Raw genomic sequence first — 127,363 nt, 5'->3', positions numbered from 1 at the left:
CCACAGAAAGACCAGGTCAAGTGAGCAGTGTTCACTGTTGTGACCCAGGAAGTCTATGTGGATCCATGCCCAGATTTCAGTGGGCCAAAGTGGCAGTGAGAATTTGGAAATCAAACAGAACGCAGAACACCAGGAAACTGTCAGAAGTTTGAAGAGGGGAGGGAAAAGGAGGTGATTTGGAACTAGAGTAAAAATTGGCTATTTAGTAGGATAGGAGACACTTGAGCTTCTTTATGTACTGAGTAAGCAATGGATGGGTATCTGGCCCCAAGGGGGTAAGAGGGATCTAGGGTCTAGGTAAAGGGAGCTTCCTGTCTCCTCTCCTCCTTTCTGCCTCTGTTTAAGGCCTATTCTGATCCCCTCCCCTAAACTATTTTTTAATCATAGCTTGTTGTCAACTGACCCTCCATAGGAAATTTAAGGAATAGCCCTTCCCAAGGAAGTGTTCACTTAGAAAACAGGAGATGGCCTAGGATCCCATCTGTTTCTCTTTCTCCTCTTTTGCCAGGAAGCTAAACTCGCCCTATTTTGCACCCCATGCTTCTTTGCCTCCTCCATAGAAACCTAGTTCATGCTTTCCTCACAGGTAGGAAGAGCTGTCACCCACCTTGAAAACCTCTTCAGCATTGGTTAACTCATGAGCTCCTGTGAAGCTGGGCCAGTGGGAAGAACAGCAGGAAGGCCGGGGAGTTGGGACCTGGACTTCATCCTCCATCACTGGGGCCAAGTCACAGCTGGGCCTATGCAAGACCTCAGTTTCTTCCTTTGTTATATGAGGGAGTTGACTGAGATCACTGTGGTCCCTTCTTGTAGTGTGACTGCTTGGTGTTATACACATGCAGAGGTGAGGCTCAACTTCAGGGCCTCCCTCACATGGGCAAGTCCAGGCCCTGTGGAACGGTAATCAATTTGACCTGAGTTCAAAGAGCTCAAGTGGGGAAAGGGGTGAAATAATGATCAGCCTCCTGCTGACCCCTTAGGGTTTTTCCCCCCTCCTCCAGCCATTCACTGTCGTACACTCTGCCTCCTGTAAATCATGAGTAGCTAGCTAGAAGGTTTGTTAGAAAGAGCTCTGAACCAAAAGTGAGAAGGCAGCCTTAGAATCCTGCCATTTTCTAGCCATGATATTGATATACTCTGAGTCTGTTTTCTCATTTGTAAAATGGGATTAGTAATACCTACCACATAGTGATATGAGGTATTCTATAAGACTGTATATGTAAAGTGCCTTGCACAGAGCCTGATATGTAAAAGGTCCCTATTTAAATATTTCTTGGGCCTGAGTGCTTATGATCAGAGGCCATAATACCTGCAATTTCTATGGTTCTGTGGAACTAATATTGGAGCATATCAACCTGAAAAAAAGAACTTTTTATTAATCTTCCAGGAACTAGAACAGAATTTTTCCTTTAGTACATTCCTGGTTTCTTTGTCCAGTACTCTCTCCCCCCATCTGAATCAGGAACTACATTTTTACATTCCTTTCAAATGTTACAATTGCAATGCAACAATTCCCAAGGTAAAAGAATAACTGTCTGTCTTGCTGGCTCTATTTTTTCTTTTCTTCTTCTTCTTTTTTTTTTTTTTTTCTTGACAACAGAGAGCTTCTTTTTTCCCCCCAGAAAAGAGGCAACATCACCCTGTCAATGTTAAATTCTGGCAGAAATGAAACCACTAAAATGGAAAGAGAAAAAATATTTTGGCAACAGCCAGGAATGAGAAATTGCATAGCATTTACTGGGTTATATATATTCTGTGGATACAGGATACTCTCTATTATTGGCAATGATTGTCTCTGTGGTCAATGCTTATTTCTAAAATAATTCTCTTTTCAGTGCACGTGGCAGATTGATTGCACTGATGGCCTCAGTTTGTGTTAATCTCTCCCTTTGCTCTATCACTTTGCAGTTCCCCTCCATAAAGAGGCAGAGTATATATTAACCCATCTCTTGCCTTTGGACTTTCATGTGGCTTGCTTTGGCCCATGGGATGGTAGTGGTCGTGATGTAAGTAGAAGCTTTAAAAAATGCTGTTGTGTTTCCACTAGTTCTTTTGGACCCCTGACATTACCATGAAAATGTGCCAGTCCAGCCTACCAGAGAGACGTGAGAGACATATGGAAGAGAACTGAGTCATCCAAGCCAAGGCCATCCTAGACCATCCAGCTCCTGTCAGCAGGACACAGCCCCATTAACAGAGCCACCCAGCTGACCCATAGGCTTGTCAACAGAAATAAATGTTTGCTGTTGCAAGCCACCAAAGTTTTCTGATTGTTACACAGCAGTAACTACTCCATTCACCACATTTGCTTAAAGTGTTGGTGCCTGGAGGTGACCCCCAACTTCTGCAACTAAAATGGTGAATAAATTCCTGTAACTTGAGCCTCACTGATTTTATAGTTAGCAGCCTGGAGAGTTTGTTCGAAATCTCCATCCTAGGCAGACTGCCCTTTAATTGTTCCCTAAATACAATCTGCACATCCCTGCCTCTGCCTCTGCCTCTGTGCATTGTATTTGTCCACACTGAAATGTCCTTCCTTCTCCTTCCTGCCCATTTGCATCATACCAGATGTCCAAGGACCAACTTTAAAACCAGGCTTTTCTGAATGACCTACTGCGACTGTTCCCTGCCTTTTCAGCCTATTAATTCAGGTTATTTCTTGCCTGAGCTATAGATTGGATACCGGACCCATGTTTGCCATATATGGCTGCTGTTTTTTTTTTTTTTTTTTTTGTCTCAGCTGTTTATTAAACTAGATCCCAAGTTCCTGGAGGGCAGGGCCCTCTTACACCTCTTTTATCCCCCAAGCCTTGCATAGTATCTTGAAAAGGGACGTACAGGGCCTTTCACTTAAGACTTTAATATTTGTAGTTTGACCATCACTGGGGGGCTAATTGTTAAGTATCATTGCTAATGAAAAAAACCAGAAGAATGGATGAGTGAATGGAGGGATGGATGGATGTATAGATAGATAGATAGATAGATAGATAGATAGATAGATAGATAAAATTAGACGCTTCCAGATCTGAATTTGTAGAATGTACCCCATTCTACTATAATTCTCACTAGGAAAATAAATTTTACTTTAAAATGCCACCTTTCCCCTGAAGATTTTACTGACCTCCCATTCATTCTCTCCAGATTAGACATGCCCTCTTCCTTCCCTGATATCCCTATGTGACAGTCAAGTTCTTACCTGCTCACCTCCACCATGCCACATGGCACAAGCAGCAGCTCTTTCAGATCAAAGGCTGTAGCTTAATTATGTCCTTAATGGATGTCCAGCACATGGTAGGGTGCTTACTGCACAGGGAGTACTCAGTAACTATTTGATTATTTTATCCTGCCTCTGTCTTTATTTATTTATTTATTTATTTATTTATTTATTTATTTATTTATTTATTTTGAGATGGAGTCTCGCCCTGTTGCCCAGGCTGGAGTGCAGTGGCGCGATCTTGGCTCACTGCAAGCTCCGCCTCCTGGGTTCATGCCATTCTCCTGCCTCAGCCTCCCGAGTAGCTGGGACTACAGGCGCCCGCCACCACACCTGGCTAACTTTTTGTATTTTTAGTAGAGACAGGGCTTCACCATGTTAGCCAGGATGGTCTCGATCTCCTGACCTCGTGATCCGCCCGCTTCGACCACCCAAGGTGCTGAGATTACAGGCATGAGCCACCGCGCCTGGCCTCTGTCTTTATTTTAAACGCCCTACTTCAGGCCTTTATTATTGCTCATAGAGACAACTACAAAAACCTTGTAACTGACCTTCTTGCTTCTAGCCTTGTCTCCCTTCTTCACCTTTCAACCTGTTAGCAATGCACACATACGGAATTCAACTTAAAAGGAAAAAAGGAAAACCCAACCAGGCTATACTACCACTAAAAATCTTCATAGCTTCCCTCTTCTTTGAGGTATTAATAAAAGCCAAGCTCTTAGGCTTGGCACACGAAGCCCACTAAGATCTGCCCATCCTACCTGTATAGATCCTTCTTTCACAACAGCCTCAAACTTTATTCCAACAAGATAGTACAGCCTGTGTGTTACTATTCATGCCACACAGTTTCTCCCCAACTGTACCTCGGCCCCCTGCCTCTCTAGATGACTCATTGACTCACCTGGCCCAGCCCAATCCATCTTGACCTTCCCTCCTGCCTACCAATTTTCCCCACCCCCTATAGGTACCCCACTGATCATTGACACATTGCATTGTGATTATCTGATTTAAGTGGAAGCTTCCTGAGAACTCTAGCACTAGCGTAGTATTAGTCTAGGTTCAGGGCCAACTGTTGCATTTAGACACTCCTCTGCCATCCTTGGTACCTGGGTTCACATTGGTGTAACTGCCCATTAGCGTAACTGCCCGACAGGTTTCTCCTTGCCTGCTGCCCAGATAGAATAGATTCATCAAGACAGGAGAATTGCAATAGAGAAAGAGTTTAATTCACACAGAACCAGCTAAATGGGAAACCAGAGTTTTATTACTCAAATCAGTCTCCCCGAAAATTCAGAGACTGGAGTTATTAAGGATAATTTGGCAGGCCAGGGAGTGGGGAGTGCTGATTGGTCAGGTAGGAGATGAAATCACAGGGGATCGAAGGGGGTTCTTGCAGTCTTCTGTTGCTGAGTGGGATCAAAGAACTGGTGGAGCCAGATCACCAGCCTGGATGGTGTCAGCTGGTGCATCAGAATGCAGGGTCTGAAAAATACCTTGAGCACCAATTTAGGTTTTACAATAGTGTTGTTATCCCTAGGAACAATTGGGGAGGTTGGAATTGTGTGGCCTCTGGCTGCATGACTCCTAAACCATAATTTCTAATCTTGTGGCTAATTTGTTAGTCTTACTAAGGAAGTCTGCTCCCCAGGCAAGAAGGGGGTTTGTTTGCAGAAAAGGCTGTTATCCTCTTTGTTTGAAAATTAAACTGTAAGCTAAATTCCTCCCAAAGTTAGTTTGGCCTACAACCAGGAATTAACAAAGACAGCTTGGAAGTTAGAAGCAAGATGGAGACGGTTAGGTCAGATCCCTTTCAGTGTCATAACTTTCTCACTGTTACAATTTTTGCAAAGGCAGCTTCATAGGGCAGATGAAGATTTACTTAAATGTCTCATGATGGTGATGATGGTAGCTAATATTCACTGAGCACTTACTATGTACCAGATATTGTTCTAAGTGCTTTAAAGAAATTGGCTCGAAACTATCATTCTCAGCAAACTATCTCAAGAACAAAAAATCAAACACCGCATGTTCTCACTCATAGGTGGTAATTGAACAATGAGAACACTTGGACACAGGAAGGGGAACATCACACACCGGGGACTGTCGTAGGGTGGGGGGACGTGGGAGGGAAAGCACTGGGAGATACACCTAATGTAAATGACGAGTTAATGGGTGCAGCACATCCACATGGCACATGTATACATACGTAACAAGCCTGCACGTTGTGCACATGTACCCTAGAACTTAAAGTATAATAATAATAAAAAAATGTAAAATACAAAAAAAAAGAAATAAAAAAATAAAAAAAAAATTAGCTCATTTGGCATTCACAGTAATCTTATAGGGTACCTACTATTAGTATCCTCGTTTTAGCAATGAGGGTTAGGAAATGTTAATTAAGTTTTCTAAGATTGCACAGTTACTAAAACTAGAATCTGCATGCAAACCCAGGCAGCCTGACTCTAGAGCCTGTAACCTTCAGCACCACCTCATGTCGCCCCATGTTCATGTTTTCCAGGGACCTTCTCCCATTTCTCAGTCATTTCCTCTCCCAAGAGAGGAGGAGAAGGAAGGGCCAAGAAGACAACATTGCTGGTGGCTTTTTTATTTATTCAGTTTACCTAAATTCTCTCATCATTACCAAATGACGCATACTGTGAGCCAGGTTGAGGCCCATCTTTTCTTAGTTTTATCTATTATCTGTTTACTTAACCACAAAGATAACCTTTTTACTCCCAAATTTGAGTGATTAGTAAAGAGCTACATAATGTAACCAGTTTTGCTTTTCACAAGACATCTCTGTTTCTCAGTGGGCTGAAAACCACACTTTTGCTTCCTCTTTGCAGTGAGAGCACAGCATTTGTCACTCAACCTCTGACTGTTAGTGACACTATTGGGACGGGAAAGGACTGTGCTGGCCCAAATGGCAGGCATCTCATATGTGGCATCCTTTCTCTTTCTGAGTAAGTTTCATAATCCTTTATGTTTCTCTTGTCACAGGAGGTAGTCAACTCAGGGTGCTGGGTGATGGAACAGGACAATTTGGTCTCTACAGGAACAACTATGCCATATATTTCTGATGTTAGCAATAATTTTTGACTTCCTAATGACAGTTCTTGGCTTACCTAGACATCCTTGAGTTCTAGGGAGGCGTAATGCTTGGTTGAGTCCCATGCACATGATTCTATTGTTTTTTACATTTGTGTGTGTTGCCAGATCTGTCAGTTTTGCTTGGCCCTGGCTTTACTCATCTTCCTGGGCCAATCATCCCAAGAGACAGTAAAAAAGCTTTGTGTCCCAAACTGAGAGGAGACCTTAAGGTTTGCCTGATATTAAGGCTTGATGGGATAAATATGCCTTGCAGATATGACTGGATGGAAAGAAAGGTTATGAAAGTATTTAGTAGTTTTAGACTATGCTAAAAGAAGGTTCTAGATTTAACCTGTGAGTGGAAGTGGAAATTGACTACTGAGAGACTGAGAAATGAAGATTCACTTGGCTCTGCTGAGGGCCATGCAGAGGGGCTTGCCTGATCTAGGGGCATTTATCTATGTTTGAATAGGATGGAAGAAGAGGAAAATTTGGAGGTAGAAGGAAGAATCAAATGAGTTGAGCAGGTAATGGAATAGTTTCAAACCAGATAGCAGGTACTTTTTATGCTACAGTTTTCATTAACGTCTGGTAAAGAGAATAGACCCCATCTCAGAATAATGTTTAAAATGCATAGAATTATAGAGGAAATCAGTCATATTGAAATACAGGTATCAAAATATTTTGAATAAATTATAATGCAGTAATTTATTTGCTTCTTATTTATGCATTACATAACGAAATCTACAGGTAAGTCTGTTAACCACCAAAATTCAAAGTAATGATGAGTATAAATAACATTTCAATATATCTTAAGTAGTTGTAATGTGATATGAAGATATCTGTGGTTGTCTACATACTTAACTGAAGAAAATACGAAATTTCCATTAGAGGCAAAAATGAAAATAAAGATGTAAGATTATTTTTCACCCTAGTTTATGGACCCTTTAATCCTACATGTGGACCCAGTTAAGAACTCTTGCTTTATAGCTGGGCATGGTGGCGCATACCTGTGGCTCTAGCTACTTGGGAGGCTGAGGTGGGAGAATCACTTGAACCTGGGAGGTGGAGGTTGCAGTGAGCCGAGATTGATCCACTGCACTCCAGCCTGGGTGACAGAGTAAGATTCCATCTAAAACAAACAAACAAACAAACAAACAAACAAAACTCTTGCTTTAGAGATACTGGATGGAGCTAGTGCAGGGACCCGAATGGCTGGGATGATTGGGGAACTAAACCAAGCTGTATTTGGTGTGACCAGGACTATGGCTGAAGAATTAAAAGAAAAGAATACAGCATTCAGCACAAAGAGGTTGCTTAATAAACACTGATTGAGTTGAATTGTGCTCATGTCTCTAGGTACATATGATAGTGCGAGGTAAGAGTCAGACCTAGGGCCTGCAGGAGAAGTTACTAGAACCACTTGCTGGGTGATGGATGCCTGCCAGACTGGCTTGGTGGGTGTTGATGGTTGGGTGCACTGGTGGGATCCTTTGGGGGCTGGTGTGTTTCTGTTGCTTGGTTAAGCTGTCTAAGTGTGATTCTCAAGTGTATGTGCTTTGTGTATTTGAACTCTATGTTTGCTACGTATATAGGAGGAAACTGGGTTTACATTGTGCAATAATTCATAGAATTGCAAATTCTCTTTTTTTGGTAAGCACGCTAGAAGGCCTGGGGGAAGGAAAGTAGTAATCAAGGCTCAAAAAGGGGAAGCTGGAAGCTTTTCCTTAACCCATTTAAACAATTACCTAAACTTGGTTATGCATTTACTTCTTCTAAATTCTGACTCATCTGAAGCACTAATTTTGTGTAGAAGCACAGTTTTTATGTGAAGAATACATAAATCAGGAAGTTACTGGAAAAAGCTTTAGAAGTCTGCTGTTTGTCATTGCAAATATAGAGGGGAAATGAAATAAATTTTTTAAATAATGATCAATTGATCAATTACATTGGTTAGCAAATGTATACTTTGTCCCAATTTTTTTTCAATAAATATAAGGACTGAACAATCCTGATAGAAAACGGTGCCATATGAGATTAATGTCATGGGTAAATGAGTTCTCAGACTTAGCAGTTAGCTTTGTCTTCTTGATCTATTTCCCCCACCCAAACTGGCTGCCCTACAAATAATGGCCATTAATATGGCAAGGTTTGGGGGAAGGGCTATTGTCTGTCTTACTGAGATTGCATTCATGAAAAATAAAAAAGATTCCACTTAGTATGGATGGAAGCTATCTCAGCCTCCAAGCATATAGAGTTTTTGAATGTGAAAAGAGAAAGAAGCTGCTTGTTATGTTGGCTATTCCCGAGGTAGGTTTTGTATAAGGTAGCATTATTTGAAACTGCTGTTTTTTTGGTATAAAAAAATGGTCAAGTATGGACCATTTTATACGGTTCAACCTAATCGTTTTCATTCATATAATACTGCAATGGTAAATTTGACAATTCCAGTGATATTTTTAAAGAAAGTCAATACCATCGAGGAATTTTTAGTGTTTTGAAAGCATGATTCCAATGTTAGTATGTCAGTGCCAAGCTTTGTACTCATCAGCCAACAAGAATATGAGCTACTATTCAAAAGTAGCTAACCCTCTGCCCATTAAAAGAGAAAGCAAGCGGGCAGTCCTCGCAGGTGTTTTTTGAAGGGTGGATGATATGTACTTGAAAAAACCCAGAGAGAATATATTTATAGTAAGATGCTTAAGATTATGGCCCCAGTGCATGGCCATTTGAGTTGATCTCTGCCAGTCATGGCTTCCACCTGAAAAATACCTTTGAAATCTCCACACTATTTCTTTCACTTTACTGAGAAAGTAGTATGTCTTAGACTGTTTGGGGTGTTATAGCAAAAGTACCATAAACTGGGGGGCTTATAAACAACAGAAATTTAGTTCTGGAGGCTGGGAAGTCTAAGATCAAGGCACTGGCAGTTTGGTGTCAGTAAGGGCCTGTTCCTCATAGCGCCTTCTAACTGTGTCCTCACGTGGCAGAAGGGGCTAGCGAGCTTCCTGGACTCTTTTATAAGGGCACTAATCCCATTCATGAGAGCAGAGCCCTCATGACCTAATCGCTTCCTAAATGCCCCATCTCCTAATACCATCACCTTGGGAATTAGGTTTCTGCATATGAGTTTTAGGAAGACACAGACATTGAGACTATAACACAGCACCCTCCCAGTCATCCCTTTACTAGGACATTACTTCATTCATCCTCCTTGCTGGCTTCACTCCATCCCACCCCTTCCTACCGCTCCTCACCTAGCTACTCTTTCTAGCTGCCATCCTAATCTTCATTTTTCCTTCTCCATGAAACTCCTGGAAGTAGGTTACACTTCCTGCAGTCACTTCTTACCCTGAAAACTGCTGCTTCCACTCTATTGAAATCCCTTTTACAAAGATCTTTATGGACATCCTCCTCATTGAGCTAACAGGAGTCTCCTCTGCCTTCAGAGTCCCCAGCCTCTTGGCAGCTTTTGGCAGTGCTGACAAGCCCTTTCCTCTTAGAATGTTCTTCTTCTCTTGGTTTCCAAGCCGCTGTGTCCTAGTTGCCCTCCATCTAACTCTTCCCTTTGTAAGTTTTGTTCCTCATCCCATCCCCTGAAGAGAGAGATTCCCTAGTAATCTCTCCTTAGCCCTCTTCCTTCTGTTCCCCAACACTTCCCAAAACTTGTATGTAACTGACCTAATCTACATCTAACAGCTCAGAACTCTCCCTAGTTACAAACAGACATTTACAGGAGCCAACAAGAAACAATAGAGACAGCCATGGATTTGGCATTTGCAGATCTATTAATATGTTCAAGTCTGGCTCAAATCCTAGGAGTTTTTACATAACTAAATATGGGAATATCACAGGGTTTTTGAAAGGATTCGATTATAAATATTTTCAAAGGGTTAAATAGACCTTAACTCTTTGAAAATATTTATATGTAAATATAAATATATATATTTAAATATTATTTCAAAATGTTTGCTGGATATCCCTTCTGTCTATTCCACGGTCTTCAAATTTAGTATTTCTAAAATTAAATGCATTATATTTTCACTCACCCTTATACACACACAACAGTAACTCTTCCTGATACCTGTATTTCTAGTCAGAATATCAATATTCTCCCAGGCAGCCTTATCAAACCTATGATCTTTGATTTCTTCCTACCTCTCATCTCGCCATTTAACCCTGCTACTCCCAAGCATCCAAAACACTGCAAACTCTGCAGATTTTGTCTCCACAGTAGCTCAGTTATAGTACCTTTATTTTTATCCCTATTGCTTTTGTCACCTCTGTCCTGAGCTCCTACAATTACCTGATGTCTATTTCTAACTTCCATCATCCTACACACAAACTGGGAGGTTCATTTTCCTAAGACCTGTTAAACACTTTCAGTGGATTCCCCATTGCCTAATAAATCAAGTCCAAACTTTTAAATGTGATAGTCAAGTCCTTCCTGCTCTGGACCCAAAATTTGCTATCCAGTTTTACATCTTTCTATTAATCTTCATGCAGCCATCCCCCATCCAGTTGATTACTCCTTATTTTTGAGTAAGTCTTTTGATTCCTACTCACAGTCTTGCCATGAAATCTCCTTCACCTAAAATGCTCTGTCTCCCCACTTACCTTCTCATAATCTTCCCAATTCTCCAAAATCCATTTCTAATGCCATCTCTTATGCCATCTCCATAAATCTATTTCCCTCCCCTCAAAATGTAGTCCCTCTTCAAAATTTTTAAAGCACTTTTATTATATGTTTTCCGTAGAGAGATGACTACTATCCACTTGATTGGATTATGAAATCCAGAAGTCAGAATCTAGCCTAAATTCATCTTCATATCTTAGTCCCTCAAGCATGAGAAATACTATAAGTGGTTGAATAAATATGTATTGAATTGGCAAATAAAGCGGTAGAAAAAGAAGTGTGTGTTTTCACAATAAAAATTTTCAAATGTGGTACCCATCTTGCTGAAAAGTGATGGGAAATGTTGGAGAAGTGTTGCCTAGCCACCAAAAATAACATCGTTTGTAGAAACATGCCTTGATATATGTAGGTTAGTGGTATCTCAAAAGCCACATTAAGAAAATATTTTTATTGTGAAATACACCATAAGAAAATCTTAATAAAACATCAATTTTCAGTTTAACAAATAAGTACACAGTAAAAATCTATATAATAGCTACCCAGGTCAAGAAATAGAATATCGCCAAGACCCTAGAAGCACCCACCCAGCCCACAGTGTGCCCCATCAGATCACAAACACCATGCAATCACTTTCCTGACTTTCATGATAACCACTTCCTAGTTTGCTTTTTTTTTTTTTTTGAGATGGAGTTGCTTGGGCTGGAGTACAGTGACACAATCTCGGCTCACTGCAACCTCTGCCTCCCGAGTTCAAGCGATTCTCTTGCCTCAGCCTCTGGAATAGCTAGGATTACAGGCAGCCACCACCATGCCTGGCTAATTTTGTATTTTTAGTAGAGACAGGGTTTCACCATGTTGGCCAGGCTGGTCTTAAACTTCTGGCCTGAAGTGATCTGCCCACCTTGGCCTCCCAAAGTGCTGGAATTACAGGCATGAGCCACCTTGCCTGGTCATTTCCTAGCTTTTTGCTAATGATTTTAGCCCTTATGTATGCGTCACTAAATAATACGGTGTGGTTTTACCTGTTTTTAAACTTTATAAACAGTAGGATCATCCTGTATATAGTCACAAGGATTCAGAAGTGTTTTTGTATCTTTCTTTGAACATAGTCATTCATGTTATTGCAAATAGTTGTAATTGTTGATTTTTGTTTCTATATAACATTCCACTTTATGACTGTACTACAGTTTATCCAGTCTACTGTTGATGGACATATGGGTTGTCTCTTGTTTGAAGCTTTAATGAGCAGTGTAGCTGTGCATATTCTTTCACACATAACTTGTTGCACACATTTCTCTAAGATGGCATTGCTGAAAAGTGTTTTAAACTGCCACTGTAGTATAACTTGTTGGTAAGTAATAATTTACATTTTTCTAAGGTGGTCTAACTTCTATTCCTAGATTCTTATCACAAAAAGAGCATGATATAAATATGTCACATTAATTTGGACTTATGAATAAATTAGTGTATTCTAAATTATTATAGAGGCTGGGCGCAGTGGCTCACACCTGTAATCCCAGCACTTTGGGAGGCTGAGGCAAGCAGATCACTTGAGGTCAGGAGTTCGAGACCAGCCTGGCCAACATGGTGAAACCCCGTCTCTACTAAAAATACAAAACTTATCCGGGCATGGTGGCCCATGCCTGTAATCCTAGCTACCCAGGAGGCTGAGGCAGGAGAATCACTTGAACCTGGGAGGCAGAGGTTGCTGTGAGCCAAGATTGCACCACAACACTCCAGCCTGGGTGACAGAGCAAGACCGTGTCAAAAAAAAAAAAAAAAATTATTACTGGAAATGTGTGTGATTGGCTGACTAGTTGGTTGGGCGTTCGTTGGTTTCCCAGTTTTAGATTGAGCGTACATATGTGAAATATATGCACCTGACTGCATCAGGTGACCACTTACCTTTTCTGAGCTTTTGCCCTTTTTTGTAGTTCCCTCCTGTCTCTTAGAATTATTTTCATTTCATCCCGGATTCCTATACTCAGCCTTATCGTGTTCTCTGTAATGTCCTTTTTCCTTTCCCTCACTTTTTTTTTCCCACTCTGGTCTCCTTACTCTTTGTCCCTGTGGAGTCACAAAATGCAGCAGAGGCTCTGCTTCTTACTCATCTTCATATGAACTCTGTTTGGTTGACTCCATAAGGCCAGCAATCTCTCCCTGTCTGGCCCTTCTGATGTCTTCCAACCCTGTCTTTTACCGTACCCTGGGCCCCTAGTGAAAGAACTGGCTACTCTTGTGGCATGTCTTTGTTCTTTCTGCAACACAAAACGAACTAGCCTTTAATATCAATCATAGTAAGTAAAGATACGCTTTTTGATTTCTGAAAAATGCTTGATTTAAAAAATGTGTCAAATGAAATATTACCATTTAATCATGTTTTTTCCTTTAGACCTAATACTTGAGATTTGCTCTAATAGAAAACATTCCCTAGTGGTCCCAATGGAAAACTTTTGGTAAGAAAAAGCTAAAATAAATTCTAATCCCAGAACCTGCTGGATTTTCTAGCCATCTATTAGGAGGCTTTTCAGTAAAGCTATAGTGGCTCTTTAAGAAATGACAAAACAAAACCAAAAAAACCTCCACAGAATAGAAAGGAAGTGCTGCTGCCTCTTCAGATTCTAATTTTGGCTAGTCTTGCAACAGACCTGGCTAGGAGCTACAAATAGTTCCAACCAACCAGCTAGAAAAATCGTGGCACTAAGGGCAGAGTCCTAGACTTTGCGTCTCCAGCAACTACTTCTCTGGTAACTGCCCGATGGCAGGCACCCTGGAATTTGAGGTTTGAGGAAGTATATGCCAAATTTCCTCATAAAATAATGTAAAATTACCATACATTTATTTGCTTTAAAATAAGTACACTTCGATAAGCAGATGTTTTATAGAAGTGGTCATGTTACATTGATGAAGCTAAATTTTTTTTAAGAGACTGAAGATTACTATGGAAGTTAAAGTTATAAAAGAACAATTAACTCATCAAGCGATTCCACTGCTGCTCAGCCTGAAGAAGATGTTGAACATTTGAGTTGATTATAGCTAATAACCTGCGATCTCATTTACCAGAATTGTAATACAGGGAAATACATAATGTGGTACACTGGGAACTGGAACACTAATCTCTTTTTATTCCCCTTTCTTTCTCCTACTTACAAGCTAAGCTCAGCATTGGCCAGAGAGAAGTAACAGTTCAGAAAGGACCACTGTTTAGAGCTGAAGGTTACCCAGTCAGCATTGGCTGCAATGTAACTGGCCACCAGGGACCTTCTGAGCAGCATTTTCAGTGGTCTGTTTACCTGCTGACAAACCCGACCCAGGAAGTCCAGATCATTAGCACCAAGGATGCTGCCTTCTCTTACGCAGTATATACGCAGCGGGTGCGAAGCGGAGACATCTATGTGGAGAGGGTCCAGGGCAACTCAGTCTTGTTGCACATCTCAAAGCTCCAGATGAAGGATGCTGGCGAGTACGAGTGTCACACACCGAACACTGATGAGAAATACTTTGGGAGTTACAGTGCAAAGACTAATCTAGTTGGTAAGTCGCTTGTCCACTTCTGCTAGCCAGCCCCCGAGAAGCCCGAGTCTCCACCATGACAATATCTTGCAATGTGACATGGCTTTATATTGTTCCATTTTCTTTGGGAAAAGAGCCCATGTACCCCTGTGGATATTTTGGAGATATGTCACAAGTGGGTATCTCATATTCTCTAAAATTATCTGTTTCTTTTTCTCAATTATCTTTGCCATAAAGATATAGATGGTGTGTGGTTTTCCCAAGGCCTTGTCCACAGCTATCCATAGGTTGCTAATAGCAACAGCATTCAACAAAGCTGAGAGTTCTCCCTATTTTGTCTCTACTTGGAGGCAGAACAGTAATTTGACAAGAAAGCTGGTACCATAGGTGATAAGTCATTAACTTAGAAATGATTATTCTCAAACTACCATTCTCTAGCATATTTACATATTGGGAAAGGGTCATAGTCCTTGCAATTGTCACTTTGTCCCTTTGTCTGGAATATCTATCACCCCCTTGTCAGCTTAACAAACTCCTACATATACTTCAGGACCCAGTTTAGATATTACCTCTTCTGTGGAACTCATCTTGACTGCTTGGGCAGAATTCCCACTTTTGTTTCCTTTAGATTTTCTGTTCATACCACTACTATCAGCATGCATCCAGTTATATGGTAATTGGCTGTTTGTATGCCTCTTTCCCACCTCATCCTCAGCTTCTGCTCAGTGGCTAGCACTGAGTAGATGCTTGGTCACATTCATTGATTAAATCTAATTGTTGCTTTCATATAAGCTTAGGCTGTGTGATTTCATTTTAGGAAAACAAGAATGGTAGGATAGTAAGATAGTTACCAAAACTTTAGTAAAGATTGCATTTGGGCTCTAAATGATACATTTTAACTGACATTATTACATTATTAGATTATTACACAGCCTTATAGAGGAGGAGGTTAAGGCCCAGGGAGGTGAAATGACATGCCCAAGTCCATGTAGCAGGGATGGATTTAGGATCAGAATCTAAGGTTTCTCTGTCTCAGTGCTTTCTCCCTTTAAATACATGCTTTGTGTCTGAGTAGCTAAATTGGTTACAGCCTATGCTAATAAAGGAAAGTGAGGGTCAACACATTGATGAGACATTTACTTTGCCCAGTTCCGTAGACTGTACATAGATGCCAATGTTCCCATTGGCAATAGAGAAAGCATATGGATAGAAAAGCATATGGCAAGTGGAAAACCAACTCAAAGTCTGTGTGCTTTACATAGGGTAGCTCGGGGCGCCACCTAAGGAGGCCCACTGGACAAGCACTGGGCCAGTCACATTATTATCATTCCTTTTTTTCCAGTTATTCCAGATACCCTCTCTGCCACCATGAGTTCTCAGACTCTCGGTAAGGAGGAAGGTGAGCCATTAGCCCTCACTTGTGAGGCATCCAAAGCCACAGCCCAACATACTCACCTCTCTGTCACCTGGTACCTAACACAGGATGGAGGAGGAAGCCAAGCCACCGAAATTATTTCTCTCTCCAAAGATTTTATATTGGTCCCTGGACCCTTCTATACAGAGCGGTTTGCAGCCAGTGACGTACAGCTCAACAAACTGGGGCCCACTGCGTTCAGGCTGTCCATAGAGAGGCTCCAGTCCTCAGATCAGGGTCAGCTATTCTGTGAGGCAACGGAATGGATTCAGGATCCAGATGAAAACTGGATGTTCATTACCAAAAAGCAGACTGATCAAACCACTCTGAGGATCCAGCCAGCAGGTAATTATCTTCCTACGAAATTCATTAATACACTAGTATTATGTAGTGGGTATTTATGAGGTGTGTTTTAATTTTTGTTCTAATCTTTTGTTGGCTCTAAAAAAATTGGCTAGAAAGTTTGATTTAATTTTGTATTTTTGTCATCTGAGAAGCATAACTAAGAGGGAGGACATTCAGTTTTGGCTCTGCCCACAGATTCTTTATGAGATAAGGTCTACTGAGTGGCTAGATCGATTCCACAAGCCAGTCATGGAAGTAGTTTTGTTACCATTTTTGCCAGTCTCTGTGTTCACACATTATCTACATTATCTAATTTAGTCGTAACAACCACCCTATGAGGCAAGTAGTTGAGTCTCCATTTTAAAAATGAGGACTCTGAACTTCAGACATGCTAGATGCGCTGCCTAAGCCCACCCAGCTGGTGAGAGTGGGGTTGGCATTCAAAGGGAGGCCTGTCTCTCTCCAAAGCCCACTCAGCACAGACAGCTGGGCCTCAAAGTAGCTCCAGTTTCCAACATGAAGCCTTGTCTTTGTCAGTGCTGGGATTTCCTTCCACCTGCCCCCTTTCCCAACTTGGAATGCAGTCACTTTGCTTTTTTATTTTTTTTTTTAATTTTTAGATTTTTTTGAGGACAGGGTCTTGCTGTGTTCCCCAGGCTGGCCTGGAACTCCTGGGCTCAAGCAATCCTCCTGCCTTGGCCTCCCAAAGGGCTGGGATTTCACGCATGAGCCACCGCACCCGGCCTGCTGTTACTTTTCATAATCTTTTGGCATTTTTGTCAAAGCAAGTAGGCCTTATCTGTGATTCCTGGTCTCTCTCTATAGGCTTTTGTCCAACAGGAAGGGGTTGCTAAACCATATACTGTATGCCCATTGCTAAAAGCAGTGATCCAATAGTGGATCATTAAAGTTTTTTCTTTATTAAAAAGAGTGTTATTGTGTTCCACTAAAAATTGTCCTGTTGGCCTCAAGTATCCAAGTTACACTCATGAGTCCTATGGAGCAATATCACATGTGCTTTTTAACTTCAGAAAATTCTGCTGGATATTCTTAGCCAAAAAAGAGAGTAAGAAATCACAATTTACAGCAATTCAGTGTAGAATATTTAATATATATATTTAATTCAGTGTACAATATTTTATTTTTTAATTTAAAAAGCATACATTACTATATGTGTCATACATTTGTGCATACATCTTGCTTACTAAGAGTGCATTCAGAAAACCATGCATACTGTCCTTTCTGGGTGATTTAAGGAAGAGTCTTGAGCGTTTTTTACTCTAAGGATTTTTTTTGGGGGGGTTTACCTACCACTATAGAATTGAACTCCCACATAAAATGTGATCCCTGTGGCATCCTTACAGAGGGTGTCATCTCTTTCTGGTACTGAAAGGACAGAGGCTGTGGGCTCTCTAAATATCTGCCTTGCTTTTGTTTCCCAGTGAAAGATTTTCAAGTCAACATTACAGCTGACAGCTTGTTTGCTGAAGGGAAACCCTTAGAACTGGTTTGCCTGGTTGTAGGCAGTGGCCGTGACCCACAGCTTCAAGGCATTTGGTTCTTCAATGGGACTGAAATTGCTCACATTGATGCTGGTGGAGTCCTGGGCCTGAAGAATGACTACAAAGAGAGAGCAAGTCAAGGAGAGCTCCAGGTTTCAAAGTTAGGCCCCAAGGCTTTCTCTCTCAAGATCTTCTCTCTGGGCCCAGAGGATGAAGGCGCCTACAGATGTGTGGTAGCAGAGGTCATGAAAACACGCACAGGTTCCTGGCAGGTGCTTCAGAGAAAGCAGTCACCAGACAGCCACGTGCACCTGAGGAAGCCAGCAGGTATGTAAAGTCAAGACCAGGCATGCATTGGGCTGCTTTCACATGCCCCCTTGTCAGTAGAAGACCCCTTCGTGGATACAATGGGGATCTTCATGAAGAGCAGGTTTCAATCAGATCACATTGGAGGTGGAGTGGAGTAAAGGAAGGCACCCAAACTAGCTGAAGACCCAAGTCCTATTCCTGAGTCATTAAGTAGGCTGTGACCCTGAACACACCACTTTACGTCTCTAAGTCTCAGCTCCCTCATCTGTAAAATGATGGCACACAACTAGATGGTCTTTAAGTTCCTTCTTGCTGTCTTAGAGTCTATTTATTTTTTGATCTAATTTTTATATATTAGATATTTCTTAAAGCAGAGAACATCGTATTAATGAAGCCCTCTGCCTTTGTGTGTGTGTGTGTGTGTGTGTGTGTGTGTGTGTGTGTGTGATATGAATAGGTTAAGATTAAAAAGCTACACTTTGTCCTCCTTCCTGGGGAATGAACACCCATGTCATCCTACCTCGAGACTCTGCTGGCATTTTTCAATTGCCTTCTGTTAGTCTCCTACTATGTTGACCTGGTGTGGGAACTAGTATTTAGTCATAATCCTGACTCACAGTAAGAAATGAAGAGGTAATTGATAGTGGGCAGACTCCATCCTCTGCATTTTGCTGTGATGTGGTGAGACGCCGGTCCAAATGGTTCTGAATGTCTGCATGCACGGAACTGAGGAAGCCACTCAGCTCACCTTTACTTTATGAAGGTTGGGTGACCTTAAACATGTTTGAATAATCAATGCCTTTTGTGTGGAGAAAAACAGACAAATCTACAACTAACATAATGATTCACTAGGCTGGGTTTAAATTCAAAGTCCAGAAAGATTAATTGCCCAAAAAAATTTTCTTTTAATGTTTTAAATTTTTAAAAACTGAGCTAAAAATAAAGATGTCCTTGTTGCATTGGCTTATTGGAGACGTCTCCAAAGGTAGATAAATTTTCCTTTCAGGTTCTCCAATATGCCATTTAGTAGGAATGAAGATGCCTTGAGTGGCAGGCCAGGAAGTGTGTTGGTGTTTGTTTTCACACTAAACATTTGGTCTGACTTTCTAGAATTAAGGAAAAAACAATATAGGTAGGTTTACATATTTATGCAGAGATAAGTTTCTGCTTTATGCATCTCAGCCTTCTCTGGAACATATCTGCAGGCTTTTGTAAACCTGGTATGTGGGAATTTCACCCGAAGGGGAACTTCAGGGTACACAGCTGATAATCCTATCAATAGGGTCATCTTCTAAAATTAAAAATAGTTCTTTGTATAGGCTGGAGTCTACACTGGGCTTACTATGTAGACACAGAAAAAGTTATTAGCAAATTTATTAAGGATCCTGTTCAGCATTCTGTTTTGAAAGTCAAACATTACTTGAAGTATTAGCAACATTTTATCATTTATGAATATTTTAATCACCCATTACTATTGTGAATGTGTAACTTACACACATTTCATAAGTTTATTACTTCTTACCAAAAGGCAGTAATGGCTACAATGAACTAAGGAAACATCATTTAAAAAAAAAAAAAAATCATGTTAGTTTAAACTAATCTTCGTGGTTATGTTAAAGTGGTGACATTATGAGTAATAATTTCCCCTCCAATTTCTAAACTTCAGTTATTAGTCTGTTTTTAACTTGAAAAAAATTAAATTTGAAAGCAGATTTGCTCTTTTTTAAAACATATTTATGGACATTAACCTTCATTCTCTCTGTATTACTTATGTATATGTATGCATAAAACAGGTAAGACTGAACTCCTTCCTCCGCAGGAAAGAACAATTTGCAAATTCATTTAGATCCTATTTAGATTTCTAATGCCAGTTCTATTTTATTTTCCTCTTTTGCTTTGAATTACCTCTGCTTTTGCCAGAGCCTATCATTAAACACTAATGCTAGCAGCTAACCTTTACTAAGTACTTTCCCTAGCCATCCAGGCTAAGCTCTTTGCATGTGCCATTTATTCAGTCTTCTCAACAATGCAGCAAGGTGAGCACTATTATTATCTTCATTTTTACAGAAAAGAAAACTGAGGTCAAATATGTTGCCCAGGGCAATTCTGACTCCAGGAGCCATGGCCTTAAATTAGTGTTGGGCTGCCTAGAATGTACAATCTCCTGCTGTATCTCTACATTGCTCACAAAGCAACCAGGAAAGACCTTGCAGAATTCATGTTTGTTGAATAAATGTGTTTGTTGAATGATGACTTGAATTTCCCATCTGGGAGCCAGATTTACATTTATGGTTTTACACTGTAGTTTGGATATAAGAAGCCTCTCTGTTTACAACAATGTGTGTTGTTGTACACCTTGTTGTACACATTGTTGTACAACGTGTGTTGTAAACAGACACACGTTTATATATATATATATATAAAATGTATATGTATATATACACGTATTTTCCCCCCAAGTAATTGTTTTTTATGGTAATATTGTGAACAGAGATATAATTAACAATGTTTCTTCCTCATTCAAAACACTTACTAAACCAATTAGATTGATTAGGGAAAGATAAGAAAGAGGAAGATCGTCTTGAACTCTGAAGGTCCGAATTCTAAAAAACTAAAAATTTAAATAAACACAGCTTTATTAGTTTCAGGCTCTTATATCTACCCTAATTAATATACTAAAACATTACCAGATGTTTGGCCAACTAGATATTCTTAAGGAAGAGTTGATTTAACAAACTAATAAAAAACATGTGCAAGTGATAAATTGTTTAAGTAAGCTGGGTGCAGTGGCTCATGCCTGTAATCCCAGCCCTTTGGGAGGCTGAGACAGGAGGATCGCTTGAGGCCAGAAGTTCAACACCAGCCTAGGTAACAAAGAGAGACCCTATCTCTACAAAAAATTTAAAAATTAGCCAGCATGTTGGCACGTGCCTGTAGTCCCAGCTACTGAGGCACAAGGCAGGAGGATCGCTTGAGCCGAGGAGTTTGAGGTTGCAGTGAGTTAAGATCACAGTGCTGTGTTCCAGCCTGCACAACAGAGCAAGACCCAGTCTTTAGAAATAAATAAATTGTTTAAGGGTAAATACATCCTCCGATATTCTTTCTGCTATCTTGTTTCCACTATTTAAGTGTTTGGCAAATCTTTTGCCTGAGGGTGGTGCAAGAGGAAATTTGACTTGTCACAATTTGACTTGTCACAAACTAGTCAAGTCCTAATTAATGAAATTTCACTGTATTTTAGAACATTTATTTACCTAAAACAGTTTTGTTCTTCTATAATCTGTAACTCACAGCAAGAAGTGTGGTCGTGTGTACCAAGAACAAGCAGCAAGTTGTGTGGGAAGGAGAGACACTCACCCTTCTCTGTAAGGCTGGTGGAGCTGAAAGTCCCCTGTCTGTGAGCTGGTGGCACATCCCACGGGACCAGACACAGCCCGAGTTTGTGGCTGGCATGGGGCAGGACGGCATTGTGCAGCTGGGTGCCTCGTATGGGGGACCCAGTTACCATGGCAACACACGGCTGGAGAAAGTGGACTGGGCCACCTTCCAGCTGGAGATCACCTTCACTGCCATCACAGACAGTGGCACATATGAGTGCAGAGTATCTGAGAAGTCTCGGAACCAGGCCAGAGATCTGAGCTGGACTCAGAAGATTTCAGTTACTGTAAAGTCTCTGGGTAAGTGTCAAAGGAAGTCCTTTTCTGCACCTGTATATCACTCAATTCATTCTGCAGTGGAATTGGATTGTGTGTTATCCTGAATCCCCCAGTGATGGTATGTGTACCCTAGGATACAGAGCATAGTCTCTGGCTACCCTCTCTGTCAATTAATCTTTAAAGTTTCTTCATCTTCGTAAAGATCATGTTTAGATTGCAACTTGTAAATTGTTGTTCTAGGTTAAAAACAAAAGCCTATGAATCAGCTTATAGACGAGTATAGCTGAGCCTCATACCTTCTGGCTTTTGACAGCTGCGGCCCTGGGATTGCAGAGCCCGTTGGAGCATGTGCAAAAGGGTTCTGATACTGAACCCACGCATGGGGGTAAGGGAAGGAGGCCAGACAACTAGAGTGGGGAGTGCTTCACCCACTCAGCAGCAGCTGTCTAAGTAGCAGATTGGAGAAACACTGCCTATTTGTTGTGGCTGCTGGGAACAGTCTTAGAAGAGGATCAACTTTGCAAAATTGAGGTCAGAGTTCAGGACAGACTGTGCTGGGAATCAACTTCTACTCTATAAAAAATGAAACTCCAAATGTACAAATGCATGGTCCTACTCAAAGAGGTAGCAACTAGAAAAACTTGAAAGTGCTATATTTTAATCTAGTAAATATGTTAGAAATTCTGTTTCATTTTTCTGTCTAGAGTCAAGTTTACAAGTTAGTCTGATGAGCCGTCAGCCGCAAGTGATGTTAACCAGCACCTTTGACCTGTCGTGTGTCGTGAGGGCCGGTTACTCTGACCTCAAGGTGCCACTCACTGTGACATGGCAGTTCCAGCCAGCTGGCTCTCACATCTTCCACCAGCTTATTCGAATCACCCACAATGGCACTATTGAATGGGGGAATTTCCTATCCCAGTTCCAAAAGAAGACGAAAGTGTCACAGTCTTTATTTCGTTCACAACTCCTAGTCCATGATGCCACTGAGGAAGAGACAGGAGTGTATCAGTGTGAAGCAGAAGTTTATGACAGAAATTCCCTATACAACAACCACCCCCCGAGGGCTTCTGCCATCTCTCACCCATTGAGGATAGCCGTCACTTTACCAGGTAAGTGTGACTTGAAATTAATCCCTGCTTTAAAAACAAACAAATAAATAGCAATCCTCCCATTTTGGGTAAGTTATAACAATAAAACATAAAATACTTTCTCCGTATTTGTTCTATCTAAGTAAGCACCACATGATGAATGATACCCAGGTTAACATTGAATTAGTATGCACGGGTTGGCCATACTGGTTGTTAAAACATTGAAATATCTTCCATGCCGGCTAATTGCTGCTCTCTACCCACTCCCCATGTTCCTCTAAGTTCCCACCACCCAGCAACTAAAGGGTACCACGTGGCACAGCAGGGGGCCTCTAGGACCTGGCTCCAGGGGAGAAGAAATGTTTTGGATTAGTCACTGTCCAGGCCTTACCAGTTAGTAAACATTTGCAATGTCTCTGCTAGTGGTAGGGATAAGGTAAATTCCACTGGAATACATCCACCTACTTATTTGTAAGGTGTTAATGTATAAGAGTCAGAGAATTTATTGTTACAATCAAATATAATCCATCTCATCAACTGATAACAGAGCACAGGAGTTAAAAGTGAGATACCACCTAGGCAAAGTTCTGCTGCGTCATGTATCTTCTCTCTCATAATTTGCATTCTCTTAAGACAGAGTGATGGAGAGACATTGAAGTCATGTAGATCTGACAATCACTGGATAGCAGAACAGCTTTGGATGAGCCACTTAATCTGCTCAAGCCTTAGTTACCTGATCTGTAAATTGTTAGTGTGCAATTTAAATATGGTGACATATATAACATACTGAGTACCTGACACACCAAGATGATGCTCAAACGTGGTCGCTGTCATTATTCTCTCTGCTGCTGTGCAACATTTTTGGTAATAGTAATGATCCCCTTGTTCATGAATTCATGCTTAATTAATTTGTCCTCTCTGTGGTATTTGCAATTGCTGCCCCAATCTGTCTTCTCGAAACTTCTTTTTTCCTTGGCACCATGACACAAGATTTTCTCCTCCACTGATTTATTCTTTAAAGAAAACAGTTTCTCTGGATTTTAGTCTTAGCTTTGTTCTCTTTTCATTCTATACGCTCTCCTGCAGTGGGCTCGTCCCTACCCGTGGATACAAGCTGTATGTTCACAACTCCCAAATTCATTATCTTGACCAATTTCTCTTCTGATCCCCAGACTCATATATCCAGCTGTCTCCAAGACATGCCTGCACTCATTATGTCAAAACATAAACCCACCATTATCATCCAAAGCTCTTTCTTCTACATTGCCCCTTATGTCCCCGCTCCCCACCAGTGATCCAAGTTGAAAACCTGAGTCATCACAACTCTTATGTTCACCTTGTATCTAAACTCCCATAGTGTGACATGCAAGGTCCTTTATCATCTGGTACATTTGTGTCTTTCCAGCATCATCTCCTTCAACTTTCCACCGTGAATTTGAGCTTCAGCCACACTGAATTACTGGCAGCTCCTCAATAGTCCATGTTCCCTTTCACTTTCAAAGTCTTTGGTCAAGTTGCATCTTTTGTGTGGAATTCCTTAACCTCTTCTCCATCAGAATAATTCCTATAAACCCTTAAGACTCAGCTCAGAATTATCTCCTCCAGGAAGTCTCCCCTCACTCCCGTATTTGGGCTAGGAGACCCTGCTGTGCTCAGATAGGCACTTCTACATACCTCTGTCTTACGTGAGGGACATGAGGAACAAAAATTTTACACTGAGGCCAGGCGTGGTGGCTCACGCCTGTAATCCCACACTTTGAGAGGCCAAGGCGGGCAGATCACCTGAGGTCAGGAGTTTGAGACCAGCCTGGCCAACGTAGTGAAACCCCATCTCTACTGAAAATGCACAAATTAGCCAGGCGTGGTGGTGTGCACCTGTAGTCCCAGCTACTCAGGAGGCTGAGGTACGAAATTCACTTGAGCACAGGAAGTGATGAGCAAGATCATGCCACTGCACTCCAACCTGGGCAACAGAGCAAGACTCCATCTCAAACAAAACAACCAAAAATTTCACACTTGAGAAAGGTTTCTCAAGAGTTATTTCAGCTGCACATTCTAAATGTGGAAGACAGTGATCAGGGCAAATATCACTGTGCTGTGGTAGAATGGCTCTTTGTCTACAAATGGCACTTGGCACCATCTCTAAGCCTCTGTCCCTGCACTCGTCTCCCTCTAGAGTGTGAGCCACTGAGGGAAGATATCCACAGGGCCTGGAATAGTCTGGCACATAATATAGTGTGTGCTTCATAAATGTTTGTTGAAGGAAGAGTAAAGGGACCTGCGGGCAGCATCAATAAGCAGTTACAAAAGTAGAGTGGGTGATGTGAGCAAGACATTAGAAGAAGATTTGGGAACAAGGATTGTCACTCACCTTTCTGACAAAGCCAAAAAGCTGCTGGGGTCAAAGATTAGTTGGCTCCATATCTATACAATGTTCCCACAGTTAAGTGGCTGCAAAGACACACACAGTTTTAATCACTCATGTACAACTTCCTTTTGTTTACTAGCGTTTGAAGGCAGATACAACTAGAGTCTGGAAATTGTGAATCCAGAAGTACTCTGCATAGTAAACACACAAACACAGCATTAATAGGGCCACTTTCTTCCAATCTGATACATGTAATATGACAGAAGAGATGCTTGTGCTTAAATACTGAAGCAGTGTCATGTGGAAGAGAGATACTGGGCTTGTCTGTGTGATGCTCCCTCTGCCACACCACCCCTACCAAGCACAGGTAGCACTAGGACTAGTGGATGGAAGTTATGAAGAGATGAAGTTCAACTTGATATCAGAAAGCATTCTGGAGGGGCAGAGCTGTCCAAAGATGAAATGGGCTGCCTTGTCAGCTAGTGATGTTGTTCAAAAGCTGGATGTGCAGTGAGTGGGGCTACTGTAGAAGGAGTTCACCCATATGATGGCGGGAGGATGCGTGTCATACTTGACCTCTAATGTCTCTACTACCTTAACTTTCTATTTCGTAGCAAAGTAACTGTTTCCATTTTTTAAATTTAGAGAGCAAGCTAAAAGTGAATTCAAGGAGTCAAGTCCAAGAGCTCTCCATCAACTCCAACACTGATATAGAATGTAGCATCTTGTCCCGGTCCAATGGAAACCTTCAGTTAGCCATTATTTGGTATTTTTCTCCTATTTCCACTAATGCCTCCTGGTTAAAGATCCTGGAGATGGACCAAACCAATGTTATAAAAACTGGGGATGAGTTTCACACCCCACAGAGAAAACAAAAATTTCATACTGAGAAGGTTTCCCAAGACTTATTTCAGCTGCACATTCTGAATGTGGAAGACAGCGATCGGGGCAAATATCGCTGTGCTGTGGAGGAATGGCTCCTGTCTACAAATGGCACTTGGTACAAGCTTGGAGAAAAGAAGTCAGGACTAACAGAATTGAAACTCAAGCCCACAGGTAAACCTTGCGAGTGTATCCTCACAATGTCTGTCTGTCTGACGGCTGTTTTCTCTTGGGCAGCTGTTCTATGGAGTGATTATGTGGAAGTAAAAATATGACCTAAAGTCATAGGAACAGCATCTACCTACACATGACTGCAGGACCGGGTAGTCCACCAAAGGAGGGGAGGTCACTTAAGGCGATTCAGTCTGAAGTTTTGGGGAGCTGAGGTAGGAGCAAGATCCCTTTGATTGGTTTGCTTCTCAGCCTGGCAGCCTGGTCTGTGCAGCTACCCAGGGTATCGTATCTCCAGATCTCTATAATAACAAGCTGTGTCATTCCAGTGGGGCTCTACTGTAATTTGGCAGAGAAAGAGTAATACGAAGCATATTTCTCCCACTGTGAACAGAAACTGTACAACTCTATGGGGATGTGTGGAGAAATTGCTTCTCAACATTTAGCTGCCTAAACATAAGGCAAATAAGAGTAGTTAACTGTTGGAATGGCTTACTGAGGGAGTCTCCTCTTCCTCAGGAGATCTTTAAAAATGTAATGGAAGTTCCGCAATGGTCTAAGAGTGCCGCTGTCTAAATGTGGGCAGGGTTGATTAGGTCTCTCAGCATAGGTTAGGTCACCTCCAGTGTTGATTAAAATTAAATGAATGTCACAGCCAAGTTTCGGGAACTGGCCAAGATCCAACAGCACAATGCAGAGAAGTTTATCTAATTTGGTGCTTAAAATACTATTTTCAAGGCAACATTAAAAAAAATTAGATGATAATTGAGCATTACTATGTATTAGGCAATGGAATACAAAGATAAAGAAGGCACAGCCCTGGCCCTTAAGGAGCTCCCAGTCTGGTGGGACAACAAGGGCAAAACAGCAGCTTGGTTTGGGGTCTCTTCCTGCCCTCTGGCTTCCCTTCTGTATGTTCTTCAAGCCCCTTCTTCTCCTGTTAAATGTGTGTGTTCCTCAGGGATAGATCCTGGGCCTGTTTTGCTTCTTATTCTCTGCTTTCCTCAGAATTTCTTAAACACTGCCCTGGTTTCGACTACCACCTTCTAGATGATGAGTCTGAGATTTTGTGCTTAGCCCTGATCTCCTGAGCTCCAAGCTTCATACCCAACTGCCTGTTATACATTTCTACTTGGATGCCCCCATACTCAGCATGCCCTAAATTGCACTTAGCATCTCTGCCATCTCACCATGCTCATTTGTACTTCTGCATTTCCCATCTGTGTGATTGGCATTCTGTCTCCCAGTCATCCATGCCAAACTCTTGACCGCATGTACATGGCCCTCTTCAGGAGGCAGCCACTGCTTAGCTCAAGTGCTTCCCATGTAGAAATGTGGGCTCCGTGTTGTGTTGTCAGATCTTTTTGCATATCTAGAGATGCCTAAAATCTTTTTTGGTGACATCTCCCAGTTTGAGAATGTCCACAACTAATTCACTTCTTTTTTTTTTTTTTTTTAGACAGAGTCTTGCTCTGTCACTCAGGCTAGAGTCAGTGGTATGATCTTGGCTCACTGCAACCTCCACCTCCCAGGTTCAAGCAATTCTCCTGCCTCAGCCTCCATAGTAGCTGGGACTACAGGCGTGCGCCACCATGCCTGGCTAATTTTTGTAATTTTAGTAGAGACGGGGTTTCACCATGTTGGCCAGGCTGGTCTCAAACTCCTGACCTCAGGTGATCCACCTGCCTTGGCCTCCCAAAGTGCTGGGATTACAGGCATGAGCCACTGCGCCCAGCCCAGTTCTTTTGAAATACTGCAAGTGTCAAGCAGAACATACCTGTGGGCTTGGCGTGGCTGTGGACTTCCGGTTGTGCACGTCAGTTAGGGAACAAGTTAACCAAGAGGCCCCAGAAAGATGCTGAAAATGACTGGTCAGAGTTGTAAGCGGGATATTTTCTCTGAGGTTGGAAGAAAAGAAGTCAATTTCAAGGAGAGAATGGAGTCCAGTAACAAAAACCACATAGAGGACAGAAAAGGACTAGAGGGTCCCTTGAACTGAGAAATTGGGCCCTGGCCAAGTAGAGTGATGTGATTGGAAGCCAGATCACAATAAAGTAGGAAGTAATTTGAGGCAAGGAAACAGCAACAGTATTCCACGTGCTAATATTCCACGTGCTAATATTCCACGTGCTGCTCCATGAAGGAAAGGAGAGAGTAAAAATGGTAACTAAGAAAGAGTCCAAGATCAGACAGAATTATTCTCTTAAAGACAGATTAATAAATGTGTTTGAGTCAGGCACAGAGGCTCATGCCTATAATCCCAGCACTTTGGGAGGCCAAGGCGGGTGGATCACCTGAGGTCAGGAGTTCGAGACTAGCCTGGCCAACATGGTGAAACCCCATCTCTACTCAAAATACAAAAATTAGCCAGGCATGGTGGCCCATGCCTGTAATCCCAACTGCTCAGGAGGCTGAGGCAGGATAATCACTGGAACCCGGGAGGCAGAGGTTGCGGTGAGCCAAGATCATGCCACTGTACTCCAGCCTGGGTGGCAGAGCAAGACTCTGTCTCAAAAAAAAATAAATAAATAGAATAAAAATAAATAAATAAATAAATAAATAAATAAATAAATAAATAAATGTGTTTGTAGTGGAATTGAAAATGTAAGGCACACTATAATTTCTTTATTTTGTTTGTAACTACTTTGGCTGTCATTCTAAATCCTCACCTGCTGGTTAGCAAGGGGAAAAAAAGTAAATGTCAAAATCTCTTTAAAACTTAGTCTAATCCAATCATCTAAATAGCTCCCATGGATGGCTTTCTAACACTTGCATCAAAATGTTCAGTCTCTTGGATGGCCTCCTCTCTCTCCGCGTTTACACCCAAGATAATATCTGGGCGTATGGAAGGAGAGTAATTTGCTAAGAATGAGGGGTACTGGTGGAATACATGGCTTGAGGGAGCTGCTAAAAGTTGTGAACGACCACTTTGGGAAGTAGAGGAGGAGTGAATCAAGGATAAGTAAAAGCAGCAGGCAGAGGGCCCTGCAGAAGTTGTGTAGTTTTCAGTGGCAGGGTCCAGCAAGCAAGCAGTTGGGCTAAAGAAGGAAAGAGGCTGGTTTGATTCCTAGCAGAGAATGTCCTGGCAAATGTGAGAGAAAAACAGCGACCAAGGACAAGAATTAAAATGAATGTGGCTGGACGTGGTGGCTCATGCCTGTAATCCCAACACTTTGGGAGGCTGAGGTGGGCAGATCACTTGAAGCCAGGAGCTCAAGAGCAACCTGGCCAAGATGGTGAAACCCTGTCTCTACTAAAAATACAAAAATCAGCTGGGCATGGTGGCACACGCCTGTAATCCCAGCCACTTGGGAGGCTGAGGCAGGAGAATTGCTTGAACCCAGGAGGCAGTGGTTGCAGTGAGCTGAGAGCATGCCACTGCACTCCAGCCTGGGTGACAGAGCAAGACTCTGTCTCAAAAAATAAAAATAATAAAAAAAAATAAAATGAATGCACTGATGTCTAAAGAATATAAGATCTTCCCAGTGAGAACTAGATTTTTCAGAGGTGGTATACAGTCTGAAAGTCTGCATTCTCTAGTTTACTGCCATTTTATTTTCTAGGAAGTAAGGTACGTGTCTCCAAAGTGTACTGGACCAAAAATGTGACCGAGCACAGAGAAGTGGCCATCCGCTGCAGCCTGGAGAGTGTAGGCAGCCCGGCCACTCTGTACTCTGTGATGTGGTACTGGAACAGAGAAAACTCTGGAAGTAAAATACTGGTGCACTTGCAACATGATGGCTTGCTGGAGTATGGGGAAGAGGGGCTCAGGAGGCACCTGCACTGTTACCGTTCATCCCCTACAGACTTTGTCCTGAAGCTTCATCAGGTGGAGATGGAGGATGCAGGAATGTACTGGTGTAGGGTAGCAGAGTGGCAGCTCCATGGACACCCAAGCAAGTGGATTAATCAAGCATCTGATGAGTCACAGCAGATGGCGCTCACAGTGCTGCCTTCAGGTAACTAGGGGTTTATCTACCGTGAGCTCATGGTCAGGAGAATACATGGCTCTCCTCTTATGCTGTCCTTCTCACCTATCTTTTGCTCTTTCTTCAGACTGAAGACAATTTTCAGGTTCCCTAAAGAAGATGACTTTGCCATCTCTCTCAGTAGTAACTCATTTGAACAAACAAGGTCCACATGAGATTTTGGCATAGACACTTAAATATCAGGAGCATCTGACAGGTCCATGTCTTTCTGCTGGGGTTCAAGGAGAAGGTGGGAGGTGAGCAATAAGCTAAGCTTACTGAGGGAAAGGGCCATTGGAGAAGTAGGGGTGTGGTCTTGGTGCCAGACAGCAGGAAGCATAATGGGAAAATCATCAATAAAGGTAACAATCCTAAGAGACTAGCTAGCTTTAGTGACACTCCTTAGGAGGGACAGAATGCTGTTGAGAACATATGGGAACATCTAAGAAGTAGGGATAGGTGCATCCCAGCCCAGCAGGGCTTCCAGAGGGGAAGTCGAAGCTATCCGATTTGTTCCTTGAGGTGGTCCATCATTGTTTTTCCCTGTTCATTCCTCAGCAGAAGTTTTCTCCTGAGTGCCAGGCCAAAATGTTTTTTTCCATCAGACTTTTTCTTCTTTCCAACAATTACAGGAAGTCTCATACTCATGAGCACATTCCGTACATGTCTTCCCAGTGGAATTAATAGGCTCTGTAGAATCGGCAGTTTTTGCAGTAGAATAAATAGATAAGAACTGTAAAAAGTATACAGTCTGTGACGAAAAGCGTATCTTCTCTGAGGCAGATGGGATCCTTCATAGCATACATATTGTTAATCTTTGTGAGATCCTTGTAAAACAGGTATATGGTTTTTAAAAGATAAACCTGGAAAGAAAACATTAAAAATTGAGTGGCCGTTGTATTCTTCAGAAAACCTTTGCCATGACAAACTGAGGGTTTTGAGGGTAATTAATGTTGAGGATTTCCAAGGAAATCCCTGTAATGTACCATCTGGGCTCCTCCACCTGGCTGTTCCTTCCTGGTAGTCAGGGAGGCAGTGTGGGGTGATAAAAAATCCCAGGGCCTGGAATCAGACCAGCCTAGGCTCAAATCACAGCTCTACCACCAATACCAGCTATGAAATCATACTCTGATTACTTGCTGTGAGCCTCAGCTTTCTATAAAATGAAGATCACAATATAAATATGTATCAAGTATCCAGTACAGTGCCTGGCACATTGTCAGTGCTCAGCAAATGTAATCTCCTTTTCCCCTTATGCCTCCAAACATGCTGCACATACATACACACACAGGTATATACATACCTACATGTGTACATCTATGTGACAAAATAATGACACTTGTTTAATAAATAACTATATGAGGTTCTGAGGGCACAAAAGCGTACATGACAGAGTCTGTTCCCACCGAGCTTGGAATCCAGTGGGAGAAATCAAGTCCGACATAATAGGTGTCATCAAAGAAGTATTTCCAGTAGACTATGGGAACAACAGAGGCAGGGCTGGGGTGAAGGGCTAGGTAGGGAGATGATCTGGGAAGGTTCCCCAGAGTCTGGGGCTCATGAAAAGGAAGAAACATATTTTAGGAACCTGAAAGAGTATGCAAGATGATAATAAGATGTAAAATTTCATGTTATATTCGGGGAACTCCTGGTCATTGAGAATGGCAGGAACTGCAGTCTCTGTGGTACAGTGGCAAGAAATGAGACCAGTGAGGTGGGAAAGGGACAGATAGATCCCAAATGTGTCTACAGTATGAAGCTAAGAAGGAAGAACTTTATCATGACAGTGATGGAGTGTCATTGAAAAAGTTTAAGCAGGGGAGTGACATGATCAGATTTTCCTTTTAGAAAGTTCCCACATTAAAATGAATTGGAGGCCGGGCGCAGTGGCTCACACCTGTAATCCCAGCACTTTGGGAGGCCGAGGTGGGCGGATCACCTGACGTTGGGAGTTTGAGACCAGCCTGATCAACATGGAGAAACCCTGTCTGTACTAAAAATACAAAAAATCAGCCAGGTATGGTGGCGCATGCCTGTAATCCCAGCTACTCGGGAAGCTGAGGCAGGAGAATCGCTTGAACCCAGGAGGGGAAGGTTGCGGTGAGCTGAGATCATGCCATTGCACTCCAGCCAGGGCAACAAGAGCAAAACTCTGTCTCAAAATAAATAAATAAATAAAATAAAATAAATGAATTGGAGGGGAGGCCCACAGTACAGTGCAGGTAGTATATGAAATTGTGGAAACCCAGCTGGGGAAAGATGAAGGCCTAAGCTAGGGCAGTACCCATGACGACTAAGAAAAGAACAGGCATCAGGTATTAGGAGGTGTAATCTTCAGGATTTAGAGGCTGATTCATTGTATATAGAGGGCAAAGGAGCAGAAAAAGATAATTAACGATTAACATTTGGATTCTAGCTTAGATGGATAGTGGGGTCATTTACCAAGCAAGGTAATATATGAGAGGGGTTTGGAGGGGAAGATTAGTTCAGTTTTGAATAAGTTGGGCTGGAACTGAGTTCAGAGTACCTGTGAGTTATTGATAAAGATCTGTCCAATAGACATCAAGACTGCCAAATGGGATCTGCACCAGAGTTGTAGAATAGAAGTCATCCATTGGTAGCCAATAATGATGCCCAAGGGTGGCGCTCTGGGATAAACTGCCATTTCTCAGGGAGTGGAGAGCCTGTGAAGGAGACTGAGAGGAGTGATGGAGAGCTGGGAAGGGAATCAGGATTTGGTGGTACCACAGACACTAAAGGCAGAGAGGGCATCAAGAGGGTGAGGAGAGTCGACAGACTCAGCTCTTGCAAAGAGGTTGATTAAGATAACAGTGGGAAAGTATCCATTGGATTTGACATTATGGGACAATTACAGAAAAGTTATCAGGGAAGTCAGACTGCAGCAAGTTGAGGGGAGAGTGGGCACATCAATGCAGATTGCTCTTTCAAGAGCTTTGATGTCAAGGGGAAGAGAGAAGACAATAAAATGGCAAGAGTTGTCAAAAAAAAGTGAAAGTGTTTTAGTTTTGCTTTTTTACTGTTTTGGTTTGAAGATGATACAGATTTGAGCACAATTTATGTTTTAGAGGGGAGAAAGCCAGCAGAAAGAAAAGAAAGAGAGAGAGAAAGGAAGGAAGGTAAGTTAATAGAAGAATGGATACAACTGACAGTCCAACATCAGAAAGAAAGAAAGAAAGAAAGAAAGAAAGAAAGAAAGAAAGAAAGAAAGAAAGAAAGAAAGAAAGAAAGGAAGGAAGGGTGAGTAGATACGACTGACAGTCCAACATCTGAAAAAAAGAAAAAGAAAGAAAGAAAGAAAAGGAAGGAAGGAAGATTAATAGAAGAGTAGATACGACTGTCAGTCCAACATCTCACCATGCATGCACCATCTCCTTCCTGGAATGCTCCTCCATGCCATCTTTCCCTGGTCAACACTCTCATCCTTCACCCAGCAACTTAATGCCACTGCCTCAGAGACTTCCCTTAATCTTTTAGCCCCCACACCTGCAGTTACCTGTTTAACATCTGTCATACTGCTAGACTATACTATAGGCAAAGATGATGAGTGTCTCATTAGTAGCACTAGCACAGTGCCTGGCACATAGGGGATGCTTAAATGTTTACTGAATCACTGTGTAATTGCACTCCTGTTGAGTACCAGGTCTATGTGTTATCAACATCCAGTTCAAATATAATGTGCTACCTATGGTCACTTATCAGATGGTTTTCCATGCTCTCTATCTGGCTATCCCAGCTTGGGCTGGTTTTAGGGCCACACAATAGGACTGTAGAGCATGTGGCTCAAGTGAAGGCAGGAAAGTTAAGAGACATTTTCTCGGAGAATGGACCTTGCCTTTTCTTCTCTATCTTATTTCCTTACCAGTGACTAAGCCATGGCAGGGACAACAGCTTCCTCAGTCTTTTTACCTTACCCTTAGACCCTAGACATAAATGTCTTATTCTAGAGAATTGTCTGTGATTAATTGATAGGCCAGGCTATAAGCCTTCCTGGGAACTGGATTATTTGTAGTAGTGTGGTACTCGTTACTATTTCCCAGCTTTTATTTGGGTAAAGGTCTATTTAGAAAGTAGATCCTTGGGCCAGATGTGATGGCTCCCATCTGTAATCCCAGCACTTTGGGAGGCTGAGGCTGGAGGATTACTTGAGCCCAGGAGTTTGAGAACCCTGTCTCTACAAAAAATTTAAAAATTAGACACATGGTTGATGCACACCTGTAGTACCTGCTACTCAAAAGGCTGAGATGGGAGGATTGCTTGAGTTTGGAGGTCAAGGCTGCAGTAAGCCATGATCATGCCACTTTGCTCCAGTCTGGATGACAGAGCAAGACACTGTCAAAAAAACAAAAACAAAAACAAAAACAAAACAGAGAGAGAGATAGAAAGAGAGAGAAAGAGACAGAGAGAAAAAGAAAGAAGAAAGAAGACAGAAAGAAAGAAGAAAGAAGACAGAAAGAAAGAAGAGAAAGAAAGAAAGAAAGAGAAAAGAAAGAAAAAGAAGGAGAAAGAAAAAGAAAGAAAGAGAAAGAGAGAAAGGGAAAGGGGAGAAGGGAAGGTAAGGAAGTGGATTCTTGAAGGAGCTGTGTGTCTCTACCACACTGAAGTTTTTGGAGATGCCAAGCTACTTACCTGTGCTTCCCAGTGCCTCCAGCAAGGCCTGGCACATGGCGTTCAACAAATGCTTAATGAAAGAATGAGCAGGCAAGTCTTCAGTTGGGTTGAAACAGGATGCTGTCAGTGATTCACTTATTCTGGGATGCACTTGTTATCAGGTTACCTTACCCTACTTTTATTTCTTGGCAAGAGCCAACTCCCACATGGCTGCATGTTTGGGGTTGGGTAGTGGGAAAGAGTTGGCAGCCCCCTCTTTATCTCACACCTCTTTTTTTCTGAAGTCAGTGTCTCTGAGGAAATATCAAAAAGGAGTGCTCCTTTTGCTGTGCTTGGCTGTGGGTGGAAGCGCATTCTAAACTAAGCCTCATGATGAAGTGCTCTCATTACATTTTTGGCTTTGTTTTGAAGGCCTTGTACTTTGAGTGTTGGGAACTTACTCAGATTGATTCAAAATGCCAAACTTTAATGGTTTGAATGTCACTAATTCTAATCCAGATGTGGGTGAGAGGCAGATGGTGGGAAATGGTGACTGTGGGATCCAGAGCAAACACTGCCCTCCCAGGAGAGGTGATTTAGCAGCACAGGCACTAACAGTTGCTAGCTGTTGGCCACTTCAGCATGGTAAGGGGCACACCTTGCCATCCTTTGATGGCAGATTGCATTAAGCTGAGCAGCCTCTTCCCCACCAAGATAGCCAAGCCCTCTGGCTGTTCCTTCATGCTGAAAAGCAGAGTGGCAGATTTATTTCCACCTCCTGTGTAGTGGCCCCATCTCGCCATCATTACCCCACCGTTCTAGCAACTGTAATACCTGGTACTATGGACTCTCATCTCACAATTCTCTGCCTCCCATGAGTAGAAAAGGAAGCCAGAGCCTCCTATGTAATCATAGGCTCCAGCCCTGTTCTCTGTCTCTTCTCTTGGGAGAAGGTTTCCTGTGATTTCTTAGCTTTCTCAGCAGCATTCTAGCTAATACTTATTGCTTGCTGACTCCACAAATGCTTTAGGCACTTCATTAGATGCTTTATTATACATTATCTCATCACAGCTCTAGAAATTGTTATCCCTATTTGGTTGATGAGGAAACAAATGATTAAGAGAGGATAAGTAACTTATCCAATGTCAATAACAGCACATTGAAGATTGAGGATTTGAACTCAGCTCTCTTTGAAACACAGTAGGTGCTCATTCACTACTCTGCACAAATGCCCACAACCAGTGTTTATAATACCTGGACTCCATGGCTCCATTCACTTGCATCATTGCAGTCTATGCTTCCTTCTAGCCACGGGCCTTCAAATGTACTCAGATAAGACCGGGGGAGAATAACTGTAGTCAAGCGGGATCATTGGAAGAGGGGTCAGATAGGATATGGAGCAGAGGGATGGTAAAGAATTCAAAACCTAACTTTATCATTGCTCACCATTTCAAAAAACAAAACTAAATTTAGGATGAAGGATACAAATGAGATCAGAGAAAATCCAGGCCATGAACCTCTGCTGCTCTTTGCCAGCCCCATTCAGAGCTGCCAGCCTAATGTTCAGTGATGATCTGTACTTTGTGTAGCATGATGGCAGCCATCCCTGGGTTCCCATGTGTGGAATGTACTCATGCAATTGATTCATTCATCAGGCTCCATTGAGACCCTGTGAACAAAGAGTTGAGGAAGATAAAAAGACACACAAGACACAGGCCCTACCCTCAAGGAGCTCACAGTGCAGGAGGTGAGCGAATGTCTAGATTCTTTCTTGACTTCCATCAAAGAGATGTTCTTTAACATGTAAGATTCATCAGCAATGCCAAAAATGGAATTCTTGCAGCAGGAGGTTGGTCAAAATGACCTCTAAACCTCTTTTCATCTCTAAGCATCCATAATCCCATGAATCCTGTAGCTTAACCTTTGAAGAAGAAATTGCTTATGTCATTACAATTTTCCAGTAAAAGCACAGCTACTGTTAGCATTGAATATTTCAGAACAGCCCTGATTTCAGATATCATGTCATAAATAAATGTAATTGGAAGACTACATTTAGTAACTGGTCTCTTTAAGCATGTGTCTTTCTGCTTCAATAGACTGTTTCCTGAAACCTGTGGTGTTTGCAGTCCTCTGGGCCTTTGCTTTCCTGGCTGTGTGGCCAGGAGCCACTTTGGGGCTGCTTGTGCGTGCTCCGCGTGTGTATCTGCTGATAGTGCTTCCCGGCGGACTGCAGCTGCGGGATGATCATATGCTTCAGCATGCCTTTATATAGTATCTTTTGCCCATGTGGTTGCAGTCAATCCAATTTAATTCAGATCAGCAAAAGTTACGAAGCACATGTGCTAGGCACTGTAGGGGATATAGAAACAAATGGCACTATCAGACATACTCAAGTAACTATAATGAACAAAGGAGACGAGTAAAAGGGAATTAAAGAGGCCTAAACAAAGGGCTGAGCGAGAACGGGATGGAAGAGAAGAACTGTGCCTGCAGCAAGGTAGGAAGAGCTGAGAGAGTAGGAAGTGTGATGGAGCTAGGCCAGAAGGACCTAGAGGCTCAGATGTATGGAGCACGTCAGGTGGTGGCCACAGCCAGAGCAACACAGGAAAGGAGTGGGAGGGAGGGGGCTGGGGAAGGAGGAGACCCACGGGGAGGGCCAGGCTTGGGTCAGCGGGGGAAGGGGCTCCTCATTGTGGGTGCGATTGTTTTATAAGGACAGTGCAGAGTGCAGGGCAGAGTGTGTATGTGTGTGTGAGAAAGAGTGTGTGCCTGTGTGTTGGAGGAGCAGCAGTGGGAATAACTCAGTTAAAAATTCAGGACTGGCAACACTGTTGAGAACGAGGGTTGAATTATAGATATCTTTTCTGAGGAAAGAAGATTAAAGGAGAGGTTTTCTTTTTTGTTTTGTTTTTCATTTTGGCTGTTACTTTTAAGTAGGTCATTGGAACCTCCAGTGGTCGGAAATTGCAGGGCAAGGGGGTGTTGTGTTAGAAGAGCCTGTTCCAGGAGCTCTCTTCCCCCAGTGCTCTGTCCTGTGCTCCTCATGATTTCAGGGGCCCACTGCTATTTGGCCCCATTATTTTTACATATACTTGCCTATAACAATAAATCCCAGGAGTGTTTGTAATTGACTAGTACAAATAAGTTGGAGATGAATTACTCTCTGTTTCTCCCTTCATTGCAGAGCCCACACTTCCTTCCAGGATCTGCTCCTCGGCCCCTTTACTCTATTTCCTGTTCATCTGCCCCTTCGTCCTGCTCCTGCTTCTGCTCATCTCCCTCCTCTGCTTATACTGGAAGGCCAGGAAATTGTCAACACTGCATTCCAGCACACAGAAAGAAAAGGCTCTCTGGGTGGACTTGAAAGAGGCTGGAGGTGTGACCGCAAATAGGAGGGAAGACGAGGAGGAAGATGAAGGCGACTGAATCCCAAGAGGCACCTGCAGCCAGGAAGGAAAGGTGGGGGCTTTTTAATTGGGCTAACCAGGGTATGAATGAATCCTGGTTCTGTCCTCAACTATGTCTGCGGCCTTGGGCAAGTTACCTAGGAATCAGAGGGAGCATTCACTGAGTGCTTATTGGTTCTACGCACTGTTAGGTGTTCCTTTGTGTCTTACCTCATCCACCTCTTGCATCCCCCCTTGGAACCAGATAGCATCATTATCCTACATCTCTAGAAGGTTCAGGTCCCTGGGCTGCAAGGAGATAAGAGGCTCCCTCACACAGCCTCTGGAGGGCTAAATGAGATCCTACAGCAATGCCCTGGTGGGGCTTCTCTCTCCCTCTTATGTCACTTGTCACACCTGCTCTAGGTAATCATTTTCCTCCAGATGAGAGGTGTAGGAAAGGGCCTGATGCCAGCAAGGAAAAAGGAATTGGGAACATGCTCTTTGTTTACCTAAAATCTGTCCCCCCAACAAGAATGTAACTTCCTTCAAGGCAGAAATTCAATTTTCTTCTCCCAGCCCACCTACAAAGGCCCACTTAAGAGCAAGCTCTATGTAATAGGTGCTTAACTAATATAGGTTCCTTGACAAAATGATAAAACATTTGTAACCTGAATTTGGGGCTTTTTGTTTATTGTTTGATAAGACTTTTTATTAAGTAATTGCTGAGCAAAAACTTTTTAAAAACTCATGTAACAGTACTCCAGTCAGCCCAAGGCCTCGTACCCCTGTTCCCCCTACACCTCCATACCCCCACCAAAAGGTCTATCTGGCTCCTGATGCTCAGCCAGTGCCTTATTTTCTTTGACCTGACAGCACTGGGTGGTAGGGAAGGTATTGTCTGGAGGAGCGGGGTTGACAGTGCCACCGTTCCCTCATACGCCTGCAGGGATGGGGTTTAGGGGCAGCAGTAGGTCAAGTCTGGTTCCTCAAGGTCTCCTATTCTCAGTCGCAAAAAGCTGGTGGGGGTGGGGTGTAATGGCTTAAAGCTTTCAACAGCTGTCCCCACTGGGCCTACAGTCCCCTCATCTTTGTTTCAAAAGCCACTTAGGCCCTATTGTAGCCAGAATTGGAAATCAATCAGTGCCACCTAACAGACTTGAGAAAACACATCTATTTATTATCTATGTGACCAACCGAGTTGCTTTAACACTCGTTAATTTGCATTTCCAAGGAGAGCAATTTAGTTTTAATTATTTGATCAGGTACCCACGTCCTCTCCAAACATAATTAGTTCCTTCCTAAGGGGATTATTGGTGGCTATGAGCACTCCTACTATGGACCTACCAGTTCCTTAAACTCATATCCCTTCATAGCCTGATTTAAAATACTCCAAATCTTTCCTTAAACATGTCAGCACATTTGTTTCTTGTCACCCAGGTAAGGGAGCATATTTTTACAAACAACGAAGCTGAAATGAAGATTTTTTTTTTTTTTTTTTTTTGAGATGAAGTCTCGCTCTGTTGCCCAGGCTGGAGTGCAGTGGCGCCATCTCGGCTCACTGCAACCTCTGCCTCCCAGGTTCATGCCATTCTCCTGCCTCAGCCTCCCGAGTTGCTGAGACTACAGGCGCCCGCCACCATGCCCGGCTATTTTTTTTTTTTGTATTTTTAGTAGAGACGGGGTTTCACCATGTTAGCCAGGATGGTCTTGATCTCCTGACCTCATGATCCACCCGCCTCAGCCTCCCAAAGTGCTGGGATTATAGGCGTAAGCCACCATGCCCGGCAGAAGACTCTTAGAAAGTGTGATGACCCCCTGCCCCTGGTTTTTAGAAACCTGTATTTTAATTCAAAGGGAAAGAGAGCAGAAGCAAGCCTGGGCAGAGAATCTCGGATGGACTCTGCCGCAGCCCTCTGCGGGAGCACTCTTCACCCCATCCCTCCTCTCTCCTCACATGGACACCTCCTTCAGCTTCTAGCTCAAACACCTCTTCCCCTTTGAATCCAGCACAGAGAAGATGTAAGCAGACAGGGAGGGTCTCCTGGGAAAGTAGACATTTAACCAACTTGAGCAATCGGCTTGTTTTACAGCTTCCTGCCTTGCTGCCTGTTTCTTCCTAAGCCCCGTGTGGAATGTGGTGACCTAGTCAGCTGGAACCAGCTCCTGACAGACCCCGGCAACTTCCAGATGAACCCGAGTGAACTTTCCTCATTACCATCCTGAAGTCACTACCCCAGGGGGAGCTATAGCTTCATGATCGTAACATGTGACCCATGTGCTGGCAGGATGACTCACTGCGGCTGTGCCACTGGGACCCCTCCCCTATATGCACCGATGCATTCTCTCCCCTCTCCATCACCCCATAAAACCCTCCTGTCACTTTCCTTCAGAGACACTGCTTTGGAGAATATTCCCAGCGCTCTCCTTGCTTGTGACAAGTAAAAAAAAAACAAAAAACTCCTTTTGATCAAAACTCATGTTCTTGCGGAGAGTTATTTGTTACTCGCCAGGCAAACAAACCCTGTTTTTTTCAGGGAACAGAGACCCTCAAATATGAAACTGTTCTGGCCGGAGCACAGCATGGGAAGTATGAGTTCCCAGTGGGTACCTGCTGAATGTCAGGCCCTGTGCTAGGAGCAAGGGGACCTGTGGTGACTCAGACACAGCCCCATCCCCCTGGGATGCTCACCTTGTTTGTCCTGGATGCTCTGCCTTCATTAATGGAACTTAGAGCACCTTTGATAGTCTAAGCAGCTACATGGTACTCTTTGTCCCACAGGCAACTAAAACCCTCCAAAACTAAAACACCCCCACAGTATTTTCTTCCTTTTAAACTTACAGAATAAAATTTGTCCTGATCCAGTTCAGCAGACATTTTATGTGAAACCTCTTCTCTCTCCAATTACACACTTGTTTACTTTTGGTTTTTGAAACTTAGTGGAGAGCTTTACTTTTACTCATTGATTTCAGCTTTTCCATTTCATGCCACCACCTGGTTTTACTTTTGGCTTTTTGTGTTATAAATCCTCCTTGGCAAAAGGACAAGCCTCTGTCTTAGGAGTTGACCAACCAGGGTCTATGGGCCAAATGCAGCCCACCATCTGTTTGTTCTTTAAAATATAATATATTGGAATATGGTCACTCCCATTCGCTTACATACTGTCTGTGGCTGCTTTCACGATAAAAATGGCAAAGTTGTGTAGTTGCCACAGAGACCATAGGACCTACATTGCCTAAAATGTTTATTATTCTGGCCCTTTACAGAAAACATTTGCCAGCCCTGCTGTCCTTTAATGTTCTGTCTCTCTTAGCCATGTATTATGTCCCTGGGAAACTGATTTGACCTCTTATATCTGAATCTCTTTTTGTTGTTGTTGTTGTTGTTGTTTTTTGAGATGGAGTCTTGCTCTGTCACCCAGGCTGGAGTGCAGTGGCGCGATCTCTGGTATCTGAATCTCTTATATATCTATCTGATTAATCTAATAAATAATCTTAGGTTTTCAGGATTGGCATCTAGTCCCAGCCATTCTGAAGTTTGACTCCGCTGTACCAGCCTCATGCACAGATGGGAAGCTTATCACCCTGCAACGTTTCACACCATCATACTGAGTACCTACTCTGTGCAAGATAAGCTGACACAGGGATGATTAAGGCATGGTTGCTCTGTTAATTATTTTTATTGCATTGAGATGTATAGAAAAAAACGATTTATGGCAGAAGATGAATGCAATGGTATAAAGTCATGTGCCATAATGATTTCTTACAATCGTACAGGATTTTTTCATTATCTCAGAATTTTACAGCATCTCTATACAAAAGGAATTGTTATTCCTGTCCTACAGGTAAGGAATTAAAGCTCAGAGAGGTTGGGATTTATCCAGGATCACCCAGCCATATGCAGAAGAGTAAAAGCTCAAATTTAGGTCTGCTGACAAGTCCTGGACTCTTTCCACAATAAACACTTTTTCCACAATAAACACAAAAAATATGCTCAAATCCATTGCTATGGGGGAAAATCTGGATATAATAATAGCCACTTTGAGTGGTTGTTATGGTGATCAAATCAGATACATCAATGGAGATAAGTTTTAAAACCATATCAAGTCATAAATGAATGTCAGCATTAACCCAAGTTTTTCTAGGACTTAACCTGTCCATGTACATAAATAAAATGTAATCAATAGTAATCCAAATTCTACAGGCTTTCCCCCCCAGAATATTTACACAGGGTCTTGGCCATCTACAGTGTCCTTTAGATATTTCTGGGGGATTTCCCAAAACTCTGGGAATTTTTTTTTTAAAGAGATGAGGTCTCACTAGATTGCTCGAGCTGGCATTGAGCTCCTGAGCTCAAGTAATCCTTCTGCAAGAGCCTCCCAAGTAGCTGGGACTACAGGTACACACCACCACATCTGGCCCAGATTATGTGAATTCACATGAGCTCACAAGCAAGTCCATTTCCATGTGGTTCCCTGCAGCTCTGCTGGGCTCTGCAGGCTCCCACTGCAGCTGGCGTGCCGGAGCACATGAGATGCCAAGCTGAGTGGTGTTCAGTGATAAGCAATGAAAAGGGACTCATTCTCTTTCTGTCTTTACATTACACTCTTCTGTAAGGATACAAATTCAAGATTGTTTGCACCCCTGTGTCTCTAAAGATTCTCTTGTGAAAACTGTTCCATTAGCATTTGCCCAGTGTGTCCTTTCTCCATAGAGTCCAGACACCAGCAAGTCTGCAGCCAGTCTGGGAGAGACTTCATGCTATTCTCTCCGTTTCCCATTGCCCGTTCCCGGCAGCCTCTGCACTAACCTCCTCATCACAGGTCCTCTTTCCTCCAGCAGGAAGGCTATGCAACTGTGCTGTTGGGGAGCTCTACCACTTGGCAGACAGAGCCTGAGAAATCTGCCTTCCCTGTAGGCTCAGGTGGGACTTCTGCCACACTGGCTATTAATTTTTACTCCTAATAAAGTGCTACAGGCATTTAGAAATCAGAGACAACTTCGTAAAGAAGATGTAAGTTGAACCAGGCTTTAAAAATAAGAAAATATTTTGACAGGAGAAGGGTTAAGCAGAGGTCTGGACAGAGGAAGCCCCATGAAAAGTGCAGTGTATACAATAGCTTTGGATTAAGTGTCAGATCTATGAAGGGAAGCAATGGGAGATGAATCTGGAAAAGTAGTTAGAGCAAAGTTCTGGGGTTGGGGAAGGACAGAAGAACAGATCTTGAACATGCATAATATCTTGGACTTTGTGTGGTGGACAATAGTGAGCCAGTGAATGTAATGTAGTAGGGAAGGAGAATTGAAAAGCAACAGCATAGATGATAGGTGGGGTTGGAGTGAGGATGGCAGTGGTATGAAGGTGAGGCAGGAAAGCCAGCTGGAAAACCATCTTCACTCTCTTAATTTGTGTAATAGCTATAACACCAATATTGTGAGCATTTTGAGTACAGAAAAAAATTACCAGAAAGTTTCAAGTATCTTATCAAGCTCATAGAGGTAGCTCGTATATGTTTGTTAAACACAATGACACATTATGAGACTCTTCTTGTGTCTAATAAATGTTAGCCTGGTTTTCTACTGATAAGTGTAGAGATAAGAGACAGTTCCATCCATTTGTTATATTAACTGGCTTTCCATTTTTTAAAATTTATTCTCCTTTACATTTAATTTACTTATTAGAAATTTGGAGTTTCTACCATATTGTCTCTTAATCCAAGGCTCCTTCTGAACCAGCTCTGACTGCCAAATAGAGACGTTTTGAGTTGAAGCATAATTATCACATTAAACCATTTACCGAGACGAGAGACTATATTGGATGAGGACAGTGATTAAGAAGTTTCTATGTTATAAATAACCAGCACAGGAAAATCCAAATTTATTACTCCTATAAGGTCACATTGGCAAGGGCACCGAGAGGGTGTATGCTTCCATTTTAAATTGGCTTTTCGATAATAGGATTCTTGGTGGACTTATCTCACCCTTTCTGGGTACCTTGTGCTCCAGCCACACCAAATTACTTGCCAGGTAATGACTCCCCAGGTCTCTACCAAACATGCCCCTGATTTTGTGTCTTTCATTTGGAAAATTTCTCCTTTTTTGTGATCCTGTTCATCCCACTCAATTGACTTCAATATGTGTTTATTACTAAGGGTGTCCACATAAGATACCAGGGAAAATCAATACTGTTTGTTCTTTCGTTTGCATCTTCTGGGCTGGATCATGTTCATATAGAGAGTTGTGATGCAAACCAAGATCTCAGAAAGCTCCCTAGCCCATCTCATGCCCTTTGGTAATTATAAGATTTTGAGCTCCCATAATCTTATCTTGGGTCCTGTCTCCCAAAACCACACTCTACTGGGAGGTGTTTCTTGGTGGCCTGATGTGCACACTTGACACACAAATACATTGGAAAGACAAAGTAATATGGAAGCTACCCTATGCCACTGGTGCAAGTTTAAAGCCTGCTACCTTTTGCCTTTTATTATTTACAGAGGTACTTCTTCAGTGTGAGGGGTTTTCAACATTTTCCTCATGATAACAGTCATTATTGAGAGGCTCAGGCCAATAAAACAAATATATACTATGACAATAGCAATAAATGTTCTTTGATGACACGCATATGTATATATATGCAGTGAGTTTCTAATCAAAACATATATCAGTAATAGTTATTTGGGTACAATAATACTATAGACCAGGGATCATAAACTTAGATGTTTCAGCATCTAAGGTACGTAAATGAGGAGAAAGTATCAGTCTGGCGAAAATCCTTAGGGAGGGATGAAGATTAGAGCAATTGGAGCATGAATATCTATTGAAAGGCACTTAAGTTCAACATAAGATATAAGACATCGTGCAAGGTAATCAAAACACTTTTAGGGGTGGAATTATGTTCATTATAATCCCTGCATCACATCCTAAGGCCATCAATAAATGCTAAAACTCTGCCACCAAAATAGCATCTGAAGGTTATGCCTATATCTTAAAATTGTGAGTTATTGGCCTATGGTTTCTTCTAAGAGCTTCATTGTCTTACCATTTTAAATATAGGTCTAAAATACATGTCAAATTTATTTTTATATGAAGTAATTTTTGTATAAAATGTGAGGTAGAATTCTCGTGCACTGCTGATGGGAATGTAAAATGGTGCAGCTGCTGTGGAAAACAGAATGGCACTTCCTCAAAAATTAAAAATAGAATTACCATATGAGCCAGAAATTTTACTTCTGGGTATATACCCAGAATAATTGAAAGTAGGGGCATGAAGAGATATTTGTATACCCCTGTTCATAGCAGCATTATTCACAAAAGACAAAGGTGGGTGGCAGAAAGCCAGTGTGCATCATTGGATAAATGGATGGATAAAGAAAATATGGTATATGAAAAATAATACAACATTAGTCATCTTTAACAAGAAAATAAACTCTGACACGTTATTGACATGGATGAACCTTGAAGATATTACGCTAAGTGAATGAGCCAGTCACAAAACGACAAATGCTATATGATTCTACTTATATGAGGTACCTAAACCAGTCCAATTTATAGAGACAGAAACTAGAATAGTTGTTGCTGGGCCTGAGGGGGGATGATAGGGAATGATTGTTTAATGAGTTACAGAGTTTTAATTTGGGAAGATGAAAAAACTTCTGGAGCTAGATTGTGGTGATGGCTGCACGGCAATGTGATTGAACTTAATACCACTGAGATGAACACATAAAAATGGTTAAAATGGTAAATTTTATATTATATATTTTACCACATTATAAAAGTAAGATAAAGATCACGGTTTTCCCTCCCTCCCTTCCTTCCTTTCTTCCGTCCTTCCTTCCTCTTTTCCTCCCTCCGTTGCCCAGGCTGGAGTGTAGTCGGCTGGCTGCAGACTCCCTGCCTCCGGCTCCCGTGATTCTCCTGCCTCCGCCTGCGGGCTGCCTGGGATTGCGGGCGCGTGCCACCACCCCTGCCTGGCTTTTTGTCCTTTGGCTGGAGGCGGGGTTTCGCCATGTTGGCCAGGCTGGTCTCCAGCTCCTGACCTCCAGTGGTCTGCCCACCTCAACCTCCCGAGGTGCTGGGACTGCAGACGGAGTCTCGCTCACTCGGTGCTCGGTGTTGCCCGGGCTGGAGTGCGGTGGCGTGGTCTTGGCTCGCTGCAGCCTCCGCCTCCCAGCCGCCTGCCTTGGCCTCCCAGGGTGCTGGGATTGCAGCCTCTGCCCGCCCGCCGCCCCGTCTGGGAGGTGGGGAGCGTCTCTGCCTGGCCGCCCATCGTCTGGGATGTGAGGAGAGCCTCTGCCCAGCCGCCCCGTCTGGGAGGTGAGGAGGGCCTCTGCCCAGACGCCCCATCTAGGAAGTGAGGAGCGCCTCTCCCTGGCCGCCCTGTCTGGGATGTGAGGAGCGCCTCTGCCCGGCCGCCCCGTATGGGGGGTGAGGAGGGCCTCTGCCCAGATGCCCGATCTGGGAAGTGAGGAGCGCCTCTGCCTGGCCGCCCAGTCTGGGATGTGAGGAGCGCCTCTGCCCGGCCACCACCCCGTCTAGGAAGTGAGGAGCGCCTCTGCCCAACTGCCCCGTCTGGGAAGTGAGGAGCACCTCTGCCTGGCCGCCGCCCCGTCTGGGAAGTGAGGAGCACCTCTGCCCGGCCACCCCGTCGTCTGGGATGAAGTGAGGAGTGGCTCTGCCCAGCCGCCCCGTCTGGAAAGTGAGGAGCGCCTCTGCCTGGCAGCCCCATCTGGGAAGTGAGGAGCGCCTCTCCCCGGCCCCGAGTCTGGGAAATGAGGAGCGCCTCTGCCCGGCCACCCATCGTCTGAGATGTGAGGAGTGCCTCTGCCCGGCCGCCCTGTCTGGGAAGTGAGGAGCGCCTCTGCCTGGCCACCCATCATCTGGGATGTGAGGAGTGCCTGTGCCTGGCCACCCCATCTGGGAAGTGAGGAGCGTCTCTGCCCGGCTGCCCCGTCTGGGAAGTGAGGAGCGCCTCTGCCCGGCTGCCCTGTCTAGGAGGTCTATCATGGAGGCCAGACGCAATGTGGGGGCTGGACGTGGTGGCTCATGCCTGTAGTCCCAGAACTCTGGGAGGCCGAGGCGGGTTGATCACTTGAGGCCAGGAGTTCGAGACCAGCCTGGCCAACATGGCGAAACATATGAAAAATACAACAGACAAACCAACCAACCAACCCAGCAACAACAAAACAGGTCTACCCTGGAGTCATACTCTAATTTTTTCTATTTTCCTCCCTTTCTGATCCTTTATCCCACTTTTTCCTCCTCTTCTTTCTCCTTCTTCTTTGTCAAATAGAGGATTGAGTTATTATCATTGAAAAAAAAAAGATCACAGTTTAATTTGCTCCATATGATTATCCCATTGCTCCAGTACCATATTTTTAAGAAGAGCATTCTTTCCCCACTGTATTGGTATCCATAACATAAATTAGGTGAATGTTATGTTTTTATGTATTGTTCAAGAAATCTTTGCCCATCCACAATAGTCTGCAGTAATACATTAAATCACAACCAATCATGATTTAATAACAATTTACTACTGAGCATGATTTCTTACAGGGAATGCAAGGTTGGTTTAATATTTAAAATTTAATCTATGTAAATCACTATATTAACACTTGATCATCTCAACAGATCGAGAAAAAAAGAATTTAATAACATTCAACACTTCTGGTTTTTTTTTTTTTTTTGAAACAGACTCTTGCTCTGTCACCCGTCACCCAGGCTGTAGTGCAGTAGCATGATCTTGGCTCACTGCAACCTTTGCCTCCTGGGTTCAAGAGAGGATTCTTGTGCCTGAGTAGCTGGGATTACAGGTGTGTGTCACCACGCCTGGCTAAAATTCATATTTTTAGTAGAGATGGGACTTTGCCATGTTGGCCAGGCTGGTCTCAAACTCCTAGCCTCAAGTGGTCCACCTGTCTTGGCCTCCCAAAGTGTTGGGATTATAGGTGTGAGCCACCATGCCCAGCCTTAACACTTATTCTTAATATTTCTCAGTAAACTAGTAATAGAGGGGAATTTTCTAAAATTGATAAAGTATATCATACTTAATGGTGGAATATTAAATTATTTCCCCCATAGTTAGGAATAAGATGATAACGTCAACTATCACTATGTCTGTTGAATATTATACTGGAGGTCCTAGCCAATGCAGAAAAACAAGACAAATAAATATAAGGTAAAAGGAATAGAACAGAAGTTAAACTCTTTATTTGCAGGTGACTTGATTGTATTTGTAGAAAATCCAAAAGTGTCTCTAAACAAGGTTGCTGAATACATGGGTGAACATGTTGATCAAAAATGAGCAAAAATGCACTAATTTTTGTATATTAAAAATCAAAAATTGAAAAATTAATTTGAAAATTACGTTTAATAGAAAATATCAAATGCATTGGAATAAATTTAACAAAACGTGCAAAAACTCTACATTGAAACTTACAATACTTTGCTGAGATAAAGAAGACCTAAGTAAATAAAGATAAATTCCATTTTCATGGATTGGAAGGTTCAATATCATTAAGTTGTCAGTTTTCTCCAAGTTGATCTATAGATTTGATGCAGTTGTTATCCATGGGGAGGGAGTGGCAATTTTGCTCCCAGAGGACATCTGGCAATTTATGGAGACATTTTGGCATGTCTTTACAACTTGGGAAGTGCTACTGGCATCCAGTGAGTGAAGACCAGGTCTAGTACTGAACATCCTACAATAAACAGCACAGCGGCTCTCCCCAACAACAAAGAATTGTCTGGCCCCAAATTTCAGTAGTGTCAGGTTGAGAAACTGTGGTTTAATGGAATCATAATGCAAATCTCAAGTGCTTTTTAGAAATTGACAAGCTCATTTAGTGTTAAATGGAAATGCAAATTATCTAGAATTGACAAAACAATATTTAAGAATCAAAACTTGGAGGAATTATATTCTCAGAGTCCAGAACATTCTACAAACTATAATAATTAAGACCATGTGGAATAGGTGCACAAGTAAACAAGGAAACTTAAGAAGCAGAATAGAGTTTAGAAATACATATACACAGACACATTTCCATTATAGGTGCTACTATAGTGGGGAAAGGATGGTCTTTCTAATATATGGTGCTAGAGTAATTGGATACTCATATGGGGGGAAACAAACCTTGACATCTACTTCATGTTATAGGATAAGAGAAAAAAATAGAAAAATTGGACATCATTAAAATTAACGTTTTTTGTTCATTAAAAGACAATATTAAGAAAGTGATGGCTGGACATGGTGGCTCCTGCTTGTAATCCCAGCACTGTGGGAGGCTAAGGTGGGAGGATCACTTGAGCCCAGTGGTTCAAGACAAGCCTGGGTAACATAGTGAGACATCATTTCTACCAAAAAAAATTTAAAAAAATTTAAAAGCCAGGCTTGGTAGTGTGTTCCAGCAGTCCAGCTACTTGGGAGACTGCCATGGGAGGACTGCTTGAGCCCAGAAGGTAAAGGCTGCAGTGAGCTGTCATCATGCTACTGCATTCCAGTATGGGTGACAGAGAGAGACTCTGTCTCCAAAAATAGTAATTACATCACAGACTGGGAGAATGATATTCATAAAACATATCTGACAAATGCTTATATCCAGAATATATACCAAACTTTTATAAATCAATTTTAAAAGATGAGAAGCACATAACTCAATTAAAAAAATGGCCAAAAGATTTAAATATGGTTTGAAAAAGAAAGAGAAAAGACTTGAACATGGATCTCAGAATCGCCAATAATCATATTGTTAGTTCAGGTGCTTTGAGAAGCACATGTCAAGATTAGACATGAAAGTGATCTACTGGAGGCAATGCCAGTGAAGAAAAAAGGGGATGGAGTAGAAGAGGGGAAAAGCCCTTGACTGTCCTGCAGGTCTGACTTCTGTGAAAGGAAACAGGGAAGGAAGGAGGATTATATAAGAAGAGCTTCAGATTGCACAGCAGTTCTGAGATAATCTGGGTCAAGCTGATAAGGAGTCTCTGAGCAAAGGTTGCTTATTGAAGAAGTACTCCATGGGGCAAACATTGCCCAGCTCTAGTAGCTCTGCCATGCTTAGTCCTTGGCAGGGTGCAGCCCAGGGGAAATGTGGCCTTAGCATAAATATTTGAAGATCTGGATGCTGGAGGTTGTCAATTAGCTATGCTCTTTGCAGCAGGCTCCCTTGAAAGGAGATATGAATGGTACAGGCTCCATGGCCACAGCGTATGAAAGATGTTCAATGTCATTACTCATGAGAAAAATGCAAATTAAAACAGTGAGATAACTTTATTCATATACCAGGATAGAAAATATAAAAGACTGACAATAGCAACACTGGTAAGAATATGGAGCAACTAGAAATCTAATGCATTGCAGGTGGGAGGGCAAACGTATTCAACCATTTTGTAAAATTGTTTGGTAGTTTCTAATAAAGCTAAATATATACCTACTTTATGACCTACAATTCCACTACTAGCATTTTCCCAAGAGAAATAAATGCTTATGTCCACCAAATGACATATACAAGAACATTCATAGCTTTATTCATCATTGCTAAAAACTAGGAACAATCCCCTTGTTTATCAATAGGTGAATGAATAAATTATAGTTTCTACATATCACAGAATACTACACAGTAATAAAAATGAACAAACTACTGACATACATGACAGCATGAATGAATCTCACAGCATTTGTTGAGTAAAAGAAGACAGACATAAAAAGGTACAAAATTCAAGAACCAGCAAAACTAATCTATGGTGACAGAAGTCAGAATAAGGATTTCACTGGCAGAGCAAGTATTAACTGAGAAGTAGCATGAAGGAACCTTCTGCGGTAATTGAAATGTTCTGTTTTTTTGACCTACGTTGTGGTTTCATGGGTGTATATGTATGTAAAAAATTCATTGAGCTGTCTTTTTAATATTTGAGCATTTTTTGTATGCAAATAACTAAATAACATATAACTTGTTAATAATAATACATAACTTTATGTAAATAATGTAAACCTGAGGGTTTTTTTAAAAGCATTTTTCTTTCAAAAAGTAGTTGAGAACCAAACAGATGACCAATATAGACTGAGGAATTTTAATATAGATGGGAAATTGTAAGATTTATGTATTCGACAAGCATTTTTCTGGTACTTAGTATGTGGCAAAACATATGTTAGGAGGTAGGCAGGCAGAAATGACTGATATTGTTTCTTCCTTCAACAAAGAAAGGAGAGAGGAGTTAAGGTTTACTCTATTGAGCAGCCATCACGTGTTATAAGGATTGAATCCTTACAATAATATCGTCAAGAAGCCAAGATTAAACCATTGTATTCATCAGAGTTCTCCAGAGAAACAGAAACAATAGAATATTGTTAGGCTATGTATAGATATATAAGAGGAGATTTATTCTGGGAATTGTCTCACACAATTATGGAGGCCAAGAAGCCCCACGATATGCCATCTGCATGCTGGAGAACCAAGACAGCTGGTGGTGTAATTCAGTCTGTCTGAAGGCCTGAGAACCAGGCGAGCTGATGATGTAACTCCCAGTCTGAGGCAAAAAGTCTGAGAACTGAGTGGGGAGGGGATGTAAGTCCTGGAGCCTGAAGGTCCAAGAGCAAGGAGCTCCAAAGGCAGCAGAAAGAAGATGGATGTCCCAGATCAAGAGCAAAGAGAGAATTTGCCCTTTATCTATCTTTTTGTTCTATTTAGGCCCTCAACAAACTGGAGGATGTCCTCTCCACATCAGTGAGGTATCCTCACTGATATATCCAAAAATAATATTTTACCAGCTATCTGGGCATTCCCTAGCCCAGTCAAATTGACACATAAAGTCAGCCATCATAACCATAAATCAGGAAAAAGCAGTTAAATATCATGATCATTAAGTGGCATTAAAGATCATAATCATTAAGCCCAGATGCTTTGATTCCAAAAGCAATGGTCTTTCTATCACAGTAGCCTCCTCAAGTCATAAAGATTCTACCGTTTCACTATGGGCAAAGATCTGTACACACAAGGTCATGAGAGGACCACTGGGACAGAAAACAATAATACGTGCTTGTGGTGTCACAGAGTCTCTAAGTGCTAGCATGTTCTGAAAGGGGGAGATAAATTTGGACTTCAGGAGCAGGGACCCCTTTGCACTCTTTGCCCTGGTTCTGACAGATTTCCATTCAGCCCAACACATGTTGATCGAATGGCCACTCTGTGCTGCCTTCTGATGCTGTTCAAATAGACATATAAGAGCATGTTTTGTTATGGTCTCCCCTGACTGAAGGCAGATGCTACAAGTTCTTAAGTCTGTCTTTAGGGAATCTTTGTATTGTTTAATCGTCTGTCTGACAGCAGCTATTTGTACCACTCTGCTGGCAGCAGGAAATTGAGGGTTCTTCTGTTCTTAATGCCCAAGATGTGACCAACCCAATAAACGGGTGCTGATGTCAGAAGGGCCCGTATTCTCTAAGCATGGGCCAAATACCTTCTAGCCCTAAAATTGACAGATGGGGCTGCTGTGTGGAAAACAAAACAAAACAAACAAACAAAAAACATTGAAGCAAAACATTGAGTGGTGTTACAGAAGTCTAAAGCGGCTGGGCTTAGCTTCAATATCAAATAAAGGTTACTGGCTCAGCCCAACATCAGCTCCTAACACACATAGGTGTCCAAATATTTCCCTTGAAATTCTTTTATTGATTGAGGAAAGGCATTCAGTTAGGATTAAATGTGGATCATTCAAATGCAGTAAACCAGTAGATTTTCCACCTGGCAACAGAAGGCTCAATGGCAACTCCATATTTAACAGTAGTCTTTCCATACAAAAGAAACAGTAAATATATGAGCCCTCATCTATCGATGAGATGAAATTAAAGCCACTAACTACTATCTCTTACATTCCTCTACTTAGATTTTTTTGCTTCTTTTAGATGGTGTGCCAAATGAATACATCCAAAAAATTAATACTCAGGAATGTGTGCTCTGGATTCAGACTGCCTGGGTTCAAGCTCTGACGATGTCACCCACTAGCTGTGTGATCTTTGCTGGTTAATATTGCTTTGCCTCAATTTCCTCATCCATAAAATGGGGATAATACCCATTACTTCACAGAGTTGATTGTGAGGATTAAATGAGATATACATGTGAGGGAGTCAGAACTCATAAATGTTAGGTGTCATCATCATTCTTAACAAGCTAGCCATTCCTGAAGAGGAAACAAGATACTTGCATTTTACTTCTTAATTCTTAGCACACTAGTAGAACAGGATGTGGAAATAGAATGCAAGCGTGGGTTTTGCCATGAAATAGGATCATTGCTTGGGTTCTCAGCTGAAAAGGATAATTTAAGGGATAGGCAAGTATAAAGTTTCAGAAGTCAGGATATCAAGGCAGTGTGAACAGAGGAGCATGTGGATAGAATTATCTGAGTGCTTTACAGTTAAATGCAAAGCCAGGGTAGTTTAACCCAAGAGTTCCAAGTAAAGATATATAATATATGGGAATTAATGAGAAATGGCATCACCAGAGACTCCTATTCTGAGGTACATTGTACCTATATTAATTACCTGTTTCAATTTACAGGTAGATTTGAGTGCAAATGGCACATTTGGAAAACAACTATTATGGCAGATAGCAAATAATTAGTTGGGGAATCTGTATTAGTCTGCTTGGGTTGCCATAACAAAATACCACCAATGGGGTGGCTGAAATAACAGATACTCATTTTCTCACAGTTCTGTAGGCTGGAAGTCCCAGTCAAAGTGCCAGATGATGTGGATTTTGGTGAGGACTCTCTTTCTGGCTTGTAGACAAGTCACCTTCTCACTGTGTAGTCACATGGCATGGCAAAGAGGGCAAGCTCTCTGGTCTCTTCTTAGAAGGGCACTAATACCATCATGAAGGGCCCATCCTCATGACCTCATCTAAACCTGATTATCTCCCAAAGGCTCCATCTCCAAATACCATCACACTGGGGGCTGGGACTTCAATATGTGAATTGTGGGAAACATCATTCAGACTATAGCCAAATTGACAGCATAATTAATGAACTGGACTGTGGTTTGTCCTGTACCTATCCAAGGTGTGCACTCTTCATGTCTGTTAACATAGTTCAGATGGAGTAAGTTATCTGAGTGCTACAGGTTTGGTATTTTTTATGGTGCATGTGTACACTTGGGTAGGATTACAACTTAAGAGCAAAACCAGTCAAGTGAACTGAGTAGAATTTCCCCACCTGCCACTTAGCAATGCTCCAGCTCTTCCATCAGAAATAGGCGATCACTGAAGTGTCAGAAATAGTGTCATCATGAAAGAGTGTAAGGATGGAAAGGGATTGCTTAAACATGCATGCGGAGCTCTGGGTGGGAATACAGAAACCCTAGACACCTCCTCCTCCGCAGCTGATCATTAATGCTGTTTCTGTCTGCCGTAAACTGAAGGAGAAATGTGGAGGGTTGAGCAGGGAGGATAGTGGGGAAAGCAGGAGAAAAAGAGAAACAAGAGAGAAGAAACAGTGATAATTAGCACATAAGAGTGAGAAGGCAGAAATAAAAGCCAACAAACCACAGAGAAAAAAGAACTGACCAGCCTCTGCCCCACCTAGCTCTGCTCTGAGGCTCAAGTGGGTCTCTCTGATCCACTGTGCCAGCAGTGCTCACAGCTCCCGAAGAAACTGCGGACCCAGAGAAGGAAGAAGGCTGAGTGCTTGCAGGAAGAAACCCTTCAGACACCAGGGGAGGCAGCAAGCCCCATCACACTGAGGCAAGGCCTGTCTCTGTGGTACAGCAGACAGGATAAGTCCTGTCTTACTGTGTGTGGCAACAGGTGTGTGGGCTTCCGCTTAGAGTTGGGTGGAAGTTCAGTCTGAAAGGGGGGGGTGAGAAAGCACTAAAGAGGAACAGAAGAGCTGGGAAGAGCTAGATCTTTTGAAGGGGATGTCTGCTTCTGCACCACGTGACAGTGGAGGATGCCTTGGATCTTCATCAAAAGAGGCAACTTCCTCTTCTCCTTGAGAGACACAGCAAATCCCTCACTTACAACTTAGAACCTTCCTAGCCTTCATCCAAATGCATGTAAACCTTGGGACCACACCAAGAGGGAAAGGAGGCGACAGATTCTATAAGAAGTGAGATGTGACAGTGTTGTGAGGCAAATTGACGCAGGAGATGCTGGTGTGATTGAATGAATCACTAGCCTAGTGTGAGGCAAGGGCCTCTGTTCTGAAGAGCCGCCCCCCTGAGGCCTCTGGGCTGCTTCCTGTGCTGCTCACCAAGAAAATGCCATGCCATGCTAGGTGCGGTGGCTCACACCTGTAATCCCAGCACTTTGGGAGGCCGAGGCAGGCAAATCACCCGAGGTCAGGAGTTCAAGACCAGCCTGGCCAACATAGTGAAACCCCATCTCTACTAAAAATACAAAAATTGACCGGGCGTGGTGGCACACGCTTGTAATCCCAGCTACTCAGGAGGCTGAGGCGGGAGAATCACTTGAACCCGGGAGGCGGAAGTTGCCATGAGCCAAGATTGTGCCATTGCACTCCAGCCTGGGTGACAGAGCGAGATTCTGTCCCCCCCCCCCAAAAAAAAAGAAAAAGAAAATGCCATGCCAAGTTAAACTCACTTCCTTTTCTGATGTGCTGCTTTCTGCTAGGCTGCTAAGTCATGGGACAGCTATAGATTCTGCATGCATGAACTGCAGCAAGGCCTTTGAACAAGAGGAACAGCATGGACACTATGTGACTCCATGCTTGAGTGAATGATCATACCCAAGGTGTAAAGACCATGGCAACATGTTTACCTGTAGGAGATCTCTCCAGGTCTTGCTAAAGCACTCTGCCTTGTTGAGCATTTTTATTGGCAACTTGGATGAAGGGAAAGAGAGCAGGCCTGTCAAGTGTTCAGTTGACACAGAATTAGGAGATGGCACTAACTTGTTCCAGTTGACAGGAACAAGATTCAAAGAGATCTGGATAACCTAGAATAATGAATCAAAATTAACATGAAATATAGAATCCATAGTTAAGTTTAGGCAATTAGATGCACCAGGTAGGGGAGATGAGCTCATGCATGAAAAATGAAAACAGTGGTTTAGGTTGATTGCACACTTGATATACATTATTAGCATAACATACTTATTTAAAAAACAGAGAAAAAAATTTGGAGTTTTACATTGCATATATAAAATGGTCATATCCAAAATAAAGGAGATAATTATCCCACGGTATTTTTCATATTGAATTCTCTTTGGGATGCATCAAATTAAGTATACGTTCATCAAAAAATACTGGTGAAACCCCATCTGTACTAAAAATACAAAAATTAGCCAGATGTGGTGGCATGTGCCTGTAATTCCAGCTACTCGGGAGGCTGAGGCAGGAGAATTGCTTGAACCCAGGAGGCAGAGGTTGCAGTGAGTTGAGATCGTGCCACTGCACTCCAGCCTGGGCAAAAGAGTGAGACTCCGTCTCAAAAAAGAAAAAACAAAACACTGGTGAGGGGGTGTCAGAGGGAGAAAAGTAATTGATGCAGTTGGACAAGTTTCTCTGGGCAAAGAGAAAGCATGTGAAGTGCAGAGAGGATGAAATAGTCATATTCATATATTTTAAAGTGATGTAAAAATGGATCAGGTGTATTTTGTTTAATTCCACATGACAAGAAAGTGGAAGTTTCAGACAGAAAGATTTCTGCTCAATATGCATTAGAATTAACTGACATTTCGACACACCCAAACAGAACTTGCTATAACCAGAAGTTTCTATGCTGAATCCATTAGGGATGCTGTGGAAGGGATTTAGGAGGACGCATTAGGCGGCTTCAGGGTTCCTTCTACCCTATTATTTCATCCATTCCATTTAACAGATACTTATGGAATGTTTACATGCTGTGTATACAGAGATTAATGAGCCAAACAGAAATAAGTCCCTGCTTTCTTGGCAATTACACATACAGTCTATGGGGAAGACAGACAATAAACAAGTCAACAGACAACTCTGAAATAAATGTTATGTGGAAAGCAAACCAGATACTGAGAGAGAACAAGGAAGAACCTTTGTAGATAAAGTAGTCAGGGCAAGTCTCACTGAGATGGTGCTTGCTGAGACCTACAGGATGATGGGCTAAGTTTTTAAAGAACTGAGGAAAGCATTCCAGGCGGAAAGCACAATATAAATGCAGGCCTTAGGGTAATACAAAGCTTGGCACGCTGAGGAACAGAAAACAGGTTAGGGCAGCTGCAATATAATGGGTGAGGACTGGGATGGCTGTCTGTGAGAGTGAAAGCAGGTAGGGCCAGACCGTGCAGCGCCCATAGGAACCCAAAGGATGACTTAACCTTTTTCTCTAAGTTTAGCAGAAAGTCACTCAAGAGTTATAGGCAAAGTAACAGAACCTGATTCATGTTTTAAAAGGTTGATGAGTTATTTAAGGCCATTTTAGTACTAAAAAATAGCAGCAAAAACCAGAGGCTGCTCTGCTGTGGCTCCCAGGTTAACTCAGAAAGGAAAAGGAGGGAGAACCAGGAAGAACTCTGCTAGTTTTCTCAGCTACTAAGATCCCAGCATCCAAGGAGGCTCAAAAACTTCATGGCAAAAGTCTTCAGAGCATTGCGTAGTATTGTTTACGCTCAACTTGAGAACCTGGAATCCACCTTAGTGCCATTTGTTGCTTTCCAGAAAAAATGCAACTCAGAAACAAAAAGAAAACAGAAAACAAAACAAACAAGAGGCCCGGTGCAGTGGCTCACGCCTGTAGTCCCAACACGCTGGGAGGCCAAGGTGGGCAATCACTTGAGGCCAAGAATTCGAGACCAACCTAGCTAAAATGTTGAAGCCCCGTCTCTACTAAAAATACAAAAATTAGCCGGGCATAGTGGCATGCACCTGTAATCTCAGCTACTCAGGAGGCGGAGGCAGGAGAATTGCTCGAGCCCGGGAGGCGAAGATTGTAGTGAACTGAGATCACATCAATGCACTCCAGCCTGGGCGACAGAGTGAGACTCTTTCTCAAAAAACAAGGAAAAAAAAAAAGAAAGAAAGAAATACAACTCAGGATGGCCACCAGAAAACAAGTACATAGCCACTGGAGGTCTTGAGGCTCTAGGTTATCTTGAATGTGTAAAGCGGCAAAGGTTTTAGGGAACAAATGAGCAGTAAAGGTTGAGGAGAAGGTTAGAATTAAGCAGAATAACTGGTATAGGGTTAGGGGGAAGAAGGAAAAAACAGCTTGGTATAAAACTTGAATTAGATACCAACAAAATGGGTAGGAGGACATGAATAAAATAAAAGAAAGGATTAATTAGAGGAAGGTTAGGATTGAATAGCTAGGATGAGAACTAGGCAGGTTTAAGAGGTGTTCTGATGAAGGTACAGAGACGTGGGGCCTATGACCACTCTACTGCTGATAGTATAATAACATTATATGCCATTTAAAAAATGGGAAAAAAAGAAAAAAACACCAATAATCCTACCATCTTAAATAAGCATTGTTATTATTATTTTGGTACATCCTCTTTGTTATTGTTTTCTATGTGTCTGCTTTCAATATCTTTATTGGATTTTAAAAATCATAACAGAGCAATACATGCTAGTTGTAGAAAATAAAAACTGCGCCAATCTCCCAACCCAAACTCCCAGAGGTATATAAATGGAGTCATACAGTATATAGTCTTGAAAGTTAATATTTTTGATGCCAGGTGTGATGGTGTACACATGATCCCAGCCCTTTGGGAGGCCAACGCGGCAGACTGCTTGAGCTCAGGAGTTTGAGACCAGCCTGGGCAACATGGTGAAACCCTGTCTCTACAAAAAATACAAAAATTAGCCAGCTGTGGTGGTGTGCTCTGGTAGTCCCAGTTACTCGGGAGGCTGGAGTGGGAAGATCATTGGAGCCTGGGAGATCAAGGCTGCAGTAAGCTGAGATCGCACCACTTCCAGCCTGAGGGACTGAGTGAGACCCTGTCTCAAAAAAAAAAAAAAAAAAAAAAATGACATGACTATAGTCATAGTACATAATACATTGTATAATGTTTGTTACTTAACATTATACAAACAATTACTATGTCTTTTATCTCTGTATTAATAACAATTAATGTCATTTTAACTTAGGTTTAAGTTCCATACAAACGTTAAAGGAAAAAGATTTTCAAGACCATTTAAAAAGAGGAAGATAATGGCTACAAAGCACATGAAAAAGAGTGCCACATCAATAGAAAAGTCCAAATTAAAACAAAAATCAGATACCACTTCACACCCACTAAAAAAGGCACACGATAACAAGCATTGTTGAGGACGTGAAGAACTGGGAGCCCACATACATTGCTGGTGGAAATATAAAATGGTATAGCCACTTTGGAAAGTGGTTTGGCAATTTCTTAACAAGTTAAACAAACTAACCATATCACCTAGCAATTCCACTCATAGGTTATCTGCCCAAGAGAAATGAGAACAAATGTTCATATAAAGACTTTAACATTAAGCTGGGTGCGGTAGCTCGTGCCTGTAATCCCAGCACTTAGGGAGGCTGAGGCAGATAGATTACCTGAGGTCAGGAGTTTGAGACCAGCTTGGCCAACATGGTGAAACCCCGTCTCTACTAAAAATATAAAAATTAGCTGGACGTGATGGTTCAAGCCTATAATCCCAGCTACTCAGGAGGCTGAGGCAGGAGAATCACTTGAACCCAGGAGGCAGAGGTTGCAGTGAGCCAAGATCAAGCCACTGCACTCTAGCCTGGCAACAGATCGAGACTCCGTCTCAAAAAAAAAGAATTGTGGCTGGGTGTGGTGGCTCAAGCCTGTAATCCCAGCACTTAGGGAGGCTGAGGCAGATAGATTACCTGAGGTCAGGAGTTTGAGACCAGCTTGGCCAACATGGTGAAACCCCGTCTCTACTAAAAATATAAAAATTAGCTGGATGTGGTGGTTCAAGCCTATAATCCCAGCTACTCAGGAGGCTGAGGCAGGAGAATCATTTGAACCCAGGAGGCAGAGGTTGCAGTGAGCCGAGATCGCGCCGCTGCACTCCAGCCTGGGCGACAGAACACGACTCCATCTCAAAAAACAAAAACAAAAACAAAAACAAAAAACAGACTTTAACATTAATGTTCATAGCAATATTATTCCTAATAACTCCAAAGGGAAAATGATCCAAATGTCCACCAACTGGTGAATGAACACAGTGGAATACTACTCAGCAATAAAAAGGAGTGAAATACTGATACATGTGCAACATGAATAAACCTCACAAGCATTATGTAAGTGAAAGAAGACAGAGGCAAGAGACTACATATTACATTACTCCATTATATGAAATGTTCAGAAAAGGCAAACTTATAAAGACAGAAAGCATATCAGATGTTGCCTTGGGACTACCTGGGGGTGGCAGTTGGGATTGACTACACACAGCTTTATAGGAAAGTTTTTGAGTGATAGAAATGTTTTAAAACTGGATTCTGGTGGTGATGGCACAACTTTATAAATGTACTTAAAAAATGAATTGTGGGCCGGGTGTGGTGGCTCATGTCTGTAATCCCAGCACTTTGGGAGGCCGAGGCGGGTGGATCACCTGAGTTCAGGAGTTCAAGACCAGCCTGGCCAACATGGTGAAACCCCATCTCTACTAAAAATACAAAAATTAGCCAGGCATGGTGGCGGGCACCTGTAATCCCAGCTACTTGGGAGGCTGAGGCAGGAGAATCACTTGAACACAGGAGGCAGAGGTTGTAGTGAGCCAAGATCATGCCACTGCACTCCAGCCTGGCAACAGAGCGAGACTCCGTATAAAAAAAAAAAAAAGAATTGTGGCAGGGCGCGGTGGCTCAAGCCTGTAATCCCAGCACTTTGGGGGGCCGAGGCGAACTCCTGAGGTCAGGAGTTCAAGACCAGCCTGTCCAACATGGTGAAACCCCATCTCTACTAAAAATACAAAAATTAGTTGAGCGTGGTGGCACAAGCCTATAATCCCAGCTACTCAGGAGGCTGAGGCAGGAGAATCACTTGAACCCAGGAGGCAGGGGTTGCAGTGAGCCAAGATCCCACCATTGCACTCCACTCCAGCCTCGGTAACAGACCAAGACTCCATCTAAAAAAAAAAAAAAGAAGAAGAAGAAGATAAAGAGCCTGCTTTGAACCACTTTTGGAATAATATTTTAAGAACAGTGAAATTTGGAATCTAGTACTGAAAAAATATTGGTACAACAAAATAATTTGTAAAGTCTCTTGGCTTTGCAAATTATAACCATATTTGTTCTCACTACAGTATCATCCTGATTGAGCCTATGTCAAAGGACAAGTTGAAAACAGTCATATGTTTGAAAGGCACAAAATGAAATGAAATGAAATTGAATTACCATTACATATCTTCCAACAAAAAGAATGAAACAGAAGAGGGTGGGCCTGTTTGGTTTTTATGTTACTATGCTGCTACCTAGTGGTCATTTATAAAAAGGCAGGACTTGGGTTTTTGGTTTTTGTCTTGGATTTGTTGAGCCATGTCTGTACACCACAGCAAATACCTAAACACCGATGTGTGGGTTAAATATCTGAATGCATCGCTGAATAATTTATGCTTTATAAAAATACTATAGGCCGGGCGCAGTGGCTCACGCCTGTAATCCCAGCACTTTAGGAGGCCGAGGCAGGTGGATCACCTGAGGTCAGGAGTTCGAGACCAGCCTGGCCAACATGGTGAAACCCCTTCTCTACTAAAAATACACAAAATTAGCTGGGCGTGGTGTTGGGGGCCTGTAATCCCAGCTACTTGGGAGGCTGAGGCAGGAGAATTGCTTGAACCTGGGAGGTGGAGGTTGCAGTGAGCCAAGATCATGCCACTGCACTCCAGCCCAGGCGACAGAGTAAGACTCTGTCTCAAAAAAAAAAAAAAAAAAAAAAAAAGAAGAAATACTATCATGGCAAGAACTGGATTGAAAGTTTTGAAAAATGGCTTTCAGTCCCTGATCGGTTGGTGTCAGCTTTGTGACTTTGAGCCAGGTCAAAATTAATCCATGGGTACTATCCGGTTCCCAAGTTTTAGGAGCAGCTCTGTAAGGTAAGTTGGCCTTGGGGCCAGCTCCTTAACTGCTCTAAACTTTAGTATCTTCATCTTAAAAATGGGGATTAAAAAATCCCATCCCTAGGCTAATTGTGACAATTAAATGTGACAATGCATATAAAAGTACTATCTCAGAACACACCTCAGGAAAAGTTAGAATATGACTTTCCCTCTCAGCATGTGCCTAATAGGGAACAATCTTTTATCTGCCAATTAAAATTAGTTACTCCTTCCCATCCTATCCCAAAACAACAGCAAAAATACCAGAAGTTCAGAAAAGTAAATATGATTCTTAGAATGATCCGCTCATTTGAAAAATAAATTTGAACAATTTAATTTAAAAAATAATCAATAAAGCATAGCAGCTGGAATTTTACAAATCACTTGAAACTTGGAATTGCTGATTATTTTAAAACAATAAGGTAGTGACCGAGATGTCAAAAGGTGAATGTTCTAGCTCATCCTCTCACCACTGGCATCTTATGGAGGTCTGACATGTTTAATGTATGCCAGCCAGCACAATGCTGACCAGAGAAAGTATAATTCTTTCACTTTCCCAGGAATTAAGCCCCATTTTTGTGGGGTCGGATATTTTCCTGGGTGTGGTGGCTCACACTTGTAATCTCAGCACTTTGGGAGGCTGAGGCAGGAAGACTGCTTGGACCTAATAGTTCGAGACCAGCCTGGGAAACATAGCAAGACCTCCTCTCTCCAAAAAAAAAAAAAAAAAAAAATCAAAAAATTAGTTAGGTGTGATGGCACATACCTGTGATCCCAGCTACTCCAGAGGCTGAGGTGGGAGGATTGCTTGAGCTCAAGAGGTTGAGGCTACAGTGAGCTATGATTACACCACTGTACTCCAGTCTGGGTGACAGAGCAAGGCACTATCTCAAAAAAGAAAGGAAAAATAAATAAAAATAAAATGAGTGTCTGTACTACCCTGGAATTATATTTTATTTTTGAGACAGGGGCTCACTCTGTCGTCCAGGCGGGAGCACAGTGGTTCAATCATGGCTCACAGAAGCCTTGACCTCCCTGGGCTCAGGTGATCCTCCCAACTCAGCCTCCTAAGTAGCTGGGACCACAGGCATGCTCCACCAAGCCCGGATAATATTTGTATTTTTTGTATAGATGGAGTTTCACCATGTTGCCCAGGTTGGTCCCAAACTCCTGGATTCAAGTGATCCACCCGCCTCAGCCTCCCAAACTGCTGGGATTACAGGCGTGAGCCACCTTGCCTGGCCTACCCTGGATTTTATTCAATATTTCACAGGTCAGAGAACCAGTCTGCTTCTGTAACTGAAGGGTTTCTACTACCACTTTATTTCTTCACCCATTAGGATATTTCCTTAGGATGTCAACATATCTAGATGACTAATTTTAGTTATTACTTTCCATGCAGCAGATAGATGTTTTGGCATTGCTTAGTTTTTAAAACAGCCTTATTAAGGTATAATTTAGATGTCATAGAATTCACCTATTTAAAGTGTAAAATTCAATGAGTCTAGTAAATTTAATCAATTGTGCACCCATTAACCACAATCCAGTTTTAGAACAATTCCAACATATACTTTGCATTTGACTAGCTCCATACTGAAAAAATTTATTGGATAATTAACCTGTGCATTTTAAACCATCTAAATGTAGGACCCAGCCTAGACATTATTTTGAATAAATCAAGATTTAAGGAAAAACAAACTTTACTCAAAACAGAGATCCATAAAGCATATTCTCCCAAGGTCTCTCCAGGGGTCTGTAGGCTAATTAAGAATATAAATTTAAAATATAAATTAAGAATAAAAAATAATACACATACACCAATACATGTATATATTTTGAAAAGTGTATGTTGTATAATTCATTATCGTTTATTTCAATAGGCATAACTTTTTTTTTTTAAGAGACAAAGTCTCACTCTGTCGCCAAGGCTGGAGTGCAGTGGCACAATCACAGCTCACTGCAGCCTCGAACTTGTGGGCTCAAGCCATCCTCCCACCTCAGCCTCCTGAGTAGCTAGGACCCCAGGTGCCCACCACCATACTCAACGGGCATAAAAATTAATTTTAAAAATGTTTCCAGTTATGACCATCTTTCATCCAATCTCAAATTTATTTTTTTCAATCTTGTAAATATGATGAGGTGGAATAAGTTGTCCGGGGACTTAACATTTTGATCTAGTATATTTTAAATTTATGGGAGAAATATTCCTCCTGTCTGTGATTTGGCTGTGCACACTTCTGTGAGGTTGGACTGGAGATACTGACTTGGGCACTCGCAGAGGAGGAGCTTCTTCCTTAACGGGATATTTAAGAGGCTCCGATTTTGCCTTGTTTTAAAAATTATTCAAGAAATAATTAATTACCATGCCCCTCTTTCTGCAAATCCTGTATTCATGGTGTACTACCTCCAATACAGCATCTATTAAACATGTACAAATACATCAATTGCAAGAATAACAATCTTGGAATAATGAAAATGCCTCTACCTATTTGTTGTTCCTGTCTTATCTCTAAGTTCATCTAAGTTTCAGAAGGGTAGTTATGTATAAATGAACTCCACTTTGGAAATTCCATTTTTCTCTAGTCCTAGAGAGTTACTGCTAACTCCATTCATTTTGACATTTAAATACTATTTTATATTTTTATTTAAGTGTTCAACATGTACTAGTTCAGTCTCCTCAAAATACTGAGTAAGTTCCTTGTGGTTAGAATAGTTGTTTCAAACTTTGTGTAAATGAATGAATTTTACATTTCTCGAGCATCTAGTCCACATCGGGCACAAAAAAGCTATTTAGTAAGTACTGTTTAATTAATAAATGATACCTCAGGTTTGTCTCCCTTCCTCTGGATCCCCATAACATGTACATTCATCACATCGCCCAGATTTCCTAGACATTACAGATTTTCTGTTCTACGGCCCCCATAAGAACAGTGCAGGTGCCACACCATATGTCTGGGACATATGGTCCTCAATAGCTGCAATACGAAACTATTTCTATTGCAATAAATCTAGTATCTATTCCTCTCTTTTTGTTTACTAATAGTTTTGATTACAACTTCAAATTTTAAAAATCGAGGATGAAGTTAAATAGAAGGGAACTCTCCCCTTTCTTCTATTTAACCTCATCTTCGATTTTTAAAATTACAAAAGCATATTAGTAAAAAAAAGTTTGACAATACAAAATGATAAAGCAAAGTTCGCCTTCACCAAAAGTCATCTATTTCCCCCTCTGTGGTTTCCACGTTGCGGCTGGTAACTCGGGGCTTCCACGCTGGGAGAGCCTAGAGAACATCCAGTATACACAGGAAGCAGCAGCGCGGGCCAAATGTCGCTAAGACCTGCGCACCTGTCCACGGACAGCCCACTCGCCAACTCTTTGACCTTGGGTGAGTCTCTCAAACTTGAGTCTCGGGATCTTCCATAAAATGCTACCCATCTCACCAGGTTGAGTGAGGAGAGCCGTGAATGTGTAAGCACTTTGTGAAATCTAAAGCACGAGGCAAACTTAAAGCATTGTAGGGGGTCCTAGAGAAGTCTTTGTGCCTGCCTATGAGAGCCGTTTCAGTTCCCCGCAGCAGCTTCCAAGGACCTCTCATCATACCCGCCGCTCCGGCTCCTGCACCGCAAATCTCGCGGCTCGGCCTGCAGCGGCGGCTTCCCCTGGCCTCCCACCCACCCCAGCGACCGAGCGCGGAGCCCAGCGCGCACGAGCGCCAGCCTCGCTCAGAGACGCCCGCGAAGCCAGGGCCTTTCAGCGCCTAACTGACGCTACCCCTAGGGCCGCCTCTCGGTTTTAAACGTAAACAAGAGTTGCCCTTCCCTCTTCCAAGACCTGCAAATCGAAGCTTCTTTTCCTCCGGAAGCCCCGCCACCTTCTAAGCTTCTCCCCAGCCTCAGCCACGCCCCAGCCGGCAAAAGCCGGGTCCTCCACGCTCCCTGGCTTCGTATTTGATTTTGGCGCGCGCCATTCCTGAGGGCGGCTGTGATTGGTTAGCGGTGAGCGAAGTTCCTATATGATTGGCTGATAGCGGCTAGGATGGGTAAAGGCCAAGGGCGGAGAATTATGGGAGGGATTAAGACTGCAAGAGCTGAGAGATGGTTGGTTCTTGAACAAAGAGGGCGGAGTAAAAGGCGGAAGCAGGGTGGGGGCGGGGCTTTGTGGAACTTGGGGGACCCAGCGAAATGGAAGTAGTTAGGTGTTCAGAGCACGGTAAGGGGCTAGGGTCTCAGTGTCCCGGGGCCTGTTGATTTAGCGTGGCCTAATCGTTGTTCTCTTTCTTCTCTCTTCAGGGACTTTCTGCTTTCTTAAGACCGGCGTCCGCGATGGCCCGAATAAAGGAAAGAGCTTCTACGTGTGTCGGGCAGACACGTGCAGCTTCGTGCGGGCCGCCGAGTAGGTCTTGAGCTGGGCCCCACTCCCTGTGGCTGCCCGGGGCCTCCCGAGAGGAGCTGCCGGCTCCCCGCTGTCGGGCGCCACAGGGCCGAGGAGTGGTGGGGCCCTCGTTTGCGGTGTCGGGACCCTTTAAGCAATTGGTGATCCCAGGGCAGCGTGGCGTGTTCGGAAGACGCCCAGCTAATTCTGGCTATGTGACCCGAGGCTGGTTACTCTCCCTCTCTGGGCCGATGGTTCCCCTACCTATAAAATTGAGGATCCGGTGTTTTTCAGCTCTGGGTTTCTATTCACTTGACAGGCCTTAACCACGCCCTTCTCCTGCCCCGACAGTTCCTTCCCCTTTAAAGGAGTAAGGACACACAGCAGACATAGTGGAAAATAATTTGTCCCTGTTTTGCACTAGTTTTAGGCCCGACTGTTTTTTTCAATGTTTGAGCTTAAAACACTCTAGTGATTAGTTGTTAGCCTTCTTATTTTTAAATAGGATTCTCTGCATCTAAATGGTGAAATTGCTAATTCAAAGAAATTAGCGCTGGAAGAAACAACGGAGGGCCTGGCGCGGTGTGTGACGCCTGTAATCCCAGCACTTTGGGAGGCCAAGGCGAGCGAATCGCTTGAGCCCAGGAGTTCGAAACCAGCCTGGGCAACATGGTGAAACCCCGTCTCTACGAAAAATTAAAAAAAATTGTCTGGGCATGGTATCACACACCTGTAGTCCCAGCTACTTGTGAGGCTGAGGTTGGAGGAGAGAGTCAGAAATGTTAAGCACCTTCTCTAAAGTGAGGAAAGTTAATAGTTTGTCAAGTGTTAATGTTTTCACAATACCAAGTGTCTACATTTTCTATGTGAGTTTTAAAACTATCATCACATCATTAAACATCTCCTGCTCTCTATTCAGCGGAACTTGGTAGAGACTCTGTGTCAGATGTAAAGTACATAATGGATATCAGTATTAGAAAAGTGTCCTTTCAACATGTATACTAACTTCCCGTGTTTCTGTTTCATGAGTTAGATGATTTACACTGAGCCTCTCGGATATAATGCCCAGGTCAAGTTTTGTGAGATAGAAGCATTTTTACCTTTGCAGGAATTCAGCATTAATGGTGGCATAAGATTTGGTTTTACATTAAGAGAAACACTCTTATTTAGGATCCCATCTACACAAATGCTTTGCTATACAAACTAGTACAGTGGTATTTGAAGACAATTATTTGATAAACTTGATTTATTTGGAATATATCTGATAACCAAAATACAGGCCAAAAAAAGTGCCACAGGTTTAGGAGACTACTTTAAACCTTCACTCAAACCTGTTTACTCTCAAATGTTATATATATTTAAATTTTTTCATAATAAGTTGGAAGGGAGTGATTAAACAACTTACACAAAACAAGAAGCATATAGGGCGTGTTGTTAGAGGTAGGCGTGTGAATAACACTAAGTGACAGCTCTCAGCTTATTAGAGGGAAAGGATGAAGGAAGAGCCTGGGGAAAATTCATACAGGGCCTCACAGCCAGCCCTAATTATGTCATTCGTAGGGGGATCCCAGTGTAGAGGTTACACAGTGCAGTGTGGTTTCAAACTTTTGAGTCATCAAGAAACAGTTGTGCTTTATTTGAGAAAGTGGGTAAAGATGAAAGCTAGGGACTCCTTCCCCAAAGGAATGCCCATAGCTATGGTAATGTGTGGGAATTACAAACCCAGTAGAGGTTATACATAGATTCTTGGTGTAAAAACCCATAGTTTTGATTTGACTTTAGGATATTGATCTCTGTTCCTGACCTAAAAATGTTTTCAACTTTTTTCTTTTCTCTAGTATTCCTGTTTCTCATTGCTTATTGCATGAGGACTTTGTGGTAGAGCTTCAGGGTTTGCTTCTGCCACAGGACAAGAAAGAATACAGGTAAGGGTCCAAAAGGAACATCTAAGTATATTTGCTTTTTTTTCTCCCTGAAAGAGTTGTATCCAGGTATGCATTAGGATTGTTCTTTAAAAGTCATTTTAAAAAACAAAATTTGTATATGTATTAAGTGTCTTTTGGGCTGTCACTACCTAACTGCCAAGCAACTAGTTGATCTGAGAAGTCCGATTTCTAGTAATTTTCACGTAAATGGCTCCACAATCATCCCTCTCCAACTGTCAGGTAGCCTATAATGACAGCTGACCATTGGCCACTAACTTGCACTTGTCAACCTTCTAATTCTGGTAATAGAACAAGGTAATGGGTAAAAATGGCTAACATATATTTAGTCCTCAGTAAATGTTAGTTTCCTTTCTTTTATATGGGAATTTGGGAAGGGCAGGGAAGTCTATAGAGATGGGAGATATTTGTCATGAGTATTCAAAGATAAAGTAGGAATTCCCTAAGTGTTAGAGAGAGGTCATATTTAATGGATTAATATGTTGCATTAGAGTACTGAGGCATGAATTAACATGGCATTTTCAGGGAAAATTTGATTTGTTAATAGTTTAACATATCTTTAAACAGAGACTTTAGGCGATAAGGCTGGCCAGGAAGGTAGGGGTCAGGATGTGATAGATAGTCTTTGTGTGATATTCTATGTACTTCATAATTTATATATTCTAGATTCCCTTACCCAATTAAAGGCGTTTGAGTACCACCTACAATTTTTATATACCTGAGTACTGTTCATACTTCTATTTTTCTTAATTTAGTTATATATATGGTAAGATACACAAGTCTTAAGATTTCAACCAGTTGAGTTTTGAGAATGCATGTACCTGCTCATAAAACCAAGATCCGAGTCAAAATATTAACCCAATAAGTGCCATCAGTCCCCTTCAAGTTAATTTCATCCCTCCCATCTCCACCCGCGTCAGCAATCACTGTTCTGATTTTTATCTCTTTAGATGTGTTTTGATTGTTCTTGAATGTTATATAAATGAAATCCTACTGCATGTACTCTTCTGTGTCTGGCTTCTTTTACTTAACAATGCGTGAAATGTATATAATATGTATCAGTAATTCATTCATTTTTATTGTGGAGTTGAATTTCATTTATAAATGCACCACTTTGTTTGGTGTGCCTATTTGCCATCAGAAAATCTCGACATTATCTGTTTAAATATTTTGTCCTTTTTTTTTGCATTGAAATTTTTATCAAGTAGTTTTAGATTCACATACAGTTGTAAGGAATAATACAGAGTTATCCCCTGTAGACTTTATCCAGTTTCCCCCAATGGTGACACAAACAGGATATTAATATTGGTACAACCCACCAGTTTTATTGGTAAAGGTAGTTTTACTTGAACTAATTTATGTGTGTGTGTATATTCTATACAATTTTATCCTGTCGAGTCGTGTATCTACCACTACAGTCAAGGTACTGAAGAGTTCCATCACAGGATCTCTGTGTTAACCTTTCTATAACCATACCCCCTTCCCTCCCTTCTGCTCTCTTCACCCCAGCAATCAGGAATTTGCTCTTCATTTCTAAAATTTTGTCATTGCACAATTGTTACATAAGTGGAATCATAAAGTATAACTTTGGAGATCTTTGCCTGTTTTAAAATTTTTGTCTTTTTTTTAAAACTGAGTTGGAAGAGTTCTTCATAAATTCTCTATACAAGTTAGGCCAGGCATGGTGGCTCACGCCTGTAATCCCAGCACTTTGGGAGGCCGAAGTGGGCAGATCACTTGAGATTAGGAGCTTGACACCAGTCTGGCCGGCCAACATGGTGAAACCCCATCTCTACTAAATAAAAAAAAGCGAAAAAACAAAAAAAAAATTAGCTGGGCGTGGTGGCACACTCCTTAAGTCTCAGCTACTTGGGAGGCTTATCATTTTTGTATGGTTTGTGCTTTTTATCTGATCTCCAAGAAATATTTGCCTACCCCAATATCACACATATTTCCAAGAATTGTCTAGAAGCTGTATAGTTTTATTTTTGTTTGTTTGTTTGTTTGTTTGTTTGTTTTTGAGAGAGAGTTTCACCCTGTCTCCCAGGCTGGAGTGCCGTGGTACCATCTTGGCTCACTGCAACCACCGTCTCCTGGGTTCAAGCAATTCTCATGCCTCAGCCTCCCAAGTAGTCCCAAGTAGCTGGGACTACAGGTGCGCACCAATAATATTTTGTATTTTAGTCGAAATGGAGTTTTACCATGTTGCCTAGGCTAGTATCGAACTCCTGAGCTCAGGCAATCCACCCATCTTGGCCTCCCAAGGTGCTAGGATTACAGGCGTGAGCTACTGCACCTGGCCTGTTTTTTGTTTTTGTTTTAGTAGCTTTTTCATATAGGTCTATTATCTATATCTTAAATTACTTTTGTATAGTATATAAGGTAGGGTAGAGGTTCGTTTATTTTTGCATATGTTACCAATTGTTTTAGCATGATGTTTTGAAGATTTTCCTTTTCCCATTGAAATGCTTGGCGTCTTTGTAAAAAATCAATTGATCCAATATATATAAGTCTGTTTCTGGGGTTGCTGATCTGTTCCATTGATCCATTTGTCTATCTTTACATAATTAATCAGATAAAATAGTATGAGTCTTCTGACTTTATTCTTTTTCAAGATTGTGTTGGCTGCTCTAGGATCTTTGCATTTCCATATAAAATGTAGAATCAGCTTTTAAAAATTTCCACAGAAAACCCTGTTGGGATTGCATTGAATCTGTATAGATCAATTTGGAGAGAATTGTTGTCAATATTGAGGCTTCCAATCCATGAATGTAGTACATTTATTTATGACTTTAAAAATGTCAGCTGGGCGCGGTAATCCCAGCACTTTGGGAGGCTGAGGCGGGCGGATCACGAGGTCAGGAGATCGAGGCCATCATGGCTAACACGGTGAAACCCCATCTCTACTAAAAATACTAAAAATTAGCCGGGCGTGGTGGAAGGCGCCTGTAGTCCCAGCTACTCGTGAGGCTGAGGCAGGAGAATGGCGTGAACCCGGAGGTAGAGCTTACAGTGAGCCGGGATCGCGCCACCGCACTCCAGCCTGGGGGACAGAGCAAGAGTCCGTCTCAAAAAAAAAAAAAAATGTCTCTGAGCATTGTTTAATACTTTTCATTACAGAGTTCCTGTGCATCTTTTGTTAAATTTATTTCTCAGTGTTTATGTTTTTTAGTGCTGTTGTAAATGGAATTTTTTTTATTTTGTTTTTGGATTGTTTTCTGCTGGTACGGTAGGGCTGGTAAGCCTTTATTGCATGAAGTTATTATATTCTACTGATACTTAAAACATACTATTGGAGGACCTTTACCATACAGACACACTGTGGTAGTTGTTAGGAAGCCACTGAAGGATTTTTGATCCAATTTACATTAAAAGAAGAACTATGGAGGACAGATTAGAAAGTGAAAATAGGGCAAAGAGACCACTGAAACAATAGCTACTATTGAAAGCCCACTACATACTTTTTTTTTTTGTAGAGACAAGTTCTTACTATATTACCCAGCCTGGTCTCAATCTCCTGGGCTCAAGCAATCCTCCTACCTCAGCCTCCCAAAGTACTGGGATTATGGGTATGAGCCACTGCACCCAGCCTGTTCATTATCTTTTACCTTCATATAATTTTTTGTGATAGATTTCAATATCCCTGTTTACCAGACAGATGAAGAAACTACCATTGAGACAGGTCAGAAAGGGAATCTGAGGACCCATGGTTATGAAGTGGCATTGCTGGGATTTAAACCCAGGTCCAACTGATTCTAGACACACCAACTTAAGTGAGAGGTGATGGGCCTGCATTGCGGTAGCAGCAGTGGAATTGGGTGCAATTAGAATGAAGAAAACTTGCTGAAAGAGCACTGATGAGATGTATTTCCTGGTAGGGCATATAAGCGTGTTCCTTCCTCCATTTTTTCATCTGGAATATTGCTCACAGTGGCCCTAACTTCCCTGGGTTGGAGGACTTGGAGAGAGAACATGTGTGATGGCCTCGGTCTGGTGTTTGGCACATTGTCAGTGCTCAGTGGGGAAATGGTTGCTAAGGTGGGGCTTCTGGGTAATGTGTTTACATTAAGCAGGACAAGGAAGAAAAGTAATGTCAAGTATTGGGATGTGTGGCAAATACATACAGCTTTGGACTAATCATGTCTTTTTTTTTTTTTAAAGACAGAGTCTTGCTCTGTCAACCAGGCTGGAGTACAGTGGCACAATCTCAGCTCACTGCGACCTCTGCCTCCCAGGTTCAGGTGATTCTCGTGTCTCAGCCTCCCGAGTAGCTGGGATTACAGGTGTGTGTCACGACGCCCAGCTAATTTTTGTATTTTTAGTAGAGACGGGCTTTTGCCATGTTGGCCAGGCTGGTCTCGAACTCCTAGCCTCAAGTGGTCCACCTGCCTCAGCCTCCCAGAGTACTGGGATTACAGGTGTGAGCCACCTCACCTGGCCAAATTGTGTCTTATTTTCATGTGAAACCAGCTAAAAAATGAGTGTGCAGCTCTGGAGAAAGGCCTGACTGAGGTCAGAATTTTGAGAACTTGTTGTTACATTCTTTGTACTAGATGGATAAGACTGAGAGGGGTTTAGTATTTTAAAATAGAGCAAAAAAGCATGTTACATGTATTTCTCTTAGCCTAAATTCAGAGCACTATTACTAGGAGGTACTTACTGGAGCTTTAAAAAGGTTGTCTTAGGGCCAGGCGTGGTGGTTCACACCTGTAATCCCAGCATTTTGGGAGGCCAAGGCGGGCGGATCACTTGAGGTCAGGAGTTCAAGACCAGCCTTGTCAACATGGTGAAACTGTCTCTACTAAAAATACAAAAAATAGCCGGGCATAGTGGCGTGTGCCAGTAATCCCAGCTACTCAGGAGGCAGGAGAATCACTTTGAGTTGGGGAAGCAGAGTTTGCAGTGAGCCAAGATCACATCATTACACTCCAACCTGGATGACAGCGCAAAACTCAGTCTCAAAAAAAAAAAAAAAAAGGTATCTTAGGACAAATAAAAGTAAAAGGCAGTTCTTAACACACAACAAATTAAAAAACAATAACAACAGAAAACCAGGTACTCTGATAGGTAGCATGGACTGGGAATTTAAACAGAAATAGGTAAGTCTATATATGGATGATGGCTTCCTTAGTGAACATTAAGGGTGTTCAGCCAGAACCCCTGGAGAGTGACCTATGGGAGTACAGTCTTTCCCTCACATAGTCTGGGTTTTCTTTTTAATAACTTAAGTATTTTACATCCTCTAATTAATACTATTATGTTTGGCTTAATGTAGTCAGGAGACAGGTGCAACAGAGTAATAGAAGGGAGGTGTATCCTTGCAGTGTAGCTGCATTTGTGTGCAGATCTCTAACAGAAACACCAGATGGCACCACTGACCAGCATTTGACTGGCTGTTCGGCCATGGCCGTCTGTGTACAGGCAGTAAAGGAAACTGATAATCTCAGTAGAACCAGGGGGAAGAAATCTTGCCTTAACATGAACGATGTGGTATACCCCTGGTATACAAATTTTGGGCATTGTCACTGAGCTCTTGAGTTCATATTTTCCTTTCTCTCTGTTTCTCACAGAACTTTCACTCTCAAGGATACAGGGTCAAAATAAATGGAAATATTTCTTTGTTTAGATGTGGGTATAATAAGTTTTAGTTCTTTAAATAATTGGTTGTGGTATCATTCTGAGCAAACTATCACAAGGACAGAAAACCAAACACCACATGTTGTCACTCATAGGTGGGAATTGAACCATGAGAACACTTGGACACAGGGCATGGAACATCACACACTGGGGCCTGTCGTGGGGTTGGGGGAGGGAGGAGGGATAGCATTAGGAGATATACCTAATGTAAATGATGAGTTAATGGGTGCAACACACCAACACGGCACATGTATACATATGTAACAAACCTGCACGTTGTGCACATGTACCCTAGAACTTAAAGTATCATAAAAAAAAAAGAAAAATGTTCACCTCCAAAAAAAATTAATTGGTTGTGGCGAGATGTTCAAAATATTTTACCTTTAAAAACCCTTGGGCCGGGCGCGGTGGCTCACGCTTGTAATCCCAGCACTTTGGGAGGCCGAGGCGGGCGGATCACGAGGTCAGGAGATCGAGACCACGGTGAAACCCCGTCTCTACTAAAAATACAAAAAATATTAGCCGGGCGTGGTGGCGGGCGCCTGTAGTCCCAGCTACTTGGAGAGGCTGAGGCAGGAGAATGACGTGAACCCGGGAGGCGGAGCTTGCAGTGAGCCGAGGTTGCGCCACTGCACTCCAGCCTGGGCGACAGAGCGAGACTCCGTCTCAAAAAAAAAAAAAACCCTTGAAACTTCACGTCTAGAAAACTCCTCGTGTTGTTGGCTATTGGGTGAAATTGACCTGTGGATTATCTAGCCCTAGTATAGTGAGCAGGCTGATGATAGAGAGGCAACCAGGCATGCGCCAGACCCAGCCAGAACCTCAGGCCCCACCAGCTGTGAAGGACCACTGAATAAAGCCATACTTTTGAGGCGGTGTACAGTACCATGCACTGCACTGTGCAATGGGAGCAATCCCTGTGTATAAAGCATAGTAACCCTTTGTAATATGTGTGGCAGTTACGTTTTCCCAGTTTGCTTTTTGTCTTATAATTTTGCTTACAGTATTTTCATCATATGGAAGTGTAAACTTTTAAAAATTACTAAATTCTTTATTTCTCAGCTTCAGAGTTTTATCCCAGGTTTAGAAAAGCCTTCTTCACTTTAGGACTACAAGAATATTCATATCTGTTTTTCTCCTAGAACATTTACAATTTTGTTTTTTACTTTTACATTTTTTTTTCCATCTTGAAAGTTCATGTAAAAGAATGAGGTAGAAATTTGGCTTTATGTTTTTCCAGAGCTGGACCATGTAAAGATGTGAACTCATAATCCCTAAGGAGCCTTTGACACAACGGGAATAAGAGTTAGACATACTGAGATTGGGGTGCAGTCTCCTCTGCACATTAGAGTGCTAAATTGAAGACGTTCAGAGGCGAGATGGTTCTGTGACTCTAAGACGTACAGTTCAGGGCTAGGAAGGTTACAGAGAAAGTGGAGGAGTTGAGACTTGAAGTTGTCCTTCAATGACCTTGACAATTTTGATGGAGGAAAGGACAAGGAAGTGTTGAGGCAGAACAGCTTCAGCAGAAGTGTGGATGTAGGAATAAGCAGAGTGATCAGCCAGTGTGAGCTTGGCATTGCTGTTGTCTGTTAAGACCTTGGTATGTATCAGGCATTGCTCTGATTGTATTTTGTCTTCATCATGACCGTATGAGGTATGGACTATATCATTTTGCCATTTTACAGAAAAGGAAACTGCCACAGGGGGCAGTCAATTAAGGCGTCTGATGTTTCAGAACTAATTTGGTGGTAGGGCTGGGATTCGAACCAAGGGAGGATAGTTCTGGAGCCTGAGAGAACTGTAGGCTTGCTAAAGTGAATGCACTTGGCAATGTGATGTTGAGTTGGACAGTTACCTTTAGGAAGATGGGAAGATTTGTGTTTTGGTGAAGAAGTCAGGATTGAAGAGGTCTGGCTTCCTCTAGCTGGTTCCTGCATCGTTATTGCCTATAACCTCTGTCCTGGAAAACAATTAATAAACATACTGCAGAAATTAATGCTTTTCTTTATAGTGGAATTGATATTTGCTTTCTCTGTGAAAATATATTTCCACTGCATTCTTTGTTGATTTACAATAAAACATAACAAACAAACTTTTCAGATGAGCTTTTCAGAAAAGCTCATACAGATTGATTTTAATTAAAAATGTAAGGGAAAGCATTTTTAGCACTGTGCCTAGCACATAGCAGATGTTCAGTGTATTTCCTTCCTTCTTTCTCCAAATCTTGCCCTTCTGAAAGTATACATGGCATGAGTTTTAACGTAGACACTACAGTCATGAGTCACTTAACAATGGGGACATATTCTGAGAAATGCGTCATTAGGAGATTTCATTTTTGTGCGAACGTCACTGTGTGAACTTACACAAACCTACTTGGTATAGCCTAATACATACCTAGGTTACAGACCTGTACAGTGTATTACTATACTGAATACTGCAGGCATTTATAACACAGTGCTAAGTTTTTGTATATCTAAACAAAGAAAATGTACAGTAAAAATACAGTATTATCTCATGGGACCACAGTTGTACGTGCCATCCACTGTTGACTGAAACATCATCATGCAGCATGGGACTGTACTTATGAAATATTCTTTCAGTAAAGATTTCAAGTGCTTGATATGCTTTTTTTTTTTTTTGAGACGGAGTCTCGCTGTGTCGCCCAGGCTGGAGTGCAGTGGCGCGATCTCGGCTCACTGCAAGCTCCGCCTCCTGGGTTCACTCCATTCTCCTGCCTCAGCCTCTCCGAGTAGCTGGGACTACAGGCGCCCGCCGCCACGCCTGGCTAATTTTTTTGTATTTTTAGTAGAGACCGTGGTCTCGATCTCCTGACCTCGTGATCCGCCCGCCTCGGCTCCCGAAGTGCTGGGATTACAAGCGTGAGCCACCGTGCCTGGCCAGTGCTTGATATGCTTTAAACAACAGCAGGGGTTTGTTCTTGATTTATTTCTGTAAGTAGTAGCACCCACTGATGGCAGCTGGTACTTTGAATTTTATGCATTCAAAGCATTTCAGAAATTGTATTACATATGTTTAATATAATATCCTATTGCAATGAGAAAAATTAAAGAAACCAGTAAAGTTTTAAAAATTGTGAACTTGGATGGGAAAATTGTGTTTGTACAAGAGGTAGGGGCTGGACCTATTTTCTTTTTAGCTTAACTTTTATGGACTATTTATCCATTTGGGCTTGTTCATCTTTGTTTATGTGTCCTGGTGAAGTAGTGGCATCAAGGGACTGGAACCTGCTCAGGACCCCTGAATTAGGATGCAGACTGTTGTGATTCATGTTGTACATCATGGGACTAATTTAAGAAGTTAGAAAAAGAACAATAAATTAAACTGAAGGAAAGCAGAAGGAAGGAATTAATGTTGGTAAAAACTGCATTTAATGAGTTAGAAAGCAGCATATAGATAACTAATAAAGAAAATCAGAGGCTAACCTGGTGAAGAAGAACAGCACAAATACATAACATGAGAAATAAGGAGCTGCACCACAGATGTATTGAAATGTACGTGAAATGACATATGCACAGTTTCACTCCTTGTGCCACTGCTTTTAATAGTAAAGGATAAAAAACAGCTGAACCACCCACCAAGAGGGTTCTGGTTAAAAATAATGCAACATCCCATACAGTGGAAAACCGCAACTGGAAAAAAAAAAATAAATACAAGGATCTTCCTTACATATATGTTATTATAGAAAAATTTTCAAGGTATTAGTTAAAAAAAAGAAAGGCAAGGTATTTAGCAGTATGTATGTTATGCTACCCATTTGTGTAGAGGAGGAAGAAAGAATGTATATTGACTTGAATATGCATTTAAAAATCTCTGGAAAGGTAAACAAAAAGCTAATGAGCAGTTACATGTTGGGAGAGAAGTGAACTGGGCAGATAGGGTATGAGGGGGCTTCTCACTGTGTTTTTAATACTTATTGATTGAATACTTTACCTATTTCAACAAACAATATGTATATTTTTAAAGCTCTTATTTAATCAATTAAAAGTTTTTGAGGAGTTATTTTAGGTAATTACATAAATCAGTTCTATTTTATGCAGCAATACTTAATTATGTACAACAGGCAAGTAATAGTTGGGAATAAAGAGATCATATATGGTTTTTGCCCTCTAGTAGCTGAAAATATACCTGGACAGTCAGCTATATTTTATAGCTGGACAGTCAGCTTTATTAGGTTGGTGTAAATGTAATTGTGTTTTTTGCCATTAAAAGTAATGGCACAGAGGAGGTTCATGGATTAAACAGGGAAGGGAATGTGGGGAAACCTTGCCAAGCAGGTACGACTTAAGCTGGGCCTTGAGGGACCAGTAGGACTTCCGGAGCTGGAGATGGGGGAGATGGTAGACAGATCGGGATGATGAGGATATCCTTTGGATGGAGAGTAGTACCCATGCAAAGTCTAGTAGACTGCAGAGTGCCTGGCTTAGTTCGGCAGTGGAACAGCATAGACATCTCTGGATAGCTGGAGTATGGGCTGTGTTTGTGTGTGTAGGAACTTTGTTGCACTGGGATGTTAAGTCTGTATTCAGCCTTCTTTTTTTGGTGGAAGAGTATAAATATATACAGAAGTAAGATAGGGTGCTGTAACATGAGCTTCAACAATTGCCAGCTCATGGCTACTCTTGTTCTGTATGTATCCTATCCATTTCACCCTATAACTCCTGCCCTATTTTGAAAGAAATCCCAGATAACATTATTTCATCTGCCAGTATTTTAGTATATGTAGCTTTAAAAGATATGGACTTTTTTTTTTTTGAGACAGAGTCTCACTGTCACCCAGGCTGGAGTGTAGTGGCGCAATCTCGGCTCACTGCAACCTACCCCTCCCGGGTTCAAGCAATTCTCCTGCCTTAGCCTCCTGAGTAGCTGGGACTACAGGCATGTGCCACCATGCCGGGCTAATTTTTGTATTTTTAGTAGAGACGGGATTTCACCATGTTAGCCAGGATGGTCTTGATCTCTCGGTCTCGTGATCTGTCCACCTTGGCCTCTCAAAGTGCTGGGATTACAGGCGTGAGCCACCGCACCTGGCCAAGATATGAACTATTTTTTAAAAAATATTTTTATGTTTTAGAGAAGGGAGTCTTGCTGTGTTGCCCAGGTTTGAGTGCAGTGGCTATTCACAGGCACAATCTTAGCACATTGCAACCTCTGGCCTCAAATGATCCTCTTGTCTCAGGCTCCTGAGTAGAGGGGACTACAGGTGTGTGCCACTGCATCTAGCTGGACTTTTTTAACATACCAGTTGGTGTAAATATTTTCAGTGGACTCATAAATGTCATAGTTTTTTTTTTTTTTTTTTAGTAGTTTTAATTTGTTTAAATCAGGATCCAAATAAGGTTCACAAATTGGAATTGATTAATATGTCTTTTAAGTCTCTGAAGTTTTCCCTTCATCTTTTTTTCTCACTTGTAACTTATTTGTTGAAGGGATCAAGTTGTTTGTCCTATAGCATTTCCCACTGCCAAGATTTTGCAGATTATATTCTTCACGGTCTAGTTTTATGCGTTCTTCTGTTGTTTCTATTTCCTATAAATTGGTAATTGGATCTAGAGGTTAGTTTTTTGTTTGTTTTGGCTTGGTTGTTTTGGGGTTTTTTTTGGGCAACATTGCTTTATAGCTAGTGTTGTGGCCCCCCTTCAGGGACTCACAGTGTCTGGCTGTCTCTCATTTCTCTGATTTTAGTAGCCATTGCTGATCAATGTTTCTATTTCAGTCATTCGTTACAGACTAAAAAGAATAAACCTGTGTGCGTTCTCTGGCTACCATGCCATATTTATTCTTTGACTTCCTAGCCCTTATAAATATTCTGTGCAGTAAATAATTTTTAAATGTGTATATAAAGGTAACTGGTTTCAAGTGACCTCCCAAAGCCAGGTTCAAATAGTTGCAAGGTGTTTTCTTGGATTAAAAATAAGCTTATGTCTTGTTCTAATGGATTTTCATAGCCTTGATTATTTGTGTTTTATACTTCATTAGATTGTTCTTCCGATGCATTAGAAGTAAGGCAGAGGGGAAACGCTGGTGTGGAAGTATTCCATGGCAGGTAGGAATTATTCATCTGTTTTCAAACCTGCTGTGTTAAGACTTTTAATATGCAGCATCACCTGAGAATACCTTGAAGCTCACATAAACGAGTTGGTCTTCATCAGACTATCTCTGAAAGATAGTTTTCTTTAAGCAAGGTCGGCCCTGTTGGGACTTTAATTCAAAGGATCATTTGGTTGTAATCAAGATTAATTATTTGCATCCTGTTTCACTTAGTAAATATTTTTTGAGGTCTTAAATGCAGTCAGTATTCTTTTACTTAAGGAAAAAAATAGATTTCCTTGACTAACTCTTGTATCTTTTTGTAGAGGAATTTCTACTTGATACTGGTATAAGCTAAGTATAAGCTTCTAGAATGTTAGAACTAGGAGGAGCGTCTCCTCCTAATAGGAGAAGCCCTACAGATATTCAGTACGTGAGGAACTAGAAGTAGGGAGGTGATAAGACTTGTTTTGGCAGAGGTGTGGCTTGAACTTATGATTCTAGATTACCACAGTAAGATCTTCCTAAAGCCAAAATCCAAGCAAGCGTTTTAAGACAATGTTTAGGTTTGGGGAAAAGTTCATCTTAAGAGAATAGTTTTTTCTGAAAAGTATACACTGTGGCCATTGTGATTGTAAAAGCACTTTGGTTTGTCACTACTTTTCCTTGAGGCCTGGAAAAGTGTGATCATGGACAGAGAAGGAACCAAGCATTGAAAGTACCGTGAAGAAATGAGTCCTTTGTGGGTTTGGCACGTCGTCTTTTCTAGACGTGGAGATGGTACCAAGAATGCCCAGGAAATATTGGACTGCTTTTACTGTGTTTCCATTTCTTCTGCAGAATAATCCTAAGTGAATTAATGCAGGAACAGAAAACCAAATATCATATGTTCTCACTTACAAGCAGGAGCTAAACATTGAGCACCCATAAACATGGGAACAATAGATACTGTGAACTACTGGAGGAGGGCATGGGTTAAGAAACTATCTATTGGGCACTATGCTCACTGCCTGAGTGCAATAGACTCATATAACAAAGCTGCATGTGTACCCCCTGTATATAAAATAAAAGTTGAGATGAAAAGGAAAGGTACTCTAGATGTGAAGTTTGCATTAATATTTTATATGAAGATTAATTATTTTGTCTTTAGGATCCTGATTCCAAAGAACATTCTGTACCCAATAAGTCTCAGCATGCATCTGAGACATTTCATCATTCTTCCAACCAGCTGAGAAATCCATTCAAAGTACTTGACAAGAATCAAGAACCAGCTCTCTGGAAACAGCTCATCAAAGGTGAAGGTGAGGAAAAGACGGCTGATAAGAAGCAAAGAGAAAAGGGAGATCAGCTTTTCGATCAAAAGAAGGAACAGAAGCCTGAGTCAATGGAGAAAGATCTCTCATCTGGCCTGGTACCAAAGAAAAAACAATCTGTAGTTCAAGAGAAGAAGCAAGAGGAGAGAGCAGAGATTCAGTGTGAGGCAGAGACTGGAGGCACACACAAAAGAGACTTTTCTGAAATTAAATCTCAACAGTGCCAAGGTAATGAGCCTACAAGACCATCTGCATCTTCTCAGAAGACATCAAGTGGTAAGAGTCAAAATGTCCAAAGAGGATCTGAACCTCTGAGAGAAAAGGATACTCAGCTTTTGCCTCAAAATGTTCACAGTCAGAACTCAGTAAGCAAGCCCCAGAAAGGGGGACCCCTCAACAAGGAGTACACGAACTGGGAGGCTAAAGAAACAAAGGCAAAGGATGGCCCTAGCACGCAGGCCACCCAGAAAAGCCTGCCACGGGGGCATTTCCAAGAGCGGCCGGAGACCCACTGTGTGCCTGCTCCTGGAGGACCAGCGGCTCAGGCTGCACCAGCAGCACAAGGGCTTTCCCTGGGTGAGGGCCGTGAATCTGCCACAAGCAGTGACGACGAGGAGGAAGATGATGTTGTTTTTGTTTCCTCTAAGCCTGGGAGCCCCCTACTCTTTGACTCGACTCTGGACTTACAGACAAAGGAAAACCAATTCCCTGATCAAAGTGTGCAAAGAAAGGTATCTCCTGCCTCAGGTGTTTCCAAGAAGGTAGAACCCTCAGACCCTGCAGCCCAGCGTGTCTACCTTACAACACAACTGAAACAAAAGAAGGTAACTATTGACTCGTGTTTTGTTTTTGGGGTCAGAGCATTGCTTGCTATGGGCAGATACGAGATCTCATTGCTACAGAAGGGTTAAATATGTTCATGTGACGGTTTTATAGGTGTGTGTTTAGTTTCTGCCTTTTCTCTTATTTATATTTTCAAGATTGGTAAGCCAGCTGGGTTAAAATTTAAAAAAGGTTCTGGTTTTTACACACATATTTAAAAGACGATAATTTCAGAGTTTGGGCATTTCAGCCTATTTTAATCTGAAACTATTCATCTAACAGTGTGAGAGGAGAGATCCATTTGATGGAATCTGTTTTTCAGAGCACACTGGCATCAGTGAACATCCAGGCTCTTCCAGACAAGGGTCAGAAGTTGATCAAACAAATCCAGGAGCTGGAGGAAGCACTCAGTGGTCTTGCCCTTTCCCCAGAGCAAGGTAAAGTGGCTTATGCCTCAGAACTCCGGGTTTGCATGGACTTTACAAGAGACGTTTGGGAAGCCCTTTTAATAAACAATGTGTTGATTCATTCATTTTCCATTTTATTATCTGCTTCTGAGGCTTCTTTCACATTACACCTATGGTTCACAAAAAACTTTCTCCTATTTCCTGTGGACTCTGCTTTCTTCCCCATTGTTTAAGCAACTGTTAAAATGCTATATTCTCTAGGAATCCTTCATTGGAATGGTGATGATCCCTCTCTCTTGACCTCACCTCCACACATACGATCCCTTTACTTAGTTTGCTGAACTTTAATCTGCTCTTCCCTTGTTTTCTGAGCAGGAACTAATGAGAAGAGTAACAGTCAAGTACCACAGCAGAGTCACTTCACCAAAACTACCACTGGCCCTCCCCACTTGGTGCCTCCCCAACCCCTTCCTGGTCATGGTACCCAACCTGTGGGTTCTCTAGAACTAAAGTCTGCCTGCCAGGTGACTGCTGGAGGATCCAGTCAGTGCTATCGAGGTAAGACCCAAGGGCCTGACCCTGCTGTGAATAGCCACCCCTTTGAGTTAGGTGCCACCTGGTACAGTGGTCCCCTCTTATCCACACTTACAGTTACCCTTGGTCACCTGTGGTCCAAAAAGAGGTGAGTACAGTACAGTAAGATATTTTGAGAGAGAAAGAGACAGAAACCACATTCACATAACTTTTATTATGGTATATTATTATAATTCTTCTATTTTATTGTTATTGTTAAACTCTTTCTGTCCCTAATTTATTAATTAAAGTTTAAAATAGGTATGTATGTATGGGAAAAAAAAAAAACATAGTATGTATAGGGTTCAGTACCATCCACAGTTTCAAGCATCCACTGGAGGCCTTGCAACATATGTCCTGTGGATAAGGAGGGACTACTGTAGATGTCTTTATGCCCACATGAGGGGAGAAGCCATTCTTAAGTCATAAGTTGCCCATATAATAAAGATTGTGCAGCTCAGTGGAGCTTTGCATTAGTGTTACTTAGCTTTCTGTGAGGGCACAGACTGTGTCTACCTTGTTCACCACTGTATGCTGATTAATCAGCTCAGTGGCTGGCACATAGGAATCATCCAGTCAGCATTTGTGGATGAAAACTCTAGCTCGCATCATTATGAGGTAGGCAGACCTGCAGATATGCTCTTATTCTTTCGTGTGTGTGTGTGTGTGTGTGTGTGTGTGTGTGTGTGTGTGTGTGTGTAAGACCAAGGAGAGACATGAGTCAAGACTGATGACTAATAGATCCACAGAGAGCAATAACACCCAATTAGCTAAGTGTTTCCTTCCTGAACTTTCTAGGCAACTTTGAATTCAGAGGTAACTGCAGAATGAAGATTCCAAGTAGAGCCTGAAATGTGTAATAGGATCAGTCGACAGGAGACTGATCAGGAGATAGGAGCTTGGGTTGGCTGGCAGACTAGAAAAGCAAAAGCCAGTTGTCTCCCAACTGAGAACTGCTAGAGAAGTGGAAAGTTGAGGAGAGTAGTTAACAAGGAGGGTAAGAAATAGATACAGGGCCATTTGTAGCTAAGTTCACTCTAAAGGGATAAAGAAAACATACTTGTGACATCTTTTAGGTAACACCTATTTGTATGCAGGCCATACAAACCAAGATCACATTCACACAGTGTGGAAAATCACAAGTGAAGCCATCGATCAACTGCATCGCTCACTTGAGTCATGTCCTGGTGAGACGGCTGTGGCAGAAGATCCCGCTGGGCTGAAGGTGAGCCAGGGAAGACTCCTGGTGCAGTCCCCTATGACAGTGCTCCAGCAGCCCCCACGAAACTGCTGGCAGAGAGACTTTCTGAGATACCTTTCCTACAGATAGTTGCTTGAATGCCTTCCCTTGCAGAATCCTCTCCTTTTATGCTTAACAGTGCAAACAATAACAACAAAACTCTTTTTTTAAAAAGTCATAAAGTTACGTATTTCTATAGCAGTAAAGGATCCATTTGTTGAGTTGGTAGGTGCCACAAGAATGTGAAAGAATTGCTGCTTGTAATGAACTAGTTGGGGTGAAAATACATATACAATATACATAAAACAATTAGCAAAGGCTTTAAGGCAGAAATAAGGTGTGCCTTGTAATATACTATAAAGTAAAAAAGGGATTCAGAATAAAGGAAACAATAAAGAGTTCGTGTAGCCAGGCTCAGGGTAGCCTCTCATTAGGAATTTATGCTTAGCATTTGGTTATTACCTTTGTCAGGTCCCTTTGCTGCTACATCAGAAGCAGGCATTGGCTTGGTTACTATGGCGGGAAAGTCAGAAGCCACAAGGAGGAATTCTGGGTAAGTGTGGTATTATAAGAGTCAGCCTTCATTGAATGCTTAGGCATTGTGCTAAACCCATAGTGTTGTTTCATTTATTCCTCTCAAGAACTCTATGAGGCAGGTACTATTATTCCTCGTTTTACAGATGATAAAAGTGAAGCATGGAAGTGTTAAGCAACTTGCTCAAGAGTACACAGTTGTAGGATCAAAGATGTTGGTTGCCAGCAGTAGAAGCTGACTCTGGCTGATTAAACAGAGGAGTTTATTTTTTGGTGGCCCCCACAATCTCTAGGAGATACGGAGTGCCAGGCTTGAGGCCAATTTCAGGAACCACAGCTAGAGCCAACACACAAACAGTAGTCTATTGCCTCCCTCTTTTTTTTTTTTTAGATGGAGTTTCGCTCTTGTCACCCAGGCTGGAGTGCTGTGGTGCGATCTTGGCTCACTGCAACCTCCGCTTCCCAAGTTCAAGTGATTCTCCTGCCTCAGCCTCCCCAGTAGCTGGGATTACAGGCACGTGCCACCATGCCTGGCTAATTTTTTGTATTTTTAGTAGAGATGGAGTTTCGCCATGTTGGACAGGCTGGTCTCTAACTCCTGACCTCAGGTGCTCCACCTGCCTTGGCCTCCCAAAGTGCTGGGATTACAGACGTGAGCCACTACGCCTGGCCTAAAAGTAGTCTATAAAAAGCATCACAGCTCCTTTGCTTCACCAAGTGCTAGAGGCAACCAGTGCCACCCCAAAGTCAGTTGTTTCTGTAGCCACTCTTTCCTGCAGAAAGGATTTCATAGGGAGTCTCTTTCTAAAGCTGCTTACACCTGAATTAAAGATGTTTATGAGTACATCTGATCTATAGAGCCAGGTCATATAGCCAGTGCCTTAGCTGCAACAGAAACCTGGAAGCAAGTTTTCCACTCTGCTTTGGGGACTTGTCAGGCTAAAATTTTCTAAGGTGTTCAATTTCCAGAAACCATGATAGATGTCCACTATGGCTAGTAAGTGACTGTGTCAGTGGTCCTCAAAACCACCCCCAGGTTCGATGATTTGCTAGTAAGACACAGCATATGGTCATACTCACAGTTGTGATTTATTACAGTGAAAGGATCTAGGTCAAAATCAACAAAAGGAAAAGTCACAGGGGCAGAATCCAGGGTAAACCAGGTACAAGCTTCCAGTGTCCTCCCAGTGGAGTCACATGGGATATGCTTAATTCTCCCAGCAGGGAGTTGTGACAACAGGCGTTAAATGTTCCCTAGGAAGCCCATTAGAGATTTAATGCCCAAGGTTTTTATTGGGGGCTGGTTACATAGGTGGCTTCGGCTGGTTAGTTACACAGGTAGCTTCAGCCTGGTATATACCAAGTTTTCCTACTCCTAGAAGGAAAGCAGGTGTTCAACATAAACCGTATTGTTTGTACAAAACAATTTAGGCAGAGTGATCAACTCTTACCTTACATCCGAGTTTCCAGAGGCAACCTTGTAAGCAGGCCTTTCAAAGGATAGCAGGCAGGCCTATGGGCCTGCTATGTTAATTATTTTTTAGGACAGTAGCAGAGCCACAATTTAAATCAGAGCCCATGCTCTGACATTCTACTTCTGTTATGGCAGAATGATTATTTTGAATGGGTTATAGTAGCCTCAGTGTTACAGTCTGTTAAAATGAGGATAACCGTACTCTGTAGAGTATGAATAATAAATTAGATAAGCTCAGTGATTGGTACAATGACAGTACCCAAGAAATGTTCATTTATGTCCTCTTTTGATGAATAAGTTAAGGGAATGGAAGGCTATTTTAACTCCAGGAGTGTTCTAGTACTGGTAAAGTAAGTAGTAGGATATATGTACTGGACATTTTTTACTTTTGGAGGTAACGGATCATCAAACTGTAATAGATATCAGTCAGCACATTCTGCAGGTAACAGCATAACACAGGGACTAGAATAAGATTCAAATTATAAGTTTTAAATTTTACAGGAGTCATAGTAAATGTCTTGGACCTAGATCTTAAAGTAAATAGCAAGTGCTAGGGTTCCGCTGAATAAGGAAGATAAAGGAGCCATTAAGGTAGGCACAGAGTAGTGACGGAGTGACACTGACAGCAGAGAGAACAACGGGTAAATGTCTGCCAGTGGTTTCTCCTCTTGAAGTAGGGTTGATTCTTTGCCCTAAGCAACTAACTCTTTTAATTTTGCTTTTATTTTCTAGCGGATGATATGGGCTTAGGAAAAACCTTGACAATGATTGCGCTCATCCTGACCCAGAAGAATCAAGAGAAAAAGAAAGAAAAGGAGAAAAGCACAGCTTTGACGTGGCTCTCCAAAGATGGTAGACAGAAGTGCCTTAATAGCCTGCCATTCCCTATGTCATTTGAGCCACCCAAGAGGGGAACGTTTTCAGCTAAAAAAGGACACCTTTGGTCATATTTAATTACTCTACTGGAAAACCAGTATTAGATTACTCACCTATCATATCATTTCTGATGCTGAGTATGCTAATTATAAGTGATCTTTTTTCCCTATAAATTTGCCTATAAACTAGGCAGAATTTTATGGAGAAAACTGAGGCTCTAGAACACTTAATTTAAGCATAATAATAATTCTTATTTTTTGAGACAGGGTCTCGCTCTTGCTCAGGCTGGAGTGCAGTGCATGAACACAGCTTACTGCAGCCTCAACCTCCTGGGCTCAAGCGATCCTGCCACCTCAGCCTCCCAAGTAGCTAGGACCACAAGTTTGCACCACCACACCCAGCTAATTTTTAAATTTTTTTGTAGAGACAGGATCTCACCATGTTGCCTGGCTGGTCTCAAACAACTGGGCTCAAGCAATCATCCTGCCTCAGCCTTCCAAAGTGCTGGGATTATAGGTGTGAGCCACCATGCCTGGCTAATAATTATTATTTTTGTAAATATTGGGGAAATAACTACAGGGTAGATTCAAATTAATTTTTTTAAAGGAAGATCTGTCACAAATTCACATTTTAGTCACTATAGTGGAAGCTATTTTCCATGTTTCTGAAATTCTAGAAGTTCCTAGATTATAGACACTTTCTATCCTAACATATGTTTTTAAAATATAGTAACTTTAGCCAGGCACAGTGGTATGCACCTGTAGTCCCAATTGAGGGAGGAGAGGCAGGAGAATCGCTTGAGCCTGGGAGCTTGAGGCCAAACCTGGGCAAGAAAGCAAGACACTGTCTCTTAAAAAAAAATTAAATAAAAAGTAATAACTTTATAAGTACTTTAAAGATTGAATATGTTATGTATAGACAACACTACATGTAAGTTGCCATGTATTCAAGTACAGTTCTCAGTTGCTTAGCTAGATTAAAAATCTGTGCGCCGGGCATGGTGGCTCATGCCTGTAATCCCAGCACTTTGGGAGGCTGAGGTGGGCAGATAACGAGGTCGGGAGATCGAGACCATCCTGACTAACACGGTGAAACCCCGTCTTTACTAAAAATACAAAAAATTAGCCGAGCATGGTGGCAGGCGCCTGTAGTCCCAGCTACTCAGGAGGGTGAGGCAGGAGAATGGTGTGAACCTGGGAGGCAGAGTTTGCAGTGAGCCGAGATCGTGCCACTGCACTCCAGCCTGGGTGACAGAGTGAGACTCCGTCTCAAAAAAAAAAAAAAAAAAAATGTGTGGCATCTGCTCTCAGGGCCTCTAATGAGCACTGTTGCAGCTGGGTCCTGTATCCCTTTGTGTGTAGTAGCAGCATGTGTGAGTAGCACAGGCACACACACGCAGAGATGAGGGGCCATGGTATAAACAAACCATCACTAATTGGTTCCAAACCAATGTTTGCTTATTTTTTAAAAAAGGTTTCTGTACTTAATTTTAAGGTAGAAGTACATTAAGTTATGCTTTTCAGAAAATATAACAATACTCCATACGCCTCTATAATGAATCAACTCAAGAGGAGTTAGGAAATGATCCAGCTTTCACCTCCAGCCACTCTGTGAAAGCACATTGCTTTTTCACACTGAGGTCAGGTGCCACCCACTTTCCCCCCCTTATTTAGCCTCTTTCTGCCTGTACTTTTAGCGGAGAAAATAAGTAATCAAGTGTTTCAGTTTAAAAGACCACTTCTTCCATTTCCTATTTCACTATAGGCTCTGTATAGAAATAAAAGCAATGGTTAAACATATTAATTGAAGGAGTAAAGTCAGTCAAGAGGAAGAGGTAATGCCTTTAAGTTAAACGCCAGTCAAACACGATGACTCACGCCTGTAATCCCACTGTGGGAGGCTAAGGCAGGAGGATCACTTGAGCCTAGGAGTTCGAGACACCCTGGGTAACACAGCAAGACCATGTCTCCATATATTTAAAAAAAAAAAAAAAAAAAAAGTTAAAAGCCATTTGGTGAATGTAACTAGGCACTGATTTTTTTCCCTTCTCAAGACTCTTCTGACTTTACTTCCCATGGAACACTAATCATCTGTCCTGCCTCCCTGATCCATCATTGGAAAAATGAGGTGGAAAAACGGGTGAACAGCAACAAACTAAGAGTCTGTCTCTACCATGGGCCAAACCGGGATTCACGTGCCAGAGTGTAAGTGCAGGAATACGCAGTTGTTGGGGGCATTCAGCACCTCTGCTCAAGGGCCCATGGGCCTTTGCTCCCGTCCCTGAGATTTCACTTAATCAGGACGCGTATTTGTGAAGGCCAAAGACAGATCTTCAGTCTCGTCACCATACAGCCTTTGCCTTGTATCCTGAGGTCTACTGGTGATCTTTTGCTGTGTCCTTGTCATTGTCCTCAATGAAAGCTGCCCTGTGAGGAGGCCTGAGATGCCTGAGCTGCCAATCTGGTGGCAGCAGCATTCCCCTAGTCAAGGAGATGTGTCGCAAGGCCCTCATGGCTGCTGGAGTTCTGATTCCAGGTGTACCTAGTGTGAATGGAACCAGCCCAGTTCTATAGAGCATCTTGATAGAATGCTAATGATTAGTTGCTATAGGTTGATTATATTTTTATGACTTTTTTATATATGAACCATCTAAGATGCTTTAGACTCAATAATTTAGGATGATTAGAGCTAACTATAAATTCTTGAAGAGGGATGCTCAGGAAGGAAGAAAGAAAATGCTTCCCCATATGGCAATCTTAGTCCTAGTCTCTGTCTTTTGGTTTTAAAGGAATTGTTTTCTGTTCTTAATTGTGAAGTGAAGGTCTAGGTTGAATACTGGCTGCTGTAGTCAAGGATGAGAACAAAGTTATTTCTGCTTCTAAGTAATTTCTCTACCTAGCCTCTAATTTGGATATTTTATCTCCTAAAGAACAGGGCAGCAGTCTTTCAGGAGTAAGTTGTTAGATTGGTGCCCCTCTGTCTTATGACAGGCCAGTTCTCATGACTGAGAATTGCTTCTGCAGGCAAAAGGCATCAGGGCGGCAGTGACAGGCCTGCAGGCCTTCCCTGGCATAGATTACTGTGAGTTGTCTGCCTTCGTTCTAAATTTTTGTTTAGAAATAAATTGAATCTCACTTGATTTGTACTTTGAGCATAACTTGTTTGGTATTTAGAACGTACTAGTTGACCGATTAGAATCATTCTCAATTATACTTCTTTATATGATGCTAGGGTAACTTATAGACACTGCTGCCTCTCTGAATTAGGCATATCATTTTTATCAAAAGTATTTATTGAGGTTCTCTTGGGGCCGGGCATGGTGGCTCATGCCTGTAATACGAGCACTTTGGGAGGCCGAGGCAGGCAGACCACTTGAGCTCAGGAGTTCGAGACTAGCCTAGGCAACATGGTGAAACCCATCTCTACCAAAAATACAAAAATTAGCTGGGTGTGGTGGTGTGCACTTATAGTCCCATTTACTTGGGAGGCTGAGGTGGGAGAATCGCTTGAACCTGGAAGGTGGAGGTTGCAGTGAGCCAAGATCACACCCCTACACTCCAGTCTGGGTGACCAGGGTAGGTTACTCACCTATTATATCATTTCTGATGCTGAGTATGCTAATTATAAGTGATAATTTTTCCCTTTTAATATAAACTTGGCTTGATCTATGATTAGCAGAATTTTACTTTATTTCAATAAATACTTTATTTTATTTTATTATTTTATTTACTTTTGAGACAGGATAGAGTGAGACCCTACTTCGTTGCAAAAAATAAATAAAGTTTTTATTGAAGTTCTCACAATATTAAGCTTTACTGGAAAAAGATTTGTGTTTCTCATTAAGAATCTTTATATGTAACGAGTATAAGCAAGATACACTGAACGCTTACAGCATGTATTTTTATATCCTAATGTCAAACTGGATCAGTGAATTTTCACAAATCCATTGTAGAGTGGTGGGAAGAAAGCACCATTGATACAAGCTGAAAAGTGTTTTGAGGGTATCTTTCTTCCCTGGGACTTTGGTGTCATCCATCTCAAATCATTATTAAATGTTAATTCCCAACTCTGTCCTACTTTCTGTTCTGGCCAGATCATATCAAGCATTATATTATCCCAGCCAGAGAATTTTCTTTCTGACTCACTGGAAGGTAAGAGGGAGGCTGTGGTAGCTATAGTGAGCAGACGGTAAATGATCAGAGGTAAGAGATAGGGAAACCAAGTGGGTAAAATTTACCTCCAAAAGTGTGTGTGTGTATGTGTGTGTGCATATGTGTAAGGACACAAGTTAATGAGTTCTGCTGTTTGTCCTTCCATTTGTAGGCATTTTTATTGAAAGATCAACTCTGCCTCTCATTGTCCCTCTATAGTGGGACCATTTATTGATTTCTTTGTTATGTCTATGCAGCCTCTCTACATACGACATCGTGATCACTACCTATAGCCTCGTGGCCAAGGAGATTCCCACAAACAAGCAAGAGGCAGAGATCCCAGGTGCAAACCTCAATGTGGAGGTGAGGCTGGGGGGCAGCCAGGGAAGTGGAGTTGGAGCCACAGATGGTTTAATGGGAGTCTTTCTCAGCCTCCACGATAGCAAGAGGACCTCCCTGGAGGTCAGGAATGCTGTAAATGATCCACATGTGGAAAGGAATTGTTCATTCCTCTATCCCATCACCCTTATTCCAGACAACTACCTCAGTGATAAAGATCAAACTATGCCACAGGATTCAGCTGCCTTTTAGAACGAAAGATGACTACATTGTATTTCTGGGGGTAATAATCACCTGAATATATAAAAGCCTTACTTGTTGCTATTTTTATTTTAGAGTATTTGGGGTATATGCTCATGATCTTTTTCATATTTATTGTGCAGACTAGTATTTTACTACTAGTATTTTGATTTTAAGCCATCATTCCCTGCCTCCCTTTACTTCCCAGAAAAAAAGGGTTGAAAATAATAAGGCCAGAGGCTAAGTGACAATTGTGAAGACTTGATGGTCTTCTAGGGGGTCCAGGGCAGCCTCAGTTATGTGATGTAGAGGCTGTATCATGTAATTATACTCTGAAAATACAGTATCATCCCAAGAACTCATTTTTCCATATGTTATCCTTTTAGCCCAACAGGATATTCACAGGTTTCTGTATTTGGAGAGATCTCTAGAACATTTCTCCAGCTTATAACCAACTCTGACTTACAGATGATGAACTTTTCAGATTCCTCACTGGTTTTCCATTGCTTTTGGGATAAACCCTAAATTTCTTTTCATGATGTATTAGGCTTTATTTATTTATTTGAGGCAGAGTCTCACTCTGTCGCCCAGGATGGAGTGCATGATGCGATCTTGGCTCACTGCAACCTCTGCATCCCGGGTTCAAGCGATTCTCCTGCCTCAGCCTCCCAAGTAGCTGGGATAACAGGTGCCCGCCACTATGCTCGGCTAATTTTTTGTATTTTTAGTAGAGATGGGGTTTCGCCATGTTGGCCAGGCTGGTCTCGAATTCCTGACCTCAAGTGATCCACCCGCCTCGGCCTCCCAAAGTGCTGGGATTATAGGCATGAGCCACCACGCCCGGCCATATTAGGCTCTTTATGATCTTGCCCTACCTGTATGTCGCTCATCTCTTGATGACACCCTGCCCCTCCCTGGGGCATCTCGTGCTCAGTCATACCAAGGGATCTGTAGTTCCCGCCATGCTCTGTCACAGTGTTGTGTCTGCTCTCCTTCCGAATGAAACGCTTTGCCTCCACTCCTTCTCCCAGGTTAATTTTTTTAAACCTGCTTCAAGAATCTTTTCTGGACCACTCCCTTCCCACCTTCCCCCGGTTTGGTTGAATGCCTCTGCCAGCACCTTGTGCTTACATGAGTTGTAGCACTTTGTTTCTTCAGCAGACATTGAGTATCCGCTATGGGTCAGGTGCTGTTTCGTCAAGAGCAGCCAGATTCCCACTTCAGGTATTGAATTAGCCAGTGGGACTTACTATATCTATATCGTATTGTAATTATCTTTACACTTGTTTTTCTCCCCTGCTAGATTTTGAGCTCTTGAGGGTAGCAACTGTTTTTTATATCTGGTTTAGCATCTCACATCTAAAAGTAGACTTTTGAAAAATTGTTAGTAAATTTAGTAAAATTTAGTAAATGTTTTATTGAGTGAGTGAATTTGCAGGTTCAGTGCCTGGTGTAGTCATGGTCTACAGCCATTGCTTAAGTGTGGATTTAAAGAATAAAAGAAAACTCGGCCAGGCACGGTGGCTCACGCCTGTAATCCCAGCACTTTGGGAGGCCAAGGCGGGCGGATCACGAGGTCAGGAGATGGAGACCATCCTGGCTAACACGGTGAAACCCCGTCTCTACTAAAAATACAAAAAATTAGCCGGGTGTGGTGGCGGACACCTGTGGTCCCGGCTGCTCGGGAGGCTGAAGCAGGAGAATGGCGTGAACCTGGGAGGTGGAGCTTGCAGTGAGCCGAGATCACACCACTGCACTCCAGCCTGGGCCACAGAGCGAGACTCTGTCTCAAAAAAAAAAAAAGAAAACTCAAATTTGAAAACATTTTACTCTTAGACATCTTATGTTCAAAGACTGAGACTCTCAAATAACTTATTTATTTGAACCAGTTGAGACGTTTTACTCTTGGGTTTAATTCTTATTTCAGTGTACCTTAGCTAAGCATATTTAAAGGTAAAGGTGGGTCCTCCATACTTGCCTGCTATTTCCCCTTGTGTCCTTGAGGACATGTACATTTTCCCATACTGTGGCTGGATTTCACTTGTGATTCTTGCAGGGCACCTCAACACCTTTGCTTCGAATAGCCTGGGCTCGAATCATATTGGATGAAGCTCACAATGTTAAGAATCCCCGAGTGCAGACGTCCATAGCTGTGTGTAAGCTACAAGCCTGTGCCCGTTGGGCTGTCACTGGAACCCCCATTCAAAACAACTTATTGGATATGTATTCACTGCTGAAGTGAGTAACTTCTTGTGACTGTGTAAATATGAACCCTGTCTGTATCCCTTCATCATTATTTCATGTCTCATAATAAAGCCTTAGTATGTGCCAAATTATCTTGTTTAGGAGATGGCAAGCCTATCAACCCTTAAAGGACAAAATAAATATTTATGAGAAAATAGCTGTTGATTGGTTGATATAGGACTTTGATTACATTCAGCCCTTATATATATGCAAAAATATAGACAGCTTGAATTAAATTATTCTTAAGTCCAGTGAATGTTTTCGGCTACTTCTGCCTTAAAACATATTGTCTAGGGCTAGCACTACAATTTATTTGAAGCAAACAAAAAAGAATGCTGATTTTAAAATATTTCTATTTGGCTGAGTGCAGTGGGTCATACCTGTAATCTCCACACTTTGGAAGGCTGATGTGGGAGGATTGCTTGAAGCCAGGAGTTCAAGATTAGCCAGGGGAGTAAAGTGAGACCCCACCTCTACAAAAAATTTAAAAACTAGCCAGGCACAGGGGTGTGCACCTGTGGTCTCAGCTGCTCAAGAGGCTGAGGCAGGAGGATCGCTTGAGCCCAGGAGTTCAAGGCTGCAGTGAGCTATGATTATGCCACTGCACTCCAGCCTGGGTGACAGAGCGAGATCTCAGTCTCTAAAGAAAAAAATTAAAAATAAAATACTTATTTTTATTCGAGTCAGCCATAAGAGGATGTGAAATTTCTTTCTTAGCTCCCGTAGCTTTAGGAACAAATTCTAGCTGTTGGTTATATGTCTTGTTGTGACAGCGTAGGCATTGTTAATAGGAAAACTCACATTTTTATAATGTGGTTTTGTTATTGACTTACATCCTTTTGATCTGTCCAGTAAAGGTTTGCTATGAAATTCACTTTTAAAAGTGATTGGATGACAGGTGTAACAGAAAATCTGATTTGTTTTTCATCTTATATCTTACTTTGAACCTTTATTCCATTCTCCCTGACTTTTCCTTCCCTACTCTGTGCCCTTCTTCCTCAACAAAAAAGGTTTCTCCGTTGCTCTCCATTTGATGAGTTCAATCTGTGGAGGAGTCAGGTTGACAATGGCTCAAAGAAAGGAGGAGAACGGTTAAGTATTTTAACCAAGAGCCTTTTGCTGAGGAGAACAAAAGACCAGCTGGACTCTACTGGCAGACCTTTGGTAATCAAGTTTGTACCTGTCCCTGGGGTAGGCCAGGGAAGGAACATGACTGTGTCCTTGTCTTGGGTTGAACAGCCATCTGCCTTGCTTCAGGAGCCTCTGAGTCTCCCATCCTCCTGTGAGGAGGCCCCAGGGTTGCAGTTCCATGCCTAGTGTCATGGCAATCCAGTTGTACTATATGTTGAAGCAGTCCTGTGTTTAAGAAAGGGTGGAAGCTGCATTCCAGGGGTTGACTAGATCCGCAGTGTCAGTGTGGGGAATTTGTTCTGTAATAGGCAGTTAATTTGTATAGCTTCATGCCAGCTTTTTTTTTTATTCTTCCAGGTGATACTGCCCCAGCGTAAATTTCAGTTGCATCATTTAAAGCTTTCTGAAGATGAAGAGACTGTTTACAATGTGTTTTTTGCAAGATCAAGGTGTGTGTATTAAAGAAGCACCTTCTCACACACATTGTTTTATTCCTGTCTTTTCTTAGGAGTGACTTGAAGGTCAAATTTCCACAAACTTTATGGCATTATTGATTAGTTGGATGTCTGTATTCCCTTTTTTTACTCCGTTTTTCTCCTCCCCTCCCCAGCTTACCTCTGTCTCATACACACGGAAGGCAAAATTTTGAACCTACTCTTCATTGGCTTCCTTGCATAGAAGTCATAGGATGTGGTCACCATATGCTGAATCTGTCTGCTTCTCATGGGGCTGTACTGAATAATGATATCTCTTTGACATTTGACCTGTCATCCAGCATCTCACTGGAACTTTAAAAGGACGACTTTGTAATCCTTTTGTCGTCTGTTCTTTGCACTGTCTCTTGAACTCTTATCTTTCCCTGAATTCCAGATTTACTGTCTCCTATTTGGTACCTCTCATTTACATTTCTAATGTAAATATATTTTTTCTTCTTTTACACCTTATATTTATTAGCTTATTTTTAAAAAGATTTTTTTTTAAAAATAACTATTTCTCTTGCATTACCTTTGGCCATTGCTTCTTATGAGCTTGGTATCATTTAACAAGTCCACTTCTATAATTTGTCAAGATCCCACTCCAGGCACAGTTAAGCAGTTCTTAGTGACCATTATACATGCATTTTTTTTTCTTTTTAATCTGAGGCAGGTCAGCTCTGCAATCCTATCTAAAAAGACATGAAAGTAGAGGCAACCAGTCTGGAAGAAGCCCTAATAATCCATTCAGTAGAGGTAAGCTGTAGGACTCTCATAAATACATATGACTGATGAAAATGGGGATTTGGATTCAGTAAAACACAGACATATGAGGTTATGAATCCTTGGTATCAGAGATTTGACCTTAACTAAGACCCTCAAACCAGAGTAAAATCTACTGATCTGTGAACACGAGATCTGGTGTTTATTTAACTTCTTTTTAATTGTTTCCTGAATCTGCTTTATTAAAATGCAGGTAGTTCTATAAGGAAAAACCGATATTTCATTTGGCCTAATTGGCATAGAAGTGAGTTATAACTATATTATTGAGTCTGAGATCAAACATGGTTAAAGTAGCCCCATGTAGTTCCTGGCTGTCTCCATATTTCTCTTTTAAATCCTGTACCATCCTTGGCTTGTCTTCCCTCTTGGAAGTGGCACTGGAGTTTGGGTCTGAGGAGCCTAGACACTCGGAGGCAGCAGACTCGCCGAGATCCAGCACCGTCCACATACTGTCCCAGTTGCTGAGACTCCGCCAGTGTTGCTGTCATCTTTCTTTACTGAAGTCGGTAAGAAAAGCCCTCTGCCTGCTGTCATATAGTGCTCCAGAGGGGCCACCTGAGAAGTCAATTTCACTCTCCTCCAACTGGGATCCAGTCTGCTTGATCAAAGGAAATGCTGTTTTGGTTTTTCTACTTTTGTTTTTCGGTGGGTTGGAGAAAAGGGGGCTTATTTATTTTGCTTTATTTCATATTAATCTTGATAATTCCTATGGCATCAAGAATAGTGTATTTCTATTGTTTATTTTGTTTTAGATTAACTGTTTAAGAAAAGAAATGATATTTTGTTTAAAAAGAAGCCATTTCTGAATGCTCTGGTACTTCAGAATGTCGTAAAGCTAATTTAATTCTTGGGGTTTTCTGCTTTCAGGCAGTATTGGGGTTTTGGGTTCCAGTTACAAAAACTCAGATAGTTATACAGACTGGAAAGTTGCCTCTACATTGGATAGAGGCACATCCAAAATTAAGAGGAGTATTTTATTCATTTCAGGAGCTGTAATAATATATTCTGATTATCAACATCTCAATTATATTCTAGCTTAGAAAAATAGAATGATTATGTCATCTGCCTGGCAAGTCTTTAAAAAGTTCCATCATTTGGTTTATCTTTAATCTGGTGAAAAATCTTGCAAGATCACACTTTAATCAAGGTGTCTTGAGGAGTTACTGATGACAAATTACAAGACATTTTGCTCTGTGAAGTGTTAAACAATCAAAACATCATCAACAAGTAACAAGGTTTGCTGCCGTGACTCCCAGCTTCTCCTGTCCTTTTTCATCTGTTCAGGCCCTGGATCCAATGGAACTGAAGGGTGAAGGTCTCATCCTTTCCCTGGAAGAACAGCTCAGTGCTTTGACCTTGTCAGAACTCCGTGACTCAGAGCCATCTTCCACTGTTTCCCTTAACGGCACCTTCTTCAAGATGGAGCTTTTTGAAGACACACGAGAGAGCACCAAGGTACTTTTTTGTCTCCTCTGTAGTAGTAGAGAGACTTCGATTCCTCACACATTTTCCTGTGTGACAGCACCTCATTTGTCCAAGTGGGAACAGCTATTTGCCAGCAGAACTAGAGCCATTAAATTCTAGCTGATCAGATTCTCCCTCCAGTCTTAAAGCTTCATTTATTTCACAGATAACACTAAAGCCTTACTACATAGGGGGCTTTTCAGAGAGTAATCAGGGACAGCCCCAGCATTGCACTGAAGCGGGTTTTCTGTCATGGGTCACTGGGGAGCTTGCCAGGTTTGTGCTAGGGACGGGGCCTATGCAAGTGAGCAATTTGTTTAGAGAAAGCTTAAAAGGAAAACAAAGGCTTGACTCTAGAGACTGTGTCATACATGTGAGCACCAATTGCTCTGACTTTGAAAGGCTTCCACATGTGGGTAGTGTTTCCTACATAGCCTTCTGTTTTCATTAGTCATTCTGCTCTGTTTTCGTCAGAGCTTTTTAAGGCAGAAACATTCTGCTGGAGGAAGGCCGAGATATGCCGTAACCTGAGTCCTGCCTGTCTGCTGGCTCGGAATGTGCTTCATCATCCTGCCTGTCTTGAAAGTGGGGCTTGTTTCTCTCTTAGCATCTCAAGCTGCTATTCTTGGGCTCAACCTCTCTTCAAAGGCTTTTTTTGAAAAAGTATATTAATAACTAGAAAGGAGGTCACTTCCAGGGGAATGGCATTATTTTTTAAAAGGAATGCTGCCTTTTAATTAAAATTTTAAAACATTTATCTGGGTCTTTTTCCACTGATAGCTGAGAGAAACATAAGAAGAGCATCCCATGTGGCCAGAACACACATGCTAGTACCTTCAGAGTGAGCTATTGGGCTAAAACTTAAATTCCTAATCATTTGTGTTCCTTGTTTAATTAAATGCAGGTAATATTTATTCACAAGTTTTCTGAACATGTGTCCATAAATAGTTCAAACCACATAAGGTTGTTTCAAGTAGGGAAGGAGGCTTCTTACTGGAATTTGACCCTGGCTCATGGGCCATAAATCCAGCCCTCCTGCTGCAGTTTTCTCAAAGGACCACGGCCAGCTTTTTCATGTGGGAGTCACAGCGCCTTCCACAATCTCGAGTTGCCAAGACACCAGGCACATCAGTGTCTCTGTTCTATTGTTAACTAAATAACAGATGTACCTGCTTTTCTGTCTGCTAATTTGAATGGTACAGTTCTGTGACTCACTTCCTGCCTAGGCACCAGAATGTTTGTTAAGATTGGAAAGCAGCCCCATGTGGTGACCACTGTAATGACATCCTAGAATGTGGGAGCTCAGGGTACCTCAGAATTTATCTGGCCTAAGTCCTTCTTTTCACTGATGAGGAATCTGAGTCCCAAAGTGGTTCAGCCATATGAGGACAGAGGAAGAACTTCTGTATATTGGTCTCCTAATTGACTTACAGCCCAGTTTTCTTTCTTCTCCAGCATTCTGGGGGTGAACTCTGGGACCCTTAGAGGCTCTTGAAAGGTTTTTCACATGAGCAGCTGGGAAGAATGAGCCCAGCTGCACTCCAAAGTCATGCCCCACGTGTTCTTACTGACAGCTCCCCTGTGGACTCAAGTGCACCCTAAGGGTTCTTGGGGAATACCCAGGGATCCTGTTCGGAAGCTTTAACAATTGTGCCTCCGTCTGGACAGGTCCTTTTCAACAACATTTGGAGCAGGCCATAAAGTGGGTAAAGTTCTTTCACTTTCTTCTTCAGCAAACATTAGGAGAGTACCTTCTCTGTATTGGCCATGTGTGTACTCACAGTCCCTCACACATGGCCGAAACAGAGAAGCTACTTTCCTAATATTTGCCTCCTTGGAGTGTCTCAAGTCCTGGAAGCAAGAGATAATAAGCAATTAATATATAGTATGACAAGGACCATGATAATAGAAACAAAAGGTGCTATGGTAGTATGTGGGCAGTAGGCACCTAACTCGTACTTTGGGAGTTGGGAGGACCTCCAAGAAGAAGTGACATTAAGCTGACACAAAAGGGTGTTCTAGGCAGAGGGAACAGAATGGACAAGATAGCCAAAGTGTGATTTATGGGAAGAATTTTGGGGTGATGCTGTGTCGTTTGAGGAGGGCATAGTGAGAAACGAACCCAGAGAAGCAGAGGCTGGAGCAGCAAGGATCTGGCAAGCTGCCTTAAGGAGCTTGGCCTTTATCCTCAGTGGGAAGCTATGGAAGGGCTTTAGCCAGAGGAGTGAAGTGACAAACTCACATTTTAGAAAGAGCTTTCTGGCTGCAGAGAGGAGGGTGGAATAGAGACAGGTGAGGCCAGAGCACAGACGCCATCTAGGAGACTGCTTCACATGGCAGGTGAGAGGAGATGGAGAAAAGTGAATTGCTTAAACATACAATGTTGATGTAATCTTTTCCCAGATTTCATCTCTGCTGGCAGAATTGGAGGCAATTCAAAGAAATTCAGCATCCCAAAAGAGGTAACTGCGTTTTCTCATTATCCAAGTATTGGTCATAATTATGTGAGAAAATTTGATATTGCCAAGAGTTATAAATCAAGGACTGTGAGTCATGCTCAGCAGAAAGCACTGAGGTTATAGCACACATTCCTTGTGATTTCTAATTAAAATATTTGTGGTACAAATTGAAAAGGACATCCCTAGAGGATCAGGGTAAGCTAAGCATCTGAAAAAGTGTTTAAAAGTCGAGAAGCATATAAAGAAAAGCAAGGGAGTGAGGAGGCTCCAGCAGTGCTGATAATGTTCTTCTTAAGCTGAGTACTTGGATACAAGGACTCATTTGTTATACCTGACATATGTGCTATACACCTGCATTTGTATATATTAAATAATTCAATATAAAAATTTAGAACTCTAAGACAGCGTGGGGGCAGGGAGGAGCCTGTTGTTCTGGCTGCCACAGGAAGGGTGGCCAGTGTCCCTTTTGTGCAGGACCACAGATTTCTGGATGAGCACTAGGCCCCCAAATAAAAGAAGGCTGGAGTCATCACTTTACTCTAGCTACCACTTTTTTCTGACTTCATTTAGCACTAAATAAATTGTAGAAAGGATATAGAAATAACTGGAAGCATTATAATCTTCAGACATGACCTAAATGTGTACCTTCTCCCTTAGGTAGCAGAAGGCCTTTCCTTGTCAACATTTGATAGCTAATCTTAAGAATGATGGGGGCATTAAAGCCCTGCAGATGAGTCTGTTTAATCTATGTTAGGGTATTTTTTATTTTATTCTTCTTTCCAGTGTCATTGTCTCTCAGTGGACCAACATGCTGAAAGTTGTAGCATTGCACCTGAAGAAGCATGGACTGACTTATGCCACCATCGATGGCTCTGTCAACCCCAAGCAGAGAATGGACTTGGTAGAGGCATTTAACCACTCCAGAGGCCCTCAGGTACAAGCTGGTCACATCAGAGCTGCATAATTAACTGTTCCGAGTTATACAAAGAGAATTCTTTTTGTTGGTTTGGTTTTTGTTTTTGTTTTTTTGAGATGGAGTTTTGCTCTCGTTGCCCAGGCTGGACTGCAATAGTGCTATCTCGGCTCACCGCAACCGCCGCCTCCCGGGTTCAAGCGATTCTCCTGCCTCAGTCTCTCAAGTAGCTGGGATTACAGGCTCCTGCCACCAAGCCTGGCTAATTTTTGTATTTTTAGTAGAGACGAGGTTTCACCATGTTGGCCAGGCTGGTCTTGAACTCCTGACCTTAGGTGATCCACCTGCCTTGGCCTCCCAAAGTGCTGGGATTACAGGCGTAAGCCACCGTGCCTAGCCATACAAAGAGAATTCTGATATGGCAACTTAAAAATATTTATAGCCTTGATTCCTCCAAGTGTTTAGAATTTATTAGAGATGTATTGGGATACTTTTAAAGAGCGCAAATATTCTAAAAAGAATAAAATATGAGGGCTAAAAGGAGATTAAGAGAAGATCTGGTTAGGTTAAGGGGAATCTTTGTAGAGGAGGCAAGCTTTGAAGGATAGGTGGGGTTTTGGTATGAAGAAATATGGAAGGAAATGAAAGAACACAGGCATCTAATTATAGATAATAAGGATTTGGAAGGCATTAGTAGAATGATAGGCAGGAGAATTATTGTAGCAATGGAGGGGTAGGGACTGATGAAATAAACATAATCTGGATAATTGAAAGTTGATTGAGCTGACCATCCCCAGGGTTCTAAATTACAGTATTTATATATTTTGGCAAGCACTCAGTTAATTTTTTGAGGTTGACTCACACACACACAAAATGTGATGTGAGAATTTTCTCAAAAGTGAGACATGGGAGATAGCATTATAATGTTAAAAAAAAAAACAGTTTATAACAGCAGAAGGAAATTTGATAGGAACACAGTGCTTATCTATATTGATCGTGGACTTAAACCTGAGACCGAGATGTGTTACGAGACCAAGTCTGTTTAAAGTTAATGTCGTGTTTCCTTTTGAAGGTAATGCTCATCTCTCTCTTGGCCGGAGGTGTTGGTCTAAACCTGACTGGAGGAAATCACCTCTTTCTTTTGGACATGCACTGGTAATGATTCCGGATTTGTCCTGGGTTGTCACAGCACAGCAAGGAGACCAGTGGGCTACAGGGGCAGCAAGAACTGACTTCTTATGTTGATTGCTGTGTTCATATTGCAGAGATGCCTTGCTTTGTATATGTCTATAGATACAGATCGAAGCAGGGTATAGGGCTAGCTAACTCCCCTGAATTCCTGAGCTAGCAAGCCTTCAAGTGACTACTGAAAATAGTTCATTCATGTTATTGTTAATCTAACATCTGTTTCCATGGAAATGGGGAGCATAGCTTTCCTCATGGCTAAGAGTTAACCTTGCTCAGTTTTACCTCTTCTCCAGAATACTGTATTCCAGACATACTTGTTGAGGTCCACGGAAATTTCAACCTTTGAAAAGAGGGAGAAGCGTTACTCCAAAAAGAAAAGGAATAGGGATTTTCTAATTATGTTAGAAATACACTTAATACCTCACCCTTGGATTCATTGTAGGCAGCGTTAATACCAGGAGTACAACCACACCTTTCGTGGCTACAAAATGAATGAGTTAGTGTGTTGCTAACAGAAAATATCATAATCAGTACCAGTTTCTGGTTTTCCAGTTATGCCAATCAAGGATTGCTGCACCAGGCACTGTTGCTGGGGATTGTCGTTGGTCCAATTCTCCAGACAGCCCAGATTGGTACAAATAGGTCAACCTGTTATCATCTTCCAGGAGAATGGGTTTAGTTCTTACTTGGGACTTCTCTATACACATGAGTGAGGAAAGCATACTAGGAATCATGCTTTTTTTTTTTTTTTTCTGAGATAGAGAAATGTTATCCAAGATTTTAAAGAGGTAAGATGAGAAACTAATTTGGAGTTACAATGGGAATCAGTAAAGAAGCAAACAAATTAAGTCTCCTTAATCGAATCACAGAATATTCAAGTTGAAAAAGGTAGCTAGTCAAGATCATTAGCTGGCCCTTCAATTTCCAAGTAGCAATCTGAAGCCTAGAGGACTGAGGTTAAATAACCTGCCCAAGGACATCTAGTTACCTAGAGACCAGACCTGAGTTTTGGTTTCACCTCTGTTACTTAGAGTTGTCAACTGATGATAGTGCTAAGAGCTATTATTAACACTCTGACCCTAGTTTCTCACTAGAAACTAGGCAAGAAGGTATCTGGCACCAGCTTGTCTTAGGCCAGTATAGCCTAGTACAGGGGTCGACAGATTTTTTTTCTCTGAGGCTTTTCAGGCCACATAGTTCTCTGTCAAATGATGTGTGTGTTTTGTTTTGCTTTGCTTTCTTTTCTTAAATCCCTTTAAAACTGTAACAATAATTTTTAGTTACAAAAACAAGCTGTGGGCTGGATTCAGCCCATGGTCCATAGTTTGCCATTTCTGATCTAGTGTGTCAGTTCCTTTGAGCTTTAGCTGTCTTCTAACAGGAATCCATCACTTGAAGATCAAGCTTGTGACCGAATTTACCGAGTAGGGCAGCAGAAAGATGTTGTCATACACAGGTAAGTAATGGTCCCCTGGACCCAGGACCCTTCTCAACTTGTACTTTGTGAAAGTCTTTCTTTCTTAGGTAGTGTTTTCATAGAATTTAAAGTATTTGGTGATGACTTTACTGATGATGCCACTGAGGCATACCCTCAGGCAAACCACAGTCAGGAAAAAAATGAGCAATTTGGGGTAAGCTTGAAGTTGGTCACTGCAAAAGAAGAGCAAGTTTGTGTATATGGTGAGGGCAGTCCATGAAAGGACGCTCCTCTCTTTTATTTTTCTTTTTAACTTTTATTTTGACATAATTTCAGACACACAGAAAAGGTACAAGAATAGTACCAAAAAGTTGCCATATATTGTGTGTGCATGTGGGTAGAAACATTTTTCTGGACCACTTGAGAACAAGTTGTAGACCTGATGCTCCTTTGTCCCTAAGTACTTAAGTGTACATTTCTTAAAATTAAGGGAATTCTCTTACATAACCCCAATAAAATTATCAAAATCAGGTTTTTAAAATTAATAAAACACTATTATCTGATCTACAGATCTTTTCAATCTCACTTGTCCCAGTGACGTCCTTCACAGCAAAAAAGAATCCCAGATCCTGGTAGCACGCAGTTTTCATTAAGTTTGTCTCCTTTGATCTGGAACAGTACCCAGTCTTTGTGTTTTATGACATTGACATTTTGATGAGCATGAGCCAGTTATTTTGCAAAATGTCCTCTGTTTTGGACCCCCTTGTCTTTAAAAACAACAAAACCTGCCTTAATGCTGCCAATCCCCTCTCACGATGGCCCTGTTTTTCACCTTCCTTTTCATGACCAGGTTTCCTGAAGAATTAGGAATCACTGCCTATCTTTACTTGATTACTTCCCATTCATTCCTCAGCCTTTACAAACTGGCTTTTACTCCTGTTGCTGCACTGAAATTGCTCTTGTTAAGGGGCACCAATGACTTCCAGACTTTGCTAAATATAGTGATTATGATAGTTTTCCTATGCTCTCTTCTCTGTCATTCTGTACATTCCTTCCTTTACAAATTCTGTGCACTCCAGTGAGTCCAAAATCTGTATCTTTAGTTCCAAGGTCTCCTAAACTTCAGACCTGACTATCGCAGTCCCTGCTAAATATCTGAATCCGAGTGTCCACATACTCATCTGTTATTCCTTCTTTTATTCATTGTTCATTTGGGCATTCAGCCCATAAAACATACTTTTGAGCACCCACTATGTAGCAAGTATAATTACATGTTTCAGGTACTCAAATGTTACAAATTGAAATTGATTTTCTCTTCCTATTACCTCAAATCTGCTATTCTTCTGTAGTCATTGTCTTTGTGAATAGTATCACTCTTTATCTAATTATCTAGCCAGAACTAGACTCCTACCTTTCTCACTTTTCCACATACCAAGTCCTTTAGTTATATTTTCTAAATGTTTCTGATAACCATTTCTTCCTTCCCACGCCCACTGCCAAGTCCCCCCTTCCCACTCTGCTGAATCCTGTTCTCTCCATCACCACCGAAGGGCTCTTCCTAGCTAATCGGTCTGATTATGTCATCCACTTCTCATATTCTTCAGTAGCTCTCACCTCCTGTAGGATCAAATCAAAATGTCTTAGCATGACATGCACCACCACCCGTGATCTGGCCCTGCCAGCCTCTTGAGCTTTTGCCATTGCGGACAACATGGTCAATGTGAACTTCCTCCAATACACCATGCTCTGAAACTCAGCCATGGTTTTGCACGTGTTCCCATTCCCGGGGGTGCTCTCCTCACTGCTGTCTCTGGCAAACCCTTGCCTAACATACAAGTCTCATATTAAGAGTTAACTGTTTAATAGAGCCCTCCCTGACTACTCTGGACACATTTCCTTTTCCTCCTTTTGCACACGGCACATACTTCCATTATAGCACTTACCGGGTCATATTATTATTGTTATTTTCATATTTGTCCCGCTTTTGTTCTGCTTCAGAGCAAGACCGTATTCATCTCTCCATCCCCACACCTAGCATAGTGTAGTGAGTGCTTAATCAATACTTTTGAATGAGTGAGTGAATGACAACAGTGCCATTTACTTGGTTTGAAAACCCTGTTTTTAGTGTGAATTCACTAAGAAATAGATACTCTACTTAAACTAGCAGAAATTTGATAATCTTTGAGGCCTTGTGGACTTACCAAGGTAGAACTTTTTGGGTAGAAGCTGGATCTCTATACTTTTTTGGATTGGGATATCTTTTGCTTATTTTGAATTTTTTTCAATTACCTTAGCTTCAGAAAGTATTAAAATGTCAATGTGGGTCACATCCTTTCAAAGGGACATACATCTAGTCAAGGTTGTTTGGATTCCTCAAACAGGGTTCTTAACTGGACCTAAGAAGACTTAAAGGAAGAAATCTCATTAAAAACGAAAGCATAATAAAAGTTTGAATGTATTATTAGATGTGCTGCTTTGGGTTTTTGATAGTTTGTTTACTTTTTGTTTTTGTTTTTTAGATTTGTTTGTGAGGGAACAGTAGAAGAAAAGATCTTACAGCTCCAAGAAAAAAAGAAAGATTTGGCCAAACAAGTTCTATCAGGGTCTGGAGAATCTGTCACCAAGCTCACCTTGGCTGACCTCAGAGTCCTTTTTGGCATCTAACCTCCTGTGGATAAGGGCTCAGAATAGCACCATTGCTGGTTTGTATTAGGATCTGGGAATAACAACCTAACCATGAGCCTTGCACTCTGTTCTTTGCATTTCAATTTCACCGTCAAGCCTTTCACCTTCCTCAAAATGAGGCATAATCTTATCCCCAGAATCGAGGAGGGGTTATGTTAACCAATTAAGTTAACCAATTATGTTAATTTATTTAATGAGTGGTATGGAAACCAATAGATTTTTTTAGGTAAAAGAATGTTTTAGAGTTGGATGATTTTGGAAAACAACTCTGGCAGAATTGTATATAAGCTTCAGTAAAGTTCAAAAAGCGGGCCAGGTGTGATGGCTCATGCCTGTAATCCCAACACTTTGGGAGGCCGAAGTAGGAGGATGGCTTGAAGCCAGTAGTTTAAGACCAGCCTGGGCAACATAGTAAGACCCCATCTCTATGAAGAATAAAAAAATGAGCTAGGCGTAGTAGTGCACACCTGTAGTCCTAGCTACTTGGGAGGCTGAGGCAGGAGGATCTATTGAGCCCAGGAGGTTGAGGCTGCAGTGAGCTGTGATTGTGCCACTGTTTTCCAGGCTGGGCAATATACTGAGACCCTGTCTCTAAAAAAGGAAAAAAAACTCAAAAAGTTCTGTGTTGCCTTTCTCTTCTTAGCTGATGATGAGAGAACCAGTTACTACCTTCTCTAACACAGGCTCCATCCTATCTCTTCATCTCTTCTTGCCAGTGATGTTGCTCCCGTAACCATCTTTTTGTGGGTGGAGCAGAGAGTTGATCCCTGCAGCCACCCTGCAGCCAGCCATCTCTGCAGTTCTCTCAGTGCAGGCAGTTCTTCCTCTCAGGCTGAAGATCAAGGAGATGCTTTGTACATGAACAGATGCTGAGTATCTGTATCATTGTATTGTTTAGTGTCAGTGTATCATTTAGTGTTTGCATCACTGTATCATTTAGTGTTGTATATCACTCAGTCATTTAATATTGGTTATCACCATACCGTTTAATATTTGTATCATTTGGTTCATTGTATCATTTAGTATTTCTATTATATCATTTCTATTTGTAGTGTTCGTATAATACAATATTTGTGTCATTTTTAATAGTATTCATATTTTTACAAATTTACAGTATTTGTAGCATTTAGTATCATTGTTTCATTTAGTATTTGGTACAATCTAATAAATACTAATCCAGTCCAATACTAATCCAATCCAATACTAATAATACTATTGGTATAATCCAATACTAATAATACTAACAATAGTATTGATACAATCTAATAAATAATGTGTTTGACAGTGTGGCAGAAATAATGCTATGTGTTCACCAAACCCATTTCCTTTTCCTCCCGGGCACCCAGAGAGACTGTATTTCCCAGTCTTTGCTGCAGTTTGACGGGGTCCATATCAATGGACTGTGGAGAGAAGTGATTGATGTAAGTCACTTCTAGGCTGCCCTCTACCACATTCCAAAAGATCATTCACGCTATTTCTTCCCTCCTCAGCCTATGGGATGCAAAGGAACTGATGGAAGATTACAAGGCCCTAGGGAAGGTGAAGCCACTAGCTCAGCAGTTCTTAGCCTAGTTTTTGGCCATCAGCCCTTCTATTAGACTAGTGAAGCCTCACTCCCAGGATGCTCCCCATGTGCACTTCCCTTCTCGCTCCAGCTCACCTACACTGGACTATGACATGAACAAGGAATCTTTTTTTTAAGCTACTGAGATTTTTATGTTGTTTATATAGCAGTTTGTACCCTAAACAAACACTTGAGATTTTATACTTCAGGAAACTATTCAGATTTCCTTCTTCTCATTAGCAATTGTTCCAAAAACACTTACTCTGCTAATTTCTGCTAGAAAGAATCACAGTTCTTCTTACATAGAAACATTTCTCTCCCTTGAGTTGGGAAACAAGACCCTATGTTAACCCAGTCACAGTGTGGACTGAGGCATTCGGAGCCTGTTTAAGGAAAAGTTTTCTATAAGGACAAGATCTAAAGGCTTACAAAGGTAAAGACAATGGCCTGGTGGGAAGAACTCTAGTCTAGCACTGAGATTTGACTCTAGTTCTAGGTTCATCTTAGCTCGGTGTGTAACGTTGAAAAAAATTGGCCGGGTGCAGCAGCTCATGCCTGTCATCCCAGCACTTTGGGAGGCTGAGGCGGATGGATCATGAGGTCAAGAGATCAAGACCATCCTGGCCAACATGGTGAAACCCCATCTCTACTAAAAATATAAAAATTAGCTGGGCGTGGTGGCATGCACCTGTAGTCCCAGCTACTGGGGAGGATGAGGCAAGAGAATCGCTTGAACCCGGGAGGCGGAGGTTGCAGTGAGCTGAGATCACGCCACTGCACTCCAGCCTGGCGACAGAGCGAGACTCCATCTCGAAAAAAATAAAAAAAAGAAAAAAATCCTTACTTTCTCTACACTCTGATTTCCTCATTTGTAAGGTGGGCAGTTTTCAGAACTTAGCAGCAATAAGGTTTCTGATAAAATCAAGAAGCAAAGGAAGTAATATTGCCTTTTTGAAGTTTTGCTGTAAGATCAACATACCGAGGTAAAGATTGAGTCACCTGAGAAGCAGTGGCTCCCAGGCCAGCAAGAATGTACAAACTTGGCTCTGCCATTTGCTGATGGATATTAGGCAAGTTGCAGATTCCTTGGACATCTCAATCCTTTCATCTGTAAAATGTGTGGATTAGCATGTATCTCATGCTCCACTGGGAATTTCACAGCAAATATATATACTGTAACATGATTGACCAGATAGATCAGTAATGTCAACTAGAAGGTATTAGATGAACATTGTCAGTCTCCAGTCAAGCACTGTTTAGGGGAGAGGAATTCTTTCAGGTTCACGCATTCTGGCTTTTAGTTTGGAGAGGGATGCAGGGATTGTAACTTACAATCTTCAGATATTGAGGCCATTGACAATCTACTGTAAGGTAGATGCCTCCTGGTATTTTGAAACAGCTTTTCTAATTTCCCCTGTTATTGTACGCAAGCAAAGCAACCTAGTTATGTCTTGGGTAGGTGTTCTCATAGCCGTGAGATGCTACTGATTTGATGTGGATGCAGAAAAAAATGGAACCACTGCCTTAATGGGATGGAATATACCAAACATGCATTCTTAAATCCTAGTGCTGGGATGGATTATGTGAATTACATTGTGGAGCTGCATATGTCTCCCCGCTGGGGGTTAGGCTGGGTTTTTTTTTTTTTTTTTTCAGTTTTGTCCTCCTGAGGCTTAGCATCTAAGGGAGACAGGCATAAATTAACAGAAGTGGCATTCAGGCTCATATTCATTTTAGTGTAAATCAGTTTCTTAAAGTGTAGGTATGACAGGGTGGGTCTTTGCACCTTCTAGTGATGGGCAGCATCCCACAACATAGTGGTCTAATTGAGGTGCTGCACTATGAGTCCTGCCTGTGTCAACCAGCCTTCCTTCATGTCACACTACTGCTGGAATTGCTTTTTACATCTGCCTATTGCACCTGACTTGGGCATGGATGATATGAGGTAATAAATGCTTTGAAAACCATGAAGGGCCACACAAGTGCTAGTGTTATTGCTGTGGGACAAGGTCTGGGAATATGAGAACCAGCAGCAGCATGGGTGCAGCTGAGAGCCAGATGGTGAACATCTGTCACCAAAGTGCAACATTCCTGAGCACTGGATTTATAAGGTATTTCTTACTCGACAGAATTGACTTCATGGAAAGTTTGTAGTTTGACTTTGCCTTAGCCATGTTGATCAAATAGGAGTATTGTGCATGCTGCAGCTAGGCAGAGTCCTGGGCCCTTTAAAAACCTTGTCAGTGACTCCCACTGCAGGCCCAGCGCAATGGCTCACACCTGTAATCCCAGCATTTGGGAGACCGAAGCAAGATCACTTGAGGCCAAGAGTCCGAGACCAGCCTGGCCAACACGGCAAAACCTCCTCTCTACTAAAAATACAAAAGTTAGCCAGGCGTGACGTTGGGTGCCTGTAATTGCAGCTACTCGGGAGGCTGAGGCAGGAGAATCACTTGAATCCAGGAGGCGGAGGTTACAGTGAGCTGAGATCATACCACTGCACTCCAGCTTGGGCCACAGACGGAGGCTCTGTCGCAAAAAAAAAAAAAAAAAAATTTCTCTCCATGGGAGGTGACTTATTTCTCTAGCAATCCTGTGAGTGATTTAGCATGGCAATTCATGAACACTGAGTTGTTTCCTTGCTCTGATTGTCTGTTGCTCAATGAAATGGCTTTTAGCAGGGCTCAAAGGTGAAGCCAGATTCTCCTGCGCTAACAGGATAAGCATGGAGACACCAGTGTTCAGTGTGGCCTCTGGTTGTCTGAAACTTTGCTATCAACTATAATACCTTGAAAGAATTAGGTTTCTAAAGTGGGATATTGTACTGCTGTTTGTTATATAGCATCTAGCCTTAAGAAAGGGCAGGAAAAATTTAAAAGCACATCTGTAGGTACAAAGAGAATTATAATAGAAATTCAGAATTCCTAGGCATATGACCTAGACTAAAATGTTTTCATAACTAAAAATGAAATCAGGGTCATTTATAGTACAAACTACCACAGAAGTTAGGGGATGGAGATAGATATGGAAAAAAAAAGCAAAACCCAGCCTAACTCCCAGGGAGGGAAGGGGGTGACAGATATGCAGCTACACAGTGTTTTTACTATCTTGAGTTCTTTTTACCCAGATTCCATAGCTAAATCCAGATGTATTAATAGGCAGAGACTACATAAGAAAGGATGAGACTATTTTCTTGCTTAATTATCCACACAGTAATTCAGAAATGTATATTGAACACTTTTTACATGCCAGGCCCTGCTGGGCACTGGAAATATAAAAGTAAGCAAAACGGAAAAACTATCCTGTCCTCCTGAGGCTTAGCATCTAAGGGAGACAGGCAGTAGTCAACCCCGTGTGGCTGTGAATCAGCCATGATGCTGAATGAGTGCTACCAGAGAGGACTGTGCGGCTGGGAGGGCTTATAACAGGATTTGACCTAGTCAGGGAAGATCTGAGGAAATGATGAAAGAATGGAAATCAGTATGTAAGAGCTCACAAGGCAGAGTGAGATGCTTCTTCCTATACTGCCTGCTTCTAATGAGCATCCACTTCATTGAACCACCTCTTCACTGAGCCAAACCTACCACACAGGGATACGTTCTCTGGAGAAAAGTTGAGCAACTATTGCATTTTGGACATTAGAGTATGGGTGGGCTGACAGGTATGTGTATGTTTATTATCCAAGACAGCCAAGGTGTTTATCCTGTTACAACATCCCAGAGGACAAAGGCTCTTATTTGTGACTCTTTTTTCTTACCTGTAACACCAGAGGCATAACTTACATCATAATGTTGCATCTTGTTGACGCTTCAATGCTCACAATTCAAAGGTGATTTCTGAAGCACTTTGTTACACTGGGGACAGCTCCTAAATCCTCCCACTCTTTTTTTGCCTCACCTTGGAGTCTTGGGCTCTGTTGATCACTGACTCTGCCAGGTCTTTCAGCAGGCAAGACAGCTCAGTTAAATTGGGTTTGGACTCCATTGTAGTGCATGCATGAGACAGCACCCCCAATCCCCAACACCCACACACAAACTTTAAATATTTGTAACAGAATTGTTACCATTAATATTGCTTAAAGGCTAACACATTAGCCAGAACCTAGATGTCTTATGGAAATTTTTTATTGCAATGTTACTTCATCTACATAAAGTTGTCCAATCACTGAAACCTTCTTCAACTGAAATAAATGGTAAGCTTTTTGTTCTCAATTCTGAAATCTGATTCATTAAAAAGGCACATGGGGAAAGATGATATAATACAACAGGCTTCTTCATGGCAAGCAGTTCCCTAGATGTATGAGGTAACTGGAAAATTCAAGGCTGGTCTCTCAGGTGCATATAATTTATACAACAGACTTGAGATAAGGCTGATTTTTTTCCAAGTGGTATTTGTTTAAATGACAAATACTGAGGTTTGGGAGAAGGGAAGTCTGGCTTATAAAAACAGACACCAAGGAGATCCAAACTAAAAATTCTACCAATTAGATCTTTATTCACTGATCATAATATTAAGTCTCTACTATGTGCCAGGAACTGTCCTACATGGGTACAGTATGGTAGTTTAAAAATATCAAATCCCTGCCCTCATAGAGCTTACAATCTAGTATGAGAGGACGGACAACAAACAGAATATATATATGTTGGCCTGTAATCCCAGCACTTCGGGAGTCTGAGATGGCCAGGAGTTTGAGACCAGCCTGGGCAACATGGTAAAACCCCATCTCTACAAAAAATGCAAAAAATTCACCGGGCATGGGGGGATGTGCCTATGGTTCCACCTACTCCAGGGCTGAGGTGGGAGAATCACTTGAACCTCGGGAGGCAGAGGCTGCAGTGAGCCGAGATTGTGCCACTGCACTCCAGCCTGGGCAACAGAGAGAGAGAGAGAGAGAGACCCTGTCTCCAAAAAAAAAAAAAAAAACCCACAAAATAAAACATATATATATGTGAGATGGCGATGAAACGGCAACTCTGGGGTGGGAAGTTGCTATTTTGTACAGGGTAGTTAGCTAATAGGGTAATATTTGACACTGGAGCGGGAACTTGAGAGGAACATGAATCATGAAGGTATCTGTGAAAAAAGCATTTCAGATGGAGGGGCAGTGATTCCAAAGGCCCCAAGACAGTGCTTGGAGTTTGAGGAGCACCAGGCAGACCAGTTTGGCTGGAATAGGGTGATGGAGGCGGATGGGTGGGCAGCAAGAGCAGGGATCCAGATCATGCGGGGTCTTACATGCTGATGTAAAGACTCGCTTTTCTGAGATGTGAGGCCAATAGACAGTGGTGAGCAGAAGAATGACATGAGCTGACATATTTTAAAAGATTTCTCTGATATTGGGTGGTCAAAAAAGACAAAGATTGGGAATTGACCATTGGATTCTGTAACCTGGAGTTTACCGGTAACCTTGACAAGAGCTATTCAGTGGAGTCTTCAGGATGACAGACTGACTGGATTAGATCTTATAGAGAATGGGAGGGAAACTAGAGATACCAAACAACAATTCTTTTGAGGTCCTTTTAAAGAGGAGCAGAAAGGGGGAGAGGTTACCAAAGGGGGATGTGAAATTCTTCTTGAAAACTCAGCCCTAACATCCAATGCGACTATATTTGGAGAAAGGGCCTTGAAGGAGGTGATTAAGGTTAAATGACATCATGTGGGTGGGGTCCTAATCCAATAGGACTGGTGTCCTTATATGAAGAGACACCAGGAGCACATACACACGGGAGAAAGGCCATGTGAAAACAAGGTTGCCATCTGCAAGCCAAGGACAGAGTCCTCACCAAAAAACAACCCTGCCGGCACCTAGATTTTGGACTTCCAGACTCCAGAACTGTGAGAAAACTAATTTCTGTTGTTTAATCCACCCAGTCCGTGGTATTGTTATGGCACCCCTAGCCAACTAATACAAAAGGGAAATTCGTATTTTAAAAGGGAATATTGTACCATGTCTATTTTCTGAAGTAAGCAATCCGGCAGAGGGGAAAATTACTGAAGCAATGTTTTTGGGCAGTGGCTATAGAATGGGATTTAGTATATGGGATAGAAGTTGGCTCTTGATAGGAATCAAGGTAGATGTGTACATGTGATAGGGATGCTAGGGAAATTCTCCTCTGAATCCTTTTATATTCTTGGTGAAATAGGAAGCAAGGTCATAAGTGCAGAGTAGAGGTGGGGTAGAAATTGGAGTTTGAGGGGAAGAAAGTATGAATTGTCTAGAAGCATGGGAGAATAAATGAACTGGGGAGATGTTTCAGGTTATTGGGCAATGCTAAGAGCCCACTGAAATTAGTGGTCATAAATTTAAAGTGAGACTAGTCATCACGCTTTTGTTTTTTTTGCAGGATCATTCAGTTGGGTTAGATGGAAGGTTGGATCTAACCTGGGTTGGAGTTTGCCAGGCAAGAATGAGAGGGAGACTATGCAATAGAGTGATTATAGTGATGATCTATAGAATCTAAGCTGGGAAGGATGAAGGGAAGGACATGAGGTGGGTGAGAGAAACAACAGGAAGGTGGCAGAATCACTGCATTGTGGGTTCCAAAGAGGTAGAATTAGTAGTCAGGTTATTACAGTGGGTGAGCTGGAAAGGTGGGAGGTTGTGGTTGCAGGATGCCTGAAATTGAGACTATGCAGAGGGTGTGGTTGGAATCAAGATCTAGGGTATGTAAGGCTAAGTAGGGAAAAAATAATACTGGGGAAATGATCACAGAACTAAGAAGTCTGTGTAGACAATGAGTTATCCCAAGATTGATAAGGAGTTGTACCAGAGTCACAGCAAGCTCAATGCTATAATCTTCAAGGAACGAAGGGGAACGATTTGGGGCTCAGTAGATGGCTGAACCATGGAGGAATAGCAAGCTGTATAGCTGAAAGGCATGAGCTCCAAGGCTGGCCATTTTTAGAAAAAAAAGTAGGGCTAATGCTCTAGAACAGGGTTTCTCAACAGCAGAACCACTGACATTTTGGATTGGATACTTCTTTGTTTCAAGAAGCTGTCTCGAGCATTGTAAAATGACTAGCAGCATCTCTGACCTTTACCCCCAAGATGCTAGTAGCACCTTGCCCCAGTAGTGGCAACTAAAAATGTCTCTGAGACTTTGCCAGATGTCCTCTTAGGGGCAAAGTCACTCCTGGTTAAGAACCACTCATCTCGGCCAGGCACAGTGGCTCACACCTGTAATCACAGAACTTTGGCAGGCCAAGGTGGGCGGATCATGAGGTCAGGAGTTCGAGACCAGCCTGGCCAACCTGGTGAAACCCCATCTCTACTAAAAATACAAAAATTTGCCGAGCGTAGTGGCACGTGCCTGTAATCTCAGCTTACTCTCGGGAGGCTGAGGCAGGAGAATCGCTTGAACCTGGGAGGCGGAGGTAGCAGTGAGCTGAGATCGTGCCACTGCACTCCAGCCTACGTAACAGAGCAAGACTCTGTCTCAAAAAAAAAAAGAACCGCTCATCTCAAAGCAGCAGTAATAAGCTAAAAGGACATATACTTCTGGGCTGAGTGACAGAAGGAGTGAGGAAGAGCAAATAGCTAATAATTTGAGAGGGTGACAGGCAGGAATGTGTTTTGGGAAGATCAGATTTAGGTTACAGAAAGAGGCTGAAGGGAATGTTTCCAGAAAAGGGTGAGAACGCAGAGAACATCTTAGTATTTATGGGTATAATGTAGCCCATGTCTGTCAGCCTCAAGGAGGAAATGTATTCCACAATGATCTGACAGTCATCATCTAATTATTTCACTTCCTTTGCCTGACCCAATTCGCCAAATGAGTCATCCACTTCTTAAGGGATCTTACAATGCAGATTTCAATAATTATATTTAATACATGCTGAGTTTACTGCTATATAAGAACTCAACAGTTTCAGAAGAACACACAAAATATATACAGTGAAGACCTTGGCAGGGCTGAGGCACCAGTGCTGTGTACATCCTCTCCCCAAATTCTCCAGCAGCTAAGAAGGCACACTATGAGTGAAGGCACAGTAAGAGTCAAAGCTCCCAGTTAACTTTCTAGGTATATAGATAACAGTGAAGACTACTCTACTAAACAGTGAAGACTACTCTACTAAAAAACAGAGCTGTGAGAAGGATGAAGGTGTTTAGATTTTCTGTATAAGTAGAACTGTAATAAATGTATGAGGTTCTATTTCTACACCATTCCCCTTTATTAACTTTCTATTTGTATGCCCTTGACCAAAGAGTAATCTTCCAGGCTTTGGGGCAGAAGGCTGACATGGCATAGAGACAGAGGAGGGGGACACCACCAAAACAAGATCACATTATCATGATCACAAAACGTACCAGTAAATCCACTGAAAGTATGCTAACAAAAAGCGGACAGGATGAAAGGAGGTTTCTAATCTCTAAGGGAAATATCTAAATAATGTGTAGCTCAGAGAAAAATTAAAAAGGTCATAACAGGCCAGGTGTGGTGGCTCACGCCTGTAATCCCAGCACTTTGGGAGGCCGAGGCAGGTGGATCACAAGGTCAGGAGTTCAAGACCAGCCTGGCCAACACGGTGAAACCCTGTCTCTACTAAAAACACAAAAATTAGCTAGGCGTGGGGGCGGGCACCTGTAATCCCAGCTACTCGGGATGCCAAGGCAGGAGAATCATTTGAACTGGGAGGCAGAGGTTGCAGTGAGCCAAGAACATGCCACTGCACTCCAGCCTGGGTGACAGAGTGAGACTCTGCTTTGAAAAAAAAAAAAAAAAGGTTATATCAGAAAGGAACTAAACTACCTAGACCCTTCAGTTCCAGTGGAATAGATACCTCCATACTGTACAAAATGAAAAGGAGTCTCCTGTGGTAGAAAAAGAACGTTGCCAACCTACCTTTAAGAGAAATGTAGAGGTGGTTTTTTGTGCTCAACCATCCACAAGTACAATCAGCGAGTAACTAACAAAAGAGCACTTGAACTCCAGTGCAAGATAAGGCACTTTGTTTTTAATTCTATCAGTCTCTTTAGAATGAACGAAGGTCTGGGTCCTCTGGAAATCTCAAGTGGTGCCTGCAGCTTTAAAAGGCTGAGCACAAACCCATCAGAGAGCCACAGTCCTAAGTGGACTCCTCGGTGCGCTCTGCCCACCTGTCCATGTGCATTCAGATTTCTCATTAAATTTTCCACAGCATGACCAATGGGGACGACCTGGGTGGCCTTTGTGTCCATGGCCACAGCCTAGGTACCCACCTACATGGGACAAAGAGAAAGGACAAAAATCAACCATTAGAGTGGAGTCCAGCAGTTACCATTATCATGGAAATTAGACCTCCTGGCAACATGCAGATTCATGGGAGTGAAAATATCTAAGAAAATCTTGGCAAGAGGAACAAGCTATCTGACTTCTGTGCAGTCAGGAGGACCCTGAAAATTGATCACAGCAAATCAACTCATGTTAGCTGGAGTTCTAAGAATGCTGTAGCGATAAAACTTACCGCCTGAAGGAGGCGAACTAGTTTGCACATCAACTGTAAAATAAATTGGTTTGGATTTTAACTGTAAAATCATTGAAATAAAAAAGGATAGGTTGGTGGACATAAAAAAAATAGAGGTAGATCCTCAAGTGTTTATACAGAAGGATGCAAAAGCCCATTTTATGGCCCATTATTAGAGTAAGGACACAATAATTTTTTTTAAAAGTAATTAGATCCCTTACCTAAACTGACTCCCTATCCTTTCTGTCCCCCTGAAAGACCCAGACCTTGTTCAATTGGTTTAATCATCCACTCCCCCAGCCATGCCTCATTTGGAATTTATTTAAGGTTCTAAAAGGAGTAAGATGGGTCCACAGTTTTCACACTGCTCAGGCCACTGGAAAGGGACAGACAAACTGAGAATCCTACATGGAAGCACAGGGCTCATAGGAGCTGTACCAGAACTAACAGAACTGAGAGCTTTTAAGTCTGCTATTTCAATTCAGAACAAGGAAGCTTTAAGTGACACTTTTAGAACAGTGGTGTCTCTACCATCACAGACGGTGCTTCCTAGAAACAGAGCCTAAGTCCAAATGTCTAGTGGTTGTGTGGTAGGGAAGGGCCCGTCGCTTGATTCCCACTGCTGGCAGAAAGGCCCAGAGGGTAGTGCTTTCTCCTTACCTGGCATGGTGCCTCCACAGGCACAGCGAGCCGTTTTCTGGCCCCCGCTGGAGCAGAAGGTGCAGCAGTGAAACACGCCTGGGTGTGGGCGGGGCTTTCTCCTCACGGTCACAGTGAATGGCGAGCCCTTCAGTGTTCAGACCAAAAGCAAAGAACAGCATCTTATGAGTTAACAGGATGTGCTGAGCATCACTATGTGCTAAACAGAGTCTGAGGCACAGGGCCTGTCCTTGGACGAACAAGGACAACAGGAAAGAAACAGATTAGAGGACAAGAACCCTGCTCAGCTGAGAGGGGGCAGATACAGCTGCAGTGGAAGCATCGCAGGGTCTGTGCAGCCCTCCTACCATGCTTTTCACTGCAGATGCTAAGTACTAGACGTAGGTACTGATTTATTCCATGTAGCCGAACCTGCTGGACACTGACAGGAGTCACACAGTCAGCTCCATTTTCAGTGACATCTGTATTAGCTGGGGATTGTTGTGGCAAGATGGCAGCAAAAGCAGAAACCCATGCCACAGCAAGCTGAAGCTTTTCTTAATGGACTCTGCCTCTATCCTTGTATGAAGTATAAGTACCTAGGTCATTCAATACATTAGTAATCTCAGACTGACTTTTCTCTGGGATTCTCAATCTCAGTTCTTAAGGAACCTCAGGTATAATAAGTAGAATGTTGCAACCACAAAGGTAGGACATTCTGTGGTCCCTTCTCCAATTTGTACCTCTTCTCACACACCAAGCTAGCCTCTTTCCTTCCATCCTGGACATGACTTATCTGTTTACTCACCCACTTATTCTGGGACTGTGAAGACATATGGAAGGGAGAAAGGTTAAAACGTGTACAGCTAATAATTCTCAAATTAGTAACTCTCCCATCTGCCCCCTTTCCTTTAAGGATAACTTTCATTCTCTAATTTGTATCCCATGTTAAACAAAAAATATTTATTTATTTTTTTAAAGATGGGATCTCACTCTGTCACCAGGCTGGAGTGCACTGGCACAACCATAGCTCACTGCAGCCTTGAGCTCCTGGGCTCAGGCAATCCTCCCAAGTAGCTGGGACTACAGGTGCACACCATCATGCCCAATTTAAATATTTAATAAGTTGCAATGTGCCTATCCTTATGTGAGAGCCACATTGTGAAAACGCAAAACAGAGAACCTAGCACCTTAGAAGTCTTTCAGATGTTAAATTTCCCATCTTAAAGAGTTTACAATCCAGTTAAAAAACAACTTGGCATTCAAAGAAATGGGTTCAAATTCCTATTTTGCTACATTTGCTGTGTATTTTAATGCAAGTTTGGTCTCTCAGTCTAATTGGACACTGATCCCTGTGCCTGAAGGGTTTTGAGGACAATTGAAATAATATATGTAAAAACACCTAACCTGTTCCTGACATACCATAATTAGGTAAACAATAAATGGCTATTAAATATGAGAGTTCCTTAGTGCACAAATCATAAGCCTAATATATCATGATGCTATATGGTATTTTACTGTCCCTGTCAGTGTTGATTTCTGTGGAGGGAAACCTCTGACTACTCCAATGTCAGCAGAGAGATTCTGCTGGACCTGTTAGTATCACCCAATTTTTAAAAACTCATACTCTCTCTAAAGCAGGAAGTGCTCTACTTGTTTGTGTTTATACTTGTTTGTAGAAACCATGGTAACATAACTTGTTTGGTATATTTGTTTGTTTACAGGAACCATAGTAACAGAAAAACCTGTATGTAAAACACAGTAGAAAATTACATGAGCAGATGGTTAGGCAGACAGATGACTAGTCAATTGTGAGGAGGGGGCATTACCCTCTCAACTGTGTTCATGTCCAGACACAGTCTGGACAAAACTGGAAAATCCTGAGCTAGATTATATTTTTTGAATATGCATGGTTGTCTGCTGACAGATCATCCCCTGTGGTCAAGACATCTTCTCCACATTAAGAATCCTAAGAAACCGACTGGGAGAATGATAAACTATAAGCATAACTGCCTGGAGGTGACACAGGGATACAGGGTTCTTATGGTCAACAGCATCCTCCAGGAAGAATAAGAGTAGCAAAATCTGGGCTGTTTCTAAAGTGAAGAAGAAGACATGGGGATTCTATTCAATCTCTCTATATAGCTGATCCTATGTGAAGTGTCTCCAGATCCTAAGACAGTAGAACCCAGGTTGCTCAGGGAAGCACGTGCACCAGTCTTACCTGCACATGCTGTTCTTTGATGCAGACCCACACAGTATAGACGCCAGGTTCCTTGGGGGTATAGGAAATGTAGTATGTCCCATCCTTGTTATCCTGGACCATTGTTCTGACTGGGCTGAATGGAGATAAGAGTCAAAACACCACTCACTCCCACAAGCCGGCTTCAGCTGCTACTATTTTAGAATGTAAACTCTACACCATCCCATTCAGTATTAATGTTAAATATCCCCAAACAGGATGCTTCTTCCATTTGCTTCAGAAGTTAATTTTACAACAGAAGGTAAACAGCATAAATTCCTATTTAGTCTGATATTCAGACAAATTCCTTGAATATATTATTGTGTCCTTTTCAACAAGCTTCTGTTGAACCCTCTTGCTCTGTTGTCCCTCCTCCATTCTCCAATTCAAGAGAAATATAAACAGGCTCCAGGCATAATTTAGTACCAAAGGGAGACTGAATTTTGAAAAGGGTACCATTCAGTCTAACACAGAATATTTTTCAACTTATTCTAAAGCTTGAGATGAAAACAATCTGAGGGGGAGACCATAGCTTTGAGAGAGAATTGAATACAAAACCCACACAGGAAAACACATTTGGCCACATAATGTTTCATAGTATTATGGGGAGGTAAGACGTGACTACTGAGTTACACTCCATTATCTTTTTTTTTTTTTCTGGACCTGGGGTCTTGCTCTGTTGCGCAGGCTGGAGTGCACTGGCACAATCACAGCTCACTGCAACCTCAACCTCCTGGGCTCAAGGGATCCTCCCATCTCAGCCTCCTGAATAGCTGGGATTATAGGCATATGCCTCCACTCCCGGCTAATTTTTTTTTTTTTAATTTTGTAGAGACAGGGTGTCCCTATGTTTTCCAGGCTGGTCTTGAACTCTTGGGCTTAAGCGATCTCCTGCCTCCACTTCCCAAAGTGCTGGGATTACAGGCGTGAGCCACTGTGCCCAGCTCCAATATCTTAAAGGACCTCATGTTTCCAGTTTTCTCACTGCCTGTTATCCATGACACCTAATTGTGTCATACAAACCTGTCTTTCTTATCTTTAGGGACAATGGCAACTTGAACGTTGTCTCCTCCCCTGCCCATGATTTCTCCTGCAGCATCCTTACAAAGCAGGGTGAAAGAGGCTGTCTGTTTCTCCCGGGCTCTGTGGAGGTCTGAAAAAGATAAACACTCGGTCCTCACCTCAAATGTAAACTGCAGTGACTACATCTCCATCTTGCTTTTTCTCTTCAGAACAAAGGGTTGTACTTTCTTGTATACTGTAACTACCCTGGCTCCCTTGCTTTTCTCTTCTCCGCCTCCCAGAGTACGCCTCTTGGGAGTCCTTCCTGGTTAGCCTGGTTCTCTCAGCTAGCAGCTGCTTTGGACCACACAGGATCCTGGACCTCACCTTCAGTCCTGGGAGGCTTTAAAAATACTCAGGACTGACTGAGGTATTTAAAGAAAACCTCTAGACCCTGTGAGAGAGGATAGTAACCCCAAAACCACCCTCCCTAAGCTCCAGATCCTGCTGGGCTAGGCAGGGAGTACAGCTGACCAGCCTCACGACCCTCCACGTTTTGAGATCCTCTGCAACTTGGTAGCTCATGCCAAGGTATTGGGGGGATATCCAGTAGCTACAGCCCTTACTCCAGCATTCAGATGAAACGGTTTCTTAACCTGGGGTTCATGAACTACTATGAGGTCTATGGAAAGGCTTATGAAGAGTCTAAAAATCTAGAATGGTATGCACAAGTTACTGGGTGTTTCTGTAGGAAAGAACATTCTCAAAGAGATCTATGGCTTCCAAACAGTTAAGAATGCCAGTGTCAGAGTCTGATGACTCTTAAGATGCAATCTTCCTATCAGGACTGACAGGTGAAACATATGTTTTAATAACATGCTTCCATTAGAAAGAGAACACTCGTTAAAAGAAACCATTTTTCCCCCAATTAAATGAAACACCTACCATATCCTTTTAAATGCCAGTAAGGTTGATGTGAACCAAAAAGGGCCTAAAGGAAAGGAAACCGTAATCTCGTCTTCCTCATTCCTCTGAAACTCCCTTCAGAACTTGATCTAGGAATCCAGGGCCTGCCATGCTCCTCTCTGAGCAGGCAGAATTTCACCTGGCCCTAGTCACTGCTGTTACCTCCAATGGGCATGTCTCCGTTCTGCCATCTGATAGAAACAAAACATGATCTGTGTGTTTCTCAGCCATTACTACTTCTCTGAACTGGAAAAGGGTCAAGCCTCACTCCTGTATTAACTGTACCCTAACCAGAACAAACCAGAAAGGGCAAAGGTGAGGGTCACTGTGTTTCAGATCAGTTTATTTCCCCACCTTTGGTAACCTGGTCAGTAGGGTGTGCTTCCTAGCAGAACAAGCCAACAATCTTCACACACCTTCTCTCTGTCCACTGCCCTCTCAATGTCAATGGGAAATGCCTTCCTACCTTCTCCTTGTAGGACACATTTGGCTGGATCAACCTCTTTGGTATTAATGGTACCATAAATTTCATAGCCATGGCACTGGCCTGCTTTCTCCTGAGGACAGAAGCGTATCTTATCATTTACTCCAGGACGGGCGCTATATTGAACTTTGTTCAGCTTCCTGAGCCGTTCTACTACCACCCCCTTGGTGATGAGGATCTCCAAGTCTGAGCCGCTGGTCAGCAGGTGCTCGGTGAACTCCACTCCAGTCCGCATGTCTGCCAGTAACTGTTCCAGCTGGGCCTTCCGCAGCTGCAGGGAATTTTCCTTCTGGGCCCGTATGTCTTCCAGCTGCTTCAGCAGCTTGTCCTGATGCTCCTCAATGGCCTTAATGTAGCCCTCCGAGAATGTCCGGACATCAGCTGCCACTGCCTCCACTCGTTTCTGGAGGGCACTGTTCATTATGTTGATCTGAGCCAGGGCTTCCTCCAGGGCCTCCACGTGGGGCTGAGTACCTTTGAGGAGCTCCCGCACAGAGTCCCCATGCTTGTGGATGACATTGCTGGTGAAGTCGCAGGGGTGTTCCCGATGCTCCCCCACCACGCAATCCCGGCATACGGGCCGGTCACAGAACTCACAGAACAGCCTCAGTTCCTCTGCAGGGTGAAGAGGACACAGGATGGGCTTCCCAATCCGGCTGTAGCCTTTCAAGTCTTTTAGGTCCACTATGGTGTGGTAAGTCGTTTTCTTCTGCCGCCTAGGGGCAAACAGAGTCAATAACAGGAAATAAGGGGACAATTTTGTTGGGAATAGTTGGGCAGAGAGATTTTAGGAGCACAGGCTCTGAAGTTAAACAAACTTGATTTCAATTCCTTGCTCTAATCTCTAATTGCATGATCCTCTCTGATTCCAGTTTCTCGTCTGTACAGTGGGGACAAAACCTACCTGAAAGAGCTGTTGTATAGAATAACGTGTGAACAGACTAGGGCTCTGGCTGGCTACATGCCTACGCAGAAGGTTGCAAGACTATGACTGCATGCTAGAACTTTCCCAAAGAGTTTAGACAAGAGTCACAGTCGGCTTCCTAAGGTAAGTTAGCAGTGAGGGCATGGCAGAAAACTAGCACCAAGAAACAGAAACCATGCCAGATAACACAGCAATAAAGTCCAAGCAATTAAAAAGCAGACACCAAGTCTCATCTAGCTTGCATCTAAGATTTTGGTGAAGCATTTCTGTTGACCTGTATCACCCAAATCAGCAGGCTAGAATTTTTTTCAAGAGACATCGTCAACATTGTTAGAAAGCGTGAAACCGGCCGGGTGTGGTGGCTCACGCCTGTAATCCCAGCATTTTGGGAGGCTGAGGTGGGCGGATCAACTGAGGTCAGGAGTTTGAGACCAGCCTGGCCAACATGGTGAAACCCCGTCTCTACTAAAAATACAAAAAATTAGCCAGGTGTGGTGGCATGTGCCTGTAATCCCAGCTACTGCGGAGGCTGAGGCAGGAGAATCGCTTGAACCTAGGGGGTGGAGGTCGCAGTGAGCGGAGATTGCGTCATTGCACTCCAGCCTGGGCGACTAGAGCCAGACTCCATCTCAAAAAACAAAAAAAAAAAAAAAAAAAAAAGAAAGAGAAAAGAAAGTGTGAAACCAATGGTTAGTAGAATCAAAGCTCTCTTTCTAATTTTTTTACTATAGTAGCCCTCTAGAGTTGCAGGGAAATCCTTAGGAAAACATGGTGACTGTTCAGAGTTCCTCCATTAGCATTATATCAATTTGAATCTTATATGCCTATTCTGGCACCAGAAGAGTGTCTGCAGAGAAAATAGGGTCAGCTGGTTTGGCTGGCAGCAAGACAGTCGCAGGGACTATCACATAATTACAAGTTAAAAATAGAGTGAAGTCTACAAACTTGTTCTGTTAGTGTAGCCAGAAAACAAATGGAAGTAGAACCCGAAATCTATTTTAGGCTAATCCTAAAACTGTGGTCATTTTATATTCTGGTGTCCTAGGATGGGGTAGAGTAAGAAGGGACAAAAGTGATCCATCTGACAAACTATTCACCAAATGCCATAAAAGACATAGTCTGCACCCCAATTAACACCTACCAGCCCACCTCACCAAGCTCCAGAGTAACTCTAAGGTACAAAGCAAAAGCTGAGGTCCAGCCAATCATCATCACCTATTCTGGGAGCGTAGCATGGGTTAGTGGAATTGTAGTCAAAATGATCTGGATTTAACACTCAGTTCTGTTACACACTTACCAACTGTAAGACCTTGGCAGATCACATAATATTGCTGAGATTGTTTCCCCAATTAATAAATGGGGGTGAAAACAGGGCCTGCTTTTCTGTAAGAGTTGCAAGATCGAAGGAGTTCAAGAACAGCATCTATGCTATTATATTCATTCTCCTGTTTCTCCAGCACCCAGTACAATTATTCACTACACGAATGATTGATGGTTGAAGGAAACTGTAGCTGCACTTTGTAAATTGAAAGGGATTATGCAAACCTCTATTGCTATTGCTACAGGTACTATATTAGGCTGACCGGGTTAACTGTTGTACTAGAGTATTTGCTATTGCATTGTTATATTCCTCTTTGACCTTCCACGGTATCTGAGAAGGCTTTCCTTTTCAGCTGCTCACGGAGGGATTTGTCTTGACACCTCTTTGTAATCTGCTCTTAAGCTACACCTGGTGGAGTGTCCCATCTTTACCTATGAGCCTGGCAGCAGAAGTGGCAGAGGTTGGCTTTGCAGGTCTGACACCTCTTCTCTACTTCCCTGTCGTTGCACAGGTCACACACCAGGCCCTGGCCTTCCCCACGCAGGCTCTCCAGCATCACATCATTCACGGCCAGGTGGTCTATGGTTAAAGCCTTCACTCCACCCATGGGCAGGTCCACTTGAGCATCACATACCGGACAAAGGATGCCGATCTGCGACTGCAGACTTCGTGGCTTGAGTTCCTGGAATATTGACCCCTCAGAGCTTGTGTCAGAGTCTCCCCCTCGGATGTCCACTACTGAGAAGGGCTCCAGCTGCTCCAGACACGTGGTGCAAACTGTATGCAAACAAGGCAAGAGCCTGGGGGCTTTGAAAAGCCCCAAGCACAAGGGGCAGTGAGTCTTGCCTGAGTTCCCAAGTGCAGTCCCACTAGGGAGTTTGCTTACAAAGCCCAGCAGCGGCTTTCTGTTTTCTGACATACTCCCTACGTTTGTGACCAATATCAGAAAGGGCCCTGGGCAGTTCTACGATGTAGTAGTAGGTGATTAAGCCCACCCAAAGAGAAAGTTTCCAGAACTTGAACAGAGACCATGGAGACTCCCTCGCTGACAAATAAAAGGGCAGACGGGAAGACGAGGCTTCCTCGAAGGAATCACCCACAGATCTACTCAGAAGGGCCCCCTCCTTTCCACTGCATCCCATACCAGACACACCCACGCCCTCCTCTGCCCCGCAAGTCCTTCCCGGATGCGCTTCCAGGTCTAGCTCTCCAGCTAGTCCTGCTGCCAACAAAGTCACCCCTGCACCTCTCGCTCCCTCCACTGCCACCCGCCGCCCGCCCCACTGCGCCCCACACGCGACAAGCGCCGACCCCGCCCGCGCACGATGAGCTAGGGGCCCTCTTGCTCCTTCCCTCTGCGAAAGGCGCTCGCCAGGCGAGGGAACTGCAAGCCGCCGGAGGGCTTCTCGGTGGCCACCGCCTCCCCCGCGCCTCGGACCGGGACGCCAGCGGGCTCTCGCCCCTCCTCACACCAATCCCAGCCCGGTCTACTCCGGCGAGTCCAATCACCGTCCGAGAGGGGCGGCCCTCACCGCTCCGGGCCCCGCCGCCCTCCAGAGTGACGCCACTAAGCATCCAATAAGCTTTGGTAATTTCACATCTTCGCCAGTCCACTCACGCGGGGGGCGGGACCTGACAAGGCCGTTGGCAGGGCGGCAGAAGGGCTTAGAGTGCGGCGGGAGGAAAAGGCCAAGGCTCGGAGCTAGCAGCATAGTGTAGTCAGCGTCACCGTTTCGCAGGGACTGTCCCTCTAGCTCTATGGTGACCAGAGAGGCCTGAGGACCTCTTAAAAAGCCACGCTGATTTGGCGCCGGGACGGCCCTGTTTCTGCCCTCGGACTGGTCCCACGAACGCAGACTGGGCTCTCCCATTGGTGGATGGCACTGTCAGT

The 127,363-nt window shown here is 42.4% G+C and overlaps 3 protein-coding genes and 1 long non-coding RNA gene across 13 annotated transcripts in view; 2 read left to right on the top strand and 2 right to left on the bottom strand.

The window, feature by feature from the left end:
• The first annotated feature begins 6,066 nt into the window (after positions 1-6,066).
• On the top strand, positions 6,067-40,561 carry CD101 (CD101 molecule). The gene is made up of 10 exons (XM_032154877.2): positions 6,067-6,177; positions 14,094-14,474; positions 15,796-16,212; positions 17,655-18,041; positions 21,317-21,700; positions 22,384-22,788; positions 25,781-26,191; positions 29,752-30,147; positions 37,949-38,223; positions 40,244-40,561. Exons 1-9 carry the CDS (start codon positions 6,138-6,140, stop codon positions 38,188-38,190), a joined length of 3,063 nt encoding a protein of 1,020 aa, XP_032010768.1. The 5' UTR covers positions 6,067-6,137; the 3' UTR covers positions 38,191-38,223; positions 40,244-40,561.
• On the bottom strand, positions 29,725-65,588 carry LOC116469549 (uncharacterized). Its single transcript, XR_004248286.2, has 4 exons — positions 65,364-65,588; positions 55,910-56,086; positions 36,211-36,433; positions 29,725-31,019 (listed from the first exon to the last, which is right to left on the bottom strand). It is a non-coding gene; the product is annotated as an uncharacterized LOC116469549 (long non-coding RNA).
• A 720-nt stretch (positions 65,589-66,308) lies between these two features.
• On the top strand, positions 66,309-108,529 carry TTF2 (transcription termination factor 2). Of its 4 annotated transcripts, none has more exons than XM_032154875.2 (24): positions 66,309-66,366; positions 66,447-66,549; positions 68,367-68,453; positions 80,109-80,175; positions 81,310-82,296; positions 82,617-82,731; positions 83,077-83,259; positions 84,351-84,499; positions 84,986-85,067; positions 87,255-87,374; positions 89,452-89,602; positions 91,807-91,912; positions 94,185-94,366; positions 95,383-95,536; positions 95,861-95,952; positions 96,650-96,732; positions 97,132-97,265; positions 98,044-98,214; positions 100,627-100,685; positions 101,466-101,616; positions 102,668-102,750; positions 104,165-104,239; positions 106,720-106,902; positions 107,602-108,529. In XM_032154875.2, exons 1-23 carry the CDS (start codon positions 66,339-66,341, stop codon positions 106,862-106,864), a joined length of 3,507 nt encoding a protein of 1,168 aa, XP_032010766.1. In that variant the 5' UTR covers positions 66,309-66,338; the 3' UTR covers positions 106,865-106,902; positions 107,602-108,529. The 4 variants fall into 4 exon arrangements, with proteins under 4 accessions (XP_032010766.1, XP_032010765.1, XP_032010767.1 ...); XM_032154874.2 differs by having other exon boundaries at positions 107,529-108,529; XM_032154876.2 differs by having other exon boundaries at positions 84,372-84,499; positions 106,720-108,529.
• An 8,853-nt stretch (positions 108,530-117,382) lies between these two features.
• TRIM45 (tripartite motif containing 45) overlaps positions 117,383-127,363 on the bottom strand; it is a 10,242-nt gene continuing 261 nt past the window's right edge. Inside the window, exons 1-7 of one of the 7 annotated variants that reach the window (XM_058439418.1) lie at positions 127,005-127,363; positions 125,904-126,154; positions 123,209-123,942; positions 121,798-121,927; positions 120,757-120,871; positions 118,554-118,680; positions 117,383-117,648 (exon numbers count right to left, since the gene is read on the bottom strand). The exon at positions 127,005-127,363 is cut by the window's right edge and continues 254 nt beyond it. In XM_058439418.1, the coding sequence (XP_058295401.1) occupies positions 117,500-117,648; positions 118,554-118,680; positions 120,757-120,871; positions 121,798-121,927; positions 123,209-123,942; positions 125,904-126,154; positions 127,005-127,343 (1,845 nt within the window). In that variant the 5' untranslated portion in view covers positions 127,344-127,363 and the 3' untranslated portion in view covers positions 117,383-117,499. The other 6 variants (XM_058439416.1, XM_058439417.1, XM_058439419.1 and 3 more) reach the window with 6 other exon arrangements.

The sequence above is a fragment of the Hylobates moloch genome, unplaced genomic scaffold (genome assembly GCF_009828535.3).
Source record: "Hylobates moloch isolate HMO894 unplaced genomic scaffold, HMol_V3 SCAFFOLD_5, whole genome shotgun sequence".
Taxonomy (NCBI): Eukaryota; Metazoa; Chordata; class Mammalia; order Primates; family Hylobatidae; genus Hylobates; species Hylobates moloch.
This window is presented reverse-complemented; position numbering and strand designations above follow the sequence as displayed.

Coding starts and splice junctions, on each gene's coding strand:
- CD101 (XM_032154877.2), top strand. CDS start 6,138: ATGGCAGGCATCTCATATGTGGCATCCTTTCTCTTTCTGA. Junction 14,475..15,795: donor TGCAAAGACTAATCTAGTTG/GTAAGTCGCTTG, acceptor CTTTTTTTCCAG/TTATTCCAGATACCCTCTCT. Junction 16,213..17,654: donor TCTGAGGATCCAGCCAGCAG/GTAATTATCTTC, acceptor TTTGTTTCCCAG/TGAAAGATTTTCAAGTCAAC.
- TTF2 (XM_032154875.2), top strand. CDS start 66,339: ATGGAAGTAGTTAGGTGTTCAGAGCACG. Junction 68,454..80,108: donor CAGGACAAGAAAGAATACAG/GTAAGGGTCCAA, acceptor ATACTTCATTAG/ATTGTTCTTCCGATGCATTA. Junction 98,215..100,626: donor ACACACGAGAGAGCACCAAG/GTACTTTTTTGT, acceptor ATCTTTTCCCAG/ATTTCATCTCTGCTGGCAGA.